The following is a 120,320-nucleotide window of genomic DNA, read 5'->3' on the forward strand; positions in this document are numbered from 1 at the left end:
CCACACTCATGCAACTTTTATTACAGTATATTTGTGTACAGTTATTGTTCTTATTCTCCTACTGTGCCTAATTTATAAATTAAATTTTATCATACACACTATGTGTGTATAGGAACAAACATAGTATATATAGGATTCTGTAATCTCTATGGTTTCAGGCATCCACTGGGGGTCTTAGAATGTATTCTCTGAGGATAAGGGGGGAGGGACTACTCTATACACAAAAATGAAACAGGTTTCAAAAAATACTGTTCAACCTTACTACTGGCAATGCACGATGATATTTTTTTATTCTATTCTATTTTATATCTTTTTAAAATAGTGGACTTGATCCAGTAAATTGATTCACCACCATCCACGAAGGCTTGGCCTCAGGGCCTTTGGTGTCAAAAACATGCATTAGTGAATATTATAGAAGCATTAAAGACAAACCATTGCCAGCCTAAGATCTTCTCATTGAACTGAGAAGACCTGAAAAGAAATTTAAAAGGAAAGAACCTTCTCTCTTGGTGATTTAAGTTTATGACGTGCTGTCATCAAGGCACCACCTCCCATCCACAGGCAGGCCACTAGTGAACAGCCACGCTAAGTGGACACCAATGTAAGGATGCCCAATGGTGGAAGAAGGGGCTGTTATCTCTCCAGCAGGAGAGCTCCAGGGGGCTTCCTGGTGGCCATCCTGTACATGCAGGTTCAGGGTCACAACCCCAGTCATGTGACCAAAAGCCCAACAGGAGTGGACAGGTCTAATTGCTGCCGTAACAAAGTACCGTAAACCTAGTGGCTTAAAACACCACAGGTATATTCTCTTGCAGTTCTGCAGATGAGAAATCTGAAACCAGTTTCACTAGGCCAAAATCAAGGTGTCAACAGGGCAGGTTCCTTCTGGAGTGTCTGGAGGGCTCACAGGAGAGAATGTTTGCCTACCCTTCTCAGCATCTAGTGGCTGCCTGTATTCCTGGTCACATGGCCCTTCCTCCATCCTCAGAGCACATCACTCCACAGTCTCCGCCTCCCTCATCACACCACCCTCTCCTCTGACTCTGACCCCTCTTCTGTCCTGCTCAGAAGGACCCCTGGGAAGACAGCAGGACCATCCAGATGGTTAAGGACCATTCCTTAACTTAATCACATCTGCAAAACTCTCTTTGCTCCAGAAGTTGCACAGGATCTGAGGATCAAGACGTGGAGATTTTCGGGGCCCTCCCTCAGCCTCCCACAGTGAGTAGATTGAAGGAGGCAGTTAAGCAGGCTAGTCTGGCCAGGGCAGAGACAGGCGCCAGAGAAGAGCCCTAGCCTCTGGTGGAGGCCAAGGGTCAGGAGGCAAGATACAAGGTTAGGTGCATGACAAAAGAACATGTGAGGGAATAAATCCCATAATGTGTACAAGGTCACGAACTGAGTCTGAGTCACAGGGAGGAAGCCAAGGTCAAAGTGGGACTTGGGAAGCGGAAGGAGAAGGGGAAGGGGCTGACACAGAGGTGAACCCCAGCCCACCCCGTGGAGTGCAGAATGAGCAGCAGACAGTAGCAGAGGCCCACCACGCAGGCAATGGCAACTGTGATTGATTTAAACAATAAGTCAATGGAAACAAGAGCTCGTACGACCACGGTTTCTCAGAGCATGGGATGAGATCGATACCCGAGGCCTGCCCATCACTCGGGGAGCTCAGCGTAGCTCCCCCCGGGAAGGCTGGTGGGTTCAGCTTCTGGCTCAGCATGTGCCTTCAACAGACTAATAAGTCATCTTCTGCAAACCTGAGGGGAGGAGACACACAGATGCTGGTTGGAGGCTCTGGCCGTGTGAAGCACAGAAAACAGACAGAGCTGGGAGAATGAGACCCTGCTGTGGACCCCCAGGGACTGGCTGTGGGGCACCAGCCACACATCTGACCACTGCAGCCCTCCTTTCCTGTTATGGAGAATGAGATTTCACAAGGAAACAAGAGGTTGGGCAAGACTGTGTTTATGGGTGGTTTTAAAGGGATTAAGAAAGCATTATAACAGTTTATGGGCTCTCCATAGTAAACGCCAAAAACCCACCCTTTACATGCTGAACTTTGAGCAAATGCGGAGAGGGTTCTACGGCACATATACACGCAACCACTGCTGTCCCAGTGCAGCTGGGTAGATAGGGGGGTAAAAGAAGCCTCTTACATTAAAATGTGCAATAATTCATTCCTTTGTAAGAACTAGAGTTAACTTGAAAGTATTAGAAATAGCCTACATTCCGAAAGCATGGGAATGTCAAGTAAATCCACATACAGCATCATGATACAGTTTTATAAAGCCATTACAATTCTGCTCATTCAGAGTTTTTGATAGCAAGAGAGAAGTGCTTATGTTATAATATTAAGTTGAAAATTTCAGAAATCAAAGTCACATAAATCTAAAGTCACATAAATCTAAAGTCACATAAATCTATAAAGCCACTACTGTTGAAAACAAAACAATATGTAGAAAAAGAGGGGAAGAAAGAAGTTGCTAGAAGAATTTTCTTTGCTATACATTTTTAGAAGTTTCTAAATTCTTTACTCAAAATTATATTGTTTTTATCATTAGGAGGAGGATAATATTAAGAAAAACCAATAAATGACTATAAATCAAAAACAATCTGTAATCCTAACACTGTGGGAGGCCAAGGTGGGAGGATCACTTGAGGTCAGCAGGAGTTGGAGACCAGCCTCAGCAAGAGTGAGACCCCGTCTCTGTGAAAAATAGAAAAATTAGCTGGGCATGGTGGTGTGCACTTGTTGTCCCAGCTACTTAGGAGGCTGAAGCAGAAGGATCACTTGAGCCCACAAGTTTGAAGTTGCAGTGAGCTATGATGATGCCACTGCACTCTAGCTGGGGTGACAGAGCAAGATTCTGTCTCAAAAGGAAAAAAAAAAATTGAAAGGGCTTTGTGGGCTGAACTGCACAGCTGGGGAAATATGGAAAGGAGTGGAACGATAAGCCCAAGGTGTCTGATTATCAGTCTCACGTCAACCTGGAATGTTCACACAGGAGACAGCCTTTGCCTCTGTCAAGTTCTTTGTTTTGTATCAGCTGCCTCCCAGAGCTCTTGTGTCCTTGGATCACATCTGTAAGAAGCTTGAATGGCAGCTTTTACACTAAAGGCCAGAACTGGGATCTAAAGTTGTGGCCACTGGGCTGGAGAGACACCCAGGACTAAGCACTGGGAAGCCAGCCCAGCACAGGGCAGTTGTGAAGGAGGAAGTGGCCCAGAACCAAGCTAACCGGGAACCCAGACGAGATCCATGCTCGCCCTCTACGGCCCTACTGGGCCATGGCCTGGGAAGTGCACCTTCATCATAAAAGAAAACGGAGAAACTCAACCCCAGCTGCATGGGTTCATTAGACAGATGTGGTGATCTGTGTGTTTAACATGTAGTAACCTGGTTATAAGTTGATGAAAAAGATAAACACTGGTCACTTTTACGAAGAGCATTACTTTAAACCCTCAAGGTCTTTTACCTTCCAACTGCAAAAACTCCACAGCAGATCTCTCCAGGGCTGTTTGTTTTGGGACTTATGGCTTACTCAAACAGCTCCCTGGTTTCTGTGCTATAAAAACACAAAAGTAAGAGCAAATACTCTGCGTATGCTCATGGAGTCATGGATTCATGGGTTCATGTATACAATCTTCTAGTTCTTTCTGGGCCCAAAGTTCCAAGCAGGTCTTTCATTCTTTGGAGAAGAAAAGTTCCCCATTTCTATGTCAAAACAACAAAAGCAAAATCACCTCCCTAGTTCATTTCCTCCTTTAGTTGCCCAACAGAGGCAGTAATGCTGCAAGAGCTGCTTGAGAAGCTCCAAGCGCCAGGAATTCAAGCGATTCTATTCTGGGCAGAGAATGACAATAGAACAATATAGATTTATATGTTTTAAATAAAGATTCTGACCCATAGTTATGGACGTGGAAAAAAAGTTAATGGTGATAATTTAAGTGAAAAAAAAGCAAGATACAAAATAGTACATACGGTGAGGTACCGTTTTAGTTTATTTTCATTGAATTCAAAAAAATACCATAAACAAAGTGAAAAGATAAATGACAAACTAGAAAAATGTATTTGCAATATGAATGGCAAAGTGTTGATTTCCTTGGTATCTAAAGAGCTGTTAAACATCAATAAGAAAAACTTTTAAAATTCATTTAAAAGATGGGAATATGACTAGTTCACCAGAAAATAAAAACAAGATGCTTTCGAGGATAAATGAGAAAATAAATGCAAATTAACATACGACATACCTACACAGCTATCAGATTGACAAAGATCAAAAAGGCTGATACACATTTTAGCAAGGACATGAGAAAAAGGTGCTCCCTGAATTCCTGGTAGGATTATACAATAGTACAACCTCTCTGGATGGCATCTTGATAATCTCTATCAATGTTTAAAATGTACATCCTCGGACTCTGCAATTCTACCTTTAAGAATTTATTCTCTATGTGTCCAAAAATCTATGCCCAAGAGCATTCACTGCAGCATCATAGCTCCAGTGTGGTAAGAAGCAAAGAACTGTAAACTAGGAGAGACGGTTGAATCCACTCAAGCACATGGATAGAACAGGACACTATGCAGCCATTTAAAAAATGTATTAACATGGAACAACCTCTAAGACCTATTATGGGATTTTAAAAGCACCTTGCTTAATAAGTAATGTGCATAATATACCACTATCTATGTAAGAAAAAGGGAGAGACACAGACTACTTTTGGAAAATACAAAGAAACTATAATAGAAATGGTGATGTCTCTTGAAAAAGAAGGTGGTAGACTGGTAGTGAGGGTAGGTGGGGGGGTTGTTTTTGTTTTATCCCTATATACTACTTTCTTCTGGTTTTTAAAAAAATTTTATAAATGTATGACTTTTCCAAAAAAACCAACATTTTAAATGTAAACTTGTGCACACACAGAGAAATACATACAAACTATGGAAATAGCTTTTAGAAAAAGTTTCTGTTGAAATATATGTACATCATGGAGAAAAATTTCTTTTCTAATGAGAGGAAAAGTCCATTTACAAATCTGCCAGCATATTTTTCTTCCCTAATGTGTCCTTGAACTACATCATTTTTCTCCCTCTACAAACCGGAGATTATGCAAAATTGGCACTGCCAAGGTGGCTGTGGGAATTTTCCAGGTGTAACTGCTTATTTTGACTAAAACCATCTGTTTTGGCATAAGCCCTATCTCAGCTACTAGCTGAGATGGGGCCCAACCATTTCCTTTTCAGAGGCACAAAGATCCTTATATGGGAATAGCTGGCTGAGAAAATACGTAAGTGCCACATCTGTGTAGAAATGTCTTGTGTCACTTCCAATGACGCCATCTGCCTACCGAGCCCAGCACCACCTGATCACGCCCTAGTGCATTTCAATGCATGAAACTATGCCTCTTGCCGGGCACCAGCTCTGTGCCTTGCAAGCTACTAGGACGTTTACGTTATACCTGCGGCAGATCTATCCATCAACAGTGATCCATTGGAAGTTACAACTCCCTCCCCTGACGAGATCCAGGACACGGGTGGGAAGAAGCCAGACACCAAGGGTGTAAACGTGCGGTCCCCTGTGTGCGACCTACGGGACCAGACAAAACTCACTCGTGGTGAGATACCAGAACCGGGCTTGCTGGGGCGGGAGGGCGGAGGTGGAATGGCAAAGGGCACCAGGACGTTTTCTGGGTAATGGAAATACTCAGTATCTCCCCGAGGGTAGAGCTTATGCCCAGGTGTAGACAGACATTCGTCATAACGCCCTGATTTGGCTCTTGAGAAGCACAGATGGATGCGTTTCACTATGGAAGTTTTGCCTCCATTAAAAAGTAACTGTGGCGTGAACGTCGCCGGCTGCAGAACACGCGCGTGCTCTGCGGTCCCGCTGTAAGACATGGAATGAACGTGCGTGTCGCTTAACACGCGCGCACACGCTCGGGGAGAGGCACTTGGGGGCCGCCCTCTGGGGGCGGGTCCGGCCGGCCAGCGTCCGGGTGGCGGGAGGGGCCGTGGCGCTGCGGGGACTCACTGAGGCGGAGGGAGAAGGGCCACCGCCAGGGCGGGCAGCGTTTCCAGGCAGCGCCCTGCCCTGGGGGGCTCTGAGCCCCGTTGCCTGGAAACGCCCCATTGTGAGCCTGGCTGTCCCTTGTTGTAGCAACCGAGTCTCCCTAGGTCCTCAGACTGGACTCGGATCCGACTGCGAGGGACGCTTTTATCGGAGCGGAACAGGACTCAAAGCGATGTCGTCCCGGTTGGGTGGGCCTTGGCTTCGGCTTACGCCACTTCCTGGGGCAGGTGGGCGGCCATGTGGCTACCGTCATGGCCGTTGAACTTAAGGCACCTATGCGACAAAATGAGGAGGAGGCACTTTCTAGAGTCAGAAATGACTCAACACCGCCTCTTAATCAAGAGTCTAACAGTAATTTTAAGGATGAGTTAGTTACTTAAAGAAAGGGAAGCTGAAGTGAGAAACTTAAAGCAAAGTCTTTCAGAAATGAAACAGCTCCATGAAAATTTAAACAGAGTTGTTTTCTATTATATCTCAAAATGGAAAATAAAAAGTTGGTCTCAGCTTGTGAAGATGGAATACACATACACCCCCAGGTCTTTTCAGCCAATCCTGAAGAAATGAAGAATTTGGAAAACACAACAGAACAAAGATCAGTGAAATGGATAAAAAAACAAGGACTGGACATGAAAGTTCTGGATGAAAAGAATATGTCTTTAACTAAAAAGATGGAGGAGCTGTCCAGTGCTGAGATTTTCCAGGAGAAAGATTTGGAGATATAGGGTCCTCACCCTAGGACACCTGCAGCTTCCTACACCCGCCATGTTGCTTTCCTTCAGCAGCAACTCCAAGCACATGCTTTGGAAAAAAAGGGAATGTTAGCTGTTTGGAATGCGAAGGCTAATGAAAACAGCTATCTCAAAAGAAAGAATCACCAAAGGATGGACATCATTGTTGCCAAAGAAGCAGCCATCAGCAAGCTGGAAGATGAAAATAAAAAATTGTGGACTAGCCTTGGCTGAGCTGAGTCTGAGTCACAGGGAAGATGATCAGAGACTCTCTGATTCAATTGCTGCCACCTCAGCATGGAAAAGAAAAGCACATGAACACATACATTTGGAAATTACTCAGCTGAAAGAGAAGCAAAATATTCTACACATGTTACTTAAGGGGAAGAACGTTTTCATCAAAGCCAAAAATGGTCAGTTATGTTCCTTCAGGGAAAATCTCACTAACAGAGAATGAAAATGAGATTTTGAGGCAGGCAGTTAGCAACCTGAAAGAGAGAATGTCAGTTTTACAAATGGACATGTGTCAACTGAAACACCAAAATGAAAAAATAGCAGAAACATCCAGGAGCTACAGAGATTGCACAACCAACTATTACAATGAGAAGATTTCTATAATCATGGAGTTTTGGCTGCAAAAGATAGAGTGGATAAACTAACCAAGAAAGTCACAGTATTGGAGGAAAACCTAGTTTCCTTTGCAAAGGAAATGGAATAGGCAAGCTGGGAAGCTAGCTTGCAGGTGAAGCCATTGCATGAGAACGTGAATATGGTCTCCAGACAGAGAGAGGAAATGGCATCACAGCTTTCTGTCTGAGGAACAGGAAACTCGGTATGCTCTAGCATTGGCTAAATGGAAAGAAAAGGCAGAACATCTAGGAGGAAAGCTTGTGTCATTGCAGGAGCATTTGGATAAAGCAAATGTATTCCTGGAGCTGAAGGAAGAACAAATGGAAACACCGAAAAACCAAAATGAGGTCCAACAGAAAGAGCTGGAGGGGGTGCAAAAGAAATTGATGGAGTTAGTAAACAGCATGGGAGGAAAAGTGGACAAAGTCCTCGTGAGAAACCTCTTCATTGCATACTTTCAAGCACCAAAAAGGGAACAACGTGAAGTGCTATGATTAATGGGAAGCACCCTGGGTATCAAACGGGAGGAAATGGAGCAGTTATTGAAGGCAGATCAAGGTGCTGTCACCAGGTGCATGACTGGGTGGCTTGAAGTAGGAGGATCAAAAAGTGTCTCCAGCATACCTCTGAGGCCTAATCAGTAATCTGTGCTTAATCGTTCTTTTTCAGAACTTTATGTTAAGTATCTAGAAGTAGAATCTCATTCACCACCTCTGCTAGCAAGGCTTTCTCCTCATGATAAGAAGCCTCTAGATTCACCAGGAAAGAACAGACTACCTAAAAATGTGAAACAAGGTTTTAAAAATACTCCAGGATCCATACCCAAAAGAGCAGATGGCAATCCCTGCTCCACAGTTGTGTCTCTTATTAATCCAGATGGACTTAAAACCCATGGGTTCCAGCATCTTCTTTTAAATGCTATTGCAGAGGTGTTGCCACAACTATACCTTTGCTAATGTCACCTGGTGAGAGCCCAGGGGTGGTGCTGAGGGACCTTTCAAAGGAATAGATGATTTTCAGACCAGAGACGTTTATGGAAAACAAGCCTCTATGTGCATGTGCTTCATATCACTGAGTGGCCTTTTTGAAAAAGTCATTTCGTTTTAGTTTTACTTTCTTTAAATTTAATACAAGTATTCTTCATGATTTTTATAGCGTCTGTTAAGGGCTGTAAAGGTATTCCCCAAACTTAAAATTGTGGTTACTTCTTGTGATGGTGGGTGTTGGTGGGATTGGACGTTGTGGCCAAAGAATGCTTCAAGGCGTGTTTGTAGTGTTTTTTTTTTTTTTTTTTTTTTGACTAGGAGCAGATATTTGTATATATTTTCAATAATTAAAGTATTAGCTTGTGTTAAGTTTCAAAAATTATAAAATACACAAATATACACTCCTTATGCAGGGAAAAAAAGGTGAAAAGCACAGAAGTACAAGATGCTCAATATTGAAAAAATGGAAGTTTTCTTTTTATGGCTAAATCCCAGTCTTTTTTCTAAAGTTTCCTAGGAAACCACTCTATTTTTAACCTATTTTCTTTTAGATCTTTTAGAACTACATGTTTATTTGTATATTTGGGAATATATTATTCTCTGGCATACTTTCTTTAAAAAACATCACTACAACTGTCTCCTGTTGATAAGCATTGAAGCAGTTTCTACCCCAAATCCTAACAAATGTCTGTGGTCAACTCCCTTGCCCATTTCCTTAAGGGCCACTTGAAATCTTTATCACTTTCCTCAAGCATGGTCATGTCTTATACCCTCTGCAGACATTAGAGAACAGCAAGCAGGAACTCCTAATTTCCCATACCCCTTTCCTGCATTCCACAATCCTCTCTCTCCATTCTTCTTTACCGCTTCCCTTTTGTTTTAGAGTGAACAGGATCAAGCTTTTTAGTTCAAGGCTCAAAACTGTACCCTGTAGACTTTGGATTGAGACTTGTTCAATGACCTCATTCTGTTAGTTTTCCACACTGCTTTATCTTCTGCCTGTATCTTCCCCTAGGCATATGAGCACACCCACGTTCCTCCTGGCGTAGAATACAATCCTTCCTGCTCCTCCAGCAACCACCTCCTCTCTCTACCCTTCATAGTTAAGCTTTTGAAAGAATTCTTTACTCCTCATCACCACCTCATCTTTCATCAACTTCTTTTTGAAAGGTCCACAAACCTTGTCCCATTAGTATCCCAGGGATTTTCATATTGCTAACTGTAATGCACACTTTTCAGTCCTTTGCTCCCTTAAACTCCCTGCACTGTCTGATACATGTTAACCACATCTTCATTCTTTACATTCTCTCCACCTTCTTTGTCTTTTGTGATCTCACTCTCCCCAGGGTCCACTTCCTAAGGTCAGAACCTTCTTGCCCAGGCTCCTTGGGACTTCCTCTTCTGATCACTTCCTAAATGTGAATGTTCTTCACGGTACTGTCTTCGGCTAACAGGATCTTTGCACTTTCCCTGCAGTCTCAGGGTAGGTTCATCCATTACTGTGAGTTAGATTTCCCTGGTATGTCAGTGACTTCTGAGTGTTCATATCTGACCTCACCCTTCTCTGGATTCCACACTGGTTTAACTGATTGTCTCTGGACACTTTTATCATAATGGCCATCAAAATCAACATGTCCAAGAAAGAACTCAGTATCCTCCCTTGCAACCCTCTCATCACCCAATCAAGAGACCTCAGGATTCTGACTGACCTCTCTCTCTCTCTCTCTCTCTCACACACACACACACAACACACATGCACACACACATGCACACACGCACACTTCATATCCAGTCAACCACCCAACAGACCTTAATTCTCTCCCTCTGTCTATTCCCACTGATGTGGTCCATCCCTTCCTGTCTTGTGTATGGGCCAATGCAGTGGACTCCTTACTGATATAACTGATTCCATTCTTGCCCTCCCTTGCATCCATTCTCCACACTGCTGTGAGGGTGAACTTTCTAACATCTATCATCTGATAATGTTACTTCCCTGCTTTATGGTATTTTAGGAGTTCCCATTTCTTAGAGTCCAAACATTAACAGGACATTCAAGGCCTTGCATGTGCAGCCTTACTTTCTACTAGTTACACACACATAGGCCGCCCTAGAACTGTATGTTATGTTTTGCAAATCCCAAAAAGACTACGACCCAAATACGATCAAGGCCAGGAGCCTAATCATAGCAGGTTCATGCCTTTACAAAGTTTGGATCAGAAGTGTTTTTTTTTTTACCTCCTTTTCACCATGTTGGTAAGGGAACGATTTCCACCCTCTAGTGAGGGGGATGCTAGAGCATTGGACAGATCATATTGACAGCAGTTTATGAGTCATATACGCTTAGCATCCAGGGGAGAAGGACACTGCACACCATGCAGGGACACTCAAGGGTTGCATGGGAACTGAGTGAAAAAGTAGGTGCTCTTGAAGGCAGGTTCTGTAGTAAGAAGAGGGTGGGGAGACTCTTGGTTTCTGTAGGAGGGGGTGACTGGCTTTTTTGAATACATTAACAAGCTGGCTGGGAATTGAAGCCCACTACTTGGGAGTAAACTGTACCTGGTTCCCATGATAAGGAGAGTTGTTCGATTAGGGGACCCTATCTGTGGGAGCAGAGAGGGAGGGGAACTTGCAGTTCAGCCATTTGAGGTCCTCTTCGAGTGTACCAGATGTCAAAGCAACACAATACTGAATCCTAATTTCAGAACTTCTACCACAATGGACCCTTGGATGACCTAACATCACTTTAAACTTCAGCGAGTGAGGCTCTTAGGGAGGAGGAACAATGTTTCCCTAGGAAGCCAAGTAAACACTTAACCAGGAGAAAGAGGACCACATGGTGAGGTGGTCATGAAAAACATGGGATTTATAGATGTCCCCCTTTATGGCCAATAGAAGAAACTGAGGGCCTTGAGGGGCCTGTGTGGCATTGGGATAGGAATTATGTGTCCCCAGGATGTGTGCCTTAACAGCGACTGTGGCATTAGTGAAACAGAGGGTGGGGGAAGAGGAGAGGGTGATGTGTATTTGCTACTTTGTAACCTAAATAGGATTTCTGAGGAGCCTATATACCTCTCCATTACACCAGCTGCGTGGGGCATATAGGAGATGTGGAAATTCCATTGAATGCCTTCTCCACAAGCCCATGGAGCACTGTGTATTCTGAGAAGTGACATGAGTGTCTTGGTCACTACCAGTAATTTCTGGGAGTCCAAAGAGGATAGGGAGTGTCCTAGTGAGGCTTTGCACTGTGGCCTTAGTGTATGAAGAGGTAACTTTCACCTTGTTTTATATTTTGGATATCTAGGAGGCAAGAGATTCCCAGAGTTCTTTATACCACAGAGGGCAACACTTAGGCAATGGCCCAAGAGTTTGTAAAAAAATATGCAGATGAGGCCATTTGCTGGCTGGGGCATTGCTATGGTTTGAGTGGTTGTGTTCTCCCAAAATTCAAATGTTGAAATCCTAACTCTCAAGGTGATGGTATTAGGAGGCGGGGTCCTTAGGAAGTGATTAGGTCAAGGGGCAGAGCCCTCATGAATGGGGTTAGTGAACTTATAATAAAGACTCAAGAGAGATCCCTCACTCCTTCCATCATGTGAGGACACAACAAGAAGGCACCATCTATAAGCCAGAATGCAGGCCCTTACCAGACACCAAATATGCCTTGATCTTGGACTCGCCAGCCTCCAGAACTGTGAGAAATAAATTTCTGTTGTTTATAAGCCACCCAGTGTATGGTATTTTGTTATAGCAGCCCTAATAGACTAAGACAGGCATTCAGTGCTAAGATGACTGCCTGAAGTTTGGCCACTGTGCAGGCCCTTGGATCCCATTTTTCATCAGAGATAAACTGGGGTAAGGGAGGTAAAACAGCAACATTGCACTGTGCTCCATCGTGTATGATGGTGGCAATGGCATCCATAGAGTGTATGAAGTCTCATTGATGTTCACTCAGTTGATCCTAAAGGATTCCCCAGGTAGCCAAGGGGTCTGGGAGAGGGGTGACCTCCTCTAGCACCATGCCATCTGGCAAGAGACTGAAGTCAGATGAGAAGGTCACTCCTACCTTGTGGGATATGCCAGAGAGCCCAGGCTTGGTTACATCTTGTACCAAGGAGATCTTGGTAGTCATGCCAAGCTTGTGGGGTGCTGCTTCCATGATCTAAGGAATAATGGGCAGCTGAGTATGGAGGGTCACAGGCCAGGGTCTCTAAGAGCCTCTATTTGCAGAAGTGCTCAGTGTGTGGCCAGCAATTGCCACTCTCATGGTAGGTAGTTCAGGGCCATGGAAGGCAGTTTCTTACATCAGAAACCCATGGACAACTTGTGGTCCTTTGGGTGGTCCATAGATTCCAGGAAGCATGAGAGAAGGTTGACTCTTCACTGATCTTACCGGTTCCATTCTTGCCTCTTCACTGCTTTTGATTTGGACAAATTCTAGAGCATTTTGTTGGAGGGGACCCCACCCAAGGTGGGCTAATTTGCAAGTAATGACATAAATGGGTTTAAGTAAAATTCAACAAGAAATACGTTGCCTCCAGAACCCAAAAAGACTAAAAGATGTTGGACTCGCATATCCTGAAAAGTTGCATGCCAAAAGATTTCCTCAAAGGAGAATGTCATCAATGTAATGTCATAGTTGTATTCCAGGAGAAAGGTGAATGCAGTTAAGATCCTGCCTGCAAAGACTGTGTGTGATGGCAGAGCCGTCTAGGTGGCCTGTGGGTAGCAAGGTGAAGATGCATTGTGTCCCTTTGGAGGTGAAGGCAAACTGTGGCTGAGAGGCCTTTGAAATAGTCAAGAGCACATTAGCCAAAACTGTAACAGCAAAATACTTACCTATTTTAAATGTAGTGGGATTCTCAAGTATTTAAGGGACCCCCCCCCCATCCCAAAGAAATTTCCTCAAGTCACAGATTTTTTTTGTCTCCATCAGATCAAATGTGCTGTGGATCTTCTGGGTGGTTATGTGGAAAGGAAGCCAGCAGCCAGCCCTTTAGGGCACTGTCCTCCTCCTCCAGGGGATGCCAGCCCATCTCCCCAAGGTTGGGATTCATATCCAGGAAGTTCATTTTGTCTGTGGTCCAGGTAAGAGCCATCAAGCCCATTGATCATGAGTTCAGTTCTTTGGTACGCTATGCTAAGCACAGCCCCAGTGTGTTGGTGTGGGGGTTTGCATTAGGAAAGCAGTTGAATAGCAAATGCCCCTCCCTGTGACAGTTTTGTTTTTTATCATCAGTGCCTGGGCCACTGATTGCCATGGACACACACCTCTTAGGGGTCAGGAGAGCACAGGACAGCAGCACAGGGAACATCACTACCCTTGCCTGAACAACAACAACTGTTAGGAGGCAACCAGGGAGCCATTATAAAATCTTCCCCAGGGTGATGGCCTCCTTCCATTCCACAAACACAAAGGCTGTCCCCAGGACTGCACTGGGGGTATATTTCTCCAAACCATGTCTGTATGGCTGCCCCAAGCAGCCAGTGATGGTTATTAGGTTAGACGCAGTGAGCAAACCGCTCTCACCTGACTCCCAGTGAGTGGAACTCAAGCACCCACCAGATAGGATGTTGTGTTGTTGCTGCCCCCCAGTGGAAGCCTTGGAGAACACCTGGCTGACACAGGCCACACCTGATGGCACCTCACACCAGGATATGGTCAATTAACATTAGGGTGGGAAGAGATAAGCACACCTGAGATAACAAAACTCATTAGCTGGCCAGCACGCGGCAGTCACAGTCACTGCTGCCTTATAAAACCAGTTAATTAGCAAAGGAACAGTTAGTGAAAGCTGACCCAGGTGTCCTCAGTCAAGGATGGCCCATGCTGTTTGTGATGCCAATTGTTTTCTCCACCAACTCTTCACTCCATTCGTGAGGGAGGGATTCCCACTGTCGAGATATGGGGATGGATGAACACACAAGACCTGACACCAGAGAGATGCATCAACAGCAGTTTGTTAGTTACACATACTCACAGCTGACGGGAGGAGGACACTGCACACTATGCAGGGACACATGGGGTTGCACTCCCGAACAGAGTGAACATGCAGGGCCTGGGTAGGGTGACCCCTGGTTCCCACAGGACGGTGTGATTGGCTTGTCTAAATAATTTCTTCTTTAGCTGGCAGGGAACTGAAACCCACTGGCTGGGGATTAACAGACACTGTGTCTGGTCCCTGTAATAAGGGAGGCCATTTAGCCAGAGGATGTTACCTGTGGGAGCAGAGAAGGAGGAGAACCTGTCTTTCGGGCATTCTAGGCCCTCCAAGATTTCCAAGGCAATTGTGTGTGCCAAGCCTGTAGCACAATCCCTGACACAGTGTCAACCTCAACAAATTTTTTGTTACATTGTTTAATGACACTGAACCTTGACTCAATGTAACAACTCACACTTGCCTTTCTGGCTGGATTCTCTCCCTTTTGCACCAATGTTGAGAATCCACCTAGCTCTTCAGCCCTCAGTTAATTCTAGTTGTCAAATTTCACCTGGGTGACCATGCGGCCTCCTAAAACACTTAAGACTACATTTCCCAGAAAGGATTGCGGGTTTTTCTTACACGTCATTTCCGTTTCCTTTCCCCACCCCGGGCGAAATTCTGGGCTTGTGGGCAGGGCCAAAAGAGTCGTCCAATCAGCGCCTCCGCGGGCTGAGAGGGCGGGGAAATTCTCCAATGAGCGTCACGGCAGAGGCGCCAGTGAGCATGAAGCCTGCTGGGGCAGCTGTAGTGGGTGGCGTCAATAAGCTGCGCCAGCCGAGCCGGGTGGGGCCCGGAGCCTCTCCTCTGCCTTCTCCCTGAGGCTTGCTCCTGCCCCCGCCGCCTGTTGAGCCCGCTTCATGTCCCCGGTGGGCACGGCACCCCACAACCTCCACGTCCATGGCCGGTAGCCTGAGGGAGCCCTCCTTCACCCCCTGTTCTTCCGCCTCGACTAGCGACGCAGACGACGAGGGCGTGCGCGGCACCTGCGAAGATGCTTCTCTGTGTAAGAGGTGCGTGCCGGGCCCGGGCCCAGGTGGGAGGCGGGCCTGTGTGTGAAGAATAGGCTTGGACGCCCTGAGGGACGTGGTGCGCGACTCAGGGATCCTCGCTTCACGTCTGTGAAGTGCACGGGCCAGGGGGTCGTTTATTTCCCTGATGATTTCTGAGCTCCCCGTTGGTGCCGTTATTTACCTGATAATTTCCGAGCTGCTGGTGTTCGGCAGGTGTGTTGCCAGCCCGGGGTACCGTGAGTGAGAGTACGGCGCTGACCCAGGCAGACGTGGTCTTGGCTTTCTAAGAGCCAAACTCCTGCTGGAAAGACAAATAGGAAGCAGATAATGACTACAGTCTTGAGGTACGAGGAAGAGGAAAAGTGCAGGTTTCTCCCTCCTTTGCAGGTTACATCCTGTTGGGAGTTGTCTTGATCTCAGTTGTGCACCTAATACTCAGGCCACTGGGCGGGAAATGACCTGTCCCAGGGCCACGGTCGTTTGCCAAGCCGGTAGCCTACTGCATCCGTCAGTAGGAGTGTGGTGGTGGGGGTGGCGGTGAGGGTGTCGCCAGCACAGGTGGTGTCAGGGAAAGAGAAAACGAGGGACTTGAGTGCCATCTATGTATTCATTAAGCAAAAACTATTGGGAGCTTATTTTGTGTCAGCCCCTTACTTTGGGCTGTTTGGTAGGGGATTCCATGAGGGGAATACCTGATAAACAAGACGGACGTGGTGTCAGACGCACTGGAAGTCACAGGTGTTGGGAAAGAGACAGGAAACAAATGACCCATGAAATACATAACTACAATTCTGTGTTGAGCGCTGAGAGGTACACCATGCCATTAGAGTTTATAATTTAGACAGTGATGTTTAGGCTAGCAACAAAAGTCTTAAAAAAAATAGGGGTGTAGGAGAGTGTTCAGGGAGAGCAAGGGAGGAGTATGGAGTGTGTTAGATGAACTGGAAGAATGCCTTCCAGGTTGGAGAAGGAGGCTGGTGCCATGTAGGAACGGTGGAGTGAGGAAAACCAAAGTTTTGAATTAAGCCTTGCACTTTTTCTAGGTTCTTGGAGAGTAAGCATAGTGATTCAGTGCATGGACTCTGAAGCCACACGCTGTCACATTGTGTAAAATTAAGCAAGTTACTAATCCATTCTGTGCCTCAGTTTCCTGATCTGTAAAGTGAGGGTGATAGTGCCCATTTTGTAGGTGGTTATGAGATTCAATGATACTTAGTAGAGGATTTAGAGCAATGCCTGGCATATCGTAGATGTTAGTGGTGTTTGATTAAGTAAATACATCAGTTTAAACAGCACAGTGCCCGGTGAAGTTTGTGAGTGGATTGCTCTCAGCTGCTGCTTCTCTGGCTTTCAGTTGCTATTGACCACATCTGTAGCACTGTTGAATTAGAAACAATTTTTACCATATTGACTGGTATTTGCTAAGAGAATCTGAAGTACCATCAAAATTTTGGAGAGAAAATTCTTTTTAGTAGCATAGTAGGGTTAGGTTGATTTAATATTTATTGGTAATATTTTTTGCAAACTTAAAAGGAAATTGGTTATAAAATAATTCAGACACAAAAGTATAGAGAAATAGTATAATTAAAGAATGCCTTTCCTTGACTCTGTTGCATAGTTTTTGTGATTTCAGATCTTCTCTGCTTCAGTTTCTGAGGCCCTGTGGATCTACAAACATCTCAACACAGCAGGGGAAGGTTGGGTTTGGAACTGCGAAGAATATAAAGCAGTAGGCCCCAACCTGAGGTGATCATCAACATAGCCTGTGGGGCTTTAAAAAAAAAAAAATATATATATATATAGATGTTCAAGACCTACTCTAGACTCATGAATCAGAATCTCCTGGTATAAGTCCTGCATAATAAAGACCACAGGTGTCTGCCATCCCGGATGCATTTTCGTAAAAGCATTCTTGTACTTGGCATTCTCACCTCTGAAAGAACATGCAAGGAGATTGTGAGAAGACATGGTGAGAAGTTGAATGTCTTTCAGATTCTGTGGTATTGTGATCTGCATCTTCACTGTGACATATTAAACATTCTTGTCCAAAAGTCACAATATTAAATACGAATTGCTTGTGTGAATTATGGACAAATTGTTCTCCTCTTTCTGCCTCAGTCTCTTCATCTTAAAAATGGGGATAATAAGGGTAACCTACCTTTTGAATATGAGGATCAAGTGAGATAATTGACTCAAAGCAGTTAATGTCTGGCACAAAGTGAAGTCCTCAGTAAAGTATTATTGCTAGTTTTGATTTCCCTCCATTCTGAGTAGTATTTGGTTGAAGTTGCTGAATATGTAGTAGCCATGGGTCAGGCTGTTCCCTGCTGCCCTAAGTAAGTTACAGCCATGAAATCCCTAAAATAACATTTAAAAAATAAGCCTCCCAGGGCACCTACAATTCTGTTACTTCTGTTTGAGTTTGCTTTATCCTTTAGTTCAGAGCCCTTCTAGGAATAATGGGAATGTTATCTGTCTCAGAGGGTTGTTGTGAAGATTATATGTGGAGTGGTTCCAGATGTGCTTGGCATACAAGTGCTCAATATTGGTGGTTAGTGTCATCTTCACTACCCCCATTACCATCAAACCATCATCACGATCATCACCAGTGTGGACGTGTACTATCAGTTAGAACTTTTCTGATGGGATATATTAGGTTTATGCTTACTCATGGCTTACGAAGGCTCTCCCACCCTCTCCTTATTATGGCAATCAAGCTATGCCCCTAAATCAATTTTCCCTGATTCTGTTTACCTGTGACCCAGCCCTCGCAGCAAACCCCTTGTCCTCTGAAATCATCATTCCTTAATCCACAGGTGCTTCTATTTTCTCAGCCTCTCCTTAGCCATTCCCTCTCTCCCTTTGCCTTAACCCTGGTGGTTCCCTAGGGCTGTCCTTTTCTTGAAGCTCTCTCAAGTGGTGCTTCTGTTCTCTTATAGCCTGCATATCTCAGGATCAGGGGGTTTGAGATTTGTGTCCTCTCAGCTGTTTGTTCTCTAGCCTGTTTCTTTGAGATCCATTGTACCCAGCTGGACCACTCTGCATTGCTCTTGTCTACCTTCTCCTAGTTATTCACCTAATTCATTGACTACTTGGGTGCCTGGCCCAAAGTTTTTGTATCTACCACAGTTCTTGATCTCTTAGATGACCTCTGTGTCCACATGGAGGCTGCAGCTTACACACAGGCACTCACTTTTTTGAATGCATTGTTTGCAGTGATTATGTCTTCTCATCAGATTCTGTCACCTGTTCCCACCATGATACCCTGGATTTTCATCCCGATGCTGCACTGCCTCACAGATGACCATTGCAACATTTTCCAACCTGGTTTTGTCTAGGTTGGTTGCTCAGTTATTTTTGCTGTGCTCATTGTTTTTCCTTAGGCCTTCCATAGCTTTCTGTATCCTTCCTTTCTGCTGTTCCCTGTCAGTTGATCTTAGAGTTCATAGTCCATCACTCAGTAATTCTCTTGACAGTATCTTTCTCCCTTGCCCTTTGGTCTTAGTAGACCCAAAACCCTGGTTGAATCAAATTATCCATTTTCACGTTGAATACTGGTGATCGAAATCACACAACAGGGCAGCTTGGTACTATTATGAATTCATGTCACCCAGCCTCACCTGTGCCCCTAATTGAGCCTTAGAATTCTAGTATGTTTCTCTGGTCAACTCATTGTCCCATTCTCCAGAACACTTAGTTCATCCATTTTCCACTTTCCCATAACTTCTGATTTACCCCACGCCTTCTTCATTGTAAAGATAATGTCAGCCATTGCTTAATACAGAAAGTGGAAGCCTTCAGGTGGAAACTCCACTAACTTCCCTCCAAGAAGCTTAACTATCCTCTCCTTCCATTACAGTTGTTAACGTCCTCCAGTAAAGACCACCAGAAATACACCTGTAGTTAAAGAAGTTGAGTGTTTTACTTGTGGCAATGAGGGAAAACTTGCACCAGGAGGAACTATGGGGCATAGATCAGTAAAAGGGTGTTAGACCTTTTAGGATTTGGGCTTTGGCTGGGGGAATGAGGAGGAGGGTTCACTGGAGCAGGGACTTGCTCTGAAGTGAGTGCTGACAGTTCTATCATCATGTAGCACATTCAATCTTTTCTAGAAGGAGGTTTGGCTAGAGTAGGGCTGAAATTGTAATGTGTAAGGAAGCCACAGTCACTCATATTTGATATTTTGTGAGTGGCACGGTGGCCTTTTGTCTGTGCTTAGACAAAATTATGAAGTGAACTTGTTTCCTCTCACTTCATCGCTGTTGCAGAGGGCCCTTGGTGTTCTGTGAGATTGTTTATGTCCAACAGGAGAACAGCATGGCCTTTCTAGGTGCACCAGCCAACTTCCATCAACATTAAGGCCTGTCTCCTGGTACAGGGCCAGCTCGTAGAGGTCAGGGATGTTTTTCTATGCATGAGCAGAGGCATGGAGACTGAAGCAGGATGGTGTGTTAGGGGAACTTGACAACAGGTGGGGATTGGGTGACAAGAGAGAATTCAAAAAGGTTGTGAGAGAACAAATTGTGGATGGTCCTGAGGAATGTGGGTTTTATCCTGAGGGATTTTTAAGTGGGGGAGCTGGCATGATCTGGGTATTTTAGAAAAATCCAAAGCAGCTGTGCAGGAGGTGGATCCTGACAAAGGGCAAGTCTCTTTCCCACGGCCACAGATTTTCCTTGGACACTAGCCACTCACCAAGTCTAATGCAACACTTCCTGGTTTTTCTAACTGCTGGCTGGGGTGATTGTTCATAATTGCAAATCTTAACCTGTCACTTGAAACCTTTTAGTTCCACAGCAGCTAGCAGGTAAAACATCTGCACTTGATTGCATGAAATGCTGTATCTTTTCGTGATCTGGTCACTGTGGCCTGATATCTGACTGCCGACTGGGAATCTCCACTTGGATGTCTCAGAACTATCTCAAATTCACTATTTCTACAACTGGACTCGAGATCACCTTCCCATGGTCCTCTCCACAGCCCCCTCAGTGAATGATGCCATTGTTCACTGGGGTCACAGGTGCAACAAGGTAGGCATCACCTTGGAAATGCCCTTTTACTTTCCTCCTCATGTGATCAATCAGCCAGACCTGTTGATTTTATCTGCTAAGTATTTCTGGAATCTACTTCCTTTTCCTCCACCTCTGCTTCTGGTGTCTCAGTCCAAGCCAAGGGCATCTGTGATCTGAGCTACTGCAGTAGCCTGCAGACTGCGCTCTACCACTCACACTTACCCCCCACGCATCCTTACCTCACATTGAAGCCAGAGGTGTGTAAAAGGCCCATTTGATCATGTCATTCCCTAGCTTAATGGCTTCCTGCTGGTGTTAGAAAAGACCAAGTTTCCTTCTGTGGTCTCCAGCGCCCTCCCTGCCTGCCCTGTCCCATTTTCCCAGCTCACTTCATACTACTCTTCCCTCCCCTGGGCCATCCTTTCAGTTCCTCACATGTCCCTTGTCTTTCCTTCCTAGGGGCCTTTGGGCATACTGTTCCCACTGCCTGGAATGCTTCCTTCCCTCTCCCTTGCCTAATTAGTTCCACGTCATCTCTTAGGTTAATGCATCCACTTATCATTCCTTATTGAGTGCCCGCTCAATTTATGGTGGCACCATTCTAGAAACTGTGGACACAGAAATGAACAAAATAGACAAGTTGGAGCTCTTATGCAGCTGGATTCCAGTGAGGGAAACAGCCAGGAAACAAATAAGCAAAATATCTGGCATGTCTGATGGTGGTAGATGCAGTAGATGTGCTGGGAGGAGTTGTCATTTGAGATGGAGTGGCCAGGAAAGGGCTCACTGAGGAGGCCGGTGTAGAGGAAAAACTTGCAGGGGCGAGGGAATGAGCCCTGAGTCGTGTGGGTATTGGGGAAAACAGTCTAACAGGCAGAGAGAGCAGAGGAGAAAGGCCCTGAGGCAGGAGCTGGCCTGACCTATTCCAGGAGCAACAAAGCCAGGGTGACTGAGGGGGAAGAGCAGTGGGTGGAATCTGGGAGTTAGTGGGGGCAGATGTTGTAGGCCATGCCTGGTAGGTTCTTGTGAAGACCTGGCTTTTATTCTAAGCGAGATGGGCACCCTTGGAGGATTTTGAACTAAAGAGTGAGGTGACCTGCCTTGGGTTTGACCAGGGTCACTTCAGCTTCTCTGCTGGGAATAGACTGTAGGGGGCAAGGGCAGAGGCAGGGAGGTCAGTTAGTTGGCTGTGGGAATGTCCCACATGAGAGAGGCTGGTGCCTTGGATAAGGTGCTGGTGGAGGTGCTGAGAAGCCAACAGATTCTGTATGCATTGTGAAGGTAGAACTGCTAGAATGTTCTGACACTAGATGTGAGGTGAGACTAGGGCGCCAAGGTGACTCCAAGATTTTTGGAGTAATTGTGTTGCAGTGGCCTACAGTGTTCAGTACAGTAACATGCTGTAGAGGTTTGTAGCCTAAGAACAATAGGCTACTGCATAAAGCCTATTGTTCTGTAAATATAGTCGTTGATCACACAATGATGAAGTTACCTAACGATGCATTTCTCAGAATGTATCCCTGTCATTAAGGGACGCAAGACAGTATATACATGTGTACACAGATACACATGCATACACACATATATACACTTACGCATACCGTTTAAACAAAGCATTAGGAGGGGAAAAAACAGGTGTGAGTGAGATCTAAATCCAGGTGAGGGCCAGGTGTGGTGGCTTATGCCTGTAATCCTAGCACTCTAGGAGGCAGGAGAATTGCTTGAGCTGAAGAGTTCAAGACCAGCCTGAGCAAGAGTGAGACCCTGTCTCTACAAAAAAATGGAGAAATTAGCCGGGTGTGGTGGCATGCGCCTATAGTCTCAGCTACTCAGGTTGAGGCAGGAGGATGGCTTGAGCCCCGGAGTTTGAGGTTGCTGTGAGCTAGGCTGATGCCATGGCACTCTAGCCTGGGCAAGAGAGAGAGAGAGAGAGAGACACTCTGTCTCAGGGGGGAAAAAAAAAAATCCAGGTGGGTAAGTAGGTTTGAAAAGCAATAACCTTAAGTTTCCTTCATGAATAAAATTAAGTTCCACAGCTGAGGTGACTACCTTCACCTCTGTAAAGCACTACCTTCCTGTAGTGTTGTTGGTTATATGTGCTTGGATTCCTCAGGCATTTGGAATAATGCCTGCCACATAGTCAGCTGCCCCCTCCAAGTCTCCCCCACACTCCATCTGTGAGTGTGGATTAAAGTAGATTGAGGCGCCAGTCTTGATTCTCACAGGCTGGGAGAGCAGGGAGGCCCCTTCCCATTCCCTGAAGCCTCAGGTGACCAAATGTCTGTTGGAGGTGGATTTCACACCTTTCTTGTGAAGGACTCGTTTTTGCAGTTGACACTCATGTGGATAGGACACAATCAGTAATGTTTCTGGAATGAATAGATGGTTGGATCTGTTCAGTGTTTCCCATGGGAGAAATGTGAGATGACGTTAGGTGGTACACAGACATTTTACGTTTTAGTAGTTAGCTATTTATTACTGTGTTGTGTTAGAAGAAAATATTAGGTAGCACATCAGTCCCGAGTATTAAAAAAGGGAGTGAGTAAAGACATAACTAAATGGAACAGGTGGTATGTGAGTGCCGTGGACATTGAAAGCAGCGTGGGTTGAAAAAAAACTGAGAAAATCTTTGAGGCCTTTCCAAATCTGAGATGTTTGATTCTTTGTATCTGGCCTTTTCACATGAAGTCAGGATACACAAATAGAAGCGCTGTTCTCTGGATTTTGTAAGCAGGGACTGTAGTGGACATTGACAGGTAGAATTTGATGCTCAGTGTCAATGGATGGTGTAGAGATCACTTCTATTAAAGTTTTGGTGTCTACTCTGGGCAGTCATGTATGTGTATATATATCTTCCAACAAAATTGGGAACATCCTGTACATACAATTTTGTAGCGTGCTTTGTTCACCTGATACTGTACATCCATGTTCAGTGTTATTGTACAGGAATGTTTGTGTCCATTCTTGATGATTTCCTTAGGATAGCCCTAGCGGTGGGATTGTTGAGTCATTGTGTGTGCATGTGTTTCGGGCTTTTTATACCTGTGCCATGGTGCCTTGCAGCAGGATTGTGCCAATTTGTGGTCCCTGCAGCTCCAGTGCCCTCTTTCTCATCCCCCTCCAAAGCCAACTTCAGTTCAACAATAGTTTTGTTGCCAACTTGGAGAAATATTGCACTATTTTTGCTTTTAGTTTACATTTTTTTAGATTATTGATAAGGCTGAACTTGTGTGTTCATTGATCAGTTTTTTTTCTTTTGTGAAATGTCCCAAAGTTTGTATTTTGTCCATTTTTTTTCCTTGGGGAATTTAGGATTGTTATTAATTTATGAGTTTCTTTATATTGTAAGGATATTAGTACTTTGTGACATATTACAGATATTTATCCTGGAGTAATACTTGCCTTTTATGTTTGTTTATGATATTCAAACTTACTGGGTTTTTTTGTTGTGAAGGCAGTACTATATTTGACTCTGACATGTTCTTTTCCATTTAACTTCTTTGAAATCAGATGTGATTTGTTCTTTATGTGTCCTGCAGTTGTCCTCAGTTGCGTTAGAGTTGTCATTACCTGGGCCCACCCGACTTGGTTGTATTTTGGGTGGCGAGTCTGGGCAGCTGTGACCACTGAACTGGATGCTTCAGTTCAGATACCATTTAAGGACCATTTGAAGGAGCACAAATCCTGCTTGCTGTTTGAAAACTATCCATTGCTGCCTTCTGATGATACCAAGAAAAAACCACTATCAGAACTGAGAGCATGAGGGTCAATGACTTGGAAGAAAATCTCAGGATAGTGGAGCTTTCTTGAGAAATGCCATATCACCAACACCCTTGATTGTACAACAGTCGATATTGTGTGGAAACTCACATCATGAAAGTGAAGACTTAACCAGCTTATTCTAGTAACCTTTTCCTTTTTTAAAAAAAAAATATTTTTTTAAGAGACAAGGTTTCACTCTGTTGCCTAGGCTGGAGTGCAGTGGTGCAATCCTAGCTCATTCTGGCCTCAAACTACCAGACTCAAGCCATCCCCCAACTCCACCTCCCAATTAGCTAGGACTACAGGTGTGCACCACTGCACCTGGCTAATTTTCTTTATTTTTGTGTAGAGAATGGGATCTTGCTATGTCTTTTCTTTATGTATGTGCAAGAGACAGATATGATAATCTGTTTAAATAAGTCCAGAAGAACTTTTTTAATAGAGACAAAATTGTAGGGGATAAGATTAAGTCAATTTAATTTGCAGAGTTTTTTGTTATTTGGTGGTTCATCTTGTAAATGACGCCATCTTAGAGTTGATGAAATAATGTCATATGGTTAGTGTAGAAAATTTAGAAAATATAGATGAATAAAAAACACCCGAAATCTGGGATAATTGTTAATATTTTGGTATCCTCAATAAATCTCTGCATAATATAGACACAGGTGTTTATGGATACATATGTGACAGTGAGATCCTTTCTCCTCGGTGCATGGAACCTCTTGCAGTGATCTGGCTTTGAGGAATGGAAAGACAAATGTTAGAAGCATTAGGAAGTAGGAATTGATGGGAATTAGTGATTAGATATATTTATGTCATGTCCCAGGCATCTCACCACCTCTTTGTCCTCCTGTACCTGACTGACCATGGATGGTGTGCTCTGGAGGCCAGTCCCAGGGTGCCTGAGCCTGCTTTTCCCTCCCCCCACCTCCCCCCCAGGTTTTCCTGGTTCTCCCTGATCTCCAGCCCTCAGGCCTCCTTTGTGCTACTGGAGGGCTCAAGTCTGTGCCCACCCAGGGCGTTTCTCTGCTGCTCTGCCTGTCTGCAATGCTTTTTGGACAGCTGACTTTCTCCATTCTCCAGGGCCCTGCGTGACCATCCCCTCTGCAGAGACAGCTTCCTGTTTTCACCCTCATCCTCTGTATTAGTCATACTCTTCTTTCCTCATAATCTTTTATCTTTGTCTTCTTTCTCCTCTTGTTCACCACTCTATCCCCAGTGCTTAGCACTTAGCAGACACTCAAAGTTTGCTTGACTAAATCAGTCATATTGAATAGTGTTGAATAATCCAGAGCTGAGAGGAACAGAAACTGTTCTTTGTTGTCCAAGGGAGCAGCAGTAAGTCCAACAAGTTACGGCTTCCAAAAGGAGGCAACTTGATCTGCTTTCGACAAAGTTGCTCAGCAGTGGAGCGAGTGCCTTCCTTGGAGGAGTAGTCAGGCAGTGACTTGATACCATTGAAACGATTCTTGCAGTAGATGTTGGGGTTGGCTAGATGATTTCTAAGGCCCTTTCCAACCCTTAAAACTGTGGGATGAGTATTCTCATTTGTGTGGTTACTAGCCTTTCTTGTTTCAAGTGCAGCCCTGGCGTTTACCACTAGATGGCACTAGATGATTCCTTTGAAATCTGTTTCTAAAACTGCCGTCCACAATGAGAAAATACACCCTCAAAACACACTTGAAACAAAAGTGTCATGAAAATTGTAACGCTTACTGTGTGTAATGCATGCTACTTTCTATTTTACTCTATTCTACTTCACTTTTTAAAGGCACCTTTGCAAACTGATTTCATCATATTGAATCACAGCTCAGTATTTGAAAAACAGTATTTCAAATAACTGAACTAGTTTACTGTTATGAAGTGCTGTGTCTATGTTGTTTTCCTTGGACAGACTGGGCATGTATGGCAAATCCTGTTCGTTGGTGAATACTTTGTACGTGGCTGAGTTGCTGCACAGAGTAGCTGAATGTATGTGTTTCCTTACGGGTGTCTGTGGATGAGAGGGACTGTGGGAGACATGTTTGTACATAATTCACCTATCGAGTCAAGGCAGATGTAAGCCTTGTTGGTTGATATAAGGAAAAGCCGTATTATCTGCTTCCAGGAGCTCAGAATCTACCTTCGAAACACAACACATAGACCACTTAAATGTCAGCTCACTTATCAAGCAACATAGAAATGGGGTTATTACTCAGAGTATCAGTTAGGATGCATTAGGCCGCAAATAACAGAAGCCCGGCTGAAGTTGGCTTAAAGGGAGAAGACACTTCTTATCTTATAAAATATACATTGAGCTGTAGAACAGTCTGCAGGCCCCCAGCAGCCGACCGTGGCCTTAGGGATCCAGGTTCTTTTCATGACTCCTGAGTTGTCCTGAAGCTGGTTCTACTGATGGCTGTAAGAGGGCTTCCAGTGCTAATCAGGGCTTCACCTCCGAGGCTTGAAACACTAAGCTTTAACTCCTTGGTGCAGACTGGGGTAGAGAGAATTTAGGCTACCACAGCACTTTCCAAGTTGTACTTGCTTTGTTCATTTTTTCCTGGTTTCCCCGCTATGACCTCCCTAAGGGTGAAATGACTGATACCTAATATAGAGTCCAGAGAAATACTTAGTGATATCTGCCAGCTATTTCTTCTGAGTCTCCCTTCCTCCGGGCTGAACCTTTTGTTTAGTTGTTACCTGACTATCTCTGGCCAATGAGTTTGCTCAGGGAATACATGGTTGCAAGTCTTCTATATGAAGTATGAGGTGATGATGTTTGCTATTTAGGGTCCCAGGGAAAAGGAGCTAGTGTAGGGGTGAGCTGAAACTTCTTTCCCCTGAAAGCTGGCTGAAAGATCAACTCTCACAATTAAGGCAGATTAATAAGAGAAAGATTGATTTACCATGCACACGGGGAGAGTCATGGAGTGATTACTCCATATCCCAGTGAAGTTCAGATATTTTTATACCTGTTCTTTTGGATGGAAGGGGGAGATGAGGAGTCCAGGTAATTCTGTTTAGGGGGAACTAATGGTGCTAGTGAAGATAAATGGATGGGGAACACAGATTGATTTGTAAATGATTCATTTTGGAAATTGTAATAAATTAACCTGAGCAAATTAAATTAACTTAAGAGACAGGTATTATATTTAAATGATTTGGGCCAGGTCTGGTTGCATTCTTGATCCTCTTTCCTGCAATATATTGAGATAACATGGAGAGGAAGGGAAGTCAGTTGCTCCTTTGATCTTTTGATCTGTCAGTCCCGTTTATGCAGAGAGAGAGAAAGCCCCTTCCAGTGCTTTTTGGTCTTGAATGGCCTTTAATTCAAAGTATTCTTTATACGCGGAATCATATTTTGGGGTGAAATTTCCTGAGCTCCTTCATTAGCAAGATGAGGAAAGACAGATTAGAAATGACCTCTGTGGGAAACATGATATGATGAATGGATGGATGAGTCTGTACATTTGTAATGAGGCACTACGTGTGCATTTTGTTGGCCTTTTGAGGTGGATGATTTTCCTCTGGATCCTTAACCTGGTTTCTGGGACATCGGCCTTGGAACTTTGGTCTGGACCTGCTGATCTCTCCTCACCTTCCTCCTTTTCCATCCCTTGCAGGTTTGCAGTAAGCATCGGCTACTGGCATGACCCTTACATCCAACACTTTGTGAGACTGACTAAAGAGAGGAAGGCCCCGGAAATTAATAGAGGCAAGTGACCATCTCCCTCCCCAACATCCCAGCCAAAAGCCTGAGGTTGTAGAGATTCATTCTTACAGGGAGTTCTAGCATGTACCCTTTCCAACAGTATATGAAAGTGCTTACTTCCTGATATCCTCACCAACAAGATGTATCATCAAACTTTTTGCTCTTTGTTGATCTGATAAATGAAAAATGGCATCTTATTATAATTTTATTTTGTATTCCGCTTATAGGTGAGGTTGATCATCATTGTCATGTGTTTAAAATTTATTTATGTATCTTCTTGAACTGTCCATGTCAGTTATGAGGTTTTTTTTTTTTTTTGAGACACAGTCTCATTCTGTTGCCTGATGCCATGACATCAGCCTAACTTACAGCAACCTCAAACTCCTGGGCTCAAGCAATCCTCCTGCCTCAGTCTCCCAAGTAGCTAGGACTATAGGCATGCCCCACTATGCCCAGCTAATTTTTTTTTTTCTATTTTTAGTTGCTCAGCTAATTTTTTTCTATTTTTAGTAGAGACCGGGGTCTCGCTCTTGCTCAGGCTGGTCTTGAACTCCTGACCTCAAGGGATCCTCCCGCCGGGGCCTCCCAGAGTGTTAGGATTACAGGCGTGAGCCACTGTGCCTGGCAGGAATTACTTTTCTTTTAATTTTAAAAAGTATAAATCTTTTCCCCCCACATTCCTGCTCTTATACTGATTAAAATAAATATGGTGAAACAGTTTTATAAAACTGGTGTGAGGACACGAGTCCTTTCAGAGTACTATATCAGATTCACTCTGTTTTGGTAGAGGAAGAAAGGGCTCCATTTTGCCTACAGCTCATCTAGATGTGTGACTAATTTTGTGGATTTAATTGGGTTCTTCTGTAAGGGGACTTTCTAAAGGCATTTGTATATTTCAGGCTGAGCACACCTGAGTTTTCACCCCTCTTGTCTGTCTTTTTGTAATTTCCCAAAGGGTAGAAATTGTAAGGTTCCCACCCAGCTATATAGCCTGAGGGTTGTAAGCCTAGAGGATGTGAGTTTTCCACAGCTTTGTTGATATCCTTCATTGTAGGCTGGAGAGAAATTATTGTCAGACCTAGTAATTCTTAGATGAAGGAGGTCTCAGAGATGCTGACAGTATAGTAGGCCTAGGTTCAGATGATCTGGCTCTCAAGATTCTGAAGAATTTATTTTCCTTTCCTGGCTCACAGTATGAATGGGGTTAGTCAGTTAAGTATGGCTTTTGAAGCTTGAACCGCCAGGCAGCTTGTTCAGGAATGTCTCTGGAATATGGCTTTAGAGCGCAGTTTCCAATGTCTGCTCCATATAAGCTCCCAAGAACTAAGTCTCTGGATGTGTATGCACTGTCTGGACCACTTGAATGGAAGCAGCCTGAAGTAGTTAAATTCCTGGTTCCTCTTTTGCAGGCAAGTTGTTTTTTTTTTTTTGAGACTGAGTCTTACTCTTGCCTGGGCTAGAGTGCCATGGCGTCAGCCTCCCGAGTAGCTGGGACTACAGGCATGTGCCACCATGCCCAGCTATTTTTTTCTATATATTTTTAGTTGTCCAACTAATTTCTTTCTATTTTTTCAGTAGAGACGGGGTCTCACTCTTGCTCAGGCTGGTTTCGAACTCCTGAGCTCAAGCGATCCACCCGCCTCGGCCTCCCAGAGTGCTAGGATTACAGGCGTGAGCCACCACACCAGGCCAGGCAAGTTTAGAGAATCCAGGAAAGGGAGAAATTCAGCTCCTCTCTGCCTTAGCAGTGTAGAACCTGAGAGGGAGGAGATGGGGAATTAATTAGTTTTTGTTGCAGTATGATAGTGTTGGTAACATTTCTTAGGCTCTGCAAGTAATTTCCATCAAGGAAGTCAAAGGATTTGAGACCAGGAGCATGACTTCTCAGCCAGATGGAGAAATTGATCAAATGATGATAATTCCTGTGTGTACAGGGAACCTTGGCCCTAAAGATGGATCCTGTACATTGGGGTCTTTAAGAAACACAAATTTTAAAGTGGTGGTTCCTGAGAACAAGGATGTGTGGTGCTTTGCTTTGCACTCCCTCCTGTGCTCAGGAGGCAGATTTCCTAACAAATGCTGCAGAGGCCAGGATGGGCACCCATCCCCTGCCCCTGCTGGCAGCATGTCAGCCTACCTGCCTCCTTCTCTCTGGATTTGAACTTCTGGATTGCAGCGCAGTAGGCGAGTGCCTCCCAATTGTGTGTGGTGAGGATGTTTTCCTACTAATATCCAATCCATCACAGATGTCTCTGTAAAATACAATGGAAATGATATACTAGAAAACAATGAAAGAGAGATACAAAATACAATTCCAAATTATTTATTAGTAGATTGAGCAGACATATACTTCCTCTGTCAGACTGCAGCAAAAGTTTCTAAATGCTACTCTGATTTTTCTCTTAAACTAGTCAGGTTGTGTTAACAGTCATGAACAAACTTTGAGCAGGAGTGCTTAATTAAGAATGCAGACAGACTTTGTCTTCCTTTCTTCATCTCTTATCTCCTATCTCCTTTTCCCCAGCCCTCCACCCCAAAGCTTAACCAGTCAAGTCATTTTGTTAGGCACCATTTGCTTACCATTGCCCCCCAACCCCCACACCCCTGCCATTTTACACAGAGATGCTGACCCATTCAGTGTGCAGATGATAGGAATAGGATAAGAAATATGGCTTCCTTTGCTTTAACATTCATCTACCATTTTCCTGGCCTAAAATACTATTTTCCATATGACCTCACAATTTTGAGTTTACCAGAGTCCTGAGTAGCTTTCACTGTAGCCATGAAAAGCACATTTCCAAGAGAGACATTTGGATCAGGTATTTTGATGTAAAACATTTGCCTTTCATACGTAAAACTATAGGACATTTTTTTAAGGTAGTTAATTCCTGCATTGAGTAGATTATATGTACTTTGGTTCCTATGCCTTTAGAAAAACAAAATTTAAAAGTTGCTATTTCTCCCATAAAGTCTACAGATAAACCCTGGATACTGAACAAAGGCAGGTGTTTTCAGTTTTGCTTTTCTGGTGGTGTGGGCTTTACAGGGATAATTTCTGTCCTCACTGGGTGATACTTTGTTTCTCTGTCCCTCTCAGGATATTTTGCTCGAGTCTATGGTGTCAACCAGCTTATGAAGGCGTTTCTGCGGAAAACAGAATGTCATTGTCAAATTCTCAACCTTGGGGCGGGGATGGATACCACCTTTTGGAGATTAAAGGTAAGTTAAAATTTCCTCCTCCCTCTCTAATTGTTTAGATTTAATTTTTTGAAGATACTCATTTGGTTCAAAATGTCAAAGATACATATTGAAAGGTGTGCAGTGACAGCCTGTCTCCCATTCCTGCCCCCAACTGCCTAGATGCCCCCATGACCATCATCAGTCCCATATTTGATCTCACCAGGGCCCTAGGGATGGATATTTTAGGTTGTTTCTAACCGTTACAGAGTTAAAATAAAAATTTTTGTGTATATTTCCCTCTGTATGTGTGGAAATATGTCAGGATGAAAAATTCCACCAGTAGAATTGCTGGGACAGGGAGCCCACACATTTGTGATTTTGATGATAACTAAGATTTTGTTGGCAAATGGCATATTGGGTAAAATTCAGAGGGTGGCAAGGCTGGGTGATGATATGATGCAAGGTTCTTTTGTAGTTCTCTGATCCGTTAACTGCTCTCTTAGGGTATGAGTGCAGGTATAATTATAGCACTCACAGGCAAGGAAACTTGGGTCTAGGTAGTGGCAGAATCAGAACTGATTATGCTGGTCTTTGACTCCTGGGCTTGGTATTTACTGCAAACCTTTTCCCTACAAAGTCCTCACTTATTACATTTTCTTATTTGTAGATTTGTACAGATTTTGCTTGGTTCTTCTGTCAGGTCAGTTATCTGACAGTAATGGGTACGTGCTTTTCCCCAGATTTCCTGATGAGGTAAACCAAGGCCTGCTTATTTATTTAGTTTCTAATCAGCTCACCAGATAAGATAGGTCTTTGGTCACAGAGCTGCCAACCTTTCTCTTACTAAGTGAGAACTCAGTGGCTTTAACGTGGTCTTAACATAAATTTCCTTCTGCATTCTTTTTTCAAGATACAATCAGTAACACTTATGAAGTGCTTTTATATACATGACCTCATGAATTAACATGAGAGCTGTCTTGGGATTTTACACAGTTGGGGGAAATGGGACTGCCAGGGGTTGTGTCTTCTAGGATCCCACAGCTAGTGGCATTGGGATGGGGAATGAGCAGTGGAATCAGCTCATCAAACCCCTTCCTCTTCCCCCTGCACACAGCCCCTGTGGTTCTTCAAGGGGGTCTTTTTGGTGACCTTTTCTTTTCCGTAGATCTGTAGAGTCTTTGTAATGTCATGTCTCTTGGTGTGGTGTAAGGAACTGGAGCAGAATCCAGTGTAACAATGTGCCATGTTACTATTAACAGAGGCTGCTGGAGAAATCCCTCCCGCCTGAGACCCCTTTGACTTGGTCCCATGATTCGTTTGTCCCCTAATAGGTGGGATAATAATAAATATAAGGTTTTTATTTTTGAGCACAGTACACTGAAGCTTATGTACCCCATCCAAGAAAAAGGTTGTCAGTAGTGAGATTCATGAGCCCAGGTCTCCTTGGATGTGACATGAGACTGTCTTTTCTGGTTTGAAAAAGACAAACTCCAGGCTAGATCCCCTGGGATTTCAACCGAGGACCAGTCTCCATGTGTGTGGGGGGTAAGCTGTATCTCACTGATGTTTTCTCTGAAGGGTCACTTTCCTACTGGGATGTGGCTGCTTGTGACTTCTGTTCTCATTGTGCTGTCTGTAGGGGTCTGCTACCCTGTCACCCAAGGCTTCACCTGCCCTCTATACCTGTTCTCCATCTCTTGTTTCTGTCTCCATGAATGGTTCTTGTACCTGCCCAGGTGCTCAAGACAGATACAACATGTCCTCCTTAACTCTCCTTTCCCTTCATCCCGTACTACAGCCATGAAGCCCTTGCCAGGTTCTGGGTACCAGCAGGCTTCTGTTTTTAAGTAAGTGATTGTGCATTTCTGGGATTTAAGTGTTAACAGAGCACTAGGGGAGAGGCCAGGCAAGAGGGCCAGGTTGTGGAGCGCCTTGTTTCTTGCTGAGGTGTGAAGAGCTGCTGAAGGGCACATGCAGTGTGTAGGACAGTGCGCAGTAGTGTGGAGCTGGGAGACCAGAAGGGGGCGTTGTGACAGTCTATGCAGGAGGCGATGGAGCTCAGGAGGAGTGGATGGATCCAAGAACAGTCAGCAGGGCTGAATGGTTGGTTGATTGGATGGTGGGGAGAGGATGGAGAGAACTAGGATGACTAATGGCCGACTGTATCGGGGTTGGGTATAGCCACCAACCAAGCTGGGGGAAGCAGGGCTGTGTGTGTGTGTCTTTCAAACTTCTTTGATTCCAGCCCATTGGAAGAAATCAATGTTTTGTGCTCAGCCAGGACCCACATCTATGCACTTGAGTCTGTAAATAATAAAGACACACATGATGTTCACTGAGGTCGACCTCCTTCTGAGTGCCTCTTGTGTATTACCTTGTTAATTCTCACAACCCCATGAGGTGTCAGCATTTTTTCCACTTTTCAGATGAGGAAGCCATGGCCCAGCAAGTTGAATTACTTTCCCAAGACCTCACAGGAAATAAATGGTGGTGCTGGGATTTGAACCCTGCCCCCCTGGCTCTAGAGTGCCTGTTCTTTACCACTTTTACCATATTTCACTAGAACAGAAAAGAAAATGTATCACAAAGTAAATTTACCCTTCATACATGTGATGCTTTCTGACATTAGCTATTTTATTTTATCCTACTTCATCCCAAACAATGCAGGTCAAAACCCACCATGTGAGTGCCTGTAGTCCTAGTTACCCAGGCTGCTGTGCCAGTAGAATCACTTGATACTCTGTCTTCCAGGCTTGAGTGCCATGGCGTCAGCCTAGCTCACAGCAACCTCAAACTCCTGGGCTCAAGCGTTCCTCCTGCCTCAACCTTCTGATAGCTGGGACTACAGGTGTACACTACCACACCCAGCCAATTTTTACTATTTTTAGTAGAGACAGGGGCTCACTCTTGCTCAGGCTGGTCTTGAACTCCTGAGCTCAAGTGATCCTCCTGCTCCAGCCTCCCAGAGTGCTTAGGATTATAGACGTGAGCCCAGCCGAGCCCAGGAATTTGAGGTTGCAGTGAGCTGTGATTGTGGCAGAGTGAGACCTGTGTCAAAAAAACCAAAAATAGCTCATTACATTGGCTTTCTGACCCTGTATTATGGATCACAAGCTGCTTTTTGAAAAATGCTGCGTGTCTCCTGCCTCCAAAGTATGTGGCAGCTCCTTCTTCCCACTCTCCTTCTGGCTGTCACTCACTAGTTCAGGCTGTTACCTGGACCATCCTCCTTACCTGGGCGACCACTGTGGCCTCCTAACTTTTTTGTTCATCCATTCTTGCTTCCCCTAAGTCCATTCTTCATGCTGATACCAAAGTAATTTGAGAAATACCTTTCTGATTGTCTCATTCCTATGATCTAAAATCCTCAAATACCCCATTGCTCTTAGGTGCCTAGTGCTTGGCACATGGAAGATGGTCAGTAAATCTATGAGTGAAGAAATAATTATGAAGACTGTTGTGTGCTTTTCCCCAGGATGAAGATCTTCTCCCAACTAAATATTTTGAAGTGGACTTTCCGATGATAGTCTCAAGAAAGCTGCACAACATCAAGTAAGTGTAGCTTTGGCTGGAAGAAGAAGAGCCAGGTAGAATCATACCCAGCTGTGAGTAGATGGCAGGTTTGAATGCCAGAGGCCTCATTTGAGGGTGTTGCTTTCCTCTGACCCTCATCCCACTTTCTTTCCTGCCCTGGGACCCTCATTCCATTGTGTCATGCAGTCTTCAAAATGCAGTACACCTTTTGTGAATTTTTGAAATATACATTAATACAATTTCTCTGAACATTTTTTAAAAAGTCCTATCATAGTTTAACATTCTGAATTTTTTAGTATCTTTTGTTGACTACTTTATCCTCATGACATAGAAAGGTACCTATCCCAGAATAGATTGCAGTCAATAGGTTTTTTGTTTGTGAATGAATGAAGACTGAAGTTAGTTATTATACATGAGATATTATGGGGGCCATTCAAGGAGTTTGTAAAGTGTAGATGACAGGTTTGCAATCATTGCTGAGGCTGAGAGCTTTTCTTGGCCTAGTACCATGTGAAGTGCTTTGCAAGGATTTTCTCATTCAATCCTCATAGCAGATTCATGAATTAAGTGTTGTGATCCCTTTTTAGCAGTTGAGGAAACTGAGGCTCAAAGAAGTTAATTTGCCCAAGGTTACCTATCCAGGAAAGCATGGGGCTGAGATTTAAACCTTCATGTCAGGCCCAAGATGATCAAGGCTTCTTAATTGTTTTAACTATATTCTTCCTCCCACTATTTAGTCATTTAAATAAAATCCTAATTTGTATACTCAAAAACATTTCAGTAAACATAAGTTTCAACCTGTCCTTTAGAGATGTCTAATCTTTACGAATTGGAAGTATTTTTAAGCTTTATTTTTCCTAATTTGTCCTATGAAAATAAGTTTTTCACCCTTTCCTAATATAAATCAGATTTTACAATATGCTTCTCACTTGAGAAATGGCAATTCTGATGCTCTGGGAATGGCAAAGTCCTATTATGCTGGTTTAAATAGGCTCTAAGCTAAAGGCAGAGATGCTTTCTTGGGATGAAAAATGGATTTGTGTTTGTGTATGGTTTTTTCGATACTGAATTTGGCTCTGTGATAGCTAATTTTTTTTGCATATTCTGGGTTGGGAAAATTATAACTGTTACTGAACTTTAGGTTTATGTAAGAGTCAATTCTTTTGATTGCCTATGACAATAGCTATCTCAAAATGTTTGATTAAGAATAGGCAAGAAACTAGAGATGGCCTAAAAATAATCGAAACGTTCTTGTGAGCCTATCTTTAGCTATTTCTTAGTCTAGGTGCTTCATGGTCAGTTTGTGATTTTGACATCATATGCTGAGTATAGAAGGCTTTGTTGACCTAACCTGAGACCTGTATCCACTGAATTTTTACTGTATATGCCTAGAGTCAAATATAATTAAACTGAGCCCTTTTTAGAGTGGCACTTGCTTTGAACAATAGCCATATGTATTGGCCATTTCTGTAGTGAGTGTCTGCAGTTTTGCAGTAAATGAGCTCATGAGTAAATCGATGAGTAAATTGACTCATCTTTCTCCTTTTTCCCATCTTCCCACAGAAACAAGCCTCCCCTATCAAACCCCATTATAGAATTACATTCAGAGGACACACTTCAGATGGGCAAGTATCCTTAACCTAAGTCCTATAATGTGGACTGTATAAGTACTTTTGCTTCATTTCTCCTTGTTTGTTGGGATGTGTGTGTATGTGTGCTGGTATACAACCTACACATCTTTAAAATTTTTTTGTAATTATTATGGGTAGGTAATAGCTATATAATATTTATAGGGTGTGTGTGATGTTTTGATATAGCCATACAATGTGTAATCAAATCAGGGTCATTGGGGTATCCATTATCTCAAGCATTTAATCATTTCTTTGTGTTGGGAACATTCCAGTTCCACTCTTTTAATTACTTTAAAGTATTTAATAACTTATTATTGACTATAGTCACTCTATTGTGCCATCAAATATTTTTCATTCTATCTAAATATATTTTTGTATCCATTAGCCATCCCCACTTTCTACCCCTTCCCTGCCACCATTCCCAGCCTCTGGTAACCATCATTCTACTATCTATCTCCATGAGATCAATCGTACAACATATACTTCTGCTAATATATTTGCACTTGTATTAATATCATGGTTGCACTTGTATCTATCAGGGTATTTAAAACAACTTTCCATATGATGTCTTGGATTTTTGAATCTTTTTTTTTTAAAAGAATTTGAATTAGTTGCCAACATTTCAGAAATAGATTTTTCATGAAAATCTCAATTTCCAGCTTTCCTTGGAAAAATCAGAATATGTGGCAACGTTAGACCCTGATTCCTGCCCAGCGATGACTGAGTGGTGGCCCCTCATTCAGAGGAGTCACGCATTCTCCGGTCTGCCTCCACTGCTCCCTGTTCTCCTATGTGTGACCTGTTTCACTCAATTCTGTTACCTGCTTGGCCCCTGTAGTCAATTTTTTGCCCCAATTTTTCTCCTCAACTTTTAATTATGAATGTTTCTAACATTGTGTCATTTCTAAGCCTTTGAAGTTATGGGTAAATCTCTACCACAGTCTTCCATTGTTTTCTGTTTGTGTCTGACAGAAGTTCAGGGGGTTATTAGTAATTCAGGTCAGAGAATGTGCTCAGTGATGATGGCCTTCACAAATAGTTAACATGATGACACAGGAAACATCTGGTGACCAGGTAACTCTCCTTTTGTGTAAAATGAATGCATTACTCATCCTCCTAGTGGCTGCAGTCCCAATAAAATTTCCACAGAAAATATCTTTCCAACCCTTTGTTTTACTCATACAAATTGTAAGTAGTACCTATTAAAGGTTTGTCATTTACTGGACTACAGTCATGCATCTGTTAATGACAGGGAAACGTTATGAGGTGATTTCATGGTTGTGTGAACACCACAGAATGTACTTATACAAACCTAGTTGGGAGAGCCCACTACACATCTAGGCTAAATGGTATAGCTTATTGCTCCTGGGCTGCAAACTCTGTTGAATACTGTAGGCAATTGTAACACAGTGGTAACCATCTGTGTGTCTAAATATATCTAAACATAAGTACAGTAAAAATATGGTCTGAAAGATAAAAAATGGTGCACCTGTGTAGGGTACTTCACATGAAGGAGCTTGCAAGACTGGAAGTTGCTCTGAGTCAGTCAGTGAGTGAGTGATGAGTGCATGTGAAGGCCTCACGTTGGAAGTCGGCATTAATTTAACTGTAATCAAATAAGGCTACATTCAAGAAACTTCAATTAGATATACTTAAAACTGTATATTATTTTGTAAAAATCTATGTACTTAATAATTTCAAAATATGAAAACTATTTGTTAAATTTTTTTTTTTTTTTTGAGACAGAGTCTTGCTCTGTTGCCCAGGCCAGAATGCCGTGGTGTCAGCCTAGCTCACAGCAACCTCAAACTCCTGGGCTTAAGCGATCCTACTGCCTCAGCCTCCCGAGTAGCTGGGACTACAGGCATGCGCCACCATGCCTGGCTAATTTTTTCTGTGTATATTTTTAGTTGTCCATATAATTTTTAGTAGAGATAGGGTCTCGCTCTTGCTCAGGCTGGTCTCGAACTCCTGAGCACAAATGATCCACTCGCCTCGGCCTCCCTGAGTGCTAGGATTACAGGCGTCAGCCACCGCGCCCGGCCTATTTGTTAATTTTAAAGTTAACCTTTTAATGACTTTGTTGTGTCTGCTTTTTGTTGGACAGTATTTGAATATTTGGTTGCAGCATGCATGGAGGTCTACAGTTTCAGTTGATCCTCTAGATAGGTATCAGTCATTTGTGACCTTAAGGGCGTCTTGATGTAGATTTGCAGCAGTAAGTGGTTGAAAAGCAAGAAAGCATTTTTTGGGCATGTTGCTGAAGGTGTGGGTATTCTGCATTTTTTCATATTTCAACTGGATATTTCTTAGCATCAAACAATGAGTTTAAAGTGTCATATACTGAGAGCACAGTCAATTCCATCCATAGTTCTTTAGGTGCCTTGGTGATATCAACTAGGTGAGGCCGAAATGCTAATTTGAGTGTGATGTCATGGTTCTCAAAGTCAGTTAGCGACCTTTGCTAACTGGCGAAAATGTTCATTCAAAATTTCCTTATGAAGAAGTGTTTTGAAAAGATAGCTTTTTTCGAAATGCTTGGATTTTTTGCCATGTATCATATATAGACTTAGTTTTACCTTGCAAAGAAATATTCAAGTCATTCTGATTTGACGTGATGTCACATGGAAATGCTACATTCCTATAGAAATCTTCTTTCAATAATTCACATTGCTGATTATGTTCTTCATAAAAGTTAACTATCTGTTTTTGCAGAGTTAAAATTTTGGCTAACACCTGTTCTTGCAATGGCCAACAGTTCACTCTATTTTTCTCATTGTACTAAACTCTTGATAGAATCTTGATTATTCAGTTATTTAATGATTCACTGTCACTCTCCCTCTTCTACCATATACGTTTCCTGAGAGCAGAGACCCCCATCTGTGTTGGTCACCACTGTGTCCCTATATCCTAGTACAGTACCTGGCACACAGAGATTGTTATGTGAATAGACACACACATGGGTCAGGTATAGTGGCTCACACCTGTAATCCCAGCACTTTGGGAGGCTGAGGTGGAAGGATCCTTTGAGGCCAGGAGTTTGAGACCAGCCTGGGCAACATAGTGAGATCTTATCTCTAAAAAAAAAAAAAAAAGCCAGTCATGTTGGCCTGTGCCTGTAGTCCCAGTTAGTCAGGAGGCTGAGGCAGGAGGATCTTTGGTCTATTTTGGATGTGTGTTTGTGTGTGCATGTGCACCCATGAGAGAGAGGGAGAGAATGTGTTTTTGTTGTGTATGTGAACTTGAGCACACAGATAACAAAAGGCTGGAATGTTACACATCAAAACACCAACAGTTGTCTTTGGAAGGTGTGATTTTTGGTTACATTTCACCCTCTTATCTGATTGTTTTTTTAAACAATGAGCCTGTATTTTTATAATGGGGAAAAACAATAAAACCATGAAAAGCCATATCCCGGGCTAGGCTTGGTGGCTCATACCTATAATCCTAGCACATTGGGAAGCTGAGGTGGAATGATTGCTTGAGGCCAGGAGTTTGAGACCAGCATAAGCAACATAGTGAGACCTTGTCTCTACGCAAACAAAGCCGTATCCATTGAATTATCTTTTTGATTAATTTCTGTTGAATTTGTCTTTTCTTGCATTTGCAGATGGACACACACTGGATTCAAAAAGATATGCCATTATTGGAGCAGATCTCCGAGATACGCATGAATTGGAGGAGAAACTAAAGAAATGTAACATGAATACACAGTGAGATTTTTTCTTAATCTGTTATTCATTTGTGATTTCATGCTAATTATGAGATAAGGGCAGTTGGAAGTGCAGCATAATATGCATGTCCCATTTTTTTATTCTGTAAATTTTATCATTTCATTGGTACTTAGAGAATATTTCTGAGATTTTTAAGCAGCAGTGTTTAACTGTTTCCACATCAGAACCACCTGTGTTACTTATTAAAGCACTGGTCCCTAATTTCATGAACAAGCTTTGAGAGAAGACAATATATGGATAAGAACATATAATTGCACATATAAACAAAGGATTAGCATCCAGGATTCATAAAGAATAAACATAAAAACACAAAATTCCCATAGAAAAATGGGCAAAGGATAGATAACCAGGCAGCTCAAAGAAGAAATGGACTATGACATGAAAAGGGTAGTAGTAATTAGTAATTCTGGACCATGACCTTGGACATCTTAACTTCACCTCTGTCTCAGTTTCCTCCTTTGACAAATGAGAATAGTAACAGAACCCAACAATAAAATTTAGCAGTTGAGGCTGTTGGTAACTATTAAAAACAATCTCAGAAGTGCTGTTTATTTCTATAGTTGTGGCTGTCACTGATGATTCTGATGATTCCTAGAACATAAAAATAACTCCTAATGCCAGTACTCAGACATAACCCCCTTAAATTTTATGCCTAAAGTTGTGAATATATGGTTTTCTTAAAGATGTGGTCATGCTATGCGTACACTTTTGGAACTTTTAAAATAATCAAATGTGTGTGTGTATGTATATGTATTTGTACACACATAGTAACTCATTTGTTCATTCACTCATTCAGCAAATAATTGAGAATCTACAAGTTACAGTACTCACTACAGAGACATGAACAAAACAGCTTATACATTGTGTGAGGAAAAAAGACATTAAACAGCTAACTTCATTGGACTGTTTAATTACTCTTGTGATGCCTGCTCTGAAGAAGTATCGGGAAACCATATCGTAGGACACTTGACTCTGGGGACCGCACATGGCTTTCATGGTCAATAAATACAATTCTGAAGCATCATATTTATGAGCCATGTAGCAGTCCATTGGGTGGATGCACCATGCTCTTTTCAACCAGTTTCTTGCTGGACATTAGATTTTTTATAATTTTTTTCTAAGATCTCCCACCAATAAAAACAGATGAAAATAACCCACTCTCTTCGTGTGAGAAGCAGCAATCAGGAGCATCAGTACTCAGGGAGGGCAAGAGGCCCCAGCAAAGGAGTCTGAGAAGGAGCAGTAAGAACTAGGGAAAGCCTGTGGAAGGAGCATTCTAGAGACAGGGGCAAAGAGTTTCTCCAGGTTTCCCCAGTCCTTTCAGCACTGACCCTGTCCCAGACTAGTCAAGAAAACTGCCCCTCCTCTTGCATTTTGGGCCTAAGGAAGTAAAAAAGTGTGCATGAATTGTGTCCAGTTGACTTGCATAATTTGTGGGCCGTCAGTATTCTCATTTAAAAGTTAAGACTTCTAGATACCTTTTAAGGAGTTTATTGCTTTTCCTATGTCCTGATTTGTTGATTACTTTGGGTGTCCTAATTCAGAGTGCATACTAATAACTATAATGTAACTATTCATGTTTTCAATTCTTGATAGTGAAAGCTTATATAAGAATTAGAATGTAGTAAATGAATATCAGTATTTCTGGGTTGTATCATTCACATTTTGATGTGTAGCAAATCACTCCAAACTCAGTGGTTTAAAACAGCTCACAATTTAGTTGCTCAGGATTCTGTGAATTGATAGTTTGGTCTGGGCTTTGCTGGATGGTTCTTCTGCTGGGGGCCAGGTGTAGCAGACATCCCTGGGAGTTCACTCATGTGTGGACAGCGGGCAGGCCAGCTAAGGACTGTCTGTCAGCTTGGGTGTCTCATTCTCTTCCACAAGGCCTCTCATTCTATAGCAGACTAGCTTGGGTTCTTTCACACAGTGGCTTCAGGTTTCCAAGTGCAGCAAGAGAGCACGCGGCAGTGTGCAAGTGATTTTCAAGCTTCTGCTTGCATCATGTTTGCTACTGTCCTGTCGGCCAAATCAAGTTACATGACTGGCTTAGATTCCAGAGGTAGGAAAATAAACTCCACCTCTTGTATGAGAGACTCTAATGTTGCATTGGCATGGTGTGAGTGGACAGCAGGGAAGAATTTATAGCCATGTCTACTGTCAACCACACAGTTAGCACATTTTCATAAGCCAGACAAATCATGGCTCACGTTTTCATAGTATACACCTTTGGGCTGTGATGGCATCACACATGTACCACTGCGCTGATCCATGCTGGGCTTGCTCAGTCCTGAGTTTCCTGGAGGGTGAGCTGCCCTGCCAGTATGGCAGTGTAGGTACGATTAGAGAGTTGTGAATTGATGAACATATACTTCTGTGCTTTTGTTTTCTTCTCTTAAGATTGCCAACACTCCTGGTAGCTGAATGTGTGCTGGTTTATATGACTCCAGAGCAGTCTGCAAACCTCCTCAAGTGGGCAGCCAACAGTTTTGAGATGGCCATGTTGATAAACTATGAACAGGTAAAAGGAAGCCCAAGAAATTGGGATTCTGCATAGGCCTCCAGCAGTGTCTTCCCCGCTCTCAGCCCCTCAGTATATACTTTCCTTATCCTGTTCCTTTTCTTTCTGCCTCTGGCCACTCACATATCTCTGGTATTTATTGATTCCAGCAATCCTACTGCTCCTGATTTCTTGACTTCCTGCAAACTTTTAGCCAGATTTTTTTGGACCTTCCCTCTTAGCCTTTACAAAAGATTGAGTTTTTATTTTAGCATTGCATGTACCACAGAGTCATAGGAAGTGATGAAGGAGATGTGGGTTGCCATCAGTGTTGGGGTAGCAAACTCCAGGGCCTTCAGGGGCAGGCAGGTGATGCAGATAGAGGAAACTGGCCAGGTGTAAACAGTGTGGAACTAGGGGACTGTGGTGAACTGGAGCTCCATGTCCCATGTCCTGAGTGTGGCCATTACTCATTTCCAGCCAGTTGTTACCAGGTGAGCATGTGAGCCTAGAGCTGCCAGAACTCCCAGTTTTTCAAGAGAAGTTAGAAATGCAGGATTTCAGTTTCAGATGTCCTAATTTCTAATATCACTGACTTTGATCCACTGGCTGCCTGTTGGCCTGTTCTGATTTAGTGTCTAAGAGTTATGTTTTAGAGCTTTGGGATGATCCAGCTTGGATCTAAGCCTTGGCCCTGGCTCTTCTTGGCTGTGACCTTAGGCAGCATTATTTAGTGATTGGGAGTCCACGCTCTGGAGGTAGACTTTCTAGCTGTGTGACCTAGACAGATTACATCACCTCTGTGTCTGTTTCTTCATCTGAAAATAATAATAGTCCCCACTCCATAGGGTTGATGTGAGCTGTAACTCAGGTGATAGATGCGATGCTAAGTTACTACATTGCCTGGCTGTTAATTAAGCTTTAGTTGTTTTTGGATCTTTCTGAGCCCCAGTTCTTTTTCTTAAAGGGATAATACCTATCTCTTTGCATTTTTATGGAAATTCATGTTTAGTGGTAAACACATGATAACCACTGAGTACATTTATTGTTTTAGCTTTATTTTTTAATCTCATTTTCTTTATTACAGATAGAGGCAGTAAGGGACTTGCCCAATGTCACATAATTATGGACAGATCCAGGGTTAGACTTTTGTCTCGACCTCCTTCCCAGCTCCCTTCTGGTCCAGGTTCCTGTGTGGATGGTTCTTGATTGGTTGATGTTGCTTCCTTCCCTCTCTTTAATTGGGAACCTTCCTCAGACTCCGTCTTTTATCCTGAGGAATGGATGTGATGGCAGCTGTCCTCATGGGTCTTTTATTTTGATGTGAATGAATCCTGGGAACCTATCTTTGCTTCCAGATACCACACCTGGGGAAAACGAATTCACCTTTCCATAGTCCCACACGTCTCGGGTGCATGCGGCTTCACTCACTTGGCTGGACTTGTGTCTTCTTTTGTTCAACAAGCATTTATTCAGCATCATATGAGAGAGATGGATCATGTGAATTTTGACAATAGACCCTGTCACTTTGGAGCAAGCCTGGGAATGTGCCAATGTGTAATATGTTATCCACAGTAAAGTGGCTCAGCTCCCACCTACTACCCTTACCTTGCAAATAGTAAACATTTAACTTAATTCAGTCATTTCCTAACAAACACAAAATCAGCAACCTCACAATGTGTATTCATTGCTGACATGCCTTACATTATCTCCTAATCAGTAGTTTAAAATGACGAGACCATATGATAATTTCAGTAATGATCCTAAAGTAATGATAGCAAATTCTTAGATTTTGCTTACTGTATTCCCTGCCCTCACTGTTCTACCAGTTTTACATATACTAATGTATTTAATTATCACAACAATCCACAAGGTAGGTACCAGTACTATCCTGAATGTATAGGCAAGGGGACTGAGGCACATAGTTAGGCAGCTTGTTCTCAGCCTGCCAGTTGTTCAGTGTCAACTCAATGTCAAACCCAGGCAATAAAATGACAGAGTATGTGCTCACGAACACCTATCCTGAATGACTACTGTGCAGTCTGATCTTTAGTGCCATAAACCTTACTCACCATGAAAAGAGAATAATATTGGGTTTTGACTGGCAGTGTTCTCATATGAACTCTGGGCATCATGTTATGTATTGTTAAAGTGATGAATTTTTGATACCTTGTAATAGCGTAATAGTGTGTATGCTAAAATAGTGTACACTAATTATGTTTTCTGGCATTTTTGAATATATAGATTAATTACGGTTTTTTAAAACTAGTTTAATTGAAAAAGTAATACCACATGCAGAGTACAAAAATAAAAAATATACCAGGGCAGACAAGGAAAAGCCAATCTCTCTTTATCCCAGACCTCAGCCCTCTAACTTGGGAAGCAATGCTACCACGTTCTAGTACATATAAAGAGAGATTGTTTTTTCTTACAGATGGGAGCATACTATCCATATTGATTTATACTTTGTTTTTGAAGAGATTACCTTATTTTGTGGCTATATGTGTATTTATTTTCCTTTTCTGATTTCATAGCTATATAGCATTTCCTTGTGATATATGCCAGAATATATTTAACCCCAAATGAAGACTATTTCCAGATTCTTCCTATGCTGTAGTAAACATTCTCACATCTTAGCATACACGTGTACATATACCTGTCAGAGGAATTGCTGGGTGACAGGGTGAGCATTTGAAATGGATGTGCCCCGCCCAGTTGCCCTTCCAGGGGCTGCACAGATCTGCTCCCAGCAGCATGTGTGTTAGTGCTGCTCCTCTTTCCTTCACCTGCACTGGGTGTGTGTTATCACATACAGGCCTTGCCTGGTGAGAACTGGGATGTTGTTATTTTATTTTGCATATTTAAGAAACAAAGACCCCCTTGTGGTGATACCCAGCCTCTTCATTTCCCTTCCCAGGTGAACATGGGTGATCGGTTTGGGCAGATCATGATTGAAAACCTGCGGAGACGACAGTGTGATCTGGCAGGAGTGGAAACTTGCAAGTCATTAGAGTCACAGGTCAGTGAGCAGAGACTGGGACATTTGCTTTTACCCTTAGCCCCGTAAGAAAGGGCCTTCTCCCTTCACACATAAAAGAATGTGAGCAGCTCTGTTAAGTCCCTCCCGACACAAGCAGCTGGGGCTCCACATGGGCCACAAGTTCATGATGCTAGGACAATCCAAGTCCTGCTTAGGCATCTTGGTGTAGAAAATACACATTCAGCTGGGTGCTGTGGCTCAAGCTTGTAATCCCATTTACTCAGGGGCTGAGACAGGAGGATCGCTTGAGGCCAGTGGTTCAAGATCAGCCTGGCCAACAGAGCAAGATCTTATCTCTTAAAGAAAAAATAGCAATGCACATGCCTATAATCTCAGCTCTTTGGGAGGCTAAGGCAGGAGGGTGGCTTGAGCCCAGGAGTTTAGGCTTCAGTGAGCTATAATTGCACTACTGCACTCCAGCCTGGGTGTCAGAGCGAAATGCCATCTCTTAAATTTTTTTTTTTAATTTATATTTCCTATAAACCGTTTTAACTCTTTATTATGCAAATTTCCAAACATACATAAAAGTAGAAGGAATGGCAACATGAACCCCCACATCCCCTCAGCCAGCTTCAATACTTCTTATGTTGTCAATATTGTTTCATGTATTCCCCCACATAATTTTTTGTTGGTGGCATTGGAATGTTTTCCAACCAATCCCAGGCAGTATGTGATTTCATCTGTAAATACTTCAGTGGGCATCTTCTACCAATAAGGATTTTCTTCCCCTGGATAGTGCTAATACTGTTATCACACCTAACAAATTGCTGGTAACTCCTTCATCGCATCTCATACCCAACCCAGGCCATGTTCCATTTTCCCGAATCATTTAAAAAATATACTAGCGTTTGAATTGGGATCCAAACATGATCCACACTTTGTATATGATTAATATCTCCCTGAAATCTCCTGGAATCTATAATAGTCTCCCTCCCTCTTTCAGAAATGTCATTCATTTGCTAGGGACACCTCCCATGCCTGCCCCCATTTAAATAGGTTCTTAAGTGTCTTATGTGACATTATGCTAGAACAGTTTACAAAACCATTCCTCATAGAAAAGTTCTTCTTTTATTTCTCTGTGGATATACTTGAGTGAGCTTCCCCCATCATAATAATGTGTGTTCAATATAGAACATGAAACGTAAAAAGAAGAAAGATGCTAGGGGTCAGAATGGCCTATTGCAAGAGGAGCCTTCTTAGAGAAAGTCTGTTGTGCTTAAGTGTCTCAGATTTGCACGGCAGCGCCTGGTTGTTCTCCATTTCTCTTTATCGCATGTTTTAGAAAGAACGGCTGTTGTCGACGGGGTGGGAAACGGCATCCGCAGTGGACATGATGGAGTTGTACAGCAGGTTACCGCGCGCTGAAGTGACCAGGTATGGGCTTGGCAGCGGACCTCTGTCCTCATTCACTGTGAGCTCCAGGCATGACTGTTTAATTTCAACAAATGAAACAAAACTCTAACTAGACCTATTTCGAAACAAGTTAAACATTGATAGGAGATTGAGAGTAATTTATTAGCTGGTAGCTGAGATACGGTTTATGCGGACAACAGATTGCTTCAGTCAACATAAGTAATTACACACGGAAAATTCACAGAGCAACCTCAACATTGGCAATTTTCTGTAATCCCTGTTTTGGAGAGGGAGGAAAATGACATTTAAGGTCATGTAAAGGGAAAAAAATCTGCTGGCGGATTTGTAAATGGACTTTTCCCCCCATTATAAAAGAAACATATAGTTGTTCTAAAAAAATTTTCAAGTAATATAAAAGTGGAGGAAGTATAAAGTAGTTGTCCGTTTTTGAGTTACACTCTGGAGGTAGCAGTTAATGTCATGGGGCATATTCTTTTCCTATACATATATAAACATTTATACTTACATAGATCTGTACTTCTTAAATGGATTCATACTACATATATTGGTCTATAAACCATGCTCCTTTTTAAAAACTTAACAATAAATTGTATTTATCTTTACATATAATATTAAGGGTTATCATATCCTGTTTAAGCATACATAATTATATTGATATGTGGACATAATATATTTTGTAGCTGGAGATTTAGTTGTAGAATCTGGTTTTCTATTTTTTGTCTTAATTTCCTTGTTACAAACAACACTGGAGGAAACATCACCATATATGCATCTGTGTACAGTGTTAGTGCTCACTTTTATTCATTTCATTATAATTATTTTGTGCTTCCAGGTTTATGCTTACCTCTTGCCTTTGAAGACTTAAGATAATAGTACAAGATCATGAGATGAATTTTTGGCTTTGCTGCTGCATATAACTTAACATTTAACAGTATTGTGGCTTTTGCCAAGTACATATATGAATAATTGGCAATGGGAGCCTTGAAGGTTTAAGAAAGTGTTGTGTCCATGTGATCGAGTTGATGCTTCCTGGATTCTTCTAGAAGTATCCTTTCCTGCAGATTGGTTTTCATTTGCTATGTGTCAAGATGACTATTTTGAGTATCCCTGGTCTGGCATCTGTAATGGGGGTGCTCTAGCACCTCCTTTAGATGCCCAGAGAGGAGTCTGTCACTAGCACCAACCACAAGGGAAATAACTTGCTTTTAGGCAATCATTGTCTGATGTTGCCGTGGCCTTTTGTACACAGCAATATGTAATCCTAACGGGTGGCAGATAAGGATATTGGATGGACTTTTGTCTGTCCAACCCAGGCTGAGTAGCCTTCTTAGCTTTGTGTCTGTTTTTGCTGGAAACCGGATTATAAGAAGTCTAAGGTGAGCCTATTCATATAACAAATGCTGAGTGTCTGCTGTGTGCCAGGTACTCTTCCCGCACAAGGGATACAACAAAGATCAAAATAGCACAAAAGATATGCCTGCCCTTGGGAGCTTACATTCTCTTGAACAGCTTCCTAATCAGTGGTGTCTCCTGATAGCTGTTCTTGGTAATAACCATCCCAGAGGCTTCACTATGGTGCTGCTTTTTCCTAGAACTTGGTATTAGAAAATCTGCCTGGATGTCTTCTGGTAAGATTAGTTGGTAAGCAACCCAAGCACTTTATGTATAGTCATTCTCACTTCAGATGTGGTCCTTGGGCCTGCATACCAAGGTGGGAGTGAATGCACAAATACAGAAATGTGCACACTCTCGTGGGCACCTGCACACACACATGAACAAAGCCTGGACAAATGGCAGTGCGAGATTGTTAGCAACGGCTACTGTAAATAGTTGGAATACGGATCATTTTTTATTTTCTTCTGTACACTTTTTGGAAAAGCCTTAATTTTCCTCCAAAGTGTTCACATATTTCAACAGATTATTAAAAGCTATTTCCATATGTTTGTGTATGTTTCTCTGTATATATTTTTAAAAGCTTACATTTAAAATGCTTTTTTGAAGTCATTCATGCATATAATTTTTTTTAAAAACCAGAATAAAATAGTATATAGAGTGAAAGCAAACACAGCCCACCCTACCACCACCTCTCATAAGAAAAAGCCACCGTTTCTAGTTTCTTCTGTATTTTCCAAAGTAGTCTGTGCATACATAGGCATACCTGTCTCTCCCTTTTCCTTTACATAGGTAGTGGTATACTGTGCACATTCCTTACTAAGCAACTTTCTTTTTAAATCCCATGATATGTCTTGGAGGTTGTTCCATGTTAATACACTTTTAAAATGGCTGCATAGTGTCCTGTTACATCCATGTGCTTGAGTGTATTCAACCGTCTCTCCTAGTTTACAGTTCTTTGCTGCTTACCACACTGGAGCTATGATGCTGCAGTGAATGCTCTTGGACATACATCTTTGTACACATAGAGGATAAATTCTTAAAGGCAGAATTGTTGAGTCCAAGGATGTACATTTTAAACATTGATAGAGATTATCAAGATGCCATCCAGAGAGGAGATACTATTTTGTAATCCTACCAGTAACTCAGGAAGCACTTTTTTTTCATGTTGTTGCTAAAATGTATATCAACTTTTTTGACTTTTGTCAATCTGGTAGCTGAAATGTTATATTTTAATTTGCAGTTTTTTGTTACACATGAATTCAACTTTTTTCTTTTTTGGTAAACTAATCTTTTGCCCCCATTTTAAATGAATTTAAAAATTTTTTATTATTGAAGTTTATTTCTTTCCGCATATGTGAGATTGAAAACGTCTTCCTTTTTGGTGAACTGGTCTTTTCCCCATCTTTTAAATGAATTTTAGAAGTTTTTCTCTTTGAAGTTTAACAGCTCTTTATATAGCAAGGAAATTAACTCTTTGTCATTTGTATTGTAAATTTATGTTTCTAGTTTGTTATTTGTCTTTTGACTTACTTTGCTTATACTATTTTTTCTTTCCAATAAAAGTAAAATGGAACCTCACCATCTGTACTATGTGTAGCCTGCTTCTTTCCCCTTAATATATGATGACATTTTTCCGTATCCATAACTATGAATCACCTTCTTCATTTTAAATGTAGAAACCTATATCGTTCTGTTGTCATTCTCTCCACAGAATAGAATCCCTTGAATTCCTGGATGAAATGGAGCTTCTTGAGCAGCTCATGCAGCATTACTGCCTCTGTTGGGCAACCAGAGGAGGAAGTGAACTCGGTATGTGATTTTACTTTTGTTGCTTTAACCTAGAAATGGGGAACTTTTCTTCTCCAAACAATGAAAGACATGCTTGGAACTTTGGGCTCAGAAAGAACTAGAGGATGGTGTAAGTGCATCCATGAGTGTAACCCAGAGAATTTGCTGTTATCTTCTGTGTTTTTATAGCACAGAAACTATGGGAACTGTTTAAATAGGGCATGTGTCCCAAAACAACCCTTGAGAGATCTACTGTGGAATTTCTGCAGTTGTTAGGTAAAAGACCTTGAGGGTTTAAAGTAATAATTGTCATAAAAGTGACTAGTGTTTATATTTTTCATCAACTTGTAACCAAGTTACTAGATGTTAAACACACAGATCATTACATCTGTCTCCCTGTTTTTTTTTATGATGAAGGTGCACTTCCCAGGCCATGGCCCAGTAGGGCCATAGAGGGCGAGCATGGATCTCCTCTGGGTTCCCAGTTAGCTTGGTCTTGGGTGGCCACCTCCTTCACAACTGCCCTGTGCTGGGCTGGCTTCCCAGTGGTTAGTCCTGGGTGTCTCTCCAGCCCCGTGGCCACCACTTTAGATCCCAGTTCTGCCCTTTAATGTAAAAGCTGCCCTTCAAGCTTCCTACAGATATGATCCAAAGACAGGAGACCTCTAGAAGGCAGCTGCCACAAAACAAAGAACTTGACGGAGGCAGAGACTGTCTCCTGTGTGAAAATTCCAGGTTGACGTGAGACTGATAATCGGGTACCTTGGGCTTATTGTTCTACTCCTTTCCATATTTCCCCAGCTGTGCAGTTCAGCCCACAAAGTCCTTTCAATTCTGATTTAAAGTCATTTATTAGTGTGTTTTTGTATTCTCCTCCTAATAAAAACAATACAATTTTGAGTAGAGAATTTGGAAATTTGTGAAAATATGTAGCAAAGAAAATAAAATTCACGGGCTGGGCGCGGTGGCTCACGCCTGTAATCCTAGCTCTGGGAGGCCGAGGCGGGTGGATCACTCAAGGTCAGGAGTTCAAGACCAGCCTGAGCAAGAGTGAGACCCCGTCTCTACTAAAAATAGAAACAAATTATCTGGCCAACTAAAATATATATATACAAAAAATTAGCCGGGCATGGTGGCGCATGCCTGTAGTCCCAGCTACTAGGGAGGCTGAGGCAGTAGGATCGCTTGAGCCCAGGAGTCTGAGGTTGCTGTGAGCTAGGCTGATGCCACGGCACTTACTCTAGCCCGGGCAACAGAGCGAGACTCTGTTTCAAAAAAAAAGAAAATTCACGTGTATGCATATCATTTAGGGACAACATCTACTAACTTCTTCCTTCTCCTTTTCTACATATTTTTAGCAGAATTTATTTATTTATCTGATTTCTAACATTTTCAACTTACTATTACATAAGGATTTCCCCCTTGCTGCTAAAAACTCTCAATGAGCATTATTTTAATGTGTTTATAACATTCTATCATGTGGCTATATCTGAATTTAACTTTCCCACACTTCTGGAATAGTTTTTTCTAATGCTTTTAACTCTATTACTTACAAAGAACCTCATATTGCACATTTTAATGTAAGGGGCTTCTTTTGGTCCCCACTATGACTTCTCTGGGACATCAGTGTGTGTTTGTGTTGAAGAACCCTCTCTGCATTTGCTCAAAGTTCAGCATGTAAGGTGAGTGTTTAATTGCAGAAAGCAGTTACAATGTTATAATCCTTCCTTAATCCCTTTGAAACCACCCATAAGCACAGTCTCACCCAACCTCTTGTTTCCATGTGAAATCTCATTCTCCATAACAGGACAGCAGGGCTGCTGTGGTCAGATGTGTGGCTGGTGCCCCACAGCCAGTCCCTGAGGGTCCACAGCAGGGTCACATTCTCCCAGCCGTTTTCTTTGCTTTACATTGAGTCTCTGACCAGCACCTGTGTGTCTGTTCCCCTCAGGTTTGAAGGAGATAACTTATTAGTCTGTCGAAGGCACATACTGAGCCAGAAGCTGAAGCTGAAGCCACCAGCCTTCCCAGGGGAGCTACGCTGAGCTCCCAGAGTGATGGGCAGGCCTCAGGTACTGCCCTCCCACACTCTGAGAAACCTTGGTCTCAAAGTTTGTCGTACCAGCTCTTATTTCTGTTGACTTGTTTAAATAAATCACACTTGCCATTGCCTGCGTGGTGGGCCTCTGCTGCTGCTCATTCTGCACTCCCACGGGGTGGGCCGGGTTTCACCCCTGTGTCAGCTGAAGCCAAGGATCCTGAGTCCCTCTTTGACCTTGGCTTACTTACTCCCTGTGAGCCAGATTCGGCTCCTGACCTTGTACACATTTTGGGACTTAGTCCTTCACATGTTCTTTGTTGTGGAAACCTGACCTTGTATCTTGCCCCCTGACCCTTGGCCTCCACCAGATACTGGGGCTCTTCTCTGGCTCCTGTTTCTGGCCTGGCCTGCTTAACTGCCGCCTCCATCCTGGTCACTGTGGCAGGCTGAGGGAGGGCCCTGAAAATGTCCACGTCCTGATCTCCAGAAACCTGTGTAAGTTCTGTGGTGAAGGGAGCTTACAAATGAGGTTAAGGAACTTGAGATGGGCCTGATGTCATCACAAGGGTCTTTATGAGCAAGACAGAGGAGGGGTCAAAAGGGAAGGTGGTGTGTGGAGTGATGTGCTCAGAAGACGGAGGAAGGGCCATCTTTTCTTTCTGAAAAGAACAGGAAAACATTCTCTCCTCGGAGCCTGCCAGACTCCAGAAGGAACCCACCCTGCTGACACCCTGATTTTAGCCTAGTGAAACTGATCAGATATCTCACCTTCATAATTGTAAGATAATACATTTGTGATGTTTTAGTCCACTAAATTTATGGTAATTTTTTACAAGAGCAATTGGACACTATTACAGTTATGATACAGATGAATAGCCACCACCCCCCGTCCCCTGGAGATATCACCCCACAATTCAGACACACAAGGCCTGACCACCCCTGATAAGCTTTTTGGTCATGTGACTCGGGCTATGAGCCTGAACCTGCATGTGCAGGGTGCCCGTCAGGAAGCCCCTCGTGGAGGTAACTGACCTGTCTTCCACGGTCTGGAATCCTTAGATTTGTGTGCCCTTAGCATGGTATCCACTTGTGGCATGCCTGTGGCTGGGAGGTGGGGCCCTGGTAACGGCATAAAATAAAACAATCACTGAAAGGCTTTCAGTCTTTCACTATTGAGTGTGATACTGGCTCCGGATTTTTATGTGTGGTCTTTACTACAATGAAATATTTTCCTTCTATTCTTATTTTGTTGAGTGTTTTTATCATGGGAGGATTTGAATTTTGTCAAATGTTTTATCTGTATCAGTTGAGATGATTGTGTGGTTTTCCCCTTTGTTTTGTTAATGTGGTATACTACACTGATGAATTTTTATATGTTGAACTATTCTAGGAATAAATCCACTTGGTCATGGTAGATAATCCTTTCAATATGCTCCAGAATTTGGTGTGCTGTTTTGTTGAGGCTTTTGTATCAAAAGTCATAAGGGATATTAGTATGTAATTTTCTTGTAGTATCTTTGTCCGCTTTTGGTATTGAGGTAGTGCTGGCCTTTCTTTGTTGAGAAGTCTTTAATTACTTATTTAGTAATAGTTATAGGTCTATTCAGATTTTACATTTTTTTTTTGTAATTCAGTCCTAATAGTTTGTGCATGTCTTAGTCTGTTTTCCATTGCCATAATCCGTGAAAATATGCCATTCCCGTCAAAGCCTTGGTAAAACAACCAGTGTCTCCAATTGTGTCCGGTTATAAAAGAACGCAGCTCTTCTTGAACTTAGGCAAATAACTGTATTGCTTAAAGATACTCACAAATAGTTTAAGTTCTTGAGAAATTGTGAGCTAAATTTGAAATATTTTTCTCTTAAAAATATATTTTACTCAATTTGTTGTTAGCTATACATATCTCAGAAGGAAAAAGGTTGTGTTGATTTCTGGAAAACACAGAAAAATAAGGAATGTTTCAAGCAAAAAAGTCATCAAAAATTAGTCCACTATTAGCTTAGTCCTATATGATTAATCTTCTGTTTGATATTGGGTTAGCAATCCTCATCAATGCTTCAGCTTTTTCATTAAATTCTTGGAAGTTTTCCTAGTGTCAATTAATGGTATGATCTCCACAGTAATCAGAAACCTGTAGTCAAGAGTACTTGTCAAAGAGACATTTGACAAAGAAATCTGGTTATATTTAACAATAGTAAATATTATTGATAATGTATATCAAGACATCAGAATTTTAGGACTCTCCTACAGTTTCCAAACACATTAATAATGCATTTATATAACAAGGTTAAACACCAGTTCATATTTGACAATGCTTCCTGCCTGGGAGATTTGTTTCCTCTCCCTCATTTATCAGTATGGATTCAAGGAAATGTTATAGTTTGGGTTATAAGCCAATACTACCTTATTTTGTCATGTATAGGTTTTAAAAAAACTATCAAACTGGTTTTCAGAGTGGCTGAACATTCCCACCAGTGACATATGAGTAATCTGGTTTCTCCACATTTTGTGGTGTTATCACTTTCTTCTTAAATGTTAGCCATTCTGCTAGGTGTGTAGGCATATCTCACTGTGGTTTTAATTTTCATGGGGATATTTGCTATCTGTGTATCCTCTTTGGAGGTTACATGTTTCTTTACATCTCTTGCCCATTTTCTAAGGGGATTTGAGTTTTGAGAGCTCTTTATATAGTCTAGATATTGGTCCTTTTTCAGATGTGTGGTGTGCAAATATCTCCCAGCCCACAGCTTGTCTTTTAACAGTCTTTCAGATAGCAAAAGTTTTTATTTTGGTGTTCAATTTTATTTCTGTGAATCATACTTTTGGTGTCACATGCCTTACTTAGATGGTGAAGCTTTTCTATTTTTTTTCTGAAAGTTTTACAGTTTTAGGATTTATATTTAGGCCTGTCACATTTATTTTGAGATGTGAGACTCAGGTTGAAGTTCATTTATTTGCCTATGGGATGGCCAGCTACACCACCATGATTTGTTAAAAAGGCTATCTTTCCTCCATTGGATTGCTTTTACACCTTCTTCCAGATTGTCTATTTCTTCCCCAGTTCTAAACTACTCTAATTATTATGATTTGGCATCTGGTAGAGCTTGTTTTCTCTAATTCTCTTCCTTGTCATAATGTTCCTAGATATTCTCACACATTTACTTTTCCTTTGGAAATTCAATGTGGGCAGATTTAGTTAGTGATTCCCCCAAAGATTCGATTTCTCCTTCCAGAGTGTTTTGGGTATGGGAGCTGCTGCCCCGTGTGAGACTACGTTTCCTAGTCCCCTTTCATCTAAGCTGTGCCCATATTACTGTAACTAATATGGGTCACTTTTGGCCTGATTTGGCTAAGAAATGGCTCTGCCCCTCTACCTTTTTTGTTCTCCTTTTCTGACAACTTTGGAAGCCAATTATTAAAAATGGTGGAGAGACAAGATGGAAGGAGCTGGTCCCTGAATCCCTGCGTAGATGGCTTCCTGCTCAACACTCGGGAGTGGTTAAAAAAGAACAAAGAAAACCCATTTCATGTGTTTAAGTCATTGGGATTAAGAGTTTGTGTTATAGCAGCTAGTGTTATTATAACCACTATATTTACTATCATTTTACCAGGTTCTCCCAAACTCCTGTTGTGTCTTACATAAGGTGGGTTGAAGTAAAATGAAACCTTAAGCTTCCCAGTCAACTGAATGGACCCCTTCTTGGCCAAGTGGACCCCCTGCAAAATAAACAAAAAACCTGAGTTGCCTGCGAAGAGAAGAGAGGTTAGATGTGTCTAGTGATGCCCTGTTCCTCTTGGAGTTATTTTTTGAAACAATAAGATACAAAATCATGAAGAAGCCTTAAGACAAAGTTTAAACTATGCCAGCACGTCACCAGTTTACTTCAGTCGGGTCTGTGTCTGGTGTTAATCTCTGATTAACAGACCTCCTTATTTTAAAACATTCCAAGCCTTTAGACAAAGCTTTATTTCTTTAACCAATTACAAATCAAAGAACCTTTAAACCCACCTATAACCCCCTGCTTTGAGATGTCATGCCTTTTGGGGCCAAACCAATGTATGCCTTCCATTTATTGATTTATGACTATGTGTAATTCCTGTCCCACTAAAACAAACCCCAAGGAGACTACTTGCTTAAGGCTTCCTGGGCGTGGCTCTCCAGCCACAGTCACACATGTTCTGCTGAGAATAAACCTCTTTAAATTGTTTTACAGAGTTTGGGTTCTTTTCTGTAGACAGTAGCATTAAATTTATAACTTTATAATATTGAACATGATGTCATTCTATTTAGTTAAGCCTACTTTTATGGTCAAAGGTAGAATTTACGATATATATTTTGTACCATTCAAAGATAGTGACAGTTGACGAATGGGTAATCATATTGCAGCTATCTCTGTGCAGTCACATATTTAATTTTATCAAATTGGAATATGATACATGCTGTTCTATAAACTGCTTTTTTGTTCCAACATTTCTACAATCAGATCTACAACAGGTTGGCGGAGATTTTTTTCTTAAAGGGCCATATAGTAAATATTTTAGACTTTGTGGAACAGGAGGATATTATGCACATACTTGATGACGATTTAAACTATAAAAACGTTCCTCGCCTGCAGTCCATAAAATAATAAGCAACTACCCATAGGTGGCCTACAGGCTAAGTTTAGCAACTCCTAATCCATATCATCATTTTAAGAACTACTTAGAGCTGGATGCAGTGGCTCACGCCTATAATCCTTAGCAGCCCAGGAGACTGAGGCAGGAGAATTGTTTGAGGTCAGGAGTTCAAGACCAACCTGAGTAACAGCAAGACCCCCAACTTTAAAAAAAAAAAAAAGAAAAATTAGTCATGGTGGTGCGTGCATGTCATCTCAACTACGTGGGAGGCAGGACAATCACGAGCGAGCCCAGGAGTTTGAGGTTGCAGTGAGCTATGATGATGCCACTGCACTCTAGCCCAGGTGATAGAGACTCTGTCTCAAAAAAAAAAAAAGCAAACCTAATTTAGGTAGTCTGGATTAATGTCCATTTATATAGCTTCCATTTTAATTTCCTACTATAATTAGTGTGACAATGAACATACTTGTATGTAAATATTTTTACAGTTACCTGTGTACCCCCATGGGTAAATTCTTAGAGTTACTGGGTCAAAGCATATTTTATTCTTTGATACATATTGTCAAAAAATATATATATCCTCCTAAGTATACACAAGAGAGCCTGTTTTACTATATTCTTCTCAACACTAGATTTTTATCAATCTTGTCAATTTGTAGCCTAATAAATTAAAAAAATCTCATTTATATGCTAATTTCTGTTTGGTCTATGACTATCTTTTTTGTAATTTTTATTTTGCTTGATGTTAGGTTACCAATCCTGATAAATGCATCAGCTTTTTAATTAGTCTTAGAAATTTTCCTATTCCCAGTGGTTCGATCTTACAAGCTATCAGCTGCAACTGTATTTAAAAGTACCTGTCACAGTCCTTTCTATAAATTTGCTTGAAATAAATTTTGGATTGTAGCCAGTTAAAAACTGGTTTTTGAGAAGAATCAGAGTAAAATAACAATTGTCTACCAATGACAGAAAGTCTTAGAATAGCCGTGATCAAAGAGACAATTAACAAAGAAATTTGGTTAACATAACAACCATAATTATAACTGATGGACATACACCAAGACATATCAGAATTTTTGGAATCTCATGTAATTTTGGAACATACATTAATAATGTGTTTATACAAATGTAACCCAAAGAAAATTAAATACCATTTCATATTTGACAAGACTTCCTATATAGTTTTACTATACCAGATAAGCTGAATGTGGCTCTTGGACTTTCAGTGGCTCTAATATTAAAAAAGCCAGTTAGAGGTTAAAAAAAAAAAAAAACCCACAAAACCTGAGCCAGGCACAGTGGCTCACGCCTGTAATCCTAGCACTCTGGGAGGCCAAGTTGGGAGGATGGCTTGAGCTTAGGAGTTTGAGACCAGCTGGAGCAAGAGTGAGACCCTGTCTCTATATTAAAAAAATAAAAAGTAAAAAAATAAAAAGAAATAAGATAAAAAAGGAAAGACAACAGTGAATGAGAATATTAAAAACAAAACAAAACCCCACACAAAACCTGAACTTAAAATCTGAAATTCTGATTTTGGAAAGTTTGTTAAATAAAGTTTTTAAAAAGCAAAACCTTCACTCTTTGATAGGAGACTCAGTTTCCTCAATATTCATAAGACATAGTAAAGACAACATAAAGCAAAATCTGTCACTTCCTGTCCGCCCCTTTTTTTATTTGTAGTTTACTGAAAAGGTAAATAAAAATCTTTTGCTATCTATTACACACAAAATCTTGCTCAAGAGACAACCAAATTCTACCCTTGTATTAGTGTATCATTAATGCTAAAGCTAATTTTAATAAAACTTTATAAACAAACTCATCTAATCTCAGTTTTGATCACAAGGTAAGCTTTCCATAAACCTTCATAACATTTTATAATTTTTCCCACTTTTTTCTTCCCACTGTTTTATATCTATTCAGTTTTTTTTTTGTTGTCTTTTTTTTTTTTTTAGACAGGGTCTTCCTCTGTCCCCCTGGCCGGAATGCAGTGGCCTCCTCACAGCTCACTGCAACGTCAAACTCTTGGGCTCAAGCAATCTTCCTGCCTCAGCCTCTGGAGTAGCTGGGACCATGGTCATGTGCGACCGCACTAAACTCATTTTTCTATTTTTTTGTAGAGATAAGGCCTCGGTTTTGTTCAGGCTGGTCTTGAACTCCTGACCTCAAGCTATCCTCCTGCCTGGGTCTCCCCAGAGTGCTAGGATTATAGGTGTGAGCCACCTTGCCTGGCCTATCTACCATTTTTTATTATTAATACTTTAAAACAATCCTTAAAAATCTCTAAACTAGGAAAAATTACTTTTCCTTTACCAAAAACCACATTCCTATGTCTTTTTTTATAACTTTTTTATAAGAAATCCACAATTTATAGTCTTTGCATACAGAATTGTTTTTCTTGCATCTAGTAGGTTTAATTACATGTATCAACTCTTAATAACTTAGTGAAAAATCTAGAAAGTTAAGTAATTTGACAAAGCTGGGCTAAGGAGCACAGGAGGCCTGGGTGTTTTTCCACGATCCTTCTGTTAGACCTCAAAATCTAGAGGCTCAAACCTAAAGACAAGCTCAGAGTAGGAGAAGCCTAAGGCTTTGGAGAAGCCCAGGAGTCAGCCCATACAGCCTTAACTCACAAATTAAGCAAGTATTACAGGTACTACAGAAGCAACAGTTAAATTTAAAACATCTAGCAGAGATGGTATAAACCTGCCTGACTAGAAGGTTCAGGTGAAAATGTCTCAATTACATTTTGAAGATGTTTCTCTTTTAGTTTACCAAGAATTTGAAAACTATATTCACCAAAGATTACTACAGTCATGGGAACTTGAAAAACATTTGAGTTTATTAATTTGTGAGTACTCATAAGCCAGTTTGGTACCATAGACAAAGACATACACACATGCATAAAGAAAGACACACTCACATGCACATAAGGACCTTACAAGCCTTGATTTCACAATTCTAGCCGTGAGACTGGCAAAACTCACCAGTCCAAAAGGGCACCTAGATTTAGGCCGTGCCATTGAGAATGGAACAAGGCAGTGTCCACTTGTCTCACACTTGGCCCAAGCACTAATTGAGTCTCAAAGAAAACAAGGTATCAACTGACATCTCAAAGCAGTGAGAGAGACAGCAAGAGAGAAGTTTGTGCTAGAGGAAGACCAAAAACGGATGCCAAGTTAACATAAGAGCACAGGAATTCACAGGACTTTATAAGGAGACCGACTTAGGCAGGCAGCATTGAATCTCGGGCCCCCCAAAGAGAGGAACACAATGAGAATGGCTGCACAATGCCTCTGTAGTCCATCCTGTCATAAAGATACCTAAATCTTTAAACTTTTTTATCCAAATGCGCAAAGAAACCAGCAATTCTCTGTAGCAACCACCACCCACTATAAACAACTGTTGTTCACTTCCAAAACAACATGGTCTCATCGGCAACAGTCACCTCTAGCTCTCCCAGAGGACCAGCCTTGAGTGTAAGAAATGTCCCCCTCATATTTCCCCAGACTAGCCCCAGCCTTGCTGGGGTTTAATCCTAATTCAGGGCAGCCCCTTTCATCATACGAGGGGTGCCCTGACAAGAACTAGACAGGCTAGTCTCCCCTGGGCCAAAGAACCGGTTAGTGTCACAGGGGTTGGGAGACTTGCTCGAAGCTGCTACAACCATAGCACCACCACGGGAGCAGACCTTCTCCCCAGTCCTGGCCCTTCTGCCAAACCAGCAACTTCACAAGGGGTTTCTGTGGCCCAGCTGGGGCTATGCTGTCTGGCTGAAGCACCAACAACTCCATGCCATCCTGAATGAGAGAGATCTGGGCATCTAGGCTGGTAGGTGGTAATTAGGCAATTAAATTAGCTAGCAAAATCTAGAGTTTAATCAGAGATTGGGATAGTCCTTTGCTAGATCCAGAAGCTCAGATTTTCTCCAGAGAACAAACCCTGAGCTGGTAGCCTTACCATCACACCTCCAGTAATCTCGAAAGGGTCTGGGTAGGGCAAACCTGCTGAGTCAGATGGGTAAAGGGGTAGTTAAGAGGGGTCTGGGTACATGGGAGGGCAAGGAAGAGGGTCACCGAGGCTGGAGGAGGAGGAAGAACAGAGATGGGAGGAGTGAGAGAGGGAGAGGGGAGGGGAGGTAAGGCCAGAGGAAGAGAAAAATAGTGGTCTAAATATTTTGCATGCACCATTTTTTTTTCTTTTTGTAGTTTATGACATCTCCTTTTAATTTCAAATTATTCTCTTTAAGGGAGGCTATGAGAGACTCTTGATTTCTTTTAGAAGACTTGAAATACTAATTATAGAATGACTTTCATTGCTTTTGGGAAGTTGGATAGGCTCTTTGTTCCAATTGAGCATGCGGATAAATTAGAGATTGCGTAAGATTCTCACTGTGGCCAGCAAGGCTTTCCATCATTCCACGTTAGATTTATCCAGGATCTGAAATGTTTGCAACAACTTTTCTCTAGTTCATAAACACATAAGCCACTGGATTCCCTGCTGGCTGCTGAGCAGAGCCTGACTCCTTAGAACCCAGCTTCTCTATAGCCAAACTGGCCCATTAGAACTAAGGTTCTCTACAATCGCACTCACCTTATGAAGGTGTCCCTTTGACTGTTCTTAGCGTAAGCGTCCTCAGGAAGCTTTATGGACCAGCTGAGTCAGACTGGACTGGGAAATTATCCTCTCCAAATCTGGGCCAGCGAGGGAAGGTTCCCCTCCAGGGTTCATATGGAGGGAACCGCGAAAGCTGGGATGCACCTCCTCCCCCAAGCCCGGGGCCAACAAAGATATTCCCTCTGGAATCCACAGATGGAGGCAGCCAGGGACAAGGAGGGAGCTGGGGAGAAATGATGGGAAGGGGTGGAGAGAAAGTCTCTGAGATCTTCATCCTAAAAGCAGGAGATCTTAGATCTTAGGACTTACCCAAATTCCTCCCAGCGAGGCTGGGGGGACAACTGAGCTGTCAGTGGGCTCCTGCAGACATCAGTGCGTTGACTTCTGATCTGTAGATCCCATCTTCGTGGGCTAATTATGTCAACTGAAAAAAATGACAAGGTTCATGAACTGGGAAAGGAGAGTTTTATTTTTCATAGTTACAGGCTGCAGGGTGGCCATTCTGACAGGCTGGGAAGCATAGCCTCAGGCACAAGCTGACACCGTCTACTTCCTAACAATCTTTTCAATTTGCAGTTTAATAAATAAAGAAAAAGATCATTGATGTTCATATGCTTTTTTTTTTAGTCTGTGACTATCTTTTCACATGAATTCCTTATTTGTGTCTTTTGCTCATTTTTCACTGATTTTTCCCATTGATTTACAAGTGCTCTTTACATAGCAGAGATAGTAACACTATCATTTATGTACAATATTTCCCCCAGTTTTTCATTTGTCTTTTAACACATTAACTGCCATGTGAGTTGTATTTAACTCACACTAGTTTTGAGCCTGGGGCCTTGTGAAACATATGTAACTCACAGGTCTCTTTACCATGGGAGCCATGTGAACTATTTTTCAAGTCACATATAACTCATGCACAGAAAACAATAAAAAATTATAAAGGATCATTTTGTTTTAAAAGTTTTGATTCTGTTTTCATAATACATCATGGACCCAAGGAAAAAAATTTTTTCTAGTGTGGCAGTCAATGCGTTAAGCTTGTTTCTGGTAATAATTTTCTAGTTTAAATAGTCTATATTTTATCTGGGTGAGATCAATAGAATCTTTTCCTTCATGGGAAGTATCTAGTATTCACGTCAAGCCTCTTCCCTCTCATCATCAGAAAGAAAAACACTAAAGGACATTTTTAAAATTAACTATAATCTGACTCTAAAACCCAGATTATATCACTAGAGATTGTCAGCAAACATAAGTAAAAAAAAAAAAAAATGTTCAAAAAGACCTCATCTAATAAGGCAGTAACTAAATACGAGAGCTGTCCGGAAAGTACCCAGCCATGAAATATGAAAAGTAGTATTAACTATGGCTGGATACTTTCCGGGCAGCCCTTGGATAGTTTTAATAATATGTGTAATGCAAAAGGTAACCATTAAGTCACAAGATATTAACACGTGAGGATTTTAGATGAAAAAGGCTATAAGGGAAATTCTTTTGTACTTTTTTGGTAAATCTGAATTATTTGGAAAGTTTAAAATGTTCTTAATACCTTTCTAAAGGTAGACATTAGCATTGAAAATAGAATGAATACTTTTCAAAACATAAATGAAAGAAAAGCACAGAAAAGACAGCCCATTAAGGAAAGTACAGACTACAAATGAAGCCACGTGGAAGGATCAGACACGTAATTCTGATACATGTTCTATCTGCTGTTTTTCCTGCATCTTGTACATGTCCAAAAGAAAGGCAAACATCCCTGTCCAGAGCTAGCCCACATAGTAACTGATTATTTCCCTGACCTTTCATCTCATCTGCTGAAACAGCTGGTTGCCGCAACTGTACTTGGAGTCACACGTGACTTATTGTCTAGCATGCATTACTTCATTTAATCTCCCAAACCGTCTTGTCAGTAGTTTTTATTTCAGCTCATAAAATAAAGAGACCAAGAATCAAAGAGGCTGAAATAAAACAAACTGCCCCTGTTAAACAACTAGTAAGTAGGAAAAGTTAGAGTCGAACTCAGGATAAGATTCCAAAACTCACACCCTCCTGACACTAGAGGGCACCACGCTCACCCTTGAGTACCAGCTTTAACCAAACTCTACTCACCTTCACTCACAAGAACAGTACCTGCCCCAAGAAAACCGGCAGTGACACTGAACATCAAGACTTCCCTTCCACTATATGAAAAATAAGCCACACACTACAGTCTGTGAAGTATATAAAAGGGGATCCCCAAAGAAGAGGCAAAAACACTCTGTTGACAGTTTATTGACCTTGCTCTCTCCACACTCAGAGAGACAAAGACTCAGAAATAACAGCTACAGTGACAACCCTGGGTCACTTAAAACGTCCCTAACATTAGGCAGGAGAGCATGTATATTTGAACAGTGACAACCTGGCCGATGATTCTAGGCTAAACAGGTAAAGAAGAACTTCAACACAGAGACAACAGCCATCGCCACACTAATGAAAGGTGAGTTGGGAAGATCATCAGTCCTTAACTCCCTACTCCCCTTCCCTTCACCCCCAGAGCTCACCCGTATTTGCACCTGTCCTCCCTCCCTCCCCAAGGCTAGTTCACCTCAGTCCAGGCTCCACATCCACCTGGCTCTCTAGACCTCAGGGACCCTATTCCAGTGATTGCCCTAGTTGCTCATCTCTTCAATCTTTTGCCATTGATTCTTTGCCTTCGATTTATTTATTTTATTTTTTGAGATAGAGTCTCACTCTGTTGCCCGGGCTAGAGTGCCGTGGTGTCAGCTACGCTCACAGCAACCTCAAACTCCTGGGCTCAAGGAATCCTCCTGCCTCAGCCTCTGGAGTAGCTGGGACTACAGGCATGTGCCACCATGCCTGGGTAATTTTTTCTCTATATATTTTTAGTTGTCCATATAATTTCTTTCTATTTTTAGTAGAGATGGGGTCTCGCTCTTGCTCAGGCTGTCTTGAACTCCTGAGCTCAAACAATCCACCTGCCTCGGCCTCCCAGAGTGCTAGGATTACAGGCGTGAGCCACCGCACCTGGCCTATATTTTTTAAGTGAGAAAACAGTAATTCCTGACATGAACAGTTTATAATAAAAGATACACAAATGGGTTTTAAACATATGAAAATTATGACCAGTCTCACCTATAAGAGGAATAGAAAATAAAATTACAGTAACGTGCCATTTTTCATTTATCAGATTAACAAAGAGTAAAAAGTTCATCACACACCTTGTTGGTGAGGATATCGGGAAGTAAGCACTGTCATGTACTGTTGGAAAGGGTGCAGGCTGGAACTCCTTGTAAGAATGAATCTCTACAACCTCAGGCCTCCTGGCTGAGGAGAAGTTGGGGAGGGAGATATCACTGGCCTCTGATAATTTCAGGGGCTTCCTCTCTTTAGTCAGTGTCAAAGTGCTGGGTGGAAGGGTCATGCCAGTAGCCAGTGCTTACTGCAAACCTGCCAGGGATGGAAAAGGAGGCAGTTGAGGAGAGATCAGCAGCTTCAGGCCAAGGTTCCGTAGCCAAGTTCCCAGGAACCAGCTCAAGAATCCAGAGGAAAACCATCCACCTCAAAAGGCCAATAAATGCACACATAGTGCCCCATTACAAATGTAAAAGCTATTCATCCATTCATCCTTATAGTCACATTTTCCAAGGTGGTCACTTCTCATCTCTCTTTCCTCATATGGCTAACTTGTTTCAGAGAACCCTAAATAGCAAATAACCTCATCTCATATCTCATATAGAAGACTTGCAGCCATGTATTCATTCAGCAAACTCATTGGCCAGAACTAGTCAGATAACAACTAAACAAAAAGTTCTGAGGCCAGAGGAAGGGTGACTCAGAAATATCTGGCAAACATCACTAAACCCAAGTATTTCTCCCAGCTCTGTACTAAGTGCCAGTCATTTCACCCTTAAGGAGGTCATAGTGGGGAAACCAGGAAAAAATGAACAAAGCAAGTACAACTTGGAAAGTGCTGTGGTAGCCTGAATTCTCTCTACCCCAGTCTGCACTAAGGAGTTAAAGCTTAGTGTCTTGATCCTGGGAGCTGAAACCCTTATTATCACTGGAATCCTTCTAGCAACCATTAGACCCAGCCTTAGGACAACTGAGAAGTCATGAAAAGAACCTGGATCTCTAAGGCCACGCTCAGCTGCTGTGGGCCTGAAGACTGCTCTACAGCCCAACATATATTTTGTGAGATAAGAAGTCTTTTCACCCTTTAAGCCAACTTCAGCCGGGCTTCTGTTACTTGCAGCCTAATGCGTCCTAACTGATACCCTGAGTAATAACCCCATTTCCATGTTGCTCGATAAGTGAGCTGACATTTAAGGGGTGTGTGTGTTGTGTTTCGAAGGTAGAATTTGAGCTCTGAGAAGCAGATAATACGGCTTTTCCTTATATCAACCAACAAGGCTCACATCTGCCTTGACTCAAAAGGTGAATTATGTACAAAGATGTCTCCCACAGTCCCTCTCATCCACAGACACCCGTAAGGAAACACATAAGTTCAGCTACTCGATGCAGCAACTCAACGCAGACGCGTGTCAAGTATTCACTAACGAACAGGATTTGCCATACTTGCCCAGTCTAAGGAAAACAGCACAGACACAGCACTTCATAATAGTAAACTAGTTTAGTTATCTAAAATATTGTTTTTCAAATACTGAGTTGTGATTCATTAATATGATGAAATCAGTTTGCAAAGGTACCTTTTTTAAAAAAAATGAAGTAGAATAGAGTAAAATATAAAATAACATGCATTATACATAGGGTTAAAATTTTCATGACACTTTTGTTTCAAGTGTGCATCAAGGGTATAAGTGCAGTGAAAAATGATTTTTCTCACCCTGACCATCAGTTCTCAGTGTTTACAGATTTCAAAGGCATCATCTAGTGCCTTCTAGTGGAGAAATCCAGATCTGCAGCTGAAACAAGAACAGTAGACTAGTAGCTGCACAGGTAACCTTCATCTCACAATTCTAAGGGTTGGAAGGAGCCTTAGTAATGATCTAGCCAACCCCAATTCCAGTGCAAGAATCGTTTCAATGATATCAAGTTACTGCCCGACTACTCCCCCAAGGAGGGCACTTACTCCACTGCTGAGCAACTCTGTTGAAAACCGATCAATTTGCCCCCTTCTGGGAGCCATAACTTGTTGGACTTACTACTGCCCTCTTGGATAACAAAGACTTTCTGTTCCTCTCAGCTCTGAATTATCTGACACTATTCAGTACTACTGATTTAGTCAAGCAACATTTGAGTGTCTGCTGAGTGCCAGGCACTGGGGATACAGTGGTGAACAAGAGGAGGAAGGACTGAGATAAAGATAAAAGATTATGAGGAATGAAGAGTATGACTAATACAGATGATGAGGGTGAAAAGGCAAAGGCATCTCCGCAGAGGGGATGGTCGTGGTGGGCCCTGGAGAATGGAGAAAGTCAGCTGTCCAAAAGGCATTGCAGACAGGCAGAGCAGCAGAGAAACGCCCTGGGTGGGCACAGACTTGAGCCCTCCAGTAGCACAAAGGAGGCCTGAGGGCTGGAGATCAGGGAGAACCAGGAAAACCTGGAGAGGAGGGTGGAGGCAGAAGCAGGCTCAGGTACCCTGGGACTGGCAGGTGTCTGGGACTGGCCTCAAGAGCACACGGTCCATGGTTAGTCACATACAGGAGGACAAAGAGGTGGTGAGATGCCTGGGACACGACATAAATATATCCAATCACTAATTCCCATCAATTCCTACTTCCTAATGCTTCTAACATTTGTCTTTTTCCATTGCTCAAAGCTAGATCACTGCGAGAGGTTTCCATGTCCCCGAGGAGAAAGGATCTCACTGTCTGGTCTGTCAGAGTGGCCAAGATAAAAAGACTGAGGACACACTGTTGGGAGAGTAAGGAAGAGGGCACTGTCAGGCACTATTGAGGGGAGTTCTGAAGGGAGATGAGCATCTAGTTTCAGGATTTACCATCAGTTAGAGATTAACTCAACAAATTACAGTGTATCCATACAATGAAATACTAACCAGTCATTTAAAATATAAACTAGAAGAATTAGACATAGCAAAAACATATGTAGCCTACGTGCCCATAAATACCCACGTGTCTATATTATACAGAGAATTACCAGGGTATTGACACCAAAACATTAGCAATAATTATCTCTCAGATTTCTGGTGGGTTTTAATTCATCTATAATGTAAAGTAACCGTATGACATATTTCATCAACTCGAAGATGGCATCGATAGTAAGATGTACCACCAAGGAAAAACTACTGCCAATTAAGTCAACTTTTTCTTATCACCTAGAATTTTGTGTTCACGGAAGAAGTTTTTTGGACTTATTTAAAGAGGTAAATATCATCTCTCTAACACTCACATAAAAAGGAAAAGATGAGCAGACTAAGTTGGTTAAGTCTTCATTTTCAGGATGTCTTGATGGTGCACGCTCTCAACTGTTGTGCCATCCAGGGCCTTGGAGATGAAGCATTTCCTAGGAGAGCTCCACCATCCTAAGATTTTCTTCCAAACTGCTGACCATCACGCTAAATTTTAATGCTAGTTCTTTCTTGATCTCAGTGCTCCTTTTTCAAATGGTCCTTAAATGGTATCTGAACTGAAGCATCCAGGGGCTGCTTGAGTGAATTGACTTACCCACTCTGCAAAAATCAACCGATAGTACCTAGGCAGGTCTATTTCTGGACTGTTTCATTGATCTATTTGTAGATCGTATATCAAGACCACAATGACTTGATTACTGTAGCTTTACAGTAAGCCTTAAAATTAAGTAGCATAAAATATTAGCAGTGTAAGTTCTCCAACTTTGTTCTTCTTTTGAAGATTTTTGTGACTACTCTCGACCCCTTGCATTTCCATATATATTTTAGAATCAACTTGTTAATTTCTTCAAAAAAAGACACACAGGGTTTTAATTAGGATTGCATTGACTTTAGATCAATTTGGGGAGAGCAGAAATCTTGATAATGTCAAGTCTTCTAACGCACGAACAAAATATACCTGTCATTTATTTACATCTTCCTTAATTTCTTTCAGCAATGTTTCACAGTTTTGTTTGTAAAGCTGTGTCATATCTTTCATTAGATTTATTCCTAGTTGTTTTTGATATGATTTTAAAATATTTTAATATTTCATTTTCCTATACATGTGTACTTACTTATATCTAATTAAAAAAAATCCTATCCAGAATATATAATGAACCCCAACAAATCAAAAACATCATCAATAAAAATAGGCAAAAGAGTTCACAAAAGATGAAGGAATGGCCAATAAATATGTGAAGAGGTCCTTAACATCATTAGTCAATAGGGAAATATAATTTAAAACCATAATGAGATGCTATTTCACACCCACAGACAATACCAAATATTACCAAGGACGTAGAACAACTGGAGTTTTGATAAGTTGCTGGTGGGAAGTGTAAACTGATAAACCACTTTGGAAATTAGTTTGGCAGTTAAATATACACCCACCCTATGGCTAAGCAATTCTACTTTAAGACATTTATCCAAGAGAAATGAGATTTCTACAAGAATGCTCATCACAGCCTATTTATAACGCCCAAACACTGAACAAAAATCAAATATTCACCAACTGGTGAACAGATGAACAAATTGATGGCAGATTCATACAACATCAAAAAGGAACAAATCACTCTACGCTGACAAAGATTCTCTCCCTGATGCCATTCTGAGCTCTGAGTCCAGAGCACCTGGTCTACACGGGGGTTGGCTTCACTGCAACCACCTCCACATCACCCCTGCAAGGCCAGCAAGAGAGCAGGGAGGGCAGAGTTCTTGTGCACCCCAAGACTGGGGGCCGAGCACCTGCAACCCCCACCGGGGAACTTGAGTGGATCGGACACCAACACCACACAAGAGGTACCACAGTAACAGCCTCAACAGGACCTGCATGGGAGAGAACCCCAGCCATCCAACAGCCCAGCCCCAGCAGCCTCGCACCCCTCCCAATAAACCTCACACATTCCCGTGGAACCATGTGACACCATGCCTGCGGTCCAGCCATGAGCCACCTCCCACCATATGGTGCCATCGCACCTGGACCTGGGTGGAGCAAACACCTGCAGCCCTGACACCAGTGGCCACTGCCTAGATAGCCCTGCCCACTGCAGGGAGACCTGGGCAGAGCAATCTCCCACAGTGCTCACCTCTGTAGAAAGGGACTCACCTAGCCCACTGCTTAAGCCTCCAACAATGGCCTGAGGACCAACGTACCACTCCACATGAAGATCCTCCAGCACCAGCTTGGACTGTGACAACCACAGGGAATGGTACAATACAGAAGAGCTGCATTACAGGATCTCAGAGTATCCACCACTCTCCTACAAGATCAATATTCTAGAATAGGACACAAATGTACCTTCTCACTAAGTAGGAAAGTTAGCAAAGGAGAACAGGTGCACAGCAAACCTATCTGCTCTGAATTGAGGGATGTTTCAGATGAGCAGAAACCAGCCAAAAAAAAAAAAAAAAACCTCTGGCAACATGAAAAAACAAGCCAGTTTGATACCCACAAAGGATCACAATAGACCTACAGCAATGGACCCCAACCAAAGGAAACTGCTGATATGTCAGAAATGGAATTCAGAATATGGATGGCAAAAAAGATGAATGGGATTGAAGACAAAGTTGAAAACCAACACAAAGAAGCCAAAAAATATTTCAGGACATGAATAAAAAAATGAAAAAGTCACTAAAGAGACAAACATAAGAAAGGACATAACAGAACTGAAAAAAATGAGTCATATAAGGAATTTCATAACACAGCAAAAAGCTTCAACAAAAGGCTAGATCAAGCAAAAGAAAGCATTTCAGAGCCTGAAGATAAGGCTTTTGAACTAAGCTATTCAAAGATGCACAGAAGAGAATAAAGAAAAGTGAACAATCACCCAGAGAAATATGGGACTATGTAAAGTGAGCTAATGTAAGAATTATAGGTATCCCTGAGGGAGAAGAAAAAGCAAAAAGCATAGAAAACTTCCCTGGTGTTGCCAAAGATTCAGATATCCAGATACAAGATGGTCATCAAACACCAGGAACATTCATAACAAATAGAATTTCTCCAAGAAACATCGTCATTAACCTGGCCAAAGTCAGAACAAAGAAGAAAATTCTCTGAACTGCAAAATGAAAGCAATAACTAACCTACAAAGGAAAACCCATCAGGCTAACAGCAGACTTCTCAGTAGAGACCTTACAAGCCAGAAGGGATTAGGACCCCATTTTTTGTCTTCTTAAACAGAACAACTGCCAGCCAAAAAATCTGTATCCTGAAAAATCAGGTTTCATAAATGCTGAAGAAATAAAGACTTTTGCAGACAAGCAAACACTAAGGGAATTTGTCACTACTGGACCTGAACTACAGGAAATGTTCAAAAGAGCATTACATCTAGAACAGCACAAAAGATACCCACCAATGTAAAGACATCTGAAAGTTAAAGCTCACAGCTTTTATTTACTTACTTATTTTGAGACAGAGTCTCACTCTGTTGCTCAGGCTAGAGTGCCATGGCGTCAGCCTAGCTCACAGCAACCTCAAACTCCTGGGGCTCAAGCGATCCTCCTGCCTCAGCCTCCAGAGTAGCTGGGACTACAGGCACACACACCATGCCTGGCTAATTTTTTCTGTATATATTTTTAGTTGTCCAGCTAATTTCTTTCTATTTTTAGTAGAGATGGGGTCTCGCTCTTGCTCAGACTGGTTTTGAACTCCTGAACTCAAACGATCCACCCACCTCGGCCTCCCAGAGTGCTAGGATTACAGGCATGAGCCACTGCACCCGGCCAGCTCACAGCTTTTATAATATAATAAACACAAGAGGGAAAGCAAAACAAGGTATCATTCAACATGACGAACAGAACAGTATCCCACATATTAATACTAACATTGAACATGAATGGTCTTAATGTTCCACTTGAAAAACATGGACTGCTGAATGGATGAACAATCATAACCCAAATATATACTGCCTCCAAGAAACCCATCTAACATGCAAGGACTCACACAGACTCAAGGTAAAGAGATGGAAAAAATATTCCACACAAATAGAAACCAAAAGTGAGCAGGAATACCCATTCTCATATCAGATAAAATTGACTTTAAATCAACAGTAAAGAAAGACAAAGATGGTCATTATATAATGATAAAAGAGACAATTCAGAAAGAAGACATAATAATCCTAAATTTATTAATATATGCACCTAACACAGGAGCTCCCAGATTCATAAAACAATCCTACTAGATCTAAGCAAAGAAACAAACAGTAGCGTCATATTTCCTGGAGAATTCAATACCCCACTGACTAACCTGGACAGATCATCAAAGCAGAAAATCAACAGATACTGGGCTTAAATGGACTCCAGAACAAATGGACCTAAAAGACATTTACAAAACACTCTTCTTATCAGCACAGGGAATATTTTCCAAGATTGATCATATCTTAGGCCACAAAATGAGTCTCAGCAAATTCAGAGAAATCAAATCATACCATGTATCTTCTCAGACTCCAGTGGAATAAAATTAGAAATCAATTCCAAGAGAAACTCTCAAATCTACACAAAGTCATGGAAATTGAACAACCTACTGCTGAATGATCCTTGAGTCAATGATGAAATTAATCTGGACATCAATAGATTCTTTGAACTAAATGACAAAGGGGACAAAAGCTTTCAAAAATCTATGGGATATGGCAAAAGCAGTGCAGAGGGAAAAGTTCATAGTCCTAATGTTATATCAAAACGGTAGAAAATTCACACACAAATTATCAACCTGATGTCACACCTCAAGGAACTAGAAAAAGAACAAACCAAACCCAAAGCCAGCAGAAGAAATAGCAAAGCCCAGAGCAGAACTAGATAAAATGGAAATCAAAAAGACAATACAAAGGATCAATAAAATAAAAAATTGATTCTTTGAAAAGATAAACAAATTGATAGACCACAAATAAAAGAGAACTCCAATAATCTCAATCTGAAATGAAAAAGGAGGCCGGGCGCGGTGGCTCACGCCTCTAATCCTAGCACTCTGCAAGGTTGAGGCGGGAGGATTATTTGAGCTCAGGAGTTCAAGACCAGCCTGAGCAAGAGCAAGACCCCATCTCTACTAAAAATAGAAAGAAATTATACAGAGAGCTAAAAATATATATAGAAAAATTAGCCGGGCGTGGTGGCACATGCCTGTAGTCCCAGCTACCTGGGAGGCTGAGGCAGAAGGATCCCTTGAGCCCAGGAGTTTGAGGTTGCTGTGAGCTAGGCTGACGCCATGGTACTCTAGCCTGAGCAACAGAGTGAGACTCTGTCTCAAAAAAAAAAAAAAAAAAAGAAATGAAAAAGGAAACATTACAACTGATACTACAAAAATACAAAATGTCATCTGTGAATACTATGAAAATCTCTATGCACACACACTAGAAAACCTACAGGAAATGGATAAATTCCTGGAAACAAACGACCTCCCAAGTCTGAATCAGGAAGAAACAGAAATCCCAAACAGCCCAATAATGAACAGCAAGATTGAGGCAGTAATAAAAAAAAAAAAATCTTCCAACAAAACAAAGCCCCAGACCAGATGGATTCACAGCTGAATTCTACCAGACCTACAAAGAACTGGCATCTATCCTACAGAAATTATTCTATAACATTGAGATGGAGCGAATCCTCCCTAACTCATTTTATGAAGCCAGCATCACACCTTGATACCAAAGCTAAGAAAGGACACAACAAAAAAAGAAAACCACACATGTGTATCCCTTATTATTCACCATGATCAAGTAGGTTTCATCACACGGATGTAAGGATGGTTTGGCATATGCAAACCAATAAATGTGATTCACCACATAAACAGAAGGAAAAACAAAGACTGCACGAACATCTCAATAGATGCAAAGACAAAATCCAGCACCTTTCATGATAAAAACCCTCGACAAACTAGACATATGAGGAATATACCTCAAAATTATAAAAGCCATATAGGACAAACCCACAGCCAACATAATACATGATGGAGAAAAGTTGAAAGCATTCTCCCTAAGCACTGGAACAAGACAAGCGTGCCCATTGTCACGACTTCTATTCAACATAGTATTGGAAGTCCTAGCCAGAGCAATTAGGCAAGAGAAAGAAATAAGGGCATCCAAATGGGGAAAGAAGGACATAGACAAATGGAACACAATGAAGAACCCAAAAACAAAACCATACAGTTACAATCAACTAATCTTCGACAAAGCAGACAAAAACATACACTTGGGAATGAGGTCCTATTCATTAAATGGTGCTGGGAAAATTGAATAGCAACATGCAGAAGAATGAAACAGAACCCATATCTCTTGCCATATATAAAAATTAATTCAAGATGGATTGAAGAATTCAATGTAAGGAATGAAACCCTAAAAATTCTAGAACAAACATAGGGAAAACTCTTCTAGACATAGGCCTAGGCAAAGAATTTATGACTAAGACCCCAAAGGCAAATACAGCAGCAACAAACATAAATGGGATTTAATTAAGTTAAAAACCTTCTGCACAGCAAAGGGAATAATCAACAGAGTAAACAGGCATCCTACAGAATGGGAGAAGATATCTGCAAACTACATGTCTGACAAAGGATTAATATCCAGAATCTACAAAGAACTCAAACAAAATAGCAAGAAAAAAACAACCCTATCAAAAAGTAGGCAAAAAACAACACAATTTTTTTCAAATGAAGATAGACAAATGACCAATAAACATATGAAAAAATGTTCAACATTACTAATCATCAGGGAAATGCAAATTAAAACCACAATCAGATACCACCTTACCCCTGTCAGAATGGCTATTATTAAAGTAAAAAAAAACAAACAAACAAGAGATGCTACTGTGGATGCAGAGAGAAAGGAATGCTTACACACTGTTGGTGAGACTGCAAATGAGTACAACCTCTATGGAAAACAATATGCAGATTCCTCAAGAGCTAAAAGTGAACCCACCATTTCATTCAGCAATTCCACTATTGCATATCTACCCATAAAAAAAATAATTTTATCAAAAAGACACCTGCACTCAAATGTTTATCACAGCACAATTTGCAATCGCAAAGATATGGAATCAATTGATGACAGTAACTATAGATTTGAGCACCTACTGTATGCCAAGCACTGTTGGAATACACTCCACATTTAATCTTCACAACCACCCTCTGAGACAGGTAACATCCTCATTATCCCCAGAAGGACTCTGAACTAAAGGAGAAAGCAAACTCAGAGTTAACAGAATTGCAGGTGCCTGGGATGTTAACTGGCTTTTTAAGTGTTATTTTAGGGATTTTTATGGCTATAACGCACCCAGGGAGGCAGGAACCAGCCTCACCCATAGCTACTACATATTCAGCAACTTCAACCAAACAATACTCAGACTGGAGGGAAATCAAAACTAGCAATAATAATTTACTCAGGGCTTCATTTTGTGCCTGACAGTAACTACTGTGAAGCAATTATCTTACTTAATCCTCACACTCAAAAGGTAGGTTACGATTATACCCATTTTTAAGATGAAGAGAATGAGGCAGAAAGAGGATAGTAATTTGCCCATGATTCATGCAAAGAATCCTTATTTAATATCATGACTTTTGGGCAGATTGTTTAATACATCAGTGAAGATATAGGTCACAATATCACAATATCACAGCATCTTCTCATCATCTCTTCCCATAATCTCCTTGCATATTTTCCAGACGAAAGAAAACCCAGTACAAAACAGCTTTTGTGAAATGCATCCCGGATGGCAAACACCTGTGGTCTTTATTATCCAGGACTTATCCCAGAAGATTTGATTCATGAATCTAGAGAAGGTCCTGAATATCTATTTTTTTAAAAGCCCCACACAGGCCATGCAAACATGCAGCTCATGCTGGTAACTACTGCTTTATGTTCTTTACAATTCCAAACCCAACCTCCCCCTGCTGTGTTTGTAGATCCACAGGGCATGGGAAACTGAGGCAGAGAAGACCTGAAATTATAGAAACTATCCAACAGAGAGTTAAGGAAAGGCATGCTCTAGTTATACTATTTCTTTGTATTGTTCTTTATGTCTAAACTATTTTATAATCAATGTTTTTTAAAGTTTAACAAAAAATATTACACCAAAATATTAAATCAACCTAACCCTACTGTGCTACTGAAAAGAATTTTATTTCTCTCCGATAATTGTGATGGCACTTCAGATTCTCTTAGCAAATAGCAGGCAGTATGAGAAAAATTATTTCTAATTCAACAGTGCCACAGATGTGGTCAATAGCAACTGAAAGCTGGATAATTTAAAGCTGAGTGTAATCCACTTAAGTATGCAAATTTCACCAGGGGCTCCCTCTAAGCCTTTAATACTGATTATTTATTTAACCAATCATTAACACCTGCTACATGCCAGAACACCTCTCTACAAGCTCTACTAACATTAAATATCATGTAATCTTCACTGCCACCTACGAAGTGGATAATGTTATCACCCTCATTTTACAGATGAAAAAACTGAGGCACAGAATAATTTAGTAACTTGCCCAGTTTTACACACCTAGTATGGGGCAGAACTCAGCTTGACAGAATCTGGCTTCAGAAGGTACAATCTGAATCACTACACCTGGTCTCCAAGAACCTATACAAAGTGCAAGGCTTAATTCAAACCTGTGGTTTTTCCCACTCTGTAATTCCTACGTGGCTCCAGTCTCCTTCTCCGGCCTGGAAGGTATTTTTCCAGTTCCTCTCCATACTCCATACTCCTTCCTTGTTCTGCCTGTACACTCTCCTAAACCCCTCGTTTTTTAATCCTTTTTTGTCCTTAACCTAAACATCACTTTCTAAATTACAAACTCTAATGGCATGGTGTATTTCTCAGTGCTCAACACAAAATTGTAATTATGTATACCATGGGTAATTATTTGTTTCCTGTCCTTCCCGGTTGGGCTGTGCGTTCCAGTACCTAGGACACCATGTCTGTCTTGCTCATCACGTATTCCCATATTGAATCCCCTCCAACCAGCCCAAAGTAAGGGCCTGACACCAAGCAAGCTCTCAACAATTTTTGTTGAATGAATAAAATGGAGGACACTCAAGCGTCGTATTTTCTCTTTCTCTGACACATACGTGTGCTGGCAAGGCCCCCACCTGCACCCCTGAGAGTGGAGGCAGCGGGCTACTGGCTCTGCAAGCAATGTCATTGGCCCTGGCCGGGTCAATTACCCCTCATTAGCGTGAGTTTCAGGTGCACGACGGAAATCGAGACAAGCCCGCATCGAATGCAACCTACAAAGGAAGGAGAACCTGCACTTCTCCTCTTCGTATAGTAACTCGTCAAGACTGTAGTTTTTATTGGCTGCATGTTTGTCTTTTCAGCAAGACGTTAGCTTCCAGAAGACCCAGCCCACGCCTGTCTGGGTCAGCGCCGTCCTCCCAAGCACGGTACCCCAGGCTGGCACCACGCCTGGCACGCAGCGGGAGCTCAGAAGTTATTATTATTATTAACGACCCCCTGCTCTGTGCACTTCACAGGTGTGAAGCGAGGACCCCTCAAGTCTGGTACCGCATCCCTTTGGGAGCCCAAGTGTATCTTCCCACATAGACCCGCCTCCCACCTGGGCCCCGGCCGCCCGCCCGCCCGGAACGCGTCCCCTAACCCCGCACCCTGCACGCACCTGTCGCGCAGAGAAGCATCTTCGCAGGTGCCGCGCACGCCCTCGTCGTCTGTGTCGCAGCTCGAGGTGGAAGAACAGGGGGTGACAGAGGGCTCCCTCAGGCCAGCGGCCACGGGCCTGGAGGTTCCCGGTACCTGCCACCAGAGACACGAAGCGGGGCCTACAGGCGGCAGGGCCCCGGGGAGAAGGCAGGAGCGAGGTGCTGCTGGGCTCATCGCCACCACCCACTGCAGCTGCCGCGCAGCCTTCGCGCTTATTGGCGCCGCTGCCGGGACGCTCATTGGGCGATTTCCCCGCATTCTCAGCCCGCGGGGGCGCTGATTGGACGACTCTTTTGGCCCCTCCCACAGCACGCAGAAGTTCGTGGGCAGGCCTGGAACCCAGGCTTTCGAAGCTGCTGAGAGCCGTCTTGCTACCTTTTGCTAGCCTGAGAATGATGCTATTGGGAAAGGTTAATTAGGTCAGGGGTGACCGAGTTTGCAGTGTGGGGGCTGATTGGGAACATCTCTAGTACCTGTGAAGGTGATAAATCTGAAGCAATCACATAACGCTTTCGGGTCCACGTTCTTAAATTCAGAAAGATGAAAAGCCCTTGCAGCTCTCCTTGGGAACTCGTTGCAAACTCTCCCTCCTCTACCATCACCACTTAATAGAATCTCAGTTGAACCACTATCTGCCTTTTGTGCTGTCCTGTTTTCCCAGTTTGGGGCCTGTGATTTTCTCACAAGCTGAAAGGCTATCTTTCCTCCCCTGATTTGGTTTTGCACCATTGTCAAAGATTGGTTGGGTATATTTGTGTGGGACTATTTCTAGGTTCTCTATTCTCTTCCTTTGATTTGTGTGTCCCTCTGTAAATATTGCACCGTCTTCATTACTACAGCTATATAATAAGTTTCAATATTGGGTAGACTGTCCCACTTCATTCTTCTTTTTCAAAGTTGTTTTAGCTAGTCTGTATGTATTTTAGAATAAATTCCATAATAATTTTGTCTATACTTACAAAAAATCTTGCTGGGACTTTGATACGAATTGCATTAAATTTCTGTGTTAGTTTGGGGAGAACTGACATGTTCAGTATGTTTAGTCTTCCAATCCATGATCATGACATGTGTCTCCATTTATTTAGATATTGTATTTCCTCTGTCAGCATCACGTAATTTTCATCATCCAAGTCTCGCACGTTTTGTTAGATTTAGACCTAGGTATTTCAGTTTTATTAGTGATCGTCAATGTATTTTTAGTTTGGTGTCCACATGTTCATTGCTAGTACAGAGAAGTACAATTGAGTTCTGAATATTGATTTTGTATCTTGTGACATTGCTGAATTCAATTAGTAGTTCTGGAAAGAATTACTTTTTAAGAGTTTGTTGCGGTATAAGGCCCGAAGGCAGGATCCATATTAAGTGCTGTCCTGACAGATGGTAAAATCTGAAGGGCTTCAAATGCTCGAACGACAGGCTCTCCTCCTTCTCTGCTCCCACAGGTAACATCCTCTGGCTAAATGGCCTCCCTAATTACAGGGACCAGACACAGTGTCTGCTAATCCCCAGCCAGTGGGTTTCAGTTCCCTGCCAGCTAAAGGAGGAATTATTTATACAAGCCAATCACACCGTCCTGTGGGAACCAGGGGTCACCCTACCCAGGCCCTGCATGTTCACTCTGTTCGGGAGTGCAACCCCATGTGTCCCTGCATAGTGTGCAGTGTCCTCCTCCCGTCAGCTGTGAGTATGTGTAACTAACAAACTGCTGTTGATGCGTCTCTCTGGTGTCAGGTCTTGTGTATTCATCCATCCCCATATCTCGACAGTGGGAATCCCTCCCTCACGAATGGAGTGAAGAGTTGGTGGAGAAAACAATTGGCATCACAAACAGCATGGGCCATCCTTGACTGAGGACACCTGGGTCAGCTTTCACTAACTGTTCCTTTGCTAATTAACTGGTTTTATAAGGCAGCAGTGACTATCTACAACACAACTGCCACTTGCTGGCCAGCTTGCGCTTTAGCTGATGAGTTCTGTTATCTCAGTCAGGTGTGGTCATCTCTTCCCACCCTAACTAATGTTAGCTGACTATATCCTGGTGTGAGGTGCCATCAGGTGTGGCCTGTGTCAGCCAGGTGTTCTCCAAGGCTTCCACTGGGGGGCAGCAACAACACAACATCCTATCTGGTGGGTGCTTGAGTTCCACTCACTGGGAGTCAGGTGAGAGCGGTTTGCTCACTGCGTCTAACCTGATGACCATCACTGGCTGCTTGGGGCAGCCATACAGACATGGTTTGGGGAAATATACCCCCAGTGCAGTCCTGGGGACAACCTTTGTGTTTGTGGAATGGAAGGAGGCCATCGCCCTGGGGAAGATTTTACAATGGCTCCCCGGTTGCCTCCTAACAGTTGTTGTTGTTCAGGCAAGGGTAGTGACGTTCCCTGTGCTGCTGTCCTGTGCTCTCCTGACCCCTAAGAGGTGCATGTCCATGGCAGTCAGTAGCCCAGGCACTGATGATAAAAAAACTGTCACAGGGAGGGGCATTTGCTATTCAACTGCTTTCCTAATGCAACCCCCCACACCAACACACTGGGGCTGAGCTTAGCATAGCGTGCCAAAGAACTGAACTCATGATCAATGGGCTTGATGGCTCTCACCTGGGCCACAGAAAAAATGAACTTCCTGGATGTGAATCCCAACCCTGGGGAGATGGACTGGCATCCCCTGGAGGAGGAGGATGGTGCCCTATAGGGCTGATCGCTGGCTTCCTTTCCACATAACCACCCAGAAGATCCACAGCAAGTGTGATCTGATGGAGACAAAAAAAAAAAATATGTGACTTGAGGAAATTTCTTTGGGTTGGGGGGGTCCCTTAAATACTTGAGAATCCCACTGCATCTAAAAGAGGTAAATATTTTGCTGTTATAGTTTTGGCTAATGTGCTCTTGACTATTTCAAAGGCCTCTCAGCCACAGTTTGCCTTCACCTCCAAAGGGACACAATGCATCTTCACCTTGCTACCCATAGGCTACCTAGACGGCTCTGCCATCACACACAATCTTTGCAGGCAGGATCTTAACTGCACCCACCTTTCTCCTGGAACACAACTATGACATTACACTGATGACATTCTCCTTTGGAGGAAATTTTTCAGCATACAATTTCTCAGGACATGTCCATTTGTAAAACTGATATTCTCTTCTTCAGGTTGCTGACTGCCTGCCTCAAAAATCTCATTTTCATTCATTTCATTAGTGAGATTTTCCATGACAGAACGTAAATATTTTTGGCTTTGTTAAAAAGGTTCTTCCCCTTAAGTAACATGTGTAGAGTATTTTGTTTCTCCTTCAGCTGAGTGATTTCCAAACGCATTTGTTCACATGCTTTTCTTTCTCATGCTGAGGTGGCAGCAATTGGATCAGAGAGTCTCTGATCATCTTCCTGGAGGGGTCTAATGCTTGCCTCTTTTTCTAGCACTGATTTTCCCAGTTCGTCAATCTCCTCTTGGAGCAGTTTCGAAGGCTCCCTCGATACAGCAGACTTACTTGCATCCGGAGCTTTGGCTGGCTGTGGCCAGACTGGTGATTCCCTATACGGCTGTGATAGAATATCAAGTTGCCCTAAAAGACTGACCTTCCTATTGCAAAGTGGCCCCCTGCTGTGCTGAAATTGTGCCTCTCAAAGTTGGGCCGCCTCATGCTGCATAGTTTGTACTGTGCTCACTGCCTGCTGTTGCCACTCTGCCATGTTCTTAAGTTGGTGTTTTAATTTCTCATGTTCCTCTAGAAGTTCCTCAAACTGGTTACTGTCAATACCTCTTATGTCATTACCAGTGCTGGATGTTTGCCAAATGTGACCAAAGTCTGACCCTTCTGACTTAATGCATCTATTCCAAGGTCTTTTTCTCTAATGAGACGTGAGAAATGCTGAACAGTGTCTCTAAACATCTCATCATGTCTGTTACTTTCAAAGCTAATGGACAACTTTTTATTTTCATCTTGCGGCTTGCTGATGGCTGCTTCTTTGGCAACAATGATATCCATCCTTTGGTGATTCTTTTGAGATAGCTGTTTTCGTTAGCCTTTGCATTCCAAACAGCTAACATTTGCTCTTTTTCCAAAGCACGTGCTTGGAGTTGCTGCTGAAGGAAAGCAACACGATGGGTGTAGGAAGCTGCAGGTGTTCTAGGGTGAGGACCCTGTGTCTCTAAACCTTTCTGCCGGAAAGTCTCCGCACTGGACAGCTCCTCCATATTTTTAGTTAAAGACATATTCTTTTCATCCAGAATTTTCACGTCCGGTTCTTGTTCTTTTATCCTTTTCACTGATCTTTGTTCTGTTGTGTTTTCCAAATTCTTCATTTCTTCATTATTGGCTGAAAAGACCTGGGGGTGTATGTGTATTCCATCTTCACAAGCTGAGACCAACTTTTTATTTTCCATTTTGAGATCGAAATGCTGTTCATTTCTGAAAGACGTTGCTTTAAGTTTCTCACTTCAGCTTCCCTTTCTTTAAGTAACTAACTCATCCTTAAAATTACTGTTAGACTCTTGATTAAGAGGCGGTGTTGAGTCATTTCTGACTCTAGAAAGTGCCCCCTCCTCATTTTGTCGCATAGGTGCCTTAAGTTCAACGTCCATGACGGTAGCCACATGGCTGCCCACCTGCCCCAGGAAGTGGCCTAAGCCCAAACCAAGGCCACGCAACCAGGACGACATCGCTTTGGGTCCTGTTCCGCTCCGATAAAAGCGTCCCTCGCAGTCGGATCCGAGTCCAGTCTGAGGACCTAGGGAGACTCGGTTGCTACAACAAGGGACAGCCAGGCTCACAATGGGGCGTTTCCAGGCAACGGGGCTCAGAGCCCCCCAGGGCAGGGCGCTGCCTGGAAACGCTGCCCGCCCTGGCGGTGGCCCTTCTCCCTCCGCCTCAGTGAGTCCCCGCAGCGCCACGGCCCCTCCCGCCACCCGGACGCTGGCCGGCCGGACCCGCACCCAGAGGGCGGCCCCCAAGCGCCTCTCCCCGAGCGTGTGCGCGCGTGTTAAGCGACACGCACGTTCATTCCATGTCTTACAGCGGGACCGCAGAGCACGCGCGTGTTCTGCAGCCGGCGACGTTCACGCCACAGTTACTTTTTAATGGAGGCAAAACTTCCATAGTGAAACGCATCCATCTGTGCTTCTCAAGAGCCAAATCTGGGCGTTATGACGAATGTCTACACCTGGGCATAAGCTCTACCGTCGGGGAGATACTGAGTATTTCCATTACCCAGAAAACGTCCTGGTGCCCTTTGCCATTCCACCTCCGCCCTCCCGCCCCAGCAAGCCCGGTTCTGGTATCTGTCACCACGAGTGAGTTTTGTCTGGTCCCGTAGGTCGCACACAGGGGACCGCACGTTTACACCCTTGGTGCCTGGCTTCTTCCCACCCGTGTTCTGGATCTCGTCAGGGGAGTGAGTGGTAACTCCCAATCCATCTCTCTATTGATTGATCGACCAGCTGCTGTCGGAGTGTAAATGTCCTAGTAGCTTGCAAGGCACGGAGCTGGTGCCAAGCAGAGGCAGATTTCCCTGAGTTGAAATGCAAGGGGTGGTCTTGGGCCAGGCCTCTTCTGGGCTGGGCTGGGCCGCCAAGATGTCACTTGGAAGTGACACAAGACATAACCTACACAGAAGTAGCACTTATGTATTTTCTCAGTCAAGTATTCCTGTGTGAGGATCTTTGGGCCTCTCAAACGGAAATGATTGGGAACCATCTCAGCCCATAGCTGAGACAGGCTTATGCCAAAACACATTGCTTTAGTTAAGATAAGCAATTGCACCTGGAAAATTCCCAGAGCCACCTTGGCAGTGGCAATTTTGCATAATCCCTGGTTTGTAGAGGGAGGAAAATGATGTAGCTCAAGGATATATAAGGGGAAAAAAATCTGCTGGCAGATTTGTAAACGGAATTTTATTCTCATTAGAAAAGAAACATGTGCTCATTGTTCTAACAAAGTTTTCAAGCAAAGTAAAGTGCGTGAAGTATAAGGTTTTTGTCCACTGTGTAGTCTTATGCTGGAGGTAGCAGTTAACATGATGGGGAATATTCTTTTCCTATACATAATATATAAAGAAAAATATTTGTTAAACCACAGAATTTCTTTTTGTCAGTAGATTCATATTCCACATATTGTCTGTAAACCATCTTCATTTTGTAAAACTTAACAATACATTGTACACTAGATTCAATAGATTCAAAATATTTACAATTACCATATCCTGTTTAAGGGCACATAGTATTTATACTGATTTACTGATATAGTATATTGATAATAATCTCTGTAGAGCTGGAAATTTACTTGTGGTGTCCTGTTTTTATTTTGTTTAAATTTTCCTGTTACAAACAGCACTAGAGAGAACATCACCATACATGCATCTCTGTACATAATATTAAAGTGCACTTTCATTATTTTTATAATTCCTTTGTGATTCCTGAGGGGTTTTTTTGGTTTTGTTTTTGTTTTTTGCTTTTTTGGAGCCAGGGTCTCACTCTGTTGTCCAGGATAGAGTGAAGTGATGTCATCACAGCTCTTTGCAATGTCACACTCCCAGGCTCCAGTGATCCTCCTGCCTCTGCCTCCTGAGTACCTGGGACTTCAGGTGCCTGTCACTGCGCCTGGCTAATTTTTTCTATTTTTTGTAGAGACTGAGTCTCACTCTTGCTTAGGTCTGTCTCAAACTCCTGAGGTTCAAGTGATCCTCCCACCCTGGCCTCCCAAAGTGCTAGGATTACAGTGGGCCACCCCACCTGGCCGGTGATTTCTGATTTATGCTTTTCTCTTGCCTTAGGAGACCTAAGATAAGAGTGTTTGACCTCTTACAAGATCATGAGAAGAATTTTTGGCTTTGCTGCACCACACAGCTTATTAACATTTAGAAGTATTGCTGCTTTTCCCAAGTACATACACGAATAATTGGTAATGAAAGCCTTGAAAGTTTGAGAAAGTGGTGTCTCCACATGATCAGGTCGATACTTCCTGGGTTCTTCTGGAAGCATTCTTTCGCATAGGATCTTTTTTATTTGCATGGGTCAAGACAACCATTTTGAATATCCCCGGTCTGGCATCTGTAATGGGGGTGCTCTAGCACCTCTTCTAGATGCCCAGAGAAGAGTGTGTCACTAGCACCAACCACAAGGGAAGTAACTTCCTTCTGGGTAGTCATTTGTCTCGTGTTGCCATGGGCTCATGTAGACAGCAACGTGTAACCCTAATGGTAAGAGGGTAAAGATACTGGGCGGGCTTTGGTCTGTCTATCTCAGGCCAAACAACCTTCCCACCTCTGTGAATGCCACAGAGTTTGTCTCTGCATTTGCTGGGAATTGTGGAGTAGAAGATGTCTAAGGTGAGCCAATCATGTAACAAATGTTGAGTGTTGGCTGTCGCCAGGCAGGCACTTTTCTAAGCAGGAGGGATACTAAAATGAACAGACTAGGACAAAAGATATGCCTGGCCTTGGGAGCTCACATTTTAGTGAACAGCTTCATAATTAGTAGTCTCTCCTGATAGTTATACTTGGTAATGACCATCCCAGAGCCCTTGATATGGTGCTGTGTTTTCCTAGAACTTGGTATTAGAAAATCTGCCTTGGAAAATCTTCTGCAAAGATTAGTTGGGAAGCAACCAAAGCACTTCATGTATAGTCATTCTCACTTCAGATGTGGTCCTGGGGCCTGCATACCAAGACGGGAGTGAATGCACAAATACAGAAACGTGCACAGACATATGCACATGTGTATGCAGCTGTGTGCATCTGCACACACATCTGAACAAAGCCTGGACCAATGGCAACACAAGATTGTTAGCAATGGCTATTGTGAATGGTGGGAATATGAATCATTTTTTATTTTCCTCCATATGCTTTTTGGAAATGCCTGAATTTTCCTCAACAGCGTGCACCTATTTCAACACAAACTTTCAGAAAAGGTATTTCCATATGTTTGTGCACATTTCCCTCTGTGTGTATGTATTTAAAAGTTTATATTTAAAAATACTTGGAAAGTCCTATAGGAATATAATTGGAGAAGTCCTATAGGCATATACTTTTTTTCAAAACCAGAATAATGTAGCATGCAGGGTAAAAATAAAAACCACTCACCTCACTGCCCCCTCACTGCCAGTCTACGTCTTCCCTCTCAGGAGACAGCCACCATTTCTAGTTCATTCTGTATTTTCTCAAAGTAGTCAGTGCCTATAAAGACATACGTGTCTCTCCCTTTTCCTTTACATAGGCAGTGGCAGACTTTGCAAATTACTTACCAAGCAACTTCGTTTTTTAAATTCCATGATATGTCTTGACAGTTTTTCCGTGTTACTACGTACAGACATAGTCCACCTTTTGTTGTATGAATGTGCTTTAAAGTATTCAACCATCTCTCCTAGTTTACAGTTCTTTGCTTCTTACCACATTGGAGCTATGATGCTGCAGTGAATGCTCTTGAACATACATCTTTGTACACATAGAGGATACATTCTTAAAGGCAGAATTGCAGAGTCCAAGGATGTACATTTTAAACACTGATAGAGATTATCAAGATGCCATCCAGAGAGGCTGCACTATTTTATAATCCTACCAGTCATTCAGGGAGTGCCTTTATTTTCATATCCTTGCTGAAATATATGTACTTTTTGATCTTTGTCAACCTGATAGTTGAAAAAGTATGTTATATATTAATTTGCATTTTTTTTCTCATACATGAATTTGAAAACTTCCTAATTTTCTTTTATGGTGAACTAGTCTTTTCCCCTGTTGTAAATGAATTTTTGGAAATTTTTCTTATTGACACTTAATAGCTCTTGATATAGCAAGGAAACAAACTAGTTGTCATTTGTATTCCAAATATATTGTTTTCTAGTTTGTCATTTGACTTTATGGTATTTTTTGTTCTTTTCAATGAAAATAAATTAAAATGGAATCTCACCATATGTACTATTCCTAGCCTGCTTCTTTTCACTTAATATATCACGAAGATCTTTCCATATCCATAACTCTGGGTCATCATGTTCATGTTTTATTATATTTATTTTATTTTTAATTATTATGGGCATGTAACAGTAGTATGTATTTATAGGGCACATGGGATGTTTTGATGCAGGTCTATAATGTTTAATAATTAAATCAGGGTAACTGGGGTACTGTCAGCTCAGGTATTTATCATTGCTTTGTGTTAGGAACATTCTAATTCTGCTTTTATTTATTTTAAAGTATACCCTAACTTACTGGTTTATTTTTAATTTTTAATTATTATGGGTACTATTATGTATATCTTTATAGGGCACATGTGATCTTTTGATATAGGTGTAGAATGTGAATTAACCAAATCAGGGTAAAAGAGGTATCCATCACCTCAGGCATTTGTCATTTCTTTGTGCTAGGAATGTTCCAATTCCACTTGTTTAGTTATTTTAAAGCATATGCTAAAACTATTTTTTATTATAGTCACCTGTGCTATCAAATATTATTCATTCTATCTCACTATATTTTTCTACCCATTAATCATCCCCACTTTATCCCTGCCCACTACATTGCCCAGCCTCTAGTAACCATCAAGTATTTTCTCTCTTTCTCTCTCTGCGAGATCAATTGTATTTAATATTTAGCTCCCACATGTGAGTGAGAACATGCAAGACTTATCTTTCTGTTTTTGGCTTATTTCACTGAGTATAATTTTCTTCAATTCCATCCATGCTGTTGCAAATGACAGGATTTCCTTCTTTGTTAGGGCTATATAATATTCCATTGTGTATATGTACCACACTTCCTTTGTCTACGCATGTGTTAATGGACACTTAGGTTGAATCCAAATCTTGGCTATTGTGAATAGTGCTGCAATAAACATGGGAGTACAGATGTGTTTTCCTTATACTAATTCCTTTCTTTTTGATAGATGCCTAGCAGTGGGATGACTCTGTTTTATGGTAGTTCTATTTGTAGTTTTGTAAGGAACCTCCATACTGTTCTCCATAGTGGTTGCACCAATTTACATTGAGAGACTTAGTTTGTCAGTTGATGTTTTAAGCTCCAGAATTTCTGCTTGTTTTTTACTTTTCATTATTTCAATCCCTTTGTTAAATTTCTCTGATAGCCTTCTGTATTCCTACTATCTGTTGTCTTTAAGTTCATTGAACTTCTTCAGGACAGTTATTTTGAATGCTTTGTCTGAGAGGTCACATATTTCCCTCACTCCGGGACTCATCACTGGTACCCTATTATTTAGTTCTTTTTGGTGAGGTCGTGTTTTAATGGATGTTCTTGATGTTTGTGGAAATTTGTCAATGTCTGGGCATTGAAGAGTTAGGTATTTATCTTCGCCCTCTGGGCTTGTTTGAACCTGTCCTTTTTGAGAAGGGATTCCAGATATTCCATGGGAATTTATATCCATTTCGGTACTGGGGGTGCTCCATGCCCAGTAATGCTGTGACTCTTGCATACTCCCGATGGTATCACCTTGGTGGACTTGGGTAAGATACGGGAAAATGCCCTGGATTACCAAGCAAAGTTTCTCATTCTCTTCCCTCACTCTCTGTGCTGGGCTGCTGGAGTTGGCGGAGGAGGGATATGGGCACTTCCTCATGGCCACTGCACCTTGGACTGCACCACGTCACACCTGCAACCAGCTCAGTCTCATCCAAAGCCCCTGGTGAGTATTGCCTGGCTATCTCTGATGTTTATTCAAGACCTAAGGTCCCTTTAGTCATCAGGTGGTGTATCCTGCCAGCACTGGGTCCTTCCTTTCAGGGTAGTGTGTTTCCTTCTGGCCCAGATAGGTCTAGAAATTCAATTCCATCCAAGAACTAAGGCTTAGACTCAGGGGCCTCAGGAGTCAGGTTGGTACTTTATTTTACTGTGTCTGAGCCGGTACCCAAGTTGGAAAACAAAGTCCTCTGAACTCTTCCCTTCCCTTTCCTCAGTGGGAGAAGATTCTCCCTGTGCTGCACTGCCTGGAATTTGGGGAGGGCTGACCCAGGCACCGCTCATGTCTCACTGGATCACAAACACCTCAAGTTCACACTGCCTCTGAGCCAGCACAGCCACAGGAGTTGCTCAGGAACTGACGACATTTGACCCGACTGCCTTATGAATTTACTCTAGGCCCTAGTCTGCTTTTTGTCAGCTGGTGGTGGGGCAAGCTGGAACTCGGGTTTCCAGGTGGGGGATTTCCTTCTGGCTGGGCTGGTGTAGATGCTTCCTCTGTGGGTACTGTCAGAGTACTGTCCTGTGCTGTGTTCCCCTGCAGCACGGTGGGCTACAAGTCCCATAATCACTTCACTCTCCCTCTGCTGGGCAAACAGTTTCTCTCTTCACTTGGTGTGCTGGCTGCACATGGCCCGGGGATGGGGGAGAGGGCGCTTAGGTCTTTTAGGGCCTCTTCAGTGCCTCTTTCCTTGATATAATGTTAAAATCTGGTACTGAGATCACTTATCTGTCTTTTGCTTCTTCTGAAGATGCTTCCTTGTGTGGATGATTGTTGAATTTGGTGTTTGTGCGGAGGAGCAACTGCCAGAGATTTCTATTCACCCATCTCGTTCCACCCCCCTCTGCATCATCTTCATTTTAAATGTTTAAACTTCTATTGGTTCTATTGTCATTCTCTGCCCATTGTAGAATCACTTGAATTACTGGATAAAATGGAGCTTCTTGAGCTCCTCTTGGAGCATTAATGCCATTGATGGGCAACCAAGGGAGGAAATGAACTAGGCATGTGATTTTACTTTTGTTGCTTTGACCTAGAAATGGGGAACTTTTCTTCTCCAAAGTATGAAAGACTTGTTTGGAACTTTGGGCCCAGAAAGAACTATCAGATCATATATGTGCATCCATGAGCACATCCAGAGAATTTGCTCTTATTTCTTCTGTGTTTTTATAGCACAGAAACCAGGGGAACTATTTAAGTAAGCCATGTGTCCCAAAACAAACAACCCTGGAGAGACCCACTGTATAATTTTTGCAGTTGGAAGGTAAAAGACCTTGAGGGTTCAGTAATAATCTTCATAAAAGTGACCAGTGATTACCTTTTGGATCAAGTTATCGCCAGGCTACTGGATGTTAAAGACACAGATCAGTACATCTCTCTAACAAACCCATGCACCTGGGGTTCAGTTGCTCCCTCTTCTCTCTTATGATGAAGGTCCACTTCCCTGGCCATGGCCAAGTAGGGCCATAGGAGGTAAGTGTGGATCCCCTCTGGGTTCCTTGTTAGCTTGGTCTCGGGTCAGCTCCTCCTTTGCAGCTGCCCTGTGCTAGGCTGGTTTCCCCAGTCATGAGTCCTGGGTGTCTCTCTATCCCAGTGGCAACCACTTTAGATCCCAGTTCTGGCCTTTAATGTCAAAACTGGCCCTCAAGCTTCCTACAGATGTGATCCAAAGACATAGGAACTCAGGCAGGCAGCTGATACAAAACAAAGAATGTGAGAGAGGCAAGAACCATCACCTGTATGAACATCCCAGGTTGTCATGGGACTGATAATCGGCCACCCTAGGCTTACCATTCCACTCCTCTCCAAATTTCCCCAGCTGTGCAGTTCACTTAACAAAGTCCTTTCAAATTTGTTTTTGATTTAATTTATTGATGTGTTTTTATATCATCATCCTCCTAATGATAAAAGCAATATAATTTTGAGTAAAGAATTTAGAAACTTCTAAAAATGTATAGCAAATACATCTGTATGCCTGTCATTCAGAGATAACCTCTAGTAACTTCTTCCTTGACCTCTTTTTCTACATATTGTTTTGTCTTCAACAGAGTTGAATTTATATATTTATGCAACTTTGATTTCTGATGTTTTTGACTTAATATTATAAGCATTTCCATCTTGCTACTAAAAACTTTCAATGAACATAATTATAATGGCTTTATAAAGTTTTATCATGTAGCTATATGTGACTTTACTTGACATTCCCACACTTTTGGAATGTAATTTATTTCTAATTTTTTTTTTTTTTTTTTGAGACAGAGTCTCATTTTGTTGCCCGGGCTAGAGTGAGTGCCGTGGCGTCAGCCTAGCTCACAGCAACCTCAAACTCCTGGGCTTAAGCGATCCTTCTGCCTCAGCCTCCCGAGTAGCTGGGACTACAGGCATGCGCCACCATGCCTGGCTAATTTTTTCTATATATATTTTTAGTTGTCCAGATAATTTTTATTTCTATTTTTAGTAGAGACGGGGTCTCGCTCAGGCTGGTCTCGAACTCCTGACCTCGAGCGATCCACCTGCCTCGGCCTCCCAGAGCTCTAGGATTACAGGCGTGAGCCACCGCACCCAGCCTATTTCTAATATTTTTAAGTGAACTGTGATTCTTACAAAGGAACAATTTATTGCACATTTTAATGTAAGGGGCTTCTTTTGTCCCCACCATGTACCTGGCTGCTCTGGGACATCAGTGCTTGTGTGTGTGTGTTGAAGAACCCTCTCTGCGTTTGCTCAAAGTTCAGCACAGAAAGGGTAGGTTTTTGGCATTAACTGTAGAGAAGCCATAAACTGTTACAATGCTTTCTTAATCCCTTTAACACCACCCATAAACACAGTCTCACCCAATGTCTTGTTTCCATGTGAAATCTCATTCTCCATAACAGGACAGCAGGGCTGCCGTGGTCAGATGTGCGGCTGGTGCCCCAGAGCCAGTCCCTGGGGGTTCACAGCAGGGTCACATTCTCCCAGCCGTTTTCTTCTGCTTTACATTGAGTCTCTGACCAGCATCTGTGTGTCTGTTCCCCTCAGGTTTGCAGGAGATAACTTATTAGTCTGTCGAAGGCACATGCTGAGCCAGAAGCTGAAGCCACCAGCCTTCCCAGGGGAGCTACGCTGAGCTCCCAGAGTGATGGGCAGGCCTCGGGCACTGCCCTCCTCCCACACTCTGAGAAACCTTGGTCTCAAAGTTTGTCGTACCAACTCTTTTTTTTTTTTTTTTTGAGGCAGAGTCTCACTTTGTTGCCCGGGCTAGAGTGAGTGCCGTGGCGTCAGCCTAGCTCACAGCAACCTCAAACTCCTGGGCTCAAGCAATCCTCCTGCCTCAGCCTCCCAGGTAGCTGGGTCTACAGGCATGCGCCACCATGCCCGGGTAATTTTTTCTATATATATATTTTAGTTGGCTAGATAATTTCTTTCTGTTTTTAATAGAGACGGGGTCTCACTCTTGCTCAGGCTGGTCTCGAACTCCTGACCTCAAGCGATCCACCCGCCTCGGCCTCCCAGAGTGCTAGGATTACAATGGTGAGCCACCGCGCCCGGCCTCATACCAACTCTTGTTTCCATTGACTTGTTGATTAAATACATCACAGTTGCCATTGCCTGCGTGGTGGGCCTCTGCTGCTGTCTGCTGCTCATTCTGCGCTCCACGGGGTGGGCTGGGGTTCACCTTTGTGTCGGCTGAGGATCCTGAGTCCTACTTTGACCTTGGCTTAATCCCTGTGACTAAGACTCGGCTCATGACCTTGTACACACTTTGTGTACTGTACTCTTGTGTTCTGTGTCATAACACTGGGCCTTGTATCTTAACCCCTAACCCTTGGCCTCCCCCAGATGCTGGGGCTCTTCTCTGGCTCCTGTGTCTGCCCGGGTCAGGCTAGCCTGCCTAAGTGCTTCCTTCGTTCTGGTCACTGCGGCAGGCTGTGGGAGGCCCCCTAACGTGTCCTCGTCCTCATATCCATAACCTGCGTAACTTCTGTGGTAAAGGGGGCTTTGCAACTGGCATTAAGTTAAGGATCTTGAGATGAGATTGTCCTGGATTACCTGGATGGGCCTGCTGTCTTCACAAGGGTCCTATGAGCAGGACAGAGGAGGGGTCAGCGTCAGAGGAGAGGACAGTGTGATGACGGAGGCAGACTGTGGAGGGATGGAGTGATGGGCTCTGAGGATGGAGGAAGGCCCAAGCAGCCAGGAATACAGGCAGCCACTAGATGTTGAAAAGAGTAGGAAAACAAATTGTTTCCTCAGAGCCTTCCAGAGACTCCACAAGGAACCCACCCTGCTGACACCTTGATTTTGGCATAGTGCAACCGATTTCGGATTTCTCCCCTGAAGACCTGTAAGAGAATAGGTATCCATCTGTCTCCTTGAAACGTTCTCACAGCCCCTCCCTTGGATGCCTAGACTCCCTTCCCGTCTTTACCTGCCCTTTCTTTCTCTCCATCCCCAGTGCCTCCTCTTCTTGTTATTATTATGGGTGCATAATAGTTGTTTATATTTATAGGGTGCATGTGACGTTTTGATACAGGCATACGATTGGGGCATCTTCTGCATATGGATATCCACTGCCTCCTCTTCTTTTTGTACCCCCAAGACTTCATCTTCATGGGTCATCACAGGTTTTTTTCCCTCCTTTTTATTCCAGTAAAATATACATAACAACATTTGCCACGTTAACTATTTTTAAATGTACAGTTTGGTGCCATTAGGTACATTCACATAGTTTGTGAAACCAACACTGCCATCCATCTTTAGAACATTTTCTGTCTTCCCAAATTGAAACTCTGTACCCATTCAACACTAACACCATTTTCCTTCCATCCTACTCCTTGGCAACCACGGCTCTAATCTCTATCTCAATGGATTTGACTCCTCTAGGCACTTCATACAGACACGCCTTGTTTTTTGAACTTTGCTTTATTGCACTTCACACCTATTGCATTTTTCACAAATTGAAGGTTTGTGGCAATCCTGCAAGGAGCAAGTCTATCCATGTGCCCACTTCATGTCTCTGTGTCTCATTTTGGTAATTCTTGCAATATTTCAAACTTGTTTGTTATATATGTGATGCTGATCTGTGGTCAGTGATCTTTGGTCCATGCATGATCTTTGATGTTACTATTGTAATTGTTTTGGGGTGTCACAAAATGCACCCATATAAGACAGCAAACTTAACCAATAAATGTGTGTTCTGCCTCCAGTAATTGCCTATTCCCTGTCTCTCTCCCTCTCTTCCCACCTCCCTGCTCCCTCAGACAACAGTATTGAATGTAAGCCAATTAATAACCCTACAATGGCCTCCAAGTGTTCAACTGAAAGAAGAGTTGCGAGTCTCTCACTTGAAATGAAAAGCTAGAAATGATTAAGCTTAGCGACAAGGCACGCTGAAAGCTGAGATAAACTGACAGTTAGGCCTCTTGTACCACTTAGCTAAGTTGTGAATGCAAAAGAAAACTTTTTGAAGGAAATTAAAAGTGCAACTCCAGTGAACACAGGAATGATGCAAAAGCGAAATAGCCTCGTTGCTGATATGGAGAAACTTTTAGTGGTATAGAATAGAAGATCAAATCAGCCATGATCATCCCTTAAGCCAAAGCCTAATCCACAGAAGAGCCCTAACTCTCTTCACTTCTATGTAGGCTGAGAGAGGTAAGAAAGCTGCAAAAGATAACTTGGGAGCTAGCAGAGGATGGTTCATGAGGTTTCTGGAAAAAAGCTGTTTCTAGAATAATAAAAGTACAAGGAGAAGCAGCAAGTGCTGATGGAAAAGCTGCATCAAGTTATCCAGAAGATCTAGCTGAGATCATTGATGAAGTTTGCTACACCAAACAATAGATTTTCAATGTAGGTGAAACAGCCTTTTATTGGAAGAAGACGCCATCTAGGACTTTCATAGATAGAGGTCAATGCCTGGCTTCACAATTCATTAGCAAGTCTGACTCTCTTGTTAGGGTCTAAGGGAGCTGGTGACCTCAAGTTGAAGCCAATGCTCATTTACCATTCTGAAAATCCTACAGCCCTTAAGCATTATGCTAAATCTACTCTGCCTATGCTCTAGAAATGGAACAACAAAGCCTGGGTGACAGCACATCTGTTCAGAGCATGGTTTACTGAATATTTTAAGCCCACTGTTGAGATCTACTGCTCAGAACAAAAATATTCCTTTCAAAAAATTACTGCTCTTTGTCAATGCACCTGGCCACCCAAGAGCTATGATGGAGATGTATAAGGAGATTAATATTGTTTTCACGATTGCCATCACAATATTCATTCTGTAGTTCATGGATCAAGGAGTAATCTCAAATTTCAAGTCTTATTACTGACAAATACACTTTCTAAGGCTATAACTTCCATAGATAGTGATTCCTCTGAGGGATCTGGGCAAAGTAAATAAAAATCCTTCTGGAAAGGATTCATCATTCTAGATGCCATTAAGAACATTCCTGATTCATGGGAAGAGGTCAAAATAGCAATATTAACAGGAATTTGGAAGAGGTTATTCTCTCCCTCATGGGAGACTTTCAGGGATTCAAGATTTCGGTGCAGGAAGGAACTATGGACGTGGTGGAAATAGAAAGAGAACTAGAATTAAAGGTGGAACCTGAAGATGGGACTGAATTGCTACAATTTAATGATAAAACTTAAAAGGATGAGGAGTTGCTTATTATGGATGAGGGAAAAAAAGTGATTTTTTTTTTTTTGAGCGTGTGTCTTGCTCTTTCACCAAGGCCAGAGTGCAGTGGTGTCATCGTAGCTCACAGCAACCTCAAACTCCTGGGCTCAAGCAATCCTCCTGCCTCAGCCTTTTGAGTAGTTGGGACTACAGGTATGTGCCACTATACCTGGCTAATTTTTCTATTTTTTTGTAGAGCCAGGGTCTCACTCTTCATCAGGCTGGTCTTGCACCCCTGACCTCAAGCAATCCTCCTGCCTTGGCCTCCCAAAATGCTAGGATTAGAGGCATGAGCCATAACACCTGGCCAAAAGTGATTTCTTAAGATAGAATCTCCTCATGGTGAAGATACCAAGAACATTGTTCAAACAACAACAAAGAATTTAGAATATTACATTTATTTGATAAAGCAGTGTCAGGGTTTGAGAAGACTGACTCCAATTTTGAGAGAAGTTCCTATTGTGGGTAAAATACGATCAAACAGCATCACAGACTACAGAGAAATCTTTTGTGAAAGGAAGAGTTAATCCATGTGGCAAACTTCACTGTTATCTCATTTAAGGAAATTGCCACAGCCACCCTAACCATTAGTAATCACCACCCTGATCAGTCAGCAGCTATCAGTCTGGAGGCAAGAACTTTCCACTAGCAAAAAGATTTCTGGAGGCTCAGATGACTGTTTGCATATTTTAGCAATAAAGTAGTTTAAAATTAAGGTGTTTATATGGCTTTTTAGTTTTAGATATAATGCTATTGCCTACTTGATAGACTACAGTATAGTGTAAACATAACTTTTATATGCACTGGGAAACTGAAAATTTTGTGTGACTTGCTTCACTGTGGTGGTCTGGAACTGAACCTGCAATACTTTTGAGATATTCCTGTATGTGGAATCATATGATATTGGTTCTTTTTCTAACTTATGGTACTTAGCATAGTGTCTTCAAGGTTTACCCATGTTGTAGCATGTGTCAGAATTTCATTCCTTTCTTATGATGTAGCCTTGCGGGAAAAAATACAAAATAAATACCAAATAAAAAAAGTAAGAATTTCTTTCCTTTTTAAGACCGAGTAATATGAAATTGTATGTATATATCACATTTTGGTGATCTATTCACACTTCGGTGGACATTTGGTTGTTTCCACATTTAGGGTATTGTGAAGAATGCTGTTGTGAACATTGGTGCACAGATACTTGCTCACATTCCCACTTTCAGTACCTTTCAGTATATATCCTTAAGCAGAATTGCTGGATCATACGGTAATTCTATTTTTAATTTGTAAAGGAACCTCCATACTGTTTATCACAGCAGCTGCACCACCATTGTGCATTCACATCAGTAATGTACAAGGATTTCAACATTTCCACATGCCTGTGACACTTGTTATTTTCTGCAATCTATACACACACACACTAGGCATCCTAACAAATGAGAAGTGGTATTTCATGTAGTTTTGATTTGCATTTTTCTAATGATTAGTGATGTTGAGAATCTTGTTATATACTTTTTGGCCATTCATGTATTTATAGTTTTAACTCTTACAGTTAGGTTTTTGATCCATTTTGACTTACTTCTTTTTTTTTTTTTTTAACAGAGTCTCACTTTATCACCCAGGCTAGAGTACAAAGTCGTGACCACAGCTCAGTAGAACCTTGAACTCCTGTGCGGAAGTGATCCTCCTTCCTCAGCCTCCCGAGTAGCCAGGATTACAGGAATATACCACCATGCCCTGCTTTTTCTTATTTTTTGTACAGGTGGGGTCCCACTATGTTCTCTAGGCTAGTCTCAAACTCCTAGCCTCAACCAATCCTCTTGCCTCTTCCTCCACAAGTGCTGAGATTACAGGTGTGAGCCACCATGCACAGCCTTTGAGTTAATTTTTGTATGTGGTATTAGGTAAGGAGCCAACATCATTCTTTTGAATGTGGACATCCAGCTTTCCCAACACTTTGTTGAGGAGAATGTTCTTTCCCCATTGAATAGTTTTGGCTCCCTTGTACTTGGCTATATATTTAGAGGGTTTATTACTGGGCTCTCTATTCTATTCCATTGGTTTATTTGGCTGTCTTTATGCTTGTGCCAGACTGTTTGGAATACTGTAGCTCTGTAGTAAGTTTTCAAATCAAGAAGTGTGAGACTTCCAACTTTGTTCTTCTTTTTCAAGGTTTTCTTGGCTCCTCAGCATCCTTGAAATTCTACAAAATTTTAGAATGGGTTTTCATATTGCTGCAAAAAAAAATACTGAGATTTTGATAGGGATTGCATTGAGTCTGTAGATTGTCTTGAGTATTTGTGACATCTTGAGGATGATAAATCTTCTAATCCACAAACATGCTATGTCTTTTATTTATGTCTTTAATTTCTTTCCATAATGTTTTGTAATTTTTACTGTACAAGTGTTTAACCTCCTTGGTTAAGTTTATTCCTAAGTATTTTGATTTTTAATGCTATTGTAAATGAAATTGTTCTATTACCTTTTGGATTGTTCATTTTTAGTATATCAGAATACAATTGATTTTGTATCCTTCACTTTTGCTGAACCCATTTATTAATTCTAACCTTTTTTGGAAGATATTTAGGGTTTCCTATGTATGAAATCATGACATTTGACACAGTGATAATTTTACTTCTTTCTTTCCCTTTTGGATGCCTTTTCTTTTTTTTGCTCCCTAATTCTCTTTCTAAATCCTCTTATACTATGTTGAATAGAAGTAGTAAAAGTGAGCATCTGGAGGCCGGGCGCGGTGGCTCACGCCTGTAATCCTAGCACTCTGGGAGGCCAAGGTGGGCGGATCGCTTGAGCTCAGGAGTTCGAGACCAGCCTGAGCAAGAGCAAGATCCCGTCTCTACTAAAAAAATAGAAAGCAATTAGCTGGACAACTAAAAATATATGGAAAAAATTAGCCAGGCATGGTGGTGCATGCCTATAGTTCCAACTACTCAGGAGGCTGAGGCAGGAGGATCACTTGAGCCCGGGAGTTTGAGGTTGCTGTGAGCTAGGCTGATGCCACGGCACTCACTCTAGCCCGGCCAACAGAGTGAGACTCTGGCTCAAAAAAAAAAAAAAATGTTATATAAATGGAGACATACAATATGTAACCTGTTGGGTTTGGCTTTTTCTAATCATAATTCTCTGAAGATTCATTCAAACTGTTGCATGTATCTGTTATTTTCATCACATCCTATCAAGGGTAGATGCCATCAACATGATGTATCACTATTGATGCTGACCTGGCCAGACATAGTTTTTGTCAGGTTTCTCCACTGTAAATTTACTCTTTTTTTACCCCCTTTCCTTACTGCACTCACACGAAGGAAGTCACCAAGCCCAGCCCACATTGAAGGAATAGAGAGTTATGCTCCACCTCCTTGAGGGTGGAGTTCTTCTCTCTCATTTACTCATTCAATAATATACTTATATCAGGATGGATTCATGAACATTTATTTCATACTTTGGATTATAGTCCAACACTATTTTGTCATGTATATGTTTTTAAAAACCTATCAAACTGTTTTCTAGAGTTTTCTCTGTTTTCCAGCAGTATATGGGCTATCCAGCTTCTCCATGTTATTGCAAGCTTGTGTGGTCACTTTATTTTGTTTTTATATTTTAGCCATTCTGAGAGGGACATAGAGATTCTCATAGTGGTTTGAATTTTCATTTCTCTAATGTCTAATGACTTTCAACATTTATCTTTTCATGGGCATAATTGCCATCTGGGTATCCTGTTGGGTGGGGACATGTTCCTTTACATCTTTTGCCCATTTTCTCACTGGCTTTTTTTTTTTTTTTTACTATTTTGTTTTCAGAGCTGTTTTATACACTCTAGATACTGGTCCTTTGTTAGATATTGTCACATATGTGGTTTGCAAATATTTTCTTCCAGGCTGTAGCTTGTCTTTTCATCCTCCTAATGGAGTCTTTCAGAGACCAAATGTTTTTATTTTAATGAAGTTCAATTTATCAATTTTTATTTCTAGGATTCATACTTTTGGTGTGAAAGAACACTTTGCCTTGCTTTGCCCTGGATGCTGAAAATTTTCTCCTATTTTTTCTAAAAGTTTTATGGGTTTAGGATTTATTTTTAAGCCTGTGATCCATGTTGAGTTGTGTTTTATATGGCATGTGAGTCTTGGGTTGAAGTTCATTTAATTGCCTATAGATGTCCAGTTTCTCCAATATAATTTGTTGAAAAGGCTATCTTTCCTCCTTTGGATTGGTTTTACATCTTTGCCAAAATTGTCTTTTTCTGTATATTTTATGTGTTTTGTGTCCTGCTCAGAAAGGTCTTCCCCATTTGAAATAGTAAAAATTAATCCACATTCTTTTACATTTTTGTACATTAAAATTTTTTGCTCTGATAATGATGTTCTGGAAAGAGGTAAGGCTCTAGCTTTCTTTTATTTCCCAAAATGATAGTCTGTTTTCCTTGGTCTTCCTACTGATTTGAAACTCCATCTTTATCATAAAATAAATTCCTCAAAATATTTGGGGATATTCCTAGGCTCTTCGTTCCATTCCAGTGGCTTGTCTACAGATTCCTTCCCCAGTCTAAACTATTTAATCTATTTTAATTATTGTCATTTGGTATCTGGTACAGCTATTTTTTTTTTTTGTAATTCTCTTCCTTCTCATAACTCTCCTGGATATTCTCACATATCTACTTTTTCTCTGGAAATTCAGTGTTGGCAGATTTAGTTAGCAATCCCTGGAAGATTCATTCTCTCCTTCCGCAGTGTTGTGGGGTGTGAGTGGGGGGAGCTGATGCCCCTTTTGAGACTACATTTCCTAGTACTCTTGGCATCTAAGGTGTGGCCACATGTCTAGTTCACACCAATGGAATGTGGGTGGAAGTGATATGGGTCACTTTTGGCCTGATGTAGCTAAGAAATGGGTCTGCTCCACTGCCTTGTTTTCCTTCTCTGGCAAACTTGGAAGCCAATTATTGAAAGGGGGGGGGCTGGGCACGGTGGCTCATGCCTGTAATCGTAGCACTCTGGGAGGCTGAAGCAGGTAGATCGTTTGTGCTCAGGAGTTCGAGACCAGCCTGACCAAGAGCGAGACCCCGTCTCTACTAAAAATAGAAAGAAATTATACGGACAACTAAAAATATACACAGAAAAAATTAGCCCGGCATGGTGCCGCATGCCTGTAGTCCCAGCTACTCGGGAGGCTGAGGCAGGAGGATTGCTTGAGCCCAGGAGTTTGAGGTTGCTGTGAGCTAGGTTGATGCTACGGCACTCTAGCCTGGGCAACAGAGCGAGACTCTGTCTCAAAAAAAAAAAAAAAAAAAAAAAGAAAGAAAAGAAAAGAAAATGGGGGACATACAAGATGGGAGGAGCTGGTCTTTGAATCACTGCATAGATGGTCTCTTTCTGAACACTCAGGAGTGATTAAACAAGAACAAAAATAACCCACACGATGTCTTCAAGCCATTGAGGTTAAGGGTTTATACGTTACAACACAACCCATATATTTACTACCATGTTGCTGAGTTCTCCTAAACTCCTGTTGTGTCTTACTTAGGGTGGCATTAAAAAGAAAACTGACATCATTACAATATTGAACATGATGTCTTTCTATTTAGTTAAGCCTACTATTATGATCAGTGGCAGAATTTACAACATATATTTGGCATCATTCAAAGATACTGACAATTGATACATTGGTTGACATGTTTCATATATCTCTCTGTGCAGACAGTTGCATATGGTACAGTCTATGTATTTAATTTTATCACATTGGAATCATATGATACATGCTGTTCTATAAACTGCATTTTTGCTTCAATATTGCCACAGTCATACATAGCAACCTATTAATATAAGTTAGTAGAGGTTTTTTTCTCAAATGGCTATATAGTAAGTATTTTTGATGCTGTGGAATATCAGGATATTATGTAGATAATAACCATTTTAAAGGTAAAAAAAATAACCTTCTTAGCCTCTAGTCTATAAAATAATAAGCAACTACCCAAAGTTGGCCCATAGGCTGCAGTTTGCCAACCCTAATTTACATCACCATTTAAAAAACAACTAACTTAGGTAGTCTTCTAATGATGTACATTTATGTAGCTTGCATATTAATTTGCTCCTGTAAATAGTGCAATGAACATCTTTGTATGTATATATATCGCTAAGGGTAAATTTCTAGAAATGGAGTTATTGGGTCAAAGCATTTGACATTTTACTCTTTGCTAAATATTGTCAAAATATACATTTATATCCTCACCAATTATGCACAAGAGAGACTGTTTTACTCTATCCTTATCAACACTAGATTTTACCAATCTTTTCTCTTATTTGAAAGGATAGCTTTATTTCCTACAGAGGGTTTCAGCACGCAGGGTGGTCACTCTGGTCATTCTGACATGCTTGGAAGCAATTGCCATGGGCAGAAGTCGAATGTACTTCAAGGGAGGAAAAATGAGAACAAGAATTTATGCTGAGCTGGGTGGCTAAATGTACAGGAATATTTATGAAAAGAGAAATATGTGCATACACAGTTGAATTTCATGCTCCTTCATGGGATCCATGTTCAGAAATGGCAGTCTTAGCATGATCCAAGGGTGGATTTGTTGGTCCTCTGACGTCAAAATGTGAAGCAGAAGACATGAAAACCCTCTCTGCACAGCCTCTACAGACTGGTCAGAAGCACTCTATGGTTGGTGTACCCTTGTCAAGAAGGAATGCTGGTCATTGGTGAGCGAGGATGGATCATGAGATTGGTTTCTGTTAGACCTTAGGGAAGAAAGCCTCCTGGCTGCAAGGGAGGGGTTACAATGAGGCCTGTCTGACCTCTCCTCCCCTTGTGGCTGGGCACTCAGTTTTAAGGTTTCTCTGGGGTCCCCTTGTCCAAAGGAGTTCTGTTCAGTGGACAGGGCCTTGGGATTTCATTTTAGTTCACATTTCCCCCTTCTGGCCAAGATATGCCAGAGGGAACATCAATAGCCAAGCTTTTATTTTGTACCATCATTGCCCGGGTGTGTGGCCACCTACCCTGGTTCCATCCAGGCCCTCAGTGGGACCTCTATGGCCAAGAGACCTAGAGCCCAAACTCTTACAGCCAATTAAATGTTCTGGGCCAGATGGGAATGTTTTCTGAAGAAGTTAGAAGTTCTGGAGAAGAAGGAGAATAAAATAAATTCGGAGAAGATCCTTAATTAAGGCCAAGATCGGTTCCCTAACTCTGCCCCAGTGCAGTATTTCCTCATCCTGAAGTCCATTTACACAAATGAAATAGAACTAAATGAGTCTGTCAAAAGATATTGTTGGTTTCTGTTTTTAGGTAGTTTACCTCTTGTAGAGATATTTTACCTCTTAAAAGTATAGTCTTTAGAGTTAGCAAACTGACAGACACTAATTGTATATGGTCTTTAGTGAGTCAGCAGGTCTTCGAACTTGTTTCTTGTCTGCAAACTGGGAACAGTATCTACCTTAGGATTACCATGAGGAATACGCAGAATAATGTTTACTGAATGCTCAGTACAAGGCCTGGGCTAGGACTTCCTGGCTGTTAACCTTTATTGTTATTGAAAACAATTTCATAGTAATGCCTTTCTAACTTTGCTTATTTTTATAATTACATTTTATGATGGAAAAATATTATAGCTGATGTCATAGAGATTGAATTCAGTATTGTCTTCTTAGGTGCCATAGATCCACCTACAGATTTCCTTTTGATTATGTCTGGAAGTTAACTTCGTAAGAACAGACTGGTTTCATTTTTAACTTTTTATTTGAGTATAACATGCACACAGCAAAGTACACAAATTCTACTAATAGCTCTATGAATTTTCACAAAGTGAACTTAATCATCCACACAATGAAATAGAGGTGACAACACCCCAAAAGTCTCCAAGAACTCTGGCCAGCAACTACCTCCTAAAGCTAACAGCATGTTCAGCTTTACCGAGGTTTGAGCTTCATGATCCACAGTATGTACTCTTTGGTGTCTGGTGTCTTTCATATTGTGTTTGTGAAATTTATCCAGTTGCTAACTAGCACACATAATTTACATTTCCTATGATGCTTTCTCTCTACTCCCTTTGAAAACATTATCATACGGTGGGCATGTGGCTCACACCTATAATCCCAGCACTTTGGGAAGTTGAGGCTGGAAGGTCACTTGAGGGCAGGAATTCAAGACTAGCCTGGGCAATATAGCCAGAATCCATCTGTGCAAAAAATTAGCCAGGTGTGGTGGAACACGCCTGTCGTCCTAGCTATGCAGCAGACTGAGCTAGGAGGATCCCTTGAACCTATGAATTCAAGGTTATAAGTCTGCTACGATTGGGCCACTGCACTCCAGCCTGGGCAACAGAATGAGACTCTGTCTCAAGCAAAACAAAACAAAAACATTATCAAATCTTATCTTAAGGGTAGTATATCCATTATACCTCAATCAAGCTGTTAGAACAAAAATATTATTATATGTTAGTTGAGATTACATGCTTCTTCCACCTTTGCCAGCAATGGATGTTAATTAGCTTAAAACTTTTTTCTACAAATCTAATGGTGAAAATGTTATTACTGTTGCTTTAATTTGAAAATTTTCTGGTTATTCCAGAGATTAAGTGTCTTTTTGTGTTTACTGGACATTTAGATTTCCTCTTCTATAGAGTTATTGAATTTGGATAATAGAGGAAAAGATAAAAGGGAAAGAAAAGATGACATGGGAGTATTCTGATTATTCCCATAAAATTCGTTCCTAGTGTCAAGCTCCGAGTAAGCTCTCAGGAAATGGTAGCCATTTTCTATTGTTCAAAACATGCAGAGGGGGAGAAGATGGACCCTTGCTGACGAGATGTAGTGGACGGCTTTCTTAGTTCAAGGACTTTCTGGCTGTAAAGAGTTCTGAAATTGCCAACATGTTTGCTTACTAGTGACTTAAAAGACATTCAACACTTTGAACTTGACACTGCAGGGGAGAAAAGAAGATGCCGGTGACTTCCATGAGGAAGGAAGTTGCTCAGGTTCAAACTAATGCTGCAATTTGAGCAGACATGTAAAAACTAGACTCATTTCCAACAGCTAAGTTGCCCTAAGTGCCAAGTGATCGTAAACTGAAAATGATTATTTAGATAGAAGTAAAGCCACGGTTTCAGAAGAGAATGAGAGCTTTTGCTTTGTGTTTCCATGGTTGTCCACAGAACACAAATCTCAGGATCAGTCCAAATTATGGAGCCTCTGCATGGTGGAGGCTCAAAATACACATACATTGAATAATATACATTGGAAAAAATGCACATATTTTATATTTCATTCTTAAATAACTATAAATAATTTGAAATTAAATAACATTCATTCATTTTGTCTGTTTTATTTTTTTAAACAGTGTCTTGTTCTGTCACCCAGAGTACAGTGGCACAATCATAGCTCACTGCAGCCTCCAATGCTTAGGCTGAAGTGATCCTCCTGCCTCAGCCTCCCAAGTAGCTGGGATCACAGGTGCACATAACTCTGCCAGGCTAATATTTGTATTTTTTTGTAGAGATAGGGTCTCACTATTGCCCAGGCTTGTCTTGAACTCTTGGCCTCAAGCAAGTCTCCCCCCTTGACCTCCTGAAGCACTAGGGCAACAGGCATGAGCCACTGTGCCTGGCCTTTCATTCTTAAATACTACCATTACTTAACATGGGCTGGGTGTGCCAATGGGGCACTGCATAATTTCATAGACTTTAGAATCATATTGGATACTGCCACCTCATTTCCTGTTCCACATTGGTTTTCGTGAAGTCCTTGCATGTTATGATGGCAACTGCCATAAAACCAGCATCATAGAGATATACTGTCACTGAAAGGAATATAGGGCCATATAACGTTAAAACAGTAAATTACTGAGCTAGTAGATCCCATGGTGTCTGATAGACATTGAGCATCACTGTGTTTCTCTTGGAGTTTAAAATATCCAGAGCCCCTCTGTGAGTGCACTGTAGTTCCTTGGGGTGCCCTGGCACAGAATCTGGAAACTGCAGATTAATTTAACATGAAGTCTGCAGTAGGTGGTCTTGGGGTTGGTCTGGTGGCACGGTGATGTCATCAAGGATCCACTCTCTGTGTCGTTGCACCTCATGGTCTCAAGATGGCTGCCATGGCACCAGTATCACATTCTTGCACAACAGTGCAGTCATCAACTTCAAGAAAGGAGTGAAGGGCAATGTGCCTTGGTAAAATGTGATATTTCATTCTCCATTTGTTCCTGGTGATAGTTGGCAGACAGGGTGGGTATAGATGAAGAGATGTCTTGAACTGTTGCCATTCACACAGAGATAAAAATTACAGGCCTTGTTCATGTCAACTAGACCTGGAATTGGGACACTGGAAGTCTGCCAACCAAAGAATTTCTTAGGAAAATACTATCTCCTTAGCCCACTGGGTATTGTAATGGTTTTGGGGGAGACCAGTACATTGTGTAGGAACTTGGGGCATGCAAAAATTCTCATGCAGTGAAAATACATTATTTTGCTTGAATGATATTCAGACTTTCTCTGCAGATCCACTGGTTTTGGAGCTCTATGGAATCCAACCTTTCCTCTAGTGAAGGAGGGGCTTGTCCAGAGGCCTAACATCTAGTTGGGCCAGGAGTCAGGAAGATCAGATTTCTGATCTGAGATTTGAATAAGGAATAGAAGTTGGCCAGAGGGCAAATGAAGACTCCAAACAGAGGGGTGGGATGGGCAGGGAGGGTGAGTGCGCCTGACTCATCTGAGAAAGTGTTTCATGTTCATATGGCAAGAGACAAACTGGGGCTAGGACTTAATGCCTGTGTGGCTTGCAAAGGGAGTTTGATTTTGTCCTGAAACCATGGGAGATGCTGAAAGGTTTTAAGTCAGGGAAGGACTCAATTGCAAGCACAGTCTGAGTAATAGCAACCACCATGTGGCAGAAATTGCACGGTATTCATAAAATGCCTCTCTTTTCCTCCTGGGTACACAGCTAGACTACATCTCCCTGATCGCTTGCAGTCAGGGGAAGCCATGTGACTGAGATCTAGCCCATCAAATATGGATGAAACAGATATTTACCATTTTTAGGCCCAATCCATAATAACCTCTTGCACAACCCTCCACATTGTCTCTTTCCCTATTTGCTGGATGATATTCAAGGACTTAGATGAGGAAGCTCCAAGATGGAAGTGGTCTGGATCCCTGAGTCACCCTTGAGTCACCATTTGGTAAAGAGCCTCCTGTGTACTATTATATGAGCAAAGAATCAACTTCTATTATGCTAAGTCATTGCAATGTTGGTTTTTTTTTTTTTTAAAGCAATTAGCCTGCTCTAACACAAACCAAAACAAGAGCTGCTATTTCTTGGGTACTTGCTCTGAATTGGGCACTGTGCTAAGTGCATTGCCTCATTTCATACACACAAGATCCCTATGGGGATGGGGACCGCCATTACCACCGTGCCCTGCTGGCTCCCAGTGTGAAAGGAATGGATGACGGTTGGGTGAGGCAAGGAGACCAGGTGAGGAGTTATTATAGCACTCCACTCCAGCAGGGAGTTCCTGCTGTGAAATGGGTTAAATAATAGGATACTATAAGTATGAATTACATCTAGTTGTCCAGTGCTGGGCCTAGCATCTGGAAGGTGTATAACGAATGTTAGTTTGATGTTTCTCAAGGGACCAAGCAAGCACTGCTGAAGGCCTGGGTGAAAACAGGAGAGACTTATTCTGGAAGCAGCACTGGCAGGACTTGAGCAAAGAATGAGGGAGATGGAGAAGCTGAGGATTGGACAACTGTCTTCGTTGCTGTTTACAGGGAATCTGAAGGAAGGTGTAAGAAACATCTTAGACCACATGTTGTGGGATAGGGTGGAGGGAGAGAATAGAGCTAAAGACATTGGAAGAAAGCAGATCCTGAAACTTTCTGAGATGAGCAGATGTTCAACAGAAGTCCTGGATTCCCAAGCCTCGTGCTGACAAAGGCTGTCAACCAACTGTCCCAGCTCTGTCCAGATACATCCACGTCTGTCCTGAAACAGATACTTTGAATCTACACAAACATGGGTGAGTTCTTTAACGTACTTGTGCCTCATTTTTCTCACCTGAAGATGGGGATAAGAAGTAATGGGACTTACAAAGTTGTTGTGAATATGTGCAGAGTGCTCAGCACGGTGTTGGACATGTAGTTAGTAATGGTAGAAATGGTCCTTAAAATTCCCTTATCTGTAATATTATTTCTCTGTCTCTAGCTAGACATACAAACACTCAGACTGTGGCTATGAGCACGGAGCAGAATCCTCGCCTGTTTGTTCACTGCTACAACTCCAGCCAGCCCTTAGAACAGTGACTGTCTCACAGTAGCTATTTACACATTTGGAGATTGAAAGAATAAGAAAACCCATCTCTCCCTCCCTCCATACCTTTCATTCATCCGTTCCTTCTTCCTTCCATCCATCCATCCATCCATCTTTCCATCCGTCCATCCACCCACCCACCCATCGATCCATCCATCTTAGAAAGGCAGTAGAATGTACTGGCTTAGCCCATAGGCTTTTATTTTTTCAATTGTGGTAAAATATACATAAAATGTACCATTTTAACCATTTTTAAGTTAAAATGGTTACAGTTAAGTTACATTGAGTCTATTCACATTATTACGCAACTATCTCTATCATCAATCTCCAAAACTTTTTCATCCTCCCAAACAGAAAATCTGTACCAATTAACCACTAACTCCCCTTTCTCCCTTCTACCCGTCCACTGGGAACCACCATTCTGCCTTCTGTGTCTATGAATTTGACTACTATAGGTGTTTCATGTAAGTGGAATCATATACAGTGTCTGTCCTTTTGTGACAGCCCACAAGTTTTGTGATCATATAAGCTGTACAATCCTGGGAAAGTCAACCTTCCTGAAACTCCACTTCCAATTACAAACTGATTGTAATAATAGTAACTACCTCATAGGGTTGCTGTGAGCTTTAAATGAGATACTACATATAAAGTAGTTAGTCCAGTGCCTGGCACATAGCACATGCTCAATAAACATTAGTTATACCTAAAACATATATTTTAAATTAATGGACACCGGTATTGTGCTTATTATGTCTGGCACTGTCTTCAGCACTTTACAAATATTAGCCCATTTAAACTCACAACGACCCTGTGACATGACTACTGTCACTACCATCCATGCTTGACAGAGGAGAAAACAAAGGAGCAGGGAGATCGAGGCACGTGCTCAGGGTTACGTGGCTGGTTCATGTCAGAGCTGGGATTTAAATACAGGAAGCCGGTTTCCAAGATGCACAGGTTTTAGCACCGCACCACGTGGCCTCTTGCTTATCTACGCTGCTTCACCCAGAGGGGGATCATCTTCTGCCACTGGGTCCCGGGTCAGGCCATCAGGGTGAGGGCAGGTGCTGGGGCCTCAGGTAGAAGGAGATGCCTGTGGGCATCCAGGGAAAAACAATCGAAGATGAGTTTGCTGTTTCTCAACCTGAGAGGTCCCAACGCGATGGGGCTCTGTGCGTGCCCCTTGACACGCGCTGGCCTTATGTGAACCATGGAGAGCTGGAGTGCGAGGCCTGGTGCGCTCCGTCCAGGTGACGTAGCCAAGCCAGAGCCTTTCCCCTCATTGGCAGGAAGCTCAGCAATTCTTGACTCCCCACCCCAGCCCTGCCCTGGCGAGATGAAATAAAAAAGTTTCTTCTTCTGGGCTTCAGGGCCACCACCCATGAGGACTTTATTGGCTTCTGAGCACTGTCAGTGACCCTCTGCAGCCCTTTAAAAGAGGCAGAGCTTGTAGTGTGGGACCAGTGGAGACAAGAGTGCCCAGGACAACAGGTGCGGGTTTCCCAGCAGCTCAGGCAAGAACCCTGGGGCTTGTGCCGTCCTGTCTTGATGTCTATAGAGGTGAGCCCACTGCCGCGTCTTCCTCTGCAGCCTGGCACAGCGAGGGGTGGCTGCGAATGAATTCAAGGTTGGGGGTTGGGACTTCCTGTCCGGGCTCTCCTGACACCCATGTCTACTGTCCCTTTTCCCTGCGGCAGGTAGCTATGTGTGACTCTGACTTTGGCAATGACCAGGCGAAGGAGCCGAGCGTGGGTGACAGGTGGCGTGTGTCCTGGTACCAGCGGCTGGTGCAGCCCTGCCTGGCTGAACTGCTGGGCTCTGCCTTCTTCGTGTTCATCGGGTGCATGTCAGTCATTGAGAACGCGACAAACATGGGGCTGCTGCAGCCAGCCCTGGCCCACGGGCTGGCCCTGGGCATCCTCATTGCCACACTGGGGAACATCAGGTGAGACCAGCCCCAAGCACTCAGCCTGGGGCTCCCGTGGGAAGCTGGGGTGGGGGCAAAGCTGTGGTCAGGCCCTGTCACCACTCAGGACTCCAGGGAGCGCTGTGGGGTGGGGCCTCAGCCTGCCTGGGGTCCTCTCCTCACTCTGCAGCCCGTGAGCGCCTGGGTTCGGGCAAGTCCCTCTCCAAACTATAAAATGGGAACAGGAGCGTATTTTTTCAATGATTTTTTCCCAGGCCAACATGGATATCTTGCTCACCACGTACCAGGCAATATTCTAAGCACTTTATAGATATTAATTACCCAATCTTCACAACAACCTTGTGGGGTAGGTCCTGTTATTAGTCCCATTTTACAGCTGTAAAATGCTGTGTCACCTGTCTCAGGTTATAGGGCTAGAAAGTGACAGAGCCAGGAACCAAGTCCAAGCTGTCTGGCTCCAGCACCCAAACCCAAGTGCCTTAAGTTAGGGGGTGGGGGGCATTGAGAATGAAATGAAGCCCTCAGCACACGCCACGCACTCAGCCGGTACTGGCTGCTGTGTTGTTGTTACCACTACAAGAGGCTTAGGGAAAGCAGAGATTGTTGCAGAGGAACCGACCGGGGGCTTCCCCACTAGGCCAGTCGAGTGGTGACCAGGAGGGCAGGCAGAGGGGACAGGCTCCTCTGGCTCCGCTCTCACTCGGGTGGGGGCTCAATGGGGAGGGCTGTGGGGAGGTTGGCAGGTTCCCAGGAAAAGCGCCTAGCAGGAGGATCTGGGACGAGGTTGGCCTACATTGAATCTCACTGAGAAAATAGATCTGAATAGGAAAATTAAGATACTATTTCTGAGAAAACCAGAATGGAAAGAGAACTTTAACATCTCCTTAAATGTCTAAGGGAGGCTGTGAGCAGAACGAAAAGCACACAACCTTCTGTTCAGATGGGTCTGGGGGTGAATGCAACCTTTGTCACATCTTTGCTGGGTCACCAGGGCAAGCTGCTGAACCTCTGTGTGCAGTGGTGCAAATGTGGGTAATAATAACAGCTGATATTTGTTATTACTAACTATAGAGACAGTACTATCTGCTGTACATGTATTAATACATTACATCTTTGCAACAGCCTTGTCAGGTGAGGATCACTGGAGCACAGAGAGATAATGAACTTGCCCAAGGTCACACAGCTATGCAGTGGCACAGCTGGGGTTTGAACCCAGGCCAGCTGGCAGGAGAGACCATCTCTCAGGCACTGTAGTATCCTTGCCTCTCTGTAATACCAAACTTTTCTTCATTCACTGACTTTTTGCACAAATGTTCATTCAGCAACTCATGCATGCCAGGCATTACTTTGAGGTTGTTGAACAGATCCAAGGTAAGGTATGTAAAGTACCCAGTAAGTGTTCCATAAATATTTGCTAAGAGAGCAATCAATGAATGAACAAAATATTTTGACAGTCTAAGGAACATGTGTGGTCCTCAGGGCATCCAGCCCTCTCCTGTTGGAGCCATGCTCAATCACAGTCTCTCCCTAGGTTGGGCAGATGAGATGGTGGGGCACAGGCTGCTGGCCTCACGGGTTCTAGCTCTGCAGGATCCCTGGGGAGCCAAAGCATCCCCTGTTTGCTTTGGCAGAGCGCAGGCTGAGCTACCTGAGGCCAAGTGGACCTGGCAGCCCCTCTTCCTGACTTTTGGAGACTGAGCACTGGCTGGTGCTTTCATATCATGCGGGAAGCTCACCTGAGGGCCTGGGTGTACAGCTGGGCCTGACAAGCTGGGGGAAGCTGGTCAAGAAGCATCAGAGTATTGGACAAAGTCCTTTTGTCAAGAGCCAAGGTCCTCTGTCCAGTCTCAGCTCAATGCCCTGTGTCCTTTGGAAGTGGGCAGGCTCACTGTTGGGCTCTTAACATCTGGGGCACTTTGGCTCTTGCGTGATGTGGGGGGTCATGGTGTCACTTTCCCTCTTATTGGGGGGTATCGATTCCCGGGAACCAGAGGGATATAACAGGCCAACATCTGAGAACAGTCCCTCCGTCAGAGTGGGGCTGCGACACAATGGGGTGCGGGGACTTGGGGTGCCTCCTGGTTCTCGGGCCAGGGCTGATTGAGCATCTTGATGAACAGGAAGCTCTTTACCCATGAGCAAGACAGGGGCCAGCCAACTGGAAGCTGCCCTCTGACCCTAGGTTCTGATTCGTCTAGCTCCCATGCTCATCCCAAATTCCTGATTCCAAGCCCTGACCTGATTAGGAACCCCACCCACACCCCCGGTTCTCAACACCATTTCCAACCTGAATCCTAACCTCCGAGTTTCACTCCTCACTCTCAGACCACAAGTTGGGATTTCTTGGCTGAGTAGTTACATCCAGAGCTCTCATTCTGAGCCTCAGTATGTATAAGGGGGGCCAGGGCTACTAATTCATCAGAATCTGGGGTTTCAGTCTCACCTGCAGCCATATCTCTGGAGGCTGGAAGAAGCTCTCAGGGAGTCTAGAAGGAGTTATGGGACAGTCTTCCCACATGTTCTTCCTTTGGGGCCACCCTGGGGTCTAGGGTTAGGCTTAGGGGCTGCTCTTCCCTTTGCTTAGCAACCCCAGTGCCTCTCACCCCACCACCCAGCACCTCAGGGAAAATGGGAGCCATCTGGTGCCTCTTCCTATCTGGGCTGGATCCTGGACTGACATTGGCCCTGTAAGGCCAGCCTGGGGGGCTGCTGGGGACACACTCTCTCAGGTGACAGACTCATGGTTGGCCCTGGACAGGGGCCTCATGACTTTCTTCTGCTCTTGTGGGTTACAGTGGGGCACACTTGAACCCTGCAGCATCTCTAATGGCCATGCTGAGCGGAGGCCTCACCCTGATGATGCTTGTTCCCTACTGGATCTCCCAGCTGCTTGGCGGGCTGATCGGGGCTGCCCTGGCCAAGGTGGGTGACCCCCAGGGGGCTGGGCTGGTGGCTGCTGGGGTATGGGGGGGCAGTGGGCACTGGGGAAAGGCCCAACTCTTAGCTTGTTTCTGCTGGTGGAACAGGCTGGACCCTTTCCCACTGAGGTGGAGAATATTATGTGGGCCTCATTCCCTCCAATCCTACCCTGTTCTGTTCCCATCTGGACACAGCCCTTCCCTATAGACCAGAAAACACATTCAGAATTTGGCATTTCTGGCTGTAGAGTTGATTAGGATAGTTCTAATGTTTTTTCATTCATTTACTCATTCATTGATTCACTTGTTCATTCATTCTACAAACATCTCACTAAGCACTGAGGATTCAAGATGCATACGATTATTACCCTTGAGAGAGTCCAGAATTAACTTCTCTGTGTATTCTCTAGTTTGCTTGCCTTTAAACTAAGTTCCCTTTGATGGGAGTGGATATTCAATTCATGGTAGGAATCCTCCTGTCCCATCAGGAAGGCTAGCTCTTCCTCTCTGCTAGAATTTTTATAGCTCTACGTACAATCCAGGATGGACTCCCTCCCTCCTTTCCTCCTCCTCCTCCTTCCCTCTCTCTATTCTTCTTTCCTTCCTTCCTTCCACCCTTAAGTTTCAGTTTAACCAGGGACACTTCAAGACCCGGGCTTGCGTGCTATGGGTGGTGGATGGGAGAGCTGCCAGCCTGACTGTGACTGGCTCTGAAGCTCTCAGTCCTGGCCCACTGCAGGCTTTGGCCCAAAGTCCCATTTTGCTGTATACCTCTGCCCTGGTCTCTCCATGCCACCATGTGAGACCTGCAACCTGTTTCCCTGTCTGTAGAAGGCAGCCTGGACCTTCCCCCTCTAATTCCCTATGGAAAGTGAGTAAGACCCGCCCTCAAGCCCTGCCACGTGAAACTTGTCAAACATGATTCCGACAAGTGCGCAGCAGCAGCTGCCGTTCACGGAGCACACCCTCCTTGCTAAGCACTTTCCACATATTCTTTTATTTCCCAGCAACTTCAAGAGAGACCATAGTGCGTCCTTAGAGAGTACTCACTATGTGCCAGGCATGCCAAGAGCCTTACCTGTGACCTAGGAGCTGTCATCGTCACCCCCATTCTATAGATGGGGAAATGGAGGCACAGAGAAGTGGGTAACTCGCCCATGTTCAGACCGGCTGGTGAGCACCAGAGCTTAGGCGCAGGTCCAGAATCCAGCAGCCTGTGTGCTCCACTGTCTTCCCTCTCTAGGTGCTGTGACCACTCCAAGGCCCATTCACTTATGTTCTTCTTCTCAATGAGGGTCATCTAAATTACATAAGCTCAAGCCCATAACCCTTAGAACAACCTCGGTCGTCCCCACTTTTCAGATGAGGAAAGCGAGGCTCAGAGAGGTCCCATAGCTCACACAGAGTCACACAGTCAGAACTGGGGGAGCTGGGATGTGGACCCAGACATGTCCACCTCCAAACTGACATACCATTTGCTGGCTCTTAAGGTGGGCAGCGTGTACTTTTAGACCCCCTTCCCTCAGCTCCCAGCCATCTCTCTGCCCCCTGTGAGGCTCAGTGGCTTCTCTCCACAGGCAGTGAGTCCTGCGGAGAGGTTCTGGAACGCATCTGGGGCAGCCTTTGTGACGGTCCAGGAGCAGGGGCAGGTGGTGAGGGCGTTGGTGGCGGAAGTCATCCTGACGGTGCTGGTCCTGATCGTGTGCACAGGCACCACCAAACGAAGGACCACACGCCCCGTGGCCCCATTCTGCACCGGCCTGTCTGTCACCATGGCCATCCTGGCAGGGTGAGTGTCCTTCAGCAGTGGGACAACCATGCCCAGACCTGGGCTGTCCTGGCTCTAGAGGAGGTCAGGCTTGAAGGTCACAGCCTCAGTGTTGCAGATGGCGGCAGTGGGCTAGCAACATGGCAGGCGACAGGGAGTGTTGGGGACTGTGGTGTCTAAGCACGTCAGTCAATTCAGCCCTAGTAAATTGTCACTGCATGAGAAGGTGGGTCTCAGGTGACTCTGCTGATTTCATTCAAGGAATATCAGAAATCTGGATTTTTATGTGAAGTTTTCCAATTCTGGTTGTGTGAATAAAACACTCTTATAGGCTATGTTCATTCAGCCCGTGGGAACCCAGATTTTAGCCTCAGGCTTAAAACGAGCACCCACAGCCATTCTCTCATTTATTTTGAATACGTAGCCTTAGGGAGGGATTAAGGAGACAGGTTGGGTCAGGGATTATTTTGCTCATTTTATAGATGAGGAACCTGAGGCTCAGAGAGGATAGAAGGGACTTATTTTAGGTCAATGGCCAGTGGCAAATTAAGTGACAAATCTCGGGCAAGAGGATGAGGGGGCCCCATCCTAATGGCCAACCTCTTCCTTCTTTTGACAGAGAAGCTAGTCTAGTGCTTCTCCTGGGACAGCTCTGTCATGTTTGGGAATGTGTGTTCAGCTGTGGCCATGCTTTGCTGCCCCCTAGTGGCCTGTGGTTCACGTACAAGCCTTTTGACTTGATGGGGGACACAGGTTGGGATGTGGTCTGCAGGACCCCAGCTTGAGTGAATGGGCTGAGGATGCAGACCCAGAACTAGAGAGGTGCACCTGGGGCCTGGGGAACAGTCCCCCTGTAGGAGACTGAAGGCCCAAATTTGTAGCACAACAAGAGTCTCACTGAGTTGGCTGGATTATAGTTAATGCTGTTGTACATTAATTATATATGAGGCATGGGCTCTGCATGCACTTTCTCATTCACTCCTTGACAATAACCTATGGCACAGGCACTTTCACCTCAGTTGAAACACATGAGGTTAAATGAAGGTCCCACAGCTGGAACTAGCTGGGCTGGGCTTTGACTCTAGGTCTGCTGGACTCCAAAGTGGGTGACAACTGCTTGACTTTGCTTCATAGACTTTGAAGAAGACTGAGATCCAGCCTCTCTCCCTGCCATCACCGACCAGGCATTCTTTGCTGGTCATTTTTCCCTTGGGTGTATGGGGAGCGCCAGACTCTATGCTCAGAGAGGAGCCATGCTTTTTGCTTCCCAGTGTTAAGGATGCACCCTGGGAGTCCATGATATGGAAGTTTAGAGAGGGTTTCCAGGGTCTGTGTGCCATAGGCCTAGTTGGGGACTTGACTTTGGGGGAGGTGGGGCCTGGATGGGACTCTGGTGACCAGTGTGCTGGCTGTTTGCAGGGGTAATGTGTCTGGACCCTGCATGAACCCTGCCCGTGCCTTTGGACCTGCCGTGATGGCCAACTACTGGGGCTTCCACTGGATCTACTGGCTGGGCCCACTCCTGGCTGGCCTGCTGGTGGGACTGTTCATTAGGTAGGAGTGTGACTCCGTCACTGGCCCACCTGTGGGCACCTGGTGACTGCTCCAGAGCATCCAGGAATGGAGGGTAGGCTCTCACTTCAGTTTGGAGAGGAAAGAAGGATCCTCTTCAGACACAGAGAACACGGCTCTATCTAGGGCCTTTGGTTGCAAGTGACAGAAACCCATCTCACAACAGTGTATGTCATAAAGGGGAATTCATTAACTCACATAATCCAAAAGTTCAAAGGTAGCAGTGGCTTTGGGTAGAGCTCAAACAACATCTTTCAAGACTTGGTCTTTCTTATAGGCTTTACTTCTCTCTGTGTGGGCTTCCTGCTTAGATGGGCTCTCCAACACAGAAGAAAGTGTTCACCGGCCTCTCTAGGCTTGTGTCCTAGCAGCTTAACAACTCCAGGGGAAACAAAACAACAGCTCTAGCAAAATCCCTAAGTCAGGCATTCACTGGTTTGGACTGGCCCACTTGGGTCACATGCCCACCTCTGAATCCAGACAATCGAGAGGAGGACAGAGAGTTGAGGAGGAGTGGTGCCCACAGGGATGTGGTACAACTCCAGGGGGCCCATCCACATAGGAACACAATGTACATGATGTCCCCAAGAGCATGCATGTAAAAAATACAATGCAGACAGTGCTCCCCAGGGCTATGCAGTGAATAAATAAGAATAATGTTACCAGAAGGAGAAATGGATTCCAGTTAGGAAACACTATAGAGTCCCCTCCATCCTGTTTGACGTCTCCTCAGGCTCTCTTCTTACACTCTGCTCCTTCTGCTCCAGGTAGTGCGGGGATCTCTGTCTGGACTTAGCACATACAAGTTGGGCTTGCCTTGCACTGTCTGGGGAGGACAGGCACTGGGCTGGGCTGGTCTAGATGGCCCACGCTACTGCCCACCTGCAGTACTGGGGGTCCTCAGGACCCAGCCTGTGGCTCTGTGACAAGCATCACTGATCATTCTCTGGCAGCTGCTTTCTCTGGCAGCAGTGAGCATCGTCAGGAAACGGGCTGGAAACCAAACAGGAAATAGTGTCTCCCTCTCCCCAGGGGCATCGGCTCTGAAGGCTGGGAAGGCTCAGGAAGTCATCTCTCTGGAGAATTCTGGGCCTGGAGACATATGATGGAGGGCTGGGTCTCTCCTCCAGGGCTCGGAGACCTCACTGGCCGTCTCTTTCACAGGTTCTTCATTGGTATAGGAAATCCCACCAAAGCCTGAAGGGACAATGAAGCCAGGCTGGTGGGATCGCTGCCGCCTCAGGTGCTCTCAGCTGACCCATCCTATACTCAGGACAGGACAGCTTCTGCATTTCCTGCCAGGACAGAGGCCCAGAGGAGAAAATTACTTGCTTCCGCTGACTTGGGCTCGGCTTCTGAGACACACAGACTGCTGCTCAGTCCTGAGGATGCTCTGGGTTCCTGGGGTTCCTTTGTGGCCCTCAGAGACCTCAGCCTGGGGAGCGTGTTGCCAGCACTGCCCAGAGAGAGGCAGAAACAGCAGAACAGAAGAGTTTTCTCCAGAGGAAGCTCTGGTGTTGGGAGAGGAGGCTGTTTCTGTGCATTAGCTCATTTTCTGCACCTTATCTGTCTCCTTGTCTCGTTCCTTTGTCCCCCTGCTACAGGAGGGCCTGGTGGGGCCTGACTACTTACCTTGTTTCCTGAGCTGACAATCTCACTTTATAATAAATAGTCCAGTGTTTCCTTCCACGTGCCCATGAGCTTGTTTTTTATTTGAAAAATGGGTACTGCTGGGAGGAATCAAAAGTCTGCGGTTGTGCCTTGGCTGTCCAGAGTGGCTAAGCCTAGGACCCAGCCCAGAGTCCAGTGCCACTGTAGGTACTCAGAGTACAGGCCAAGCCGGAACCTGTGTCCACTCGGCCAGGTGCATCTTGGAGCTCAGTCTAGAGCTCAGAGTCCATTCTAGAGTCCAATGTGAACTCTAGTCAGAGTCAATTCCAGATCTTAGACCTCAGGACCCTGCTGAAAGCCCACTGCAGAGTTCATGGTCTGAGTGACAGCCCAGTGTTGTCCTGGACACACATCAGCCCATTCACTGCACTCCAGCTGGGGATGAGGGTGGGGTGGGGCAGAGAGGCAAGAATTTCCTGGGGATGCAGAATCCTGAGCAACTGACATGGTATAGGCCTGAAGAGACAGTGGCCTCTGGATGGAATATATGAGTATAATGAGTACCAAAGGATAAAAAGACACCTTCTGAACTTCACACCTTCCAAGTAATGTGTGTATCTTCTCTGGAAGGATCTATGGGTCATTTATGAAAGATGATCATTATAACACCATAAAGAAATATCAGGGAAAACTCATTCCTAATAACAAAGAAAATACCCACTTCAATAAGATGAGCAAAATGCTCACCTGAGTAAAAGCAAAGAAAATCACCAATACAATAAGAGACTGCCTGTTGAGAAAATGGATACACCATGTATCCAAACATCCAAAACATTCCTGGAGAAAATGAGAATAACGAACAAGAATGACAATATCCCTAAAGTATAGAAAAAGAGAGGAAATTATGTGACAAAAATCAGCAAGCAAATTAGAACACTCACAAAGAGTAAAAAAATGTTAAAAGTTACTATTTCATATACTATTCCATTTGGTGAAATAATGAAATACACTTCATACAAAGCTGGTAATGACAGCAGGGGGTGGAGCAAAATGGCATAATAGAAACTTCCAGAGATTGTCACTTCGCAGGAACAGCTAATTCAACAACCATCCATGCAAGCAAGCACCTTCAGAAGAAAAAAAAGTCAGGTGAGTGGCCGGGCACGGTGGCTCACGCCTGTAATCCTACCCCTCTGGGAGGCCGAGGCGGGTGGATCGCTCGAGGTCAGGAGTTCGAGATCACCCTGAGCGAGACCTCGTCTCTACTAAAAAATAGAAATAAATTATCTGGCCAACTAAAAGTATATATAGAAAAAATTAGCCGGGCATGGTGGCGCATGTCTGTAGTCCCAGCTACCCAGGAGGCTGAGGCAGTAGGATCCCTTAAACCCAGGAGTTTGAGGTTGCTGTGAGCTAGGCTGACGCCACGGCACTCACTCTAGCCCGGGCAACACAGCGAGACTCTGTCTCAAAAAAAAAAAAAAAGTCAGGTGAGTGATTATACTACCTGGTTTTAACATTATATTAATATTTTAATATCAAGGAAAGAGGCAAGGAAGAGGGTAGAAAAGACAGTTTTGTATTGCCTATGCCAACCCTCCCCCATTCCCAGGCAGGGGAGGGAAAGTGAAGTGATTGAAAGTCAAGGCCACCCTGGCACAGGGGAACACAGCACAGGGCAGAATTCTTCAGGCGCCCAGGAGGGAGCATTTAGAACAGCCTGGCCAGAGAAAAATCTGCACCTTGAAACCTGAGTTCAAGGTAATCCTACCACCTACTGACAAAAAGCATCCTGGGGTTGCACTAAATTCATAAGGCAATTGGGCCACATAGGCTGCAGTCCTTGGGCAACTCTTGGGGCTATGCTGACTCAGAGCCAGGGGACTTGGGGTGCACGTGACCCAGTGAGACACCAGTGGTGGAGGCCAAGCCAGCACCTGTGTCACCCCTCCCCCAACTACAAGGAGAGTCTTCCTCCACTTGGGGAAAGGAAATGGAAAAGTTCAGAGGACTTTGTTTCGGAACCCGGGTACCAGCTCAGCCACAGTAAAACACAGTATCAGGCAGATTTCTGAAGTCCCTGAGTCCAGGCCTTAGTTCCTGGAAGGCATTTCAGAACCCACCCTGGGCCAGATGGAAACAAGGTGCCATGGAAGAAAGGACCCAGTCGTGGCAGGATTCACAACCTGCTCACTAAAGAGTCCTTGGGCTTTGAATAAACATCAGAGGTAGCCAGGTAACAGTCGCCATGGGCTTTGGATGAGACTGGGCTGGCTTCAGGTGTGACCTGATGCTGGTGGCCACAAAGGAGTGCCCACATTACTCCTCCCCTAACTCCAACAGCCCAGCACAGAGAGTGAGGGAAGAGAAGGAGACTCTGCCTGGTAATCCAGGGAGTTCTCTTGCATCTTACCCAAGGCCATCAAGGCAGTACCACTAGGAGTCTGCAAGAGTCACAGCATTACTGGGCTTGTGGCACCTCCAGTGCTGCAGTGACCAAAGACACAGATCACAACACTCAATCCCCTTTGAATATCAGGAAAGCCTTCTCAAGAAGGACAGGTTCAAACAAGCCCAGACTGTGAAGATTAAAATAAATACCTAATTCTCCAATGACCAGACATTGATGAATATCCACACTGGATATACGTTCTTCTCACCAGCTCATGGAACATTCTCTAAAATTGATCACAGCCTAGGCCACAAAACAGATCTCAACAAATTAAAAAAAAAATAGAAATTATACTATGTATTGTCTAAGACCACAGTGGAATAAAATTAGAAATCAATTCCAACACAAACACTCATCACTACACAAAGTCATGGAAATTAAATAATCTATTGCTGAATGATTGTTAGGTCAAGGAGAAGATGCAGATGGAAATCAAAAGATTCTTTGAACTAAATGATAATGAGGACACAAGTTATCAAAACCTGTGGGACACAGCAAAACCTGTCCTGAGAGGAAAACTCATGGCCTTAAATGCCCACATCCAAAAGACAGAAAGACCTTAAATGCCCACATCCAAAAGACAGAAAGACAGAAAGAAAAAAAATCAAACAACTCCATTAAAAAGTGGGCAAAAGACATGAACAGAAACATTTCAAAAGAAGACAGACTAATGGTCAACATATGAAAAATTGCTCAACATCTCTAATCATCAGGGAAATGCAAATCAAGACCACAATGAGATATCACTTAACTCCAGTGAGAGTGGCTTTTATCAGAAATTCCCCAAACAATAAATGTTGGCATGGATGCAGAGAGATAAGAATACTCACACACTGTTGGTGGGACTGCAAACTGGTACAACTTCTATAGAAAGTAATATGGAGAGACCTCAAAGAACTAAAAATAGAACTATCACTTGATCCAGCAATCCCACTACTGGGCATCTACCCAAAGGAAAAAAAGTCATTCTATAATAAAGACATCTGCACTTGAATGTTTATAGCAGCACAATTCACAATTGCCAAGATGTGGAAACAACGCAAGTGCCCATCAATTCATGAATGGATTAATAAAATGTGGTATATGTATACTATGGAGTTCTACTCAGCCACAACAAACAATGGTGATTTACTACCTCTTATATTATTCCGGATGGACCTAGAGCCCATTCTTTGAAGTGAAGTGTCACAAGAAGGGAAAAACAAGCACCATATATACTCACCATCAAATTTGTACTACCTGATCAACACTTATGTGCACATATAGTAGTAACATTCATTGGGTGTCAGGCAGGTAAGAGGGGTTAGGAGGGGATGGCTATATTCACACCTAATTAGTGTGGTGCACACTGTCTGGGGGATGGACACACTTATAGCTCTGATGCAG

At 42.9% G+C, this 120,320-nt stretch overlaps 2 protein-coding genes across 6 annotated transcripts; both read left to right on the plus strand.

Moving 5' to 3' along the window:
* Nucleotides 1–15,133: 15,133 nt before the first annotated feature.
* On the plus strand, nt 15,134–90,895 carry LCMT1 (leucine carboxyl methyltransferase 1). Of its 5 annotated transcripts, XM_045542826.1 has the most exons (12): nt 15,317–15,403; nt 20,193–20,433; nt 27,783–27,874; nt 30,969–31,090; nt 34,527–34,603; nt 36,149–36,210; nt 39,827–39,929; nt 42,351–42,471; nt 45,368–45,469; nt 46,773–46,864; nt 49,971–50,068; nt 51,999–52,217. In XM_045542826.1, the coding sequence occupies exons 2-12, from the start codon at nt 20,396–20,398 to the stop codon at nt 52,019–52,021; spliced, it is 930 nt and encodes a 309-aa protein (XP_045398782.1). In that variant the 5' UTR covers nt 15,317–15,403; nt 20,193–20,395; the 3' UTR covers nt 52,022–52,217. The 5 variants fall into 5 exon arrangements, with proteins under 5 accessions (XP_045398779.1, XP_045398778.1, XP_045398782.1 ...); XM_045542823.1 differs by lacking the exons at nt 20,193–20,433; nt 51,999–52,217 and adding an exon at nt 90,742–90,895 and having other exon boundaries at nt 15,134–15,403; XM_045542822.1 differs by lacking the exon at nt 20,193–20,433 and having other exon boundaries at nt 15,135–15,403.
* Nucleotides 90,896–101,850: 10,955 nt separating this feature from the next.
* On the plus strand, nt 101,851–114,857 carry LOC123632500 (aquaporin-8-like). The gene is made up of 5 exons (XM_045542829.1): nt 101,851–101,868; nt 108,384–108,631; nt 111,409–111,535; nt 113,109–113,320; nt 114,719–114,857. The coding sequence occupies exons 1-5, from the start codon at nt 101,851–101,853 to the stop codon at nt 114,855–114,857; spliced, it is 744 nt and encodes a 247-aa protein (XP_045398785.1).
* Nucleotides 114,858–120,320: the final 5,463 nt, after the last annotated feature.

This window comes from Lemur catta, chromosome 2 (genome assembly GCF_020740605.2).
Source record: "Lemur catta isolate mLemCat1 chromosome 2, mLemCat1.pri, whole genome shotgun sequence".
Taxonomy (NCBI): Eukaryota; Metazoa; Chordata; class Mammalia; order Primates; family Lemuridae; genus Lemur; species Lemur catta.

Coding starts and splice junctions, on each gene's coding strand:
- LCMT1 (XM_045542823.1), top strand. CDS start 15,291: ATGGCCGGTAGCCTGAGGGAGCCCTCCTTCACCCCCTGTTCTTCCGCC. Junction 34,604..36,148: donor AGAAAGCTGCACAACATCAA/GTAAGTGTAGCT, acceptor ATCTTCCCACAG/AAACAAGCCTCCCCTATCAA. Junction 45,470..46,772: donor GCAAGTCATTAGAGTCACAG/GTCAGTGAGCAG, acceptor CGCATGTTTTAG/AAAGAACGGCTGTTGTCGAC.
- LOC123632500 (XM_045542829.1), top strand. Junction 108,632..111,408: donor GCCACACTGGGGAACATCAG/GTGAGACCAGCC, acceptor TGTGGGTTACAG/TGGGGCACACTTGAACCCTG. Junction 111,536..113,108: donor TCGGGGCTGCCCTGGCCAAG/GTGGGTGACCCC, acceptor TTCTCTCCACAG/GCAGTGAGTCCTGCGGAGAG.